The sequence below is a fragment of the Macaca nemestrina genome, chromosome 10, assembly GCF_043159975.1.
Source record: "Macaca nemestrina isolate mMacNem1 chromosome 10, mMacNem.hap1, whole genome shotgun sequence".
NCBI lineage: Eukaryota > Metazoa > Chordata > Mammalia > Primates > Cercopithecidae > Macaca > Macaca nemestrina.
In genome coordinates, this window is record NC_092134.1 from 49,477,872 (window position 1) to 49,622,050 (window position 144,179).

The 144,179-nt window shown below is 35.1% G+C and overlaps 1 long non-coding RNA gene across 1 annotated transcript; it reads right to left on the reverse strand.

The window, feature by feature from the left end:
* Positions 1–2,253: 2,253 nt before the first annotated feature.
* LOC139356540 (uncharacterized) lies at positions 2,254–91,618 on the reverse strand. Its single transcript, XR_011608537.1, has 3 exons — positions 91,591–91,618; positions 87,651–87,825; positions 2,254–2,373 (listed from the first exon to the last, which is right to left on the reverse strand). It is a non-coding gene; the product is annotated as an uncharacterized lncRNA (long non-coding RNA).
* Positions 91,619–144,179: the final 52,561 nt, after the last annotated feature.

Here is a 144,179-nt window from a genome sequence, read left to right on the forward strand (position 1 = left end):
AACTTTGACAAAAATTGATCTCAGATCCATCATTTATTAAACTATAGGATTTTGGCAAGCCTCAGTTTCTTCTAAACAATGGTAATAAGTGTGCTCATATCACAGGGCAACTGAGGAGAATGCACTGTCAGGAATACTGTATTATTAAGTATTAAATACATTTAAAAGTGTTTCTATATCTTTACCTTAGTGAAAAATGTGAAAAATGATTTGTTTAAACAAATTATGATACATGCCTCAGGTAGAATATGACATAATCCTACATATTTAAAAAACAAATAGTAATTTCATGAGAAAATGTGTATGTTGTTAAGTAAAAATAACAAAAACATAATATTATATATGTGGTATATTCTCAATTATGTAAATAAGATGAGAAATTTAATTTTTCTGTCATGTAGTATCAGAAAGGTTAAATAAATCAAATAAACATAGATTAAAATGTACCATAATTATCACTGAAATTACAGTTACAAAGATTTGAGGATTTTCTTTCTCCTTACTTTCTATGATATTTTAATTGAGTAATACATTTCATTTTATCAAATAAAAATGTATTGATTTCTTTCATTTGATAAAAGTAGTTAGAAAAAAAGAAAAATAGTAGATTTAACGAAATCATCATTATGCAACTAGAAATGAGTAACAGAATAGACAACTAACTGAAAGGAGCATAAAAATTTGCTTTTATAACAAATATAAAACTTATAACATTCTGATAATATTAAATATGAATCTAGTAAAATCACCTCATTAAAATTTTATATAATACCTCCTAAAATGTTACATTTATTATGAAAAGCTATTAATATCATAAATTTGAATTTACCAACCTTGAATATATTGCTCTATTTCATATCTAAATTATTAATACCTGATATGATTATGCAGTGTTATCTGTAAGTTAATATATTGCTGTAGAAAACTTAGAAAAATATTGTTCAAGCATAGTGGCTCATACCTGTAATCCCAGCACTTCGGGAGCCTGAGGCAGGAGGATGGCTTGAGCCCAAGTGTTTGAGACCTAACTGGGAAACATAGCAAGACCTCATCCCTAGAAATAATGAAAAACTTTGCCAGGCATAGTGGCATGCACCTGTGGTCCCAGTTATTCAGGAGGCTGAGTCAGGAAAATCCCCTGGACCCAGGTGGTTAAGGTTGCAGTAAGATGCAATGGTGCCACTGCACTCCAGCCTGGGCACAGAGGCAAAAAAAAAAAAAAAAAGAAAGTACTTAAAAAATAAAAATTATATAAATCATATTATTTTGTGGTAAATATTTTCAAACAGATCACTTTATACCACCATTAATTTAACTCTCAATATTTACTCCAAATTCGGGACAGAATGTTGTTTGTACATGACTAAATCTGTTTGTGGAGTTTTATCATTTTGGTAAAAATAAAATCACAAATCTTATATGAATAAATTAAGAAGATATTATATGTACTATGCATAAAGAGAAGTTTAAAAAATAATTAACCAGGGCCGGGCGCCGTGGCTCATGCTTGTAATGTCAGCACCTAGGGAGGCCAAGGCGGGCAGATCACTTGAGGTCAGGAGTTCAAGACCAGCCTGACCAACACAGTGAAACCCAGTCTCTTCTAAAAATTAAAAAAACAAAAATTGGCCAGGCATGGTGGTGCACGCCTGTAGTCCCAGCTACTTGAGAGGCTGAGGGAGGAGCATTGCTTGAACCCAGGAGGAGGAGGGTGCAGTGAGTTGAGATCAAGCCATGCCTCCAGCCTGGGTGACAGAGTGATACTCTGTCTCAAAAAAAAAAAAATAGATAATAAAAATTAATCATATATATAACTAGTTAAATAAGAAAAATGAAAATGATAAATGAATACTACTAAATCACCTGAAAGTCTTGGAAATATCAATCTCGACATTTTTCTTAGTTTATTTTAATAATTAACAAATTTGGGCGAAGGTACATTATAAAATATTTTCTATAAGTGTGGGAAAAGTATTATGATGATAAGCTATAAAAATTGTTTTTGATACAAATATTCTAGTGGAAGTTTTTGATATGTAATTATTTTATTAGTTCGATACTTTATTTGAAAAAAATCCATATTTTATCCAATATTTATCTTAAAACATATTGTAGTAGATAGCTGTTGAAAACACAGCATCTTAACAGTCATTTCTTCTAGCAAAACTTAAGAAAGTTTGAATACATATAATGCAGGTTGTATTAAACATTGAGGTTTCCTTATGCGTGATAATTATAAATACTTCCCAGTCATTGTGGATTGAAGAGAAAAAACTTGGCAATTTTAACTTCAATTCTACGATCCCAAGTATAAACCTTTTGTTTTTGCTGCTGTTACGGCATCCCTTAAGAATCTAATTAAAGTCCGTATTCCTAGAAAATAAGCAAGCATTCAAAATATTAAGGTATGTAGCATGTTACACAAATTTTCAAGAGGTCTTGAATTTACTTGGGATTACTTTTTATTGTTATAAAATTAACTGTATATATAAAAATAAAATATGCATTGTAATTAAATAATTTTTAAAAAAAATTTAAAAGGCTTAAGTTAGTATTTAAAATGTCAACATCTTTTAAAAGTTATGCACACAAAATGTTAGAATAAGAAAGTTAATCATTGCATTATTTATTATATGTTCTAAAATTAGTCATCTAATGGAGTAAGATGTCCAGTAAAACCCCGATAATTAAATAAGCATTTACTTCTAATCCCACTCATAGCTTCATTACAACAGCAGGGAACACATTTTTAAAAAGAACAACCTACATTAGCCAATAACTGGTAGGAGAAATAGCAGAGAAGGGATGCCAACAAATTTCAAAAGATAAAATAGAGAGATAACAGTGATAGCTGATTTAGCACAGTAAGATGAAACCAAATGCCTACAGTAGGACAAAGTCAGCAAGAATCAAGTTGACTTATAACCCAGAATCCTAGGAATGTTTAACTGATAGCTCCAGTTTCACTGATAGCAATAAGTGTCTTTGAAGGTTGGAAAGAAAATATATTTAGCACCGAAAAGATTAAGTAAAAGTTTGTTTAAAAGGTAATTAAGAAACTCAGGACTCTTTATTAGCTTCACAACAAAGTAAACTCCTTCTTGTCCACCTGCACTCTGCAGATGAAAAGAAGATTTATTTCTGGATAGGGATATCAGATGAATACAGGCCCTTTCCACACATGAAAAAATCCTACATGACTGGAATTCCAGTTCACCTAACTGATTCACTGCATTGCCAATTCCACTAAATTCATGGAAAAACAACTAATTGCTCCAGATCGTCAATTTGCTAAATAACCTTTGTGAAATGATTAATTGGCTAAATTAACTTTTTATTTACTTTAAAATATTTTATAAAAACACATACTTCACAGCATATATTACATTTATAATGTGAATTCTTTATATTAAATGATATACTTTGAGAATGTATTAATATATTGTTCATACATTTATTTATAAGAATACTATATGTACAAAGAATATAGGCCTAAGAGACTATTTATTCAGTATATTCTTGAGACATATATGTTTAGGCTTGTATTTCTAGCAACATAGGGAACCAGATATCAGAAAACACCTAAAACAACTAAAAACAATAGAGTTTTAAATATAGTTTTCTAATCTTCAGTTTTGTGCAGACAAACTAGAGACATTTTCCTGAGGTTAAAGAGGCACAAATCCATAGGACTGGAAAAATTTTGGAACCTATGATCAACATGATGTATCTGCTCATCTCTGGAGTACTAAACTGTGCCTTTAGATTAATCAAATGAACCTAGTGTAGAAGCCAAAGCCTGACACTTAAGCAGAGGGCAAGGGCAGGAAGTTCAGAACAGAGCTATTCACAAAAAGTCAGGATCTGGGAAGAGGTACAGCCTCCTTGGGTGCATCAGAAAGGAATCTACTGTAGAGAAGGGGCACACCTACTTAGGCCTTGGCTCTGGGAAATTCCCAAGGAAAGGACTGAGATACAGAAAGGGATGGTTTTCGAATAAAATGTTTGACGTGTGGATAACTAAATAAACATTGACCGTATAAAACAATAATAATAATATCTAACCTAGTCAATAAAAAAATAAGTTAGAATTGAAATAATCCTGGATGATCATACTATGCTCACATAATTCATAACTAAAATAGATAATCATATCAATAATTAAAATAAAATAGAAAAGTACATCATGCAATTTATAAACCTTTTTTAAAAGACAAAATTCTATATTCTTTTCTAAAGAATAATATTTTCGTTAATCAGAGATATGATTTTGAAATAAAATGACCAAAGTGAATTGTTGGCTTGGGTTCCCTGGAAACACTGAAATTTACATCTATTTTGAAAACAGCCATTTCTACTTATGTTGGTATGTGACATATTTTTATAAACCAATAGTAAAATAGAATCCATATATACTTTTTCATATGAGTCAAATCTCTTCTCCCTGATTGTTCAGTTATTCTTGCATTATTGCTAAATGCTTAAAGTTTCTATGGTTTTAGAAATAATTTCTGAAAATCATTTTGGGAGCAAACCCAAACTTCTAAATAAAACCCATGAACTCATGGATAGCAAAATGAATCCAAAAAAAAAGATTCAGCACAACCTCTATGAACTAAAGCCTCTAAGTTTTGCTTAAGTTAGTTCAGACAGGGTTCAGATAAAATGCGAGCTCATAGTTTCTAGCCAAACCAAATAAAATGCCAATATTGTGCATTGTTAGATTATTCTTAATAATTTCAACATCTGTTGCTTCATACTCGTCTGTCTACAAAATATGAGAGGATAATAGGCATTTTCTTACCAAACGTATATTGCTTTTGCAATTACATCAATGTTAGATATACATAAATTATTCCATAATAATTACTTTTTAAATTTTGGAAGAGGCGCTTCATAGAACCAAAATTTATATCCTCAATTCTACAATATTCTGAGATATCACCCTCAGTAATATATTCTGGATTCAAAATATTAAAGAAAAGCAGATAGATCCTAAAGGACATCTTCCTTGGGTTTAGTTGCTTTGCTGTTTCTAACTCAATCAGGAAACCAACAAAGAACAGATGACATTCTCACTTTTAATATAGTCTTAAGAGGACTTATAGATAAATGATTAATTGCACTGGTATAAATAGGATAGAGAGGAAGTAAAAGGGCACCAAAGTATGAAGCCAGTATCAGCAGTCTGTAATCACTCCTAGGATAAGGGGAGAGATGTTATTAGAAACCAGCAGGATGGAGCTTCATGTAGAGCTGGCCTCACAAAGAGGAGCAATGAACTTTCCTTTAGAGGAAAGTCAGTAGTGGTGACCTCAAGGGACATGGGAGGAAATAAGTATGCAACTTCTCTCACCTTTTTCCCAGGTGTCCTGATCATTGTCCCCATGATAAAACCTAAATGGAAGGAAGAGAGCCCTGACTACAACTATTCAATTTATAAATATCAACATCCTCGTTAGAGATTAGAATGGGAAAGATGCAGGGTGACTCTGAAAGGGAGATTGAAGAAACTGCACATTTTAATATTGTGAGCTCAGAAAAATGCATTATAGCACCTAAATAAAAATTAAATGTGGATTATATTATGGAAATTCTCTGATATGAAAAATCACAATAACAAGATATCACAAGTTTTTAACAGGCAGTATCAAATGCCAGAGAAAAACTAGAGTACAATAAATTAGTTGGTTATATCATTTCCTTCTATGTACATGTGTATGTGCATGTCTATTTCTTTTTTGAAGTAAATTTAATAAAATAATGTTTATAAAGTCTTTGAATATTTAATATCCATATGAAAAATGCACATGTCACAACCTTAATACTATAAACATTCTTCTATGTTAATAAAAATTCCATTGTAATGAATATTTAGCTAGTAAAATGAAATACAACATTTTTCCTAAATAACTAAATTCACATAACAGTTCTCATAGGTATTTTCCAGCACTATCTTAATATTTAAGTCATAAAAAGTTCAGATAATAAACAGTTAATATTAAAACCATGATATAAACTTTAAAGCTGTATACCATTTTATGTCCATGATTCCAAAGACATTTATAAGATTATGAAACCTCATTTCTCTCCTTACAAAGTAAATCAGGACAGCTTTTAAAAAGATTTTTATTTTCTTGTAATTTTACTTGAAATATATTCCACTCCTTTATTAAATGAGAAGCATGATAAAAAAAAAATAGAGGAATTTTGTTTCTTGATGACATATAGCTATGTGGCACCATTCTTTACATTTTCATTAATTTGGCATGGCTGTTAAGAATGTCTGTAACCACCGAGACATTGGTCAATATTCTGACTGGTGATTTTTGTGTTATAATGAGGTAGGATACTTAATCTCTACACATTTAGACTTTTTTTTTTTTTTTTTTTTTTTTTTGGACAGAGTCTTGCTCTGTCACCCAAGCTGGACCGCAGTGGCGCACCTCAGCTCATTGCAATCTCTGCCTCCCAGATTCCAGTGATTCTCCTGCCTCAGCCTCCCGAGTAGCTGGGATTACAGGTGCCCTCCACCATGCCCAGCTAATTTTTGTATTTTTAGTAGAGACGGGTTTCACCATGTTGACCAGGCTGATCCTGACCTCAACCTGATCCACTGGCCTTAACCTCCCAAAGTGCTGAGATTACAGGTAGAAGCCACTGTACCCAGCCTATATTCCAGCTTTCTCATCTTTAAAATTGAGGTATAAGGATATTAATTGTAGTTATAATATCTACCTACCTTATTGTTTTCAAAAACATAAAATAACACAAAAGTCTCACTAGTAGATATTCCTCTTTTACCCCTAATCCCAACACACATATCAGATTCAAACATCTACGTGTCCTAACAGGGAGATCTAAGCTGATTTCTGCTTGGAAAATAACTTCCCAAAATCTCCATTTGAGATACTCAGGAAGTCTTTTGTCCGAAATATGGTGCCAAAGGCAAGTGCTAAGAAATAATCACATATTCAGAACATATTATAGAAAAAGAAAAATTGAGTGTACAGCCAGAATGCAGAGCCCCCCATCTCTGAGATCAGCTGGTAACTTTTTTTTTTATTATATATAAAGCACTTCCAATTCCCACTTCCACCAGTATTACTCTGTTCCAAGGCAAGATCATTGTTTGATGGATTAGTTCCACAACCACCTATATCAGTTTACTCACAGCACGGCTTATGGAAGGACTCTATTAAATTGGTATGTCAATTACCTGCTGAAAACTCAAAGATAGAGCCTTTACAGCAGTCCTAAGAGACCTGGGTCTCAAATCTATAGAGATAGAAAATAGATAAGTGGGTGCCGAGGACTGAGGGCTTGGGAGGTCTAGCAGATGATAGCTAAAGTGTATAGGGTTTATTTTGGGGGTAATAAAAATGCTCTACAATTGATTGCAATGATGGTTGAATAACTGAATATACTGAAACAATTGAATTGTATGCTTTAAGTGGGTGAATTATGTGATATGTGAATTATGTCTCAATAAAGCTGTTACCAAAAGGAAAAATTAAAAGGATCTGGTCCTCATCTGCCATGACTTTACCCCCACCTCACTCTGCTCCAGCCACTCTGTCCTCCCCAGAGTCCTTCTGACAAGTCCAGCATGCTATGTCTTAGGATATTGACTCTGGCTGTGCCATCTGCCTGTGACACTCTTTCCAATTTTATTTTATTGTATTTATTTTTATGTGTATAAACTTACAGGGTACAAATATAGTTTTATTACATGGTATGTTAGTCCGTTTGCCTTGCTATAAAGGAATACCTGAATCTCAGTAGTTAATTGATAAGGAAAGGTTTATTTGGCTCATGGTTCTGCAGACTGTACAAGAAGCATGGAACCAGCACTGGCTTCTGGCAAGAGCCTCAAGAAGCTTCCAATTATAAAGAAAGGTGAAGAGGGGAGCGTGTGTGTCACATAATGAAAGAGAGAGGGGAGGAAGTGCCAGGATCTTTTTACTAATCAGATGTTGTAGTAACTAACAGAGCTAGGGCACTCACTCATTATGGCACGAAGCCACTCATAAGGGATCTGCCCTCATTACCCAAACACCTCACACCAGTCCCCATCTCAAACACTGGGCAGCACATTTCAACAGGAAATTTTGAGGGGACAATATCCAAACTATTTCACATGGATATATTGCATAGGGAAGAAGTCTGGGCTTTTAGTGTCCCTGTCACCCATATAATGTACATTGTACCCATTAAGTAATTTTTCATGCTTTATCCCCCCCGCCCCCGACTTCCCACCCTTCTGAGCCTTCAATTCTTAGGATTCTATACTCTATCTACATGTGTACACAAAATTTATCTAGATTTGCGTTGCAAATCATTTTTAATTTTTAACTACATCTTCCCAAAGTATTTTCTGATGGACACTAATCCAATTAGATCTTTCTTGAGAATGGGTTATATAGTCATACATATCTGGAAATAATGCATATCACCCCACACCTTTGAAAATTCACATAAGATATTAACATAATCTTTGAGAAGGAAGCCCTGTAGCAGAAAAACAGATTTACCTTTGCTTCTGTACTTCCAAAATGTACTTAGACTGAAAAAGGAAACTAACATCTTTATTGTCTCTCATATGTCATGAAATTTCTCCTCATCAAAATGCTCCATTGAGCAAATCCATTTTCATACCTTTAAATGACCATTTTTAAAGTACAAACTGTACTGATAAAGCCAACATTAATACAATCCTACTTACTTTGCCCATTCAGTTAATTTTTAGATAAACTTATACATTTAATTAATAAACTTTCATCTATAAGATCACAATGTTTATGTTTGTTGAAACAATTTTTATAATGGAAAGGTCAAAAGAAAATGGACAATTATATAAATGAACTAATGTAGCTCACAGAATGATATGGATGTTGCAACATGAATCATTTGCAAAACCTAATCATTTATTAAAACAAAGCAAAGAAGAAATTTTATCATATTAGAACTTATAAATAGCTATATTGAAAAGTATTCTAAACATACAAAAATTAACTGAAGAATATATATGAATTTTAGTCTAGAAATTACATATTAGCTTATATTTTGTATAATATACATTATTATATAATACATTATACAAAATTTGTGTTTTGTATAATGTATAAGTTATACATTAGGTAAGAAAGTAATTGTATTCTTATTTTTCTTATTGCAAAAAATTGAGATTATTTCCCAGATAGGCTGGAAATTGTGGTGCAAGATATAAACTCTATTATATAGTTCAAAGCAAAGATATGACAATGAAGCATATATTACATAAGAAACAAAATATTTAGACCTAAGAATGACTATGTTAGATTTTTCTGAGTTCAAATATTCTGACAAGTAGTCCTTATACATACATGTGTATATCTGATATTGTTTTGGAAAATGTATTCACTGTATAGTGCTTAAATATCTAGGGTGTTTAATAAAGATGTAAAGAGATTAGTGCATCACATAATCTTGTCAACTTTCTTTTTCCTTACATCTTATTATCTCTTCTTATTTATTATTGGTTAGATTTTCATTTTGTGAATTTGAAATTGGAAATATTTTGTCAAGTGTGCACATTCTGAATATATAACCTTCAATTAAAAGCATTATTCGATTGCCTCTGATTCTTACTAAAGTGTAAAAATTTAAGGCAGAAAAAAGAGATTTTGTGAACAGCAAGTGCTATATGCATCAGCTTTGAACACTCTTTATGTGGCAGAGTATAGATTTATAAATATTCTAAACTAAGAAACAACCCCATCTTTCTTTAAAATATTTGCCCTAGGCATTTAATAAAACTGAAAATCATAAGGACATGCTAATGTTTGCCATTAAGAAACTTGGATTAGCCAGGCATGATGGGACATGCCTGTAGTCCAAGCTACTTGGGAGGATCAATTGAACCCTGGAGGTCAAGGCAGCAGTGAGCTGTGATTGTGCGACTGCACTCCAGTCTGGGTGACAGAGTGAGACCCGATCTAAAAAAGAAAAAAAAAAAACTTGGAAAATAATGAAAACCTATGAAAGTGTAGATCTTTACCACAAAGAGAGTTCCACAAAAGCACTAGCTGTTTGCCAAAATATTTTTCTTCATAGGCACTGAATGTGTTATCTTTACTATCTAAAAATCTACCCCAAATTAATGGTTCACATAAACATTTATCATTGTTTTTTTCACAATTCTGCGGGCTGGGTTTAGCTGAGGTTTTATGGGCTTGGGTTGAACTTACTTCAGCACTTGCAGTCACCTGATAGACCTTCTGGAAGTGGATGATCTAGTGACAGGGACAGGAGGCAGAGAAATTCTAAGCAGAAAAGGGTAGGTCTTCAACAAACCCTACTCTCAAGTCTGAGACTGCGACCCAAAGTGAGAACTTATATCCCTATTTTCCTGCTTGAATGTTGCCTTTTCCAAAACCACCCATGGCCTGCCCCACCCCATATCCTGTGCCTATGAAAACTCCAGACTCAGGCAGTAGAGAGCGAGAGAAGCAGCCGGATGTTGGATACTAAGGCTGGATGTCAAAGATAAGTGGCTTGACTTCAGAGGGACAGCTTGATGGTGTAACTTCAGAGAAAAATCTAGCTGAAGGCGACCAGACTTCAGGGGAAGATTATCTTCCTGCCCTGTCCCCTTCAGCTCCCCTTGTGGCTAAGAGCCATCTCCATCACCAATAAAATCCCCTGCATTTACCATCCTTCAATTCATTTGTGTGATCTCATTTATCCTGGACACTGGACAAGAACTTGGGAACCACAGGTGTGGATGCAAAAGGATGTCACACTGACAATTTGCCTTCACTAATGGAAGGCAGTCACCTCATGCGAAAAGGCAGAGGGTCCACTGAGCTGTTAACACTTAAGCCATCCACAGACAGCAGAGCTGTAAGAGCACTGTAACGCTCCCTCTGGGACTTCAGGACCTCAGGAGTTATGGGTACCCCCTCCAAGACATTGCCACAGGGTCTGTGCACAGTTCTCTCCTGCCGGTGCTCCAAATCACTCACTCTGCCTCCTGCACCCACTCACCTGTGTGCTCCCTCCCATGAAGTGTGGAGTGCAGTAGGTCTGAGTGAGTGGAGTTTGCGCTGAAATGGCCGGCTAGTTCCAGCGTTCCAGCTCTCACCTCCTTCACTTGCACTTGCCCTGATAGAAGCAGTTGCTTCTGCGGGCTGAGTAGATGAGGCAACCCCTTCATGCATCCCGTGAAGGGGTCAGGAAAATATCCTGCTTCACTAGGATGGCCTTATTCATATATTTGGTGTTTGGTAGGCTGTTGGTTAGCTTTAGACTGATTCTCAAGCTTGGCAATATTCCAAGAGGGAGAGAGCAGAAGGTGCAAGTTTTTTTCAGTCCAAAGCTCGAAATCTGCTAAGTCACTTGTCTCATATTCTTTTAGTTAAATCAAGTCATTTGTACAAGATCAGATTCAAGGCGTAGGGGGAAAAGACTCCACCACTGGATGGGAGAGGCTGTGGAAATGTGTGGAGGTTTTTAAATCTGACATAGATACATAGTTTAACTAGATACATAATTAAACCTCTGATCACATTGGGTGTAGACATCTGAATGATGAGTAAATACTTAGATACAGTGATGTTGGCTACCTTCAGACCTAGACAATAAGAACTGCATGGATGCTTTTCTTTTTTTCTTTTTTTTGCCCTTCAAGTTCACTGGGATTGCATGTTTAAGGCCATGAAAAACAGGTAATAATGAAGAACAATTTTTTTCAGCCTGAGTCTCTGAATAGCTGTGTAAAACAGAGCATCTCCATCTACTCCCCACTTACCCCGCCTTCCTGAAACAATCCTAAACTGCATGCGAGTAAATTAAAAGGTTACTTAATACTATGGTTTTACCTACTGGAGACGACTGCTCTAGTACAGCTTAATTTATTAGAATTAAAGTGGAGAGTTTACTTGTTTTCTCTACACTTGTCATTATATTGTGAATATTTCAATACTGATTGATTTTTCCTGACAGACACTTTGAGATTAAGAAGTCCATCATTAATGTGCTGCTGGATTCGGTTTGCCAGTATTTTATTGAGGATTTTCACATTGATGTTCATCAGGGATATTGGCCTGAAATTTTCGTTTTTTGTTGTGTCTCTGCCAGGTTTTGGTATCAGGATGATGCTGGCCTCATAAAATGAGTTAGGGAGTAGATCTTTTTCTATTGTTTGAATAGTTTCAGAAGGAATGGTACCAGCTCCTCTTTGCACCTCTGGTAGAATTTGGCTGTGAATCATCTGGCACAGGACTTTTTTTGGTTGGTAGGCTATTAATTACTGCCTCAATATCAGAACTTGTTACTGATCTATTCAGGAATTCGACTTCTTCCTGGTTTAGACTTGGGAGGGTGTATGTGTCCAGGAATGTATCCATTTCTTCTAGGTTTTCTAGTTTATTTGCGTAGAGGTGTTTTTTATATTCTCTGATGGTAATTTGTATTTCTGTGGGATCAGTGGCGATATCCCCTATATCATTTTTTATTCTGTCTATTTGATTATTCTCTCTTCTCTTCTTTATTAGTCTGGCTAATGGTCTATTTTGTTGATCATTTCCAAGAACCAGGTCCTGGATTCATTGATTTTTTTAAGGCTTTTTTGTGTCCCTATCTCCTTCAGTTCTGCTCTGATCTTAGTTATTTCTTGCCTTCTGCTAGCTTTTAAATGTGTTTGCTCTTGCTTCTCTAGTTCTTTTAATTGTGATGTTAGGGTGTCAGTTTTAGATCTTTCCTGCTTCCTCTTGTGGACATCTAGTGCTATAAATTTCCCTCTACACACTGTTTTAAATGTGTCCCAGAGATTCTGGTACATTGTGTCTTCATTCTCATTGGTTTTAAAGAACTTATTTATTTCTGCCTTCATTTCGTTATTTACTCAGTAGTCATTCAGGAGCTGGTTGCTCAGTTTCCATGTAGTTGTGCAGTTTTCAGTGAGTTTCTTAATCCTGAGTTCTAATTTGATTGCACTGTTGTCTGACAGACTGTTTGTTATGATTTCTGTTCTTTTGCATTTGCTGAGGAATGTTTTACTCCCAATTATGTGATCAATTTTAGAATAAGTGCCATGTGGTGCTGAGAAGAATGTATATTCTGTTGATTTTGGGTGGAGAGTTCTGTAGATGTCTATTAGGTCCACTTGGTCTAGAACTGAGTTTAACTCCTGAATATTTTTGTTACTTTTCTGTCTCATTGATCGGTCTAATATTGACAGTGGGGTGTTAAAGTCTCCCACTATTATTGTGTGGGAATCTAAGTCTCTTTGTAGGTCTCTAGAAGGTTTTTTTTAATGAATCTTGGTGCTCCTGTATTGGATACATTTGGGATAGTTAACTCTTCTTGCTGCATTGATCCTTTTACCATTATATAATGGAATTGTCTCTTTGATCTTCGTTGGTTTAAAGTCTGTTTTATCAGAGATTAGGATTGCAACTCCTGCTTTTTTTTTTTTCTTTCCATTTGCTTAGTAAATATTCCCCCATCTTTATACTTTGAGCCTATGCTTGTCTTTGCATGTGACATGGGTCTCCTGAAGGGAGCACCCTGATGGGTCTTGACTCTTTATCCAATTTGCCAGTCTGTGTCTTTTGATTGGGACATTTAGTCCTTGTACATTTAAGGTTAATATTGTTATGTGTGAATTTGATCCCGTCATTATGATGCTAGCTGGTTCTTTTGTCCATTAGTTGATGCTGTTTCTTGATAGTGTCAATGTTCTTTACAATTTGATATGTTTTTGCAGTGTCTGGTACAAGTTATTCCTTTCCATGCTCAGTGTTTCCTTCAGGAGCTCTCGTAAGGCAGGTCTGGTGGTGACAAAATCTCTGACCATTTGCTTGTCTGTAAAGGATTTTATTTCTCCTTCGGTTATGAAGCTTAGTTTGTCTGGATATTAAATTCTGGGTTGAAAATTCTTTTATTTAAGAATATTAAATATTGGCCCCATGCTTTTCTGGCTTATAGGGTTTCTGCAGAGAGATCTGCTGTTAGTCTGATGGGCTTCTCTTTGTGGGTAACCTGACCTTTCTCTCTGGCTGTCCTTAACATTTTTTCCTTCATTTCAACCTTTATGAATCTGACAATTATGTGTGTTGCGTTGCTCTTCTCGAGGAGTATCTTTGTGATGTTGTCGGTATTTCCTGAATTTGAATGTTGGCCTATCTTGCTAGGTTGGGGAAGTTCTGGATAATATCCTGAAGAGTGTTTTCCAACTTGGTTCCATTCCCCTCATCACTTTCACATACACCAATAAGATGTAGGTTTGGTCTTTTCACATAGTCCCACATTTCTTGGAGGCTTTGTTCATTCCTTTCTATTTTTTTCCTCTAATCTTGTCTTCTTGCTTTATTTTATTAAATTGATCTTCAATCTCTGATATCCTTTCTTCCGCTTGATCGATTCAGCTATTGATACTTGTGTATGCTTCATGAAGTTCTCATGCTGTGTTTTTCAGCTCCATCAGATCATTTATGTTCTTCTCTAAACTGGTTATTCTAGTTAACAATTCTGCTAACCTTTTTTCAAGGTTCTTAGCATCCTTGCATTAGGTTAGAACATGCTCCTTTAGCTTGGAGGATTTTGTTATTACCCACCTTCTGAAGCCTACTTCTGTCAATTTGTCAAACTCATTCTCTATCCAGTTTTGTTCCCTTGCTGGCGAGGAGTTGTGAACATTTTGAGGAGAATGGACTTTCTGGTTTTTGGAATTTTCAGCCTTTTTTTGCTGGCTTCTCCCCATTTTTGTGGATTTCTCCTACAGTAACCAAAACAGTATGGTACTGGTAACAAAACAGATATATAGACACATGGAACAGAACAGTGGCCTCAGAAATAACACCACACATCCACAACCATCTGATTTTTGACAAACCTGATGCAAAAAACCAATGGGGAAAAGATTAGCTATTTAATCAATGATGTTGGGAAAACTGGGTAGCCATATGTGGAAAACTGAAGCTGGATCCCTTCTTTACACCTTATGCAAAAATTAACTCAAGATGGATTAAATACTTAAAAGTAAGATCTAAAACCATAAAAATCCTAGAAGAAAACCTGGGCAATACCATTCAGGATATAGGCATGGGCAAAGACTTCATGACTAAAACACCAAAAGCAATGGCAACAAAAGCCAAAATTGGCAAATGGGATCTAATTAAACTAAAGAACTTCCACACAGTAAAAGAAACTATAATCCAAGTGAACAGGCAACCTACATAATGGGAGAAAATGTTTACACTATACCGATTTGACAAAGGTCTAACGTCCAGAATCTAAAATGAACTTAAACAAATTTACAAGAAAAAAAAAACCCCATCAAAAAGTGGCCAAAGTATATGAACAGACATTTCTCAAAAGAAGACATGTATGCTGCCATCAGACATATGCAAAAATGCTCATCATCACTGGTCATCGGAGAAATGGAAATCAAAACTACAATGAGATACCATCTCACGCCAGTTAGAATGGCGATCATTAAAAAGTCAGGAAACCATCCTGGCTAACACGATGAAACCCCGTCTCTACTAAAAAATACAAAAAAAAACGTAGCCGGGCGAGGTGGTGGGCGCCTGTAGTCCCAGCTACTCGGGAGGCTGAGGCAGGAGAATGGCATAAACCCGGGAGGCAGAGCTTGCAGTGAGCTGAGATCCGGCCACTGCACTCCAGCCTGGGTGACAGAGCAAGACCCATCTCAAACAAAAACAAAAACAAAAACAAAAACAAGTCAGGAAACAATAGATGCTAGAGAGGATGTGGAGAAATACGAAGGCTTTTACACTGTTGGTGGGAGTGTAAATTAGTTCAACCATTGTGGAAGACAGTGTGGCGATTCCTCAAGGATCTATAGCTAGAAATACCATTTGACCCAGTAATCCCATTACTGGGTATATACCCAAAGGATTAGAAATCATTCTACTATAAAGACACATGCACATATATGTTTATTGCAGCTCTATTCACGATAGCAAAGACTTGGTACCAACCCAAATGCCCATCAGTGATAGACTGGATAAAGAAAATGTGGCAAACATACACCATGGAATATTATGCAGCCATAAAAAGGATGAATTCATGTCCTTTTCAGGGACATGGATGAAGCCAGAAACCATCATTCTCAGCATACTATCACAAGAACAGAAAATCAAACACCATATGTTCTCACTCATAAGTGGGAGTTGAACAAGAAGAACACATGGACACAGGGAGGGGAACATCATACCGGGCGCCTCTTGGGGGGTGGGGTGCTAGGTGAGGAATAGCATTGGGAGAAATACCTAATGTAGATGATGGGTTGATGGGTGTAGCAAACCACCTTGGCATGTGTATACCTATGTAACAAAACTGCACTTTCTGCACATGTACCCCAGAACTCAAATAATATTAATATTAATAATAATAATAATTAATAAGTCCATTATTAAATGGAAAATTCTACATTTTTACTGAACCATAATTTCTATGTGCAAAGATGAAATTCCTCAAAACCTATGAAGATGTGTGAAACAACTACAAAATTTTTATATAAGCTGTACGATATGTAAAACCTTGGTAGACTGATTCCTCTTTAAATCTAGAGTTAGATATGATATTCATCAGTGTCAAAAGGTGCTAAAAAAGTCCCATGAGATATGTATATATTTTTTTCAACTTGGAAATTCAGAAGTAACTACTTCAGGCAACAAGTAACAAAACTTTTATTGAAATAGAATTCTCTGAGTATGCAATGTTAATTTCTTTCTAAAACTTTTAATAGTCTTGAGAAGAAATAAGATTTCCTACAACGACCATTCCAAAAGAAGACTTCCCAAAACGTTAAAGAGTAACATTATGAGCATTGAGGTGTTTGGAAAGAATACTCCAAAATATTCCGCTCCAGTATTTTTTCTCATGTGTAATGCTGTCATAACAAAACAATGTAGAATAAGTGTATCTACAGTTTTTACTTTTTAAAATAATGCATGAACATGTAAAAATCTACATAGTACAAGAGATAAAATGAAAATTAAATTCCTTCCTCTTCCATTCCACCACCCTGTCTCCCTCCATTGCTGAAAAAATAGCTGCTATTCACAAATTATTTGATTCTTCAACAAAATTTCATTAGTTTTCTTTTTATATTATTCTATACCTGGGACTTTTCACTTATTATTAATAATGTAGCTTACAGATACAAATCTTTCTTTTATAACTTTTGTATTTTGGACAGTTCGTGTTGACTCTTCTATGAAATATAAGGAAATTAGCACACTTACACATTTCTGTCATTTTCCCTCCATCATTTTTTCAGATAATCTCACTCATTTTTATTACTTGGTCAGTATTTAAGACACTTATATTTTGATTTATGCACAAAATTCCTAGACATTTTTATGTATAGTTTTATATTTAATACTTTTCTGTACATTGTCACATTTTTAACAGTTTCTCCAATATGGCAGTACAATATTATTATTTTTATCATCATCATTATTTTGATATATCTCTAGTTGACTGTATTCCAGACACAATGTTTTATTAAGTTTAATATGAAATTGATAATAACTTAGCTGGGAATAAAATTATTCAGTCATATTTTCTGTCTAAAACTTTCGCAGACCTGGAAAATGAATCTTCTATGGTTGATTAGTGAATCATATGGAAAAAGCTTTAAAGTCCAATTGATTTGTTGTTGTTTTACTAACAAGTAATTGGCTTTTTGTATTTGGGGACCATGCTCTTTTTCTTTGTTTTTTAATTTAAAAAAATAACAGATTATGTCATTTTGTTGATTATCTTCTACCAAGATGTCTTGGAGCTTGGCGTATCTTTTCAGTCTAAAGATTCCTGTTATGGAAAATGCTGTTACACCTATATCGTGTCAAATACCTTTACCATTTTTCTACACATCGACTCCTAGTGTGCATCACACACAACAGTGAGCATTTGAGTCTCTCTGTTAGAGAGCTGTTCTCAGGCCATCAGATTCATTTTCCCTGCTCTTGGAAAACTAGAAGTTCTTAGAATTTATATCCCCACCTTGCCTGGGAGTAGCTGTTAAACAAAGACGGATGCATGCAGAGTATAAATATTATAGTTCCCTTGCCTCTGACTGGGACAACTCTCACTCATGAGCTGTATTCTCTCCAGAGCTGTTTTATGGGATTGTGACCACGTTTTCCTCTTCTGGTATTTTACTAGGTATCATACTATTGTTTGGCTTCCTTCCATTTCTGTTCCCATTTCACTCCCCCACTGTTTTTATCTCGGAAAATTTCCTAATCCTTTTCATACCTTCCTTGTCTCAAAACATGCTTCTGGTGTATTCCTTTATTTCAATAAAGTTTTATCCTTTTGTATTAGAATTTTTTTTTAGTTCATTAGTTATTTTGTGGTTTTATAAATAAAAATTATGCTTATGGGTTTCCTTTTTTCCTTTCTTATCGATCATAGTTTCTTAAATTGTGTTCTTTAATATTTTTTAGCTTATTCCATTTTGCTCTTTCTCAATCTTCCCCCCTCCCTGTGCTCCCGCCAATTTTTCCTCGTCCACATACTCTTCAATTCTTTCAAAGTGGGGAAAATGTTTTTTGAAATGTCCACCGTTTTCTAAAATAATTTTTCATCTTCTATAGACTGTTCATGTGCTTTCGGTTTATATGTTATTTTCTCCTTTGTAAACATTAGTTTTAAAAGGTGTTCACTTACCTAAAAGGTTTCAAGTTTAATAGAGAAATATCCTTATTTTGATTACAAAGTGTATTAGTCCATTTTCACTCTGCTATAAAGAAATACTCGATACTGGGTAATTCATAAGCCAAATAGGTTTAATGGACTCACAGTTCTGCATGGCTGGGAGTTCTCAGAAACTTACAATCATGGCAGAAGGTGAAGGGGAAGCAGGCACCATCACAATGTAGCAGTATGGTAAGTGCTTGATATACAGTATCCCATTTAATTTTCAAAATATCTGCAAGTCTATTGTTTCCATGAATAAATGAGGAAAGTAAATGTTAATGAGATTATATTCACACTTACAATGAAATGTGAATATAGATAAATTATTTTTCTCTGTGCATTCATTTTTACAGTTCATTCTGTGAGAAGTCAGATATCATATCTGTGATCACAGATTACTGTTTGCTAAAAACAAGAATACCATATTACAAATAAATGATCAATTATAGGAGAGGTCTGGAACATTTCCACCACTAAAAATTATTTTAAAATCACCTCATGAAACCATGTTTCAGAATAGTTTCCTTGGACCACATCCAAAAGGAAATATAAAAAGAATAGAAAGCTTACCATCATACATGTTTTATTTTCACAATACCACTTAACATATTGCAGTACACATAATAGATACTAAATACTTTTTGAATGTAACATAACAGTGCCATATCTGATAACATCGTATCAAGCCACCATGATTTAGAATCTAACTATAAGATAGATTGTTTTCAGCTGGGCTTAGTGGCTCATGCCTGTAATCCCAGCAATTTGGGAGGCCAAGGCAGGCAGATCACCTGAGGTCGGGAGTTCAAGACCAGACTGACCAACATGGAGAAACTCTGTCTCTACTAAAAAGACAAAATTAGCCGGGTGTTGTGGCACATGCCTGCAGTCCAGCTACTCAGGAGGCTGAGGCAGGAGAATCACCTGAACCTGGGAGGCGGAGGTTGCGGTGAGCCAAGATCGCACTATTGCACTCCAGCCTGGGCAACGAGCAAAACTCCATCTCAAAACAAACAAACACACAACAAACAAATAAATACATAAATAAATATAAAAAATAAAAGGTGGATTTTTTCTTTTGTTTTATAATAAAATTAAAAAAAACATGGCATATCTGAACTTGTCTAAATATTGATTTAGAAAGTCAATAAACCTTTTTTTAAGAAATAGAAAGAGACAGCAAGAGAAGGGAGGGAGAGAGGAAAGGAAGGAGAAAAAGAGAAAGAAAAAAAAGATGAAAAAGAAAGAGAGAGAAGAGGGAGAGGCATATAATTCCCCTCTTTTTCCAGAAACGTGGGAGGATTGTTCTTGCTTTCCATTTGGAAGTTGGTTGTGGCTGTATGACTTACTTTGGCTAGCAGAATATAAATTAAAATGGCATGCATCACTTCTTAGCGTCGCCTGATACGCCTTGACATGCAGTGGCAATTTGGTTAGATTTGTAATTCCTGGCACATTGCCTTTTGCAATGCAAACAATAAAAATATTGTGTGTGTGTGTGTGTGTGTGTGTGTGTGTGTGTGTTTTTGTCAGTAAATTTATCCTAATCTCATCTCGACTGCTTTATCCTTTGGAAGTGAGCTTACATTTCCAGCTGGATAGTTTTGGGAATGTTTTTTTCCAGTAAAATTCACTAATGCCACCATCATAAATATTGTCAGGAGAGGGATAAGAGTTTTGTAGAAACTTTGTACTTTGGGGTTTTGTTTGTTTTTTTATGTAAATGACCAGTTGATGGGTGCTGACGAGTTGATGGGTGCAGCACAGCAACATGGCACAAGTATACGTATGTAACAAACCTGCACGTTATGCACATGTACCCTAGAACTTAAAGTATAATAATAATAATAAATAAATAAATTAAAAAAAAATTTATGAGTTCTAAGCTCGGGGTCTACTCCAGGTGGGAAGCTTAGCCTGTTCTGTGAGAGATAGGAAAATGCCACTAGAGTTTTGATTTGATCTCTTGGCTAGGAAGAGCTACCATGTTGGGGAGATATCTGGTTATGGTCACAGGCTGTGTAGTTGATGGACTGCACTCATGTAGTTAAATGCATGATTTTCTTTGCCCACATACATCTTTTCTGTAGTTGGAAAGTAAAATTATCTGTACACCTCACCCCTTCGAGTCAGAAAACTGATTCCAGAGAATAAAAGAAAAAAATACAAGCAGAGTAACTGCTTTTCCAATGGGCTTCCTAGAATAATTAGCTCTAAGACAAGTTTTGATACCTTCATAGAGCCTACATACATCTGCTTTTCTCCAGACAATCTTGCTATCATTGGAGGAATCTTAAGAATTTATTTTGTTTTCCAATCTGCCAGGACTCACTGTACTTCTTCTAAACTGGGAAGTGTGACTCAATATGCAATTCCTCTTTTAGATTTTTCCACATGTAATATCTGGCAGTTATTCTTTGATGTGGGTGGAAACCATGAACACATGTGATATTTTATTTTCACCTTTAATTCTATTTCATTTGTTTGATATTTTTAGTTTTTTTTTAAGTTGTATGCTGTTTATTTTCTTTACTGTAAAATAAATGTTAATTTTTTCACTCAAGAAAAAATAACATCTTGGTTAAGATTCACACTCTACAGCAAAACTATAAGTTCAAACTCTGGCTCATCAATTCATGACATATTTTTGAGAATTAAATATGTTCATTCATATACTGAGTTTATAACTGGTACATAATAAGTGCTTGATAATTGTTGACTTTTGTTAGCTACCACCTCTTCTGGAATTATCTAGTCATGTTCTTACTGTACTTTATTACATCTATACCTCTTAACAATGCTATATTTGATCATAAGCTATATTTTACACATTAGAAAACCAATGCTCATAGAATGTAACTTCTTTATCCAAATCCTACAGACAGAAACGTGGCCAAACCAAGACTTAAAGCCAATTTATCAAAGTCCAAAACTATGCTTTTATTACACTGCATTGCTTTTTGTAATTTCCAAATGTATTGCTGAATATTACTTTCTGTATTTATTACATTTTTTAAAATTTTGCCCAATGACATATCTCATGCACATTTAAGCTGGGTATGAAAACAGAGGCACAAATATTCTAGTGGCCCTACACAATCACAGATGTGTTCATTTTAAGTCTCTCAAAGTGATACTATAAATTTTAGTTCAAAATCTCAAGCTCTCATGTTGAATATATATGTCCACTTTATATACTGCAACAATTATAAAGAAATGCCTTATTTTTTTCCTTAGACTTTCTGAACTAGTAATTAATTTCACAGTGTACTCATAAAACAGTTACTCATAAAACACTATTGTTATCTCCTTCTGTGTGTTCGTGTGTGTGTGTGTGAGTGTGTGTGTGTGTGTGTGTCAGAGAGAGAGAGAGAGAGAAACAGAACACTGACTAAATCTAATTTATGGATTATATATAGGTATATATCTACTCTCTTTGAATAAAGCATTTTCTATAAACTCTTTGTAAAATTAAGATACATGAAAGATTGAGGAAAGTGGTCCAAGGTGTTATACACATGAGCCAAAGATGACCTTCTATATTGGCCCAATATTTTTTTCTTCTTCACAGCAGGCAGGATCCATTAACTCATAATCCTGCCAGCACAAAGTTGAAATTTTTAAATCAATCTAATGTTTTAAATATAGCCCAAATAAGCAGATTTTTAGCCATGTAGAGCCTGTCTGCTTTGAATATACTGTAAAACTGAACCCAACATCTGCTAGCCACAGATAAAATAAACCTCAGGCTTATAAAATCCCAAAACTACTGCTGCTCTTTGGAGCACTCTGACCCAGAGACTCCCTGCCATGCTGCTGAGTGACATCACCTAGATACATAACACCCTTCTCTGATTCCTCCGCCTCCTGGAGTTCACTTACCCTCCTCCCCTTTTGAGTAGTGGCCCCCATCCCATAGCCTCTAAAGGTCTCATCCTGTGGGAAACTTCCCTTGCTCCCATGCAAACCTGTCAAAGTGTAGTTTAAAGAAAACTTGTTGCAGCCTTCTGCCACCTTATGATTATATCTCCTTTCTTGATCAGTTCAAAAATTCCTCAATCTCACTAAAAAGTGGAATATAGTTTGTCTCATCAGGGCCAAAATAAGTATACAATAAACAGTAATAATGTAATATAGTAGACACAAATATAATGTTGAAGGCAAAATTGCTCTTTGACAAAATATAATATTCAAAATTAATCCATTATACTATATTTAAAATATTGATCCCAAGGTATTGACTAAATTAATGACAGCTTCATTGAGCTTCCAGCAAATGGCAATGATGCCATTTAAATTTGTTTAGGAACTAGTCTTGATTCCAAACTTAGTGGTAAACAGTGTCTGATTTTTACTATATTAAAAATTGAATTTCCCTTTGTCACCCTAAATTGGATTTATTCTAAAATTTCTAATTTATTGTTAAATAATCTATCATCTAGAATTCATTTCAGAGATGTCTGATGCCTCCTATCTTAATTCATTGTACATTCTTTCAATAAACATGTGTAGTCAGACATTGGATTGAACACCATTTCTGTCATAATCTCTCAGACTCCGGACTAAGAAAATAACATCTTTAGGATTAGTGTCCTGACTATAAAATAAAATGATAATTTCTAGTAGACATTTTTATGAATATTAAAACAAGCTAATGCATGTTATAAAAACATACACTTTTGGCATAGAGTAAACATTCAAGAAGTGGTAACTGCCATTATTGTTGTGACTGTTTATATTTATTTTACTTTTGATTCATTATTTTATACCTTATATTGAGCTTGAGTTATTAGCTGTATAAATGACACACAGAGAGCTGTTTAAAGATTGCAGTTTCTGTGATATAAAAGGGCCCACTTTTAATAATAGGAAATCAAAATAATAGTAAACCTCAGAATATATTACTTTTTTATTTCCAGGAATAACATTACAACAACCAAATTTGGGTGGTAGAATTATGGAAAGGTGAACATGACAGAACAGGAGGGACAGGCTCAAAGTGTCAGAATACCTAACAAGATAAAAAGGCTGCTGAAAATGACTGCCAAAAATAATTAAACTACATAAAATAATGTTCATATTACATTGTCAAATAAGATTTAAAAAGTAGAACAATACATACAGTATAACATTTTGTATGAAAAGAAAAAATTATATACATAACAGTCATTTTTCATTTGATTCTAGAGGTCAAAAGGCTGGATTGAGCTTCCTTAATTAAGAGAAAGGAATTGGCTGAACACATTTAGTTTTCTCATGTGAAACAAACCTGTGGCAAGATGTGAATGAGTAAATGCATTTAGGGATTATGGACATGTGGAATCAGATAATAAGTATTATCTCTCTCACTCTCTTTTTCTCTTTCTTCTCAGGCAGTTGTTTCCATCTCCATATCAACTTCATTCTTTCTTACTGCAGATCATCTGTCAATTCCTAGTTCATATCAGTACTGCCATCAACTCTTACATGGCATATACAACAGAGAGGAGACATTCCTATTTTTCTACATCTTTTCTAAAAAGTACTGGTAAAGAATCTTGATGGCTATGATTAGATATTTACCCACAGATTATTAGTTCTGTATATGAAGGTGCAGTTGGCCAATAAAGATATGATCACGGAGATGCCATTCTTTTATTTATTTATTCATTTATTTATTTATAATTTCAGTTCTAGGGTACACGTGCACAACGTGCAGGTTTGGAGACCCCATTCTTTAGTTTCAGGATGATTTCACAAAAGCATGGATCATGACTTTGACAGCTACTACAAAAAATATTTACACACACATTATAAAAATGCATATGTATGCAAACTAAAATCGAGGAAGTGATGACAGGTAAAAAAGATGGGGACATTTATTTTAACTTAATATTCTTAATGTTAGGGTATTGAGAATATTGTTTGAAGTAGCCACATAGTTACTGATAAAATTATTTTTGGCCGAATAAAAGTTAATACATACTTAAACTTTTTTGTTGCATTAAGTAACAAATTCTGCAACACAATGGGAGAAAATTTATTTTAATACAATTAGATCACATTTGAAATGTGTCACTTTAAGTTAGTATAGTCAAACTCTGGAAAATCTATCAAATAAATATCGGCAAGGTGAAGAGAAATTCCCCTGATGGGAAAATGAGTTTCCCATCATGGATGCCAAAACAATGACCATTTACTCTTGTAGAACTACTAAATAAATATTTGCTAAACTCACAGATGAGCTGAATAACTTTAACAACAGTAGCTGTAATTTCATCTGCTTGTTCACATTAGATATAACATTCTATCAAACTTGCTTTCAAAGTTTAAAAATCACAGCATTAAATGACTCTGAGCTCTTTTCAACCCTAAGATTTACTTATTGCCTCCTTAGGGCAACTATAGCTACAACCTATATGTCTCGGTTCTAAGTAAAATTGACATGAATAATTATTTAATTTTACTGGTACTTTTTCATTTTTATATATTGTGTTTTAGTGTTTTTAAATTGTCACATTTACTTTAAAATACATTATTAGTTTTAAAAGTTATATTATAAAAAACATATTTGTGTTATGCCCAAATAAATATTTTATTATGTAACTTACTTCCTTTTATTATACTGGTCTCTTGAACTGAGGAGCAAATTGTCAAGGCCTGATAAGTAAGACATGCAACAAATGAAATAATACAATGTAAAAACACTGCATTTATCAATTTGCATTTTGGAAAAACATAAAATGCAAATAGAACATAAGATATGAAATATAGCAATTTTTCCAAAGCAAAGTGCATCTATAAATGAGAGATCATAGAGCCAATCTCAAACATTGTAGTACATTATGTATATTAATCACAAATATAAAATAATATTTTCTTTACATCTGAATATTACATAGGCTTTTACTGAATCCTACTTTGTAATTCATACTAAGATAGTATTGTTTTGTTTTAAAGAAAACTAGAAAAGAAAAATAAGAATATTATTGATTGGCAAAGACCTTCCTGTTTTCACAGTGTTTTAGAGCCTTCTAGACTGTGGATTGTTGGCCAACGTTAGAGAAGCAATCTAAAAACATAGAGGAAAAATGTAGTAGAAGAGGTGGCAATTAAAAATAAGCTTATCTTTCTAGCCTGTAGGGGTTCCTGGAACCACCATCTATGCATACTGAGAAGAGACTGTACATACAGTGGAGAGTAGAGTACTATTCAGTCTTAAACGAAGATTCTTGCTATTTGCAAGAACATGGGTAAACCTGGAGAATATTATGCTAAGAGAAATAAGCCAGATACCAAAAAAAGAAAAAAAATATTGCATACTATCACTTATATATGAAATCTTAAAAAAAAAAAGTCCAATACATAGAAATAGAAAGCAGAATGGTCAGTACCAGGCAAAGATTAAATTAAATAAACGGATCTATGCCAATCTCATGCAGAGACGAGGGATTCAGCACTTGGTAATATGAAATCCCTGGGAAATAATTCACTTTAAATAATATATAAAACAATTAAGAATGAGGAGGAAGGCAGGAAAAGAAGGAAGAAAAATAAAGATAGAGATGGAAAAGAAGAAGGGTAGCAAAAAAGAAAAGAAGAAAGGGGAAAGGGAGGTTTATCATCACCTTTCAAATATATGAGAAAATGTCAAATTAACATCGAAACCCTATCTTAGTTTTATTTTGTTGACTTTTAATTTCTTTCCCCGCTGTCACCTTTGGCACATTTGCTGCTCAATGTATTTTAATTAAGAGTATTCCTCTACTATTGTGAACTTTAAAGAACCAATACTTTGATAAAACGTCAAACTAGAATGAGAAGTTGGAAAAATCATAATCCGAAAGTGAAATTAAAACTTGGAGTTATATTTTAGAAACCTAGTCATCGAAACAGGACAAGAAACACTTGGTTCATGGAGCTACCGTCCTGATGTTTAATATGCAAAACCATATGCCCAAGAAGTTGTGACACGATACTGGCCTAAAGTTAGATGAGATATTTTTTCAACTGGGCCTTTTCTCTCATTAACTTAATAATCCTGAGGTAGACGTGTCAACTCTCTGAACTCTGGTTTCTTCATATGTAAAATAAGAGGTATACTCATTATTATTATTATTATTATTATTATTATTATTATTTGAGACAGAGTCTCGCTGTTGCCCAGGCTGGAGTGCAGTGGCGCAATCTCGGCCTACTGCAAGCTCTACCTCCCGGGTTCACGTCATTCTCCTACCTCAGCCTCCTGAGTAGCTGGGTCTACAGGCGCCCACCACCATGCCCGGCTAATTTTTTGTAATTTTAGTAGAGACGGGGTTTCACCGTGTTAGCCAGGATGGTTTCAATGTCCTGACCTCGTGATCCACCCACCTCCGCCTCCAAAGTGCTGGGATTACAGGCGTGAGTCACCGCGCCCGGTCATGCTCTTATTTTTATAATCCATATATTTTATATATGGATTTTAATGTTATAGTCCATAAATATATATACATACACACACACATATATACTTTCCCATGTATACATATAGATATATATTCTCATGCCTAGGTGCTTCAATAAATACAATTGGCCGTCCATATTCACAGGTTCCACATCCACAGATACAACAAATTGCAAACTGAAATATTCAAAAAATAAATAATACAAATAAATACAGTATAACATTATTTACATACTATTTAGACTGCATTAGGTATTGTAGGTAACTAGAGATTCTTTAAAACATACGGGAGGAGATGAATATGTTAAATGCAAATACTTGCCATTTTGTTTAAGAGACTTGAGAATGGATTTTGGTATTTAGGAAGGGGGTCCTGGAACCAATGCCTTGTGGATACTGAGGGACGATTTTATTCATAGCCTGGCATTTTATTACACAGGCACATTAAATAACCAAAGGTTATCACAAAAAGTAGAATAAAATATGATCCTTGTCTTCAAGAAGATGTCAATTATCATCTTATTTCTCAAGGTCGACAAGATCTAATATTTATTTTAGTGAGCAAATATCTGTCAGAATCAGCTTCCTGAACCTGAACTTTCACTCTTGCCTACTTTATTAGAATTTACTCCAAATTAATAATTTCAAAACTCCCATACACTGCTGTTCATTTTCAAATAACATCATTCCCCTAATTTATTTTCTCATTATGAGTTTTGAAGCCAGAAATATCTGGATTTGGATTCAAGGTTTGCCAGTGGCGTGCTAGGGAATGTAGGCAAGATGCTTAATTATTCTGAACATCCATTGCTTTATAAATTGAAGGTGTTGTATGTAAGATTTCAGCACAGTGTGTGGTACATAGTAGACATAATGGTTACTCCATCACTTATAGATATGGTGTAAGAAATTTGCCTAGTGTTCCACACATTGTAAGATGAACTCTTTGACTTCACAACTCACTCAGTTATTTGTAATCTACTCTTACCAGGTGTTGAGGGAAATCTCTGCCAGATTATCATTGTTCCAAACTAAAAGATATGAGAAGAATATGTAGTGTGATTTTGTCTAATCACATGTTTTTCTAACATTTTCTGTATTAAATCTTGACCTCAACTTTTAAAACTAAAAGTCACAAATTGCCATGAATATACTCACCAGTTTTGTCATTTAAGAAATTCCTATTGTGAATACATGTTTGAAGAAGGACAGAGCTTTAAAAGCAAGTTTTGAAGGCTGGAACAATATCAAAGATAGCTTAACAATACCATCTTCCTTCTCCAAAAGGTCATTGCTCTCTTGTCGAACCTTCCTTTAATCCAGACTTCTGCCAGTCTCCTCCCACATTAACATAAGTCCTATTTTTGACTAGTCTTTACATAGATATATTCAGTGCCTTCTTACCCTCCCTAAAGAAAAGTAAATTACACAGTTTGTGAGAGACATATACTAGCATTTGGTAATTTATTGAAGTAACAATTTTATTTGTGAAATTGTTCATTTATATAAGAAACCATGTTGTTCAGCAAATAAAAGTTAAAAAACTGTTTTCAGTATCAAACGAATTTGACCATGTAAGATAAAAGTGAAAGCAGCAGAGGGTTTATTAATTAATGGTGCTTAGGATGAAACATGTCTCCCTTAGCCTGAAGTGAGATCAGAATATTTTCTCTGAGGCATGATCAAGTAACATTTTGAATAAGGATAAAAGTCTTATTTTTCAATCAGTTCCATTTTATAATTCTAGTAAAAGACTATCAAGTTTTACTCATGATATATTTAAACCTATTTAATATTCCCAATGCTCTTCTATGGTAAAGCTGTAGTTTTACTAGAAATTGAAGTTGGACTCAGAGGAGTCTAATTTCCAGGGGCATATTTCATGATACTTCATAAGTTATTTTATTCTTTTAGTCTCACTTTATTGGCCTTTTTAATATATTCACTGTATTATACTACAAGACTCACAGTAGACCCTAAGTCTTCTCACAAAGACCTTGTGTTTATATTTACTATGCTGTAACTCAAGGCGCCTAAAACATTTTAAGGATCCTGGTAGTTCAAACGACACTGTGAAAATTCCAAAGTTATTTGAGAAGGCAGTTAATGTTATTATACTGACGAACAGCATTTGGAAATAGACATTATTGTACATTTATTTTAAAATGATTTTAGACCAGGCCCACAATGACTCCTCCACATTTCCAAATCTACAAAGCTCTAAAAATGGAAGGAATTCTTTTTTTTTCTTTTAAAAGTTTTAAGTTTGATGCCAAAACTCATTTAGCAGTTAAATCTGACCACAAAAAAAAAAAAAAAAAAAAATTGGAATTTAGGCTATTTAGTCTTTACTTATCCCACTTCATGTGAATATTCATAAGTTTTGTTATTTATTAATGGGGTTAGGGAATGTTGTCCTAGACTTTTTTAAGAATTACATAGTAAATGGTATATGTGTCATAATAAGTAAAAAGAAGTTTAAACTTACTACGTAAAATGCAGTTTAATATACATAAAGAATATTATGCACATGTATTAGCTTGCTAGGACTGCCATAACAAAATACCACTGATTGAGTATATTAAAAATAGTAATTTATTTACTCACAGTTCTACAGAGTAGAAGTCCAGGATCAAGACACTGGCAAGATTGGTTCCTTCTGAAGACTCTCTCCTTGCCTTGTCAGTGGTCGTTTTCTCCTTGTTTCCTAGCATGGTTTTTCCTCTGCTCATGTTGTTTCCTGGTGTCTGTGGTGCCTGTCTAATCTAATCTCCTTTTTATGGTAAAGATAACAGTCATATTAGATTAAAGCCTACCTTAATGGCTTCACTTGAACTTAACTACCTCTTTAAAGTTTTTATTTACAAATACAGTCACAATTGGGGGTATTGGGATACCCATACTAAACATAAGTATACGTACACATACTGAGGTACTTCAGCTTATAATTTTAAGGCTGGATGCAGTGACTCCTGTCTGCAATCCCCACACCTTGGGAGGCCAAGATGGGAGAATTGTATGAGCCCAGCAGCTTGAGACCAGTCTGAGCAACATAGTGAGACATTGTCTCTACAAAAAAATTGAAAAATAAAATTAGCTGGACATGGTGGCACAGCTATTCAACAGGCTGAGGTGGGAGGCTCCCTTGAGCCCAGGAGGTCAAGGCTGCAGCGTGCCATGTTCCCACCACTGCACTCCAGCCTGTGTGATAGCAAGACTCTGTCTCTCTCTCTGTGTTGGAGATATATATGTATATATCCGATATATGTGTTTATATATGTGTGTGCATATATGTGTGTGGGTGTGTGTGTATACATATATAGAATATGTTTAAAATTTCAACACATAAATATTGAGGGAACAAATTAAGCTCCTAACAACATGCATAATTTGGTTAAATGTACACATATACACACAATTACCAGCACCTCAGAAGCCCCTCGTGTTCCCTTTCAGTCACTGCCATTGCATCATTACATTACTAAGGGTAATCTATGCTGATTTCCATTAGCATAGATTGGATATTTTTCTGATTCCAATTTGTGCTACTGGAATAATATATTACGTGCTCTTTGTGTTTGGCTTCTCTCAGTGAGTTTCACCCATAATGACTTGTATAGTTGTAGGTAATTCATTCAAATTGTTATAAAATATCCATTGTGTCTGTAAGTCCATTTGTTTATCTATTTCACTGCTAATTGTAATTTAGATAGTTTCCAGTTTTGAGCTATTACAACTCTGCTGTGAACTTTCTTTTACATGTCTTTTAATGGTCATTGGCAAGAAATGGGACTGTTGGTCATAGGATGTGCATGTGTTCAGCTTTAGTTAATCTACTGCACTGTCTTTGAAAGTGGCTAGACCATTTGAAACTAGAATCTGAACAGTATTAGAGTTCTGATTGTTCTCCTTTGGAAAGGATCAGAGTTCTGTTTGTTCTTAATTTCACTAAAAGGTGGTATTTTCATCTTTTTTTATTTTAGTCATTCCTGTAAGTAGTATCACATAGTGGTTTTAATTTGTTTCTCCCCAATGGCTACTATTAAACACCTTTTGTATATTTATTGGCAATTCAGATATCATGTTTTTGAAGTATTTATTCAATATTAGTTCATTTATCTATTGGATTATCTGTCTTGATTGCTGGTTCTTCATATATTCATACATTCTAGATATGTGAAGTTTGTTGTCAGACATATTGCAAATATGTTTTATCATTCTGTGGAGTCCCCTTGCACCCTGTTAGCTTTTGTTTTATGAAGAATTCCTTATTTTTAATGTCTATTTTTAAATGTTTGCTACAATTTGCATCACATCTTAAAATATACTACTGAAAGATATCTCATGTTCACAGATCAGATGACTCAATATGGTTAAGATGAAAATATTTCCCAAATTGATCTAAAGATTCATTACAATTCCCATGGAAACCTCAGATTTTTTAAATAAATTGACAAACTGATTCTAAAATTCATTTGCAAATGCAAGGACAGCAGACGCCCAAACAATTTGGAGAAAGAACATAGCTAGAGGTTGCCACATCAAGAAAGTGTGATACTTGCATAAAGACAGACATTCAGGACCTGGCGCGGTGGCTCACAACTGTAACCCCAGCACTTTGGAAGGCCGAGGTGGGCGGATCACTTGAGGTCAGGAGTTCAAGACCAGCCTAGATAACATGGTGAAACCCCATCTCTACTAAAAACAGAAAAAAATTAGCCAGGCGTGGTTGCTCAAGCCTGTAATCCCAGATACTCAGAAGACTGAGGCAGGAGAATCGCTTAAATCTCGGAGGCGGAGGTTGCAGGGAGCTGAGCTGAGATCACACCACTGCACTCCAGCCTGGGTGACAGAGCAAGACTCCATTCCCCTAACTACCACCTCCCCCTGAAAAAAAAAAATGATAATAAGATAGACATTTAGATCTGTGAAATAGAATTGAGAGTCAAGAGAAAACCCTAACTCTTCAGGTCAAGTGATTTTTGACAAAGTAACTAAGGTAATGGGAGAAGAGTGATATTTTAAATAAATGGTGCTGGGACAATTGGATATTCACATGTAAAAGAATGAATTGGGTCCCATACCTAATATCATACACAAAAAATAACTAAAAGTAAGTCGTGAGCCTAAATCTAAGAGCCAAAGCAATAACATACTTATCAAAAACATAAAAGTAAATATTTTTAAGCTAGAGTTAGGAAACTATTTCTTAGGTATGACACCAAAAGCATAAGCAATACAAAGAAGATGGTAAGATGGCTTATCAAAAATAAATGTTTTTTGTCTCAAAGAAGACCATAAAGAAAGTGAAATAATACCCATGAAAAGGGAGAAAATATTTGCAAAGTATATATCTATAAATGAAATAATATCCAGAAAATATAAATAACTTATATAACTCAATAATAAAAGAAAAATAATCCATAACAAAGTTAAAGGATTTTCATATATATTTCTACAAAGAAGAGATATGAATGACTAATAATCACATGAAGATATGCAAAATTACATCTTTAGGAAAATGCAAATCAAAACCACATTGTGATACCACACTCACTTGGATGGCTATATTCACAGAGGTAGACAATAACTCTATTTACAAGAATGTGGAATAATTGAACATGCATACATTTTTTATGGGAACATAAAATGGTGCAGCCACTTTGTAAAAACAGTTTGGCAGTCCTTCAACACTGCTGATGAAGTAATGAATAAAGTACTGAGATATGCTACCACAATGAATAATCTTTAAAAATGTGCTAGGTAAAAGAAGCAAGTCAAAAAAGACCACATATTGTATGATCTCATTTAAGCTAATCTATTGAGATAAAAATTAGATATAGTAGACATAAGGTAGATATAACAAATCCTTAGTAGACAGAGAGTAGGAAATTACTGCTACCTAGAGTTAAAGTAGGGGTGAAGTATCAGGAATGGGAAGGGAAATGACTGCTAATGAATACAAGTTTTCTCTTTAGGATAATTGAAATGTTCTAAAATTAGAATAAAAGTGTCCACAGCTCTGTAAATACACTAAAAACCACAGAATCATACTTTTTTTTTTTTTTTAACTCTGTTTCCCAGGCTGGCGTGCAGTGGCACGATCTTCACTCACTGCAACTTCCTCCTCCTGGGTTCAAGCGTGAATCATACATTTTAAGTGGTTTAACTTTATATGAATTAGGTATCATAAATTAGGTGTCAGAAACTTGTTAAAATTGCTGTCTAATATTATGGTTTGTTATATTAAAATTTTTCTCAGTCCTAAAGCACATATACGGTTCATTTTAAAGAAGAAATTGTGGACCTATATTTAAGATAATGGAAACATTTTATATCTATTATATTGATTTCTGAGGTAACATAATGTGGTAAACATAATAAAAATCAGCAAAGAGAAAACAGATTGTATCTCTTCTCATATTTTATTGTCTTATAAATATGTCTTATCTTAATTCTTCGTAACCTTAACTATACTTTGGATTACCTGATCATAAGTTTTTTATCCAGTAATAACTTTTCTTGCCCCTAATTACATAAATTGTTTCCCTAAAATGCCATAATTAATCCACCACATAGTCGGAACTCAATACTGGATTGGAAGTGCCTTTACAATCTTAAGAAGAAGGCTGAATTAGTTCATCCCCAGTCTCACTGTTATCACATTGAAGAGGTTGAGGATCACAGTCTGAAGTAATTCAAATTATAAGTATACCACTAATTATAATGATTCAGGCAAGTTGTTGATCAAACATAAAATATCATGCACTACAACAATATGCATGTGTATACATATATATGTGTGTGTATGTATGTATAATAAATTAACCCTTATAACATATGTAAGTTGCTATAATATATAATTATATACATATAAGTTAATTTTTGTAATAATTAAAATTTAGCTATTATGGACACTAATTTTCCTCTGTCTGAAGAAACACAGTTATATGAAATATGTAAAATTACCTACCCAAGATTGCATATTAAGTGAGTCATAGAGCCAATTTCCAAACCTAGAGTCACCTGGCTCCAAAGTCTATTATATTTCCACTTGCTACATTGCCTCCTGTCTTTAGTTCTGGTATTGTACTGATATATTTCCTTGATACACTCATAATTTTATTTCACAATTTGGTAACAAGAAGCTTCCAAAATATATACTCTACCCCATGGAGTTCCTTGATGGAGTGACTGAGATAAGCAAATGGGAAGAATCAAATGCTTTTTGGTTTCTAAGTGGTGTCTCTTTCTCAAATATGAAATAAGTTCTTGAAATACTTACTATGAATTAAATTCACTATTATAAAACTGCTAACTTTAACCAGAATGAGTTCATTTCTTCATGAACAGGATGTCTATTTCATAAAGAAAGATACTCTGATGATTTAGAATCAACATAGGAGATCAAAGCTGGTATAGGGCAGGTATTAGAGAGGAAACAGAAGCCTCCAGAATATCTATCAATGATTTTGAAGATGTAACACATACATCGAATAAGAATGCAAAGTACCACTGTACTAACTCTGAGAAGTCAAGGATAAAAATGGCCATGGCTATGTTTTATGCCCACTTTGTCAGCCAACAAAGCCAGTGGAAATTGTTTTCAAATCACCAGATTAAAAACAGAAACAAGAACTTCAGGATTCAAGTAGACATAATTAGATCATGCAACTGAATATCAAGGAAATCATTGAGTCAAGGTAATCTGTCTTCTAGGAACAATAATGTTTTTGTTTGTTTGGTGTTTAAAAAGGCTGTGATGACCTCTGAAGAACTCAAATACTCTATAACCTTTGAAGAGTGGTTGTGAAATTGTGTATCTTGTCCCTCCTCCATTTGGTCTTAATACATTCCCTGAACTTCACCCAATCTAATCTGCATTGATAAGCACTAAATCCTTCAAATTACTCTTCCATGGATCCCTTGCAAATTATTCTAATTGACTTCAGCCAATAAAAACACAATCAACTGTCTGGAGGGCATGAAGTGGGGAAATAACCAGGACTCACTCTGTTTCTCCTCCAAATGTTCCAGTTCTCATTAGGCAGTCCCACAATATTTCCAATTACCACTGACTGGTGCTCATGCTGATCCATTTCCCTCTTTAGTTCCTCCAAAGATAACCATGGTCTCCTGATGTTACTAATCTTTGGTTGCCTCATCATTTCTTCTTTGACTTTCCAGGTCTTCCATCTTTTTTTTGTAACTACGCCAGTCTATTAAATTATCTAAAATGGGGTCTGCTTACTAATTAGATCTTTATTAATATAGTCTTAACGAGTGACTCCACAAAAGAGACTTTCAAGAGAGGATTCTAGAGGATTGTATTTCTCCTCATGGAGCTTGATCAAATCACAGCTTTTTTGCTAAAGGAAAATGTGATGCCAGTAACCTGTGGCATGCAGATGTAGCAGGATTGCCTATGGTGGTCATCTTTTCTTGTTTGGGAAGAAAGGTCAATTCAGCGGTGAGCTTTGAGATGTCAAGTTTTGCTGGCTGCTTCTCACACATGTAAAGAACTTAAAAAATCATAATGATAGTCTCAGACTTTTAAATTTCCATCTCAAGAAATTAGAGAATAAATGATTTCTTACGATGTTCCTAAATAAGTTTCTTATTTTTCAGTAGCTATAAGGCAGACATGTCTAAACGTTTGACCCAAAATCCAATTAGACCGATTATAGAATTAAAATGCAACTCAAATGCACAACACTTAAATATTTTTATGTTATTATTGTGGCATTGCCTTGGGAAAATTAGAATCTGATTATTGAAATGAGAAAAATTGAGAAGACAGATTAATCTAAAAAAAAAAAAAAAAAAAAAAAACTCGAGCAAATTCTGCTGCTGAAAACTGCCCACCAGCGACACACCCTTCCTTCACCGTCTGAGGAGACAAGCGTCCCTTTCTAAAGATGCTGTAATAGGTTTACCTGAGATAGTTGTTTGGAGGGAAATATTGATTATACCCAACTTTGTCAGTCTTTCTTGCCTTAAAATTGGTAATTAGAGGAATGTTGAAATGGAAAACCCACTAACCATCCTAAAATTATGTCCTTGGGAAGGCTCCAAGCACAACTTTTCACTAATCAATGAAAAATTTATTGGAGAAGATAACAACAGAATCCTTAGAATCCTTGTATTAGCTGATTGTAGTGAACTGAAAGGATAGCTCATGATGCCAAAATTGGTATCGTGTTCTGATTTCAATGGGAATTGATAGCCCAGAGTAGCAAAGTTTGAATAGTAGCACTTAGTCAGCAGATGCAATTGTAATGATATGTATCAGCAGTGAATTGGAAGTCAGTGAATTGACCCTTAAAGATCTATGGCAGTGACAAAATTTTCATGTTGTCCTAAAAAGTCAAAAGGCTTAATACTTGGGTGATGAAATAATCTGTACAACAAACCCCAGTGACATAAGTTCACCTATGTAACAAATCTGCACATGTACCTCTGAACTTAAAATAAAAATTTTAAAAAGCCACCTGCTGAAATATTAATTAAGTACTAGGTTTACTGAGCATGACCTTCCTTTCCTCATCACGACAGAGTCAGTCATAGCTTCTTTCCCCATTCACATACTTAGGCCTATTTAGAGACATTTAAATGAATGGGAGGCCAGCTTCTTTTCAGAAAAATATCCACTGTCACAATTTATACTAAAATTTCCCACAAGCCTTCCCCAAAGGGATCTGCAATATTTTCTAGGGTACTAGATAAGGAACATATGCAGAGTTTTAGAAAATTATTTGTCACTGGCTCTGCATTAGCACTAATCAATATAAAGGCAAAATTTCACTGTTATGAAATTCAGAGTAGATGCTTATTAATCGCAAAATTACTAAGTGTAACTTTGACCCAACTCTATATTGTAATGGGTGAATGAATCTTCAGATTCTACTTAGAGTTATGCTCTTCATTCCTGAATGTGTAGTTTAATGGACATATTCAGCAACTGAAAAATATTCCCATATTGACTCCCTGATCTATGAACTGCATGTTATTTTTTTTTTTTTTTTTTTTTTTTTTGAGACAGAGTCTCGCTCTGTCGCCCAGGCTGGAGTACAGTGGCCGGATCTCAGCTCACTGCAAGCTCCGCCTCCTGGGTTCACGCCATTCTCCTGCCTCAGCCTCCCGAGTAGCTGGGACTACAGGCGCCCACCACCTCGCCCGGCTAGATTTTGTATTTTTTAGTAGAGACGGGGTTTCACCGTGTTAGCCAGGATGGTCTCGATCTCCTGACCTCGTGATCCACCCATCTCGGCCTCCCAAAGTGCTGGGATTACAGGCTTGAGCCACCGCGCCCGGCCGACTGCATGTTATTTTAACAAGAAGGGCCAAAGAAAGGTCCCCAAAGACTATTCCTCCAATATTATATAGCAAAAGCAATATTGCATCTCTCAGGGAACCGTTAAGATTAGTATCATCATTAAAGTGTTAAAAAGTTGGCTTCAGAAAAAGCCAAATAAATATTGAACAGATTGCATTTTTTAAGCTTAATTAGGAGGTGACTTTATCTGTAGCTGCTCTTCCAGATATGATCTCTTTCCTAAGGAAATGAAATTAGACACTAAGCATCTGGTATGCATCTATTGATCTGTCAGAAGTTTCTTGTATTGCTTTGTTCGTTTTTTTTCTCCATCAGTTAGCATGGAAAATTAGAAGTCTCCTTTTAGTTGCCAGGGGCAGCAGAACACCTGTACTCTTTTATTTCATGACTATGTCAAATGGCCTTACAACAACATCTTATCTTTCCCAGGTATTTTAATTATCTTAACATGCCACAAAGTACACCACTGATATTGTACTGATTCAAAAATAGTGAGTAGAAAGTAACAATTACTCTGTATGCTTTAAAAAGACGTATGCACATCTGACGGTGATAAACTCCATGAAAATGTAGGATGAAAATTCTGGAAATCCAGCTGTCTGTGGTATCCCAGTATAAAGGATATCCCAGGAATATGCTCCACTGTGCTCTGACCACTGTGACAAAGGAAGCACAATGCTTGGTGAAATTCTCTGGATTTGGCATAATTTACTTGGGTATGCTACTTTGACCCATTTTTAAGGGACATATTTGATAGTTTTCAAAGTGCACAGGGAAAGAGAAAGCTCAGAGATGAGTTCAGCCTGCATTGTTAGCTGGCAGATGAATCCGAATTTGATTCAGCAGAACCTAGGGTAGCAAATACAGATACTGAAATGGAGCCTCTCTGAGCCACACTATAGCACTACATGCAATTTCATTAGTTTGTGGCACAAATCCTGTTTTAGCGATGACTATTTTGTTTTTTTCAACTATATCTTAAATGGAAACATCACTATAGACAACTAAAAATGTAATCATATTTTCCTGAATGCTAGGTGATATGACCAGCTATAAGACTGCACATGAACAGCAGCAATTTACCTTCAAATAAGAATTCTTTTTTTCAATTGGATTCGAGCTGGTCCAGAAGACAGAGGTAAGTTACATAAGCATGCGGTGTAGACTTATGTGGTACCTATTCCTACCTTATTACTGTACTTCCCTACCTTATTGCTGTACCTCCCTCAGCAGATGCATCTGGACTTAGTGAGTGTTACTATGAACAGTTTTTAGAAGAAGATATTTGGTCCTGGTTTATAGATAAATAGTTGAAGTATGTTTACATTAGCCAGCAATGTAATACAGTTCATTATGACCCAAGAAAGGGGCAGACATTAAAGAAAGGTACAAAGAAGTCCGTCCATCTGGTTGTCTACATTCTTGAAAGAAGAGATGACTTACAGTAGAGGTAAACACTGATTTATGAGCAGTAGCTAATTACTGGGTCAGGCAATCAGAGACTTAGAAGAAAAAAAATGATGTTTAGTTACAGATCAGGAAAAGAAATATGTGAATGGCCTTCTTTAAATGTTCACACATATGAGTATATTTGTTTCCCATTCAAATGCTTACCAAAAGGCAACCTTTGCCAAGAAGGCTCTCTCAGTAAACTGGAAAACATTATGATCTTTCTTTATGCACCAGTCAGCCACTTTCCTCAGTTATACCTGTTCTTGCTTAATGGAATAATATGAAACATGGACTTGACAGCAAGTATGAAGATTATGCATTGGGTTGACAATACAATCTTCACTCTCCAAGGCTGAATTAGCTATAGCCACTGCTATGTACCACCTTATGAACAATGGAGGGAAGCTTTGAGTCCCAGATTAAGCACTGTTTGCAAGGAGAACCACTAGTCACCTAGAGTTCAAGTTGATTACATAGGAACTCTTACATCACAGAATGTGAAGCAACTTGTTTTCCAATAAATAAGCTTATTTTCTGCATATGGTTTTGCCTATCTTACATACATTATATCTTCCAGCTCCATCATTGTAGAATTATGGAAAGTCTTATTCATATTCACTATTATAGCAACCTGTGGAATACTCCTCCTGACCAATGAATTCACTTCATTTCTGACTGAGGATGTCATTATCCAGAAGCAACTGAGTTAATATATACTATGGAATAATCTATCGAAACTCAAGTATGACATTGGTTGAGATAACATCCAACAAGATTTAAATGCAATTCTACAGAAAGTAGTATACGCTTTGAATCAGTAACTAACATGTCAGGGGTCAGCAAAACCCTGATGGATCAAATGGATCAAATTTGGCCCACAGCTTGTTCTTGTAAATAAAGTTTTATTGGGCCATAACCATGATCATTTGTTAACATGTTTGTCTGTGTCCATTTTAGCTCTATTATGGTAGAGGTGAAACAAAGAACATATGGCTCACAGAGTGAAAAGACCCTTACAGAAAAAAATGTCACAACCCCTGCAATATATTATGCTGAATAGACCACAGCCTGAATACAGAAGACAGGAACCAAGGGATGAAACCAGACGGGGTCATTATCACTATTAGACCTAATGACACAATCCTAAAATTTATAATTTCTATCCCTGCAACACTAGGTTCTTCTAGGTTAGAGGTTCAGGTTTCAAAGACAGAATTGCTTCCATCAAAAAGTAAAACATTGTTTCTATTGAATTATAAATTGAAATCGCCTTTCATGTGGTTTTGGCTCTCTCCCTACTGAGTGAACAGGCTAAGAGGGGGTTACTGCCTGCCTGGGGCAACTGATCCCAGTTACAAAAAGGAAATTAGATTGTTGTTATACAAAGGGAACATAGAGAGACTTGTCTACAACTCAGGGTATTTCACTGGCCACCTTTTAATTACTGTATGTTCAATAGTAGGTGTTAACAGAAGGCCTCATCAACCTAATAAAAACGGGAGCATTATAGACTGAGATCTTTCAGGAATTTTTTTTTTCACTTAACTTTGTAAATGATTTGGATCATTCAATCAGGTAAAATACTAGACATTGAATGTGATTAGGGTGAACATGGGGAACAAGGGTAACATAGAATATGTGGTACAAGATAGCAAGTATTGAACATCAACCTTGATCCCATGATTTGCCGATCTCATTACAAAAGCTAGGCCTGTGACAGCTAGATAAGTAAGCTAACAAACAGACTTTTCTTTTTGTTTTCCTATTTTTCTTTTGTCCTTTCTTTCACTGTTTATTATGACTAGTAATCAGGAATATCAGGAAGAGACGAATGTGGACCTAAAAGGGAGGACTGTGTTGAACTTGGAGATCCTGAACTTGAGATTAATCCAATGATCCAGGCGACTTTGTTTCTGTTTTAGGGAACAGGGTTATAGCATCTTTATCTGTATGAAGAACAAGTTGCATCATATTAGAACAAAGTATTAAATCACTGTTACATGACAGATAAATATGGAGAGAAGAGCGAGAAAGGATACTGAGCAGCAAAGTGGGCAGACTGTTACTCATTTGCTTTCCTTGAGGATTCATTCTCTACCTTTCTCTCGTTCTGTTCTGTATCACAGGGGACTATTTCCGAGAGACCTAATTTCCCAGTTTCCCTTGCCAACTGGCTGGGGATGGGAGGTATTAGAGAGAGGGAGAAGAAGATTTCCAGAGTAATCCTCCCAATGTTACTGTGCTAGAAGCTGATCCTCCCCCATTGTTCCAGTTGGACCTAGTTCCAGTGTCCAGTGGGTGATCCCAGACCCTGGGCTGTTCCTACCATTCCTCTTCTGGTTTCTATAGCACTGAGTGGGCTAAAAGCCTCCGTTCTTTCATAAAAACCTACTTTGTCTCACCATCAAATTCTTCCAATATTAGTTGCAACTAATTCTTCATTATAAACTCCCTCTGTTGGCCAGACGTGGTGGTTCACACCTGTAATCCCAGCACTTTGGGAGGCCAAGGCAGATGGATCACCTGAGGTCAGGAGTTTGAAAAAAGCCTGGCCGACTAAAAATACAAAATACTTAGCTGGGTATGGTGACTCATACCTGTAATCCCAGCTACTTGGGAGGCTGAGGCAGGAGAATAGCTTGAATCTGGGAGGTGGAGGTTTCAGTGAGCTGAGATGGCACCACGGCACTTCAGCTTGGGCAACAAGAACCAAAGTCCATCTCAAAATAAATACATACATATATACATACCTACATAAATTTCCTTTGTTTAATGCTTTGCGTGGATGATGTTTTTCTGCCTCCATCTGACTAATGCAATATGTGAAAATAATATACTGTGACTGAAAAACATAGTTAAACAAATTTGCTGATACATGCATCCACTAATACATTTTCGTGGCTTTCCAAATTATTAATGCAGGGTTAGCTCTAATTTTTCCATATTATCACAATTATTTTCCAGTATTTCAGACTAATTCTTTACCTGTGTCCATTTATAACTATGTTTGGCAAAAAAGCAGCTATACAGTAAACGTTTTCTACATTAAGAAATAAGTCATTTCTTCAGTGCTCATTGGGTAAAGAGACAAAATGATTTCATTGGATTATATTCCTATTTATTGAAAAAATATCAATTTTAAATCTCTGCATAAATGTCGTTCAATTCTACCCCTAACACTGCATGATATTCAGTATCTTAAATGAGTCACCCTGAATCGTACTGTTCTCATCTTCATTCTCCTTAAGACCAAATATAGTCTCTCATAAAATTATTTTTTATCTAACACTTCAATCCTTTGTTTCTCCTACCCACACCACCACACTACATATTAAATAGAAATGTGGACTTGTTCATTCATTTAGGTGTTTTGGATATTTTATAGCTCCATGTTGTACATTTTAAGAAAATATTTTCATGTCTGATTTTTGTAAGGAACTTGGGAGTACCTTAGAAGCATGGGTCTATTCACCATTGTTCTTATTCCCAGCACAGTGCTCAACACATAGCAGTTATCCAATAAGTATATGTTGAATTGATGAATTAAGGACTTTTGTAACTTCTTGGATTAGATATGAAAATGTATTTTTTGCTTCAGATCTGTGGCATAAATAAAAGCAAGTCATAATGATGCATTTATCACGTTTGCAAGGGGTACATGCAGAGAAATCAAAAGTACCAGTTGTAATTTTATTGTTCAATACAAAAAGCTATTAGTCTAAAAATGTGGCTTTTTGAGTTAAGCTTTTTTTTAAAAAAAATGCATTTTACTGGGTATTTTATGAAAATTGGACCATATATTTTTAGAAGTTGCATTTTTCTTACTGAAAGTTGAAATAATTATGGCATAATCACATTTGTCATATTAAATTTAATTATAATTTATATCAGGGAAATTGGGAAATAGGAGTGTGAAATATTTTACAATGGTACATATGATTAATGATCTTTAAAGTATCATTTTCCATAATGTTTCACTTCTGATGTTCTGGAGGATTCTACATTTATACATCCAGATTATGATGAAGGTGGACATTGTCCATCTATCCATTGTGTTTCAACACAATCCACTGACTCTTTTAACATTTTATAAGCATAGAGAGTGTATTGGTGTTTATATCTTCCACTTTATTTATCATACTCTCTCCTATAGTTTAAATCAAGCTCGTCCAATCAAGCAGGCTCCATGCAGCCAAGAACAGTTTTGAATACGGCCAAACACAAATTTGTAAACTTTCTTAAAATATTATGAAATTTTTAGGGGAGTTTATTTCAGCTCATCAACTATTGTTAGTTTTAGTATATTTTATGTGTGGCCCAAGACAATTCTTCTTCAAATGTGGCCCAGGGAAGCCAAAAGATTGGACATCCCTGGTTTAAATGTTTTTGTCTACTCCAAAATTTATGTTGAAACTTAATCTCCATTATAAGAGTATTAGGAGATGGGGCATTTAGCAGGTAATTGGGAGATGAGGGCGCTTCACATATGAATGAGATTAATAATATATGAAAGTGCTGGAGAAAACTAGCTAGGCCGCAGTTCTGCCCTTCTATCTTTTACCATATGAAGATCGAGCAAGAAGCCTTCACCTGATACCATATGCCAATAATTTGGTCTTGGACTTCCCATTCTCCGTAATTGTGACCAATAAATTTATGCTGTTTGTAAATTATCCAGTCTAAGGTATGTTATGATAGCAGCAGAAATGGACATTTTCTTACACAGATTTGGCTTTTGTGGTGATTATTACTTTTGTTTTCTGATATTTTCAGTTTTTCTACATCATGGCCTAGAATAAAAGTATCTCTTGAAGTTAGGCATAATTATTGACTTGCTTGGGCAATAAAATGTCAACAGCAGTGCTTTTTGTTACTACTGGGAAGAAGTCCTTAAGCAGTAGTGAATGGTTTGTCATCTTTGTTTTTTTCTGTCAGAGTGAGCAAAGATGCAAAAGATGGTCTCAAATTGTAGACAAAATGGAACATGGCCCTCTATTAAATTATATACTACAAATTTTAAGTACCTAAGATTTTGGAGTTGGCTGTTACCTAGGCTTATTGACTACTCTTGTTGATCTGCTTTCTGATGATTTTTTGTGTATGTGTGTCTTTTATCCAGTGCAGTAACTTTCAATCCTATTTTAACCATGTCATCCTTTCTGAAAGTATCATCATGTGTCAGATAACACATGAAATTGGAGGTAATCAGGTGAAGGGGTGGAAAGGCTTGGTTGCCTGGTGTCCACTGATCCTCTCACTCTGTAAGTGGAGCTGGCCAGGACACCTCTGTGGCTCCACCAAGACTCGGTTGAGCAGAGTAGTTTAAAAGCTTCGTTAGAAGTCAAGAGGCTTTGGTTTAATCACCATTAGTAACTAATGATACATACAATCCTCTATTCTTAATCTTTCACAAATATCTCAGAAACTTTGATTACAACACAATATGTATGCTGCAGGAATTATTTCTGAATCCTGCTTCATATTGGTTGTAGAAAAAGTTTTGGAATGAGGGCGGAAGATAATTGATTTGGGTTTTTGTATGTGTGTGGATATATATGTGTTTTTAAGAAATATATCACAAGATGGTACTTTTATGGTTTTGATTAAATATATTTTCTGCATCATAAAGCACTGTGAGGACGTTATTAATTAAATAATCAGTGTTATTGTTTTGATTAGTATTATGTTTAGAGAGAATAAATACAAGCACTATTTTTAAGATGATGGGGTCTGAGCTCTCAGTTCCAAACCAGGAAAGGAAACTGAACAATGCTGGCTTTTTCTCCCCTTAATGTGCACAGAAGGTGAAAAAATCTCAGTAGCATTAAGAAGGGTAAAAATCTAACACTAACTATAAACTTATGCTACTGTGAAATTATGATGAGGCCTCATCTGCCATATTCTGTAGTGTGTTTTCTAGTGAAATGAAAGATATAATGTAGATGGAAAAAGCTTGAGAATGTGTAATTTAAATGGCCAAGATGAAAGACATCTTTGGCCAAGATGAAAGCCTCTCTGAAAAAACAGAAGATTAGGATTCTTCCGTCTGAGAAAATGAAAGTGGAGAGAGTAACAATTCAAATACACAAACTGGTCTCCAAGGCCTCTTCTAGAGTAATGAAATCTTAAAGAAAATGACCAAATAACAAAGGTAACTAACATTTATTGAACAATAAAAATTTGCCGGATTATGTTTTGAGGGATTTACATATGCTTACATATTTAATCCTCAAAACAATTATATAAAGTAGGTACTATTATTTTTCCCACTATAGATGAGAAGACTGAGGGTGATCTAGTTAATTTACATAAAAATATGTTTAAAAGCTTGGCTCGCATCTGAATTCTTATAGTATAGGTAACTCAATGGTTTTCAAATTACAATATATGTAAGATTCTCCTGGATATTTAAAATGTAGATTACTCGCCACATCAAAATACTCTAATTAAGATGTCTGGGGTGACTGGAAATACATGGCATTCTGAAAATACCACAAGTACTAATGCAAGTGTATCCATGCCCCACACTTCGAGAAATACAAGATTGATGTACAAATACTTTCTGGAAGTCTAGTTGGTAGATGTATGTCCTTTTCCAAATTATTTAAACTCTTTAATTCCTCAATTTTATAACCTATAAAAGATATATAATAATAGAAGTACTAATATTAACCTCAGAAGGATTAAATAAATTATCCATTAATAGTCAACTTTTAAAAATTGTATGCATAGAATACATTTCAAAAATAGCAGGAAATACATTTCTATTGAAATAAAGGAGGTAAACAAAATATAGTAAGTAAATGTATGAATACATGGCATTTGCTAAAAAAGGACATATACAAAAGCATACATATTAATCGGTATAAATTGGAGAATCCACACAAGTACAATCCATCCAAGACATGAGTAGTCAGAGGGCCTAAGTTCCAACTCTGCTACTTATCTCTATTTGATCTGAAAACAAAGTCATCTAGCCTAAATTTCAGTTCTTTATCTATAAAATTCATGATATTAAGTGGTTCCAGATTGTTTTTAAACTAAAATGAGACAATGCATATCTTATTCATACATCTTTTATATTATGAAGATATGTAACTGTATGTAAAAGTAAAAATAATTTAATAATCATGCCTCCTAGGATTATTAATATAGTCTTACATAAAAGAATATATTAATTTATGTAAGAATATATTCATATGTTCTTTATGAATTCTTTAAGAATGTAGAATATGAATTCTTTATGTAAGAATTCTTTATGTAAGAATATATTTATATTATTATATATTCTTATATATATTATATATATAGATATATTCTTACATAAACTACCCTTTAGTGATTTAAAAACTAAGCTCTCAAAGCCAAACATTGAAATTAAATGTCAACCATACCAATTTATACAAGTGTAATTCTAGACATGCTTCTTAATATTTTAAAGCCTCAGTTTCCTTAAGTAGAAAAATTAAATGCTATCAATTATACCTGACCAGTATATAATAATGCCATGACAGTTAAATAAGTAAATGTATTTAAAATTATTAATACAGTGGTTTTAACTTAGAATCCATAAAGCCAATAATTCAATATCTTTTTTTTATGAAAGTATAGAAATAAACATTATTTGACACATGTTCAGATACCATGCTAAGATAACAAGAAAAAAAATACTAAGAGTTTTTTTTTTAATAAAAGACAAATTTTGTTATTTATGTGGATGTCAATGACTGTAGATTTTCAATTTCTAATCCAAATGATATGATTGTTATATAGTTGTTGCTCCAGAATAACTATATTTGTTTTTTCTGTTTCATTTAAATATTAGCAGACACCTAAAAGATATTAGAAATCAGTAACCTATCTCAAAAGATAATTGAATAATTTTTTGGACCATGAAAATTATGGAAAACAGAAAATAAATATTGCTATATAATTTAATTTATTTTTAGTAATTTGAGCAAAAGTGTAATTATAGCTTTGGAGTCAATGTTTTTGTCACTCCTAAATGCCAGGCCATGCAAAATCTGCCTTTGGTTTCTCTTTCACATCTTGAATGTATTTAATGTATTTTTAAAATATTTTCTTATGATCTATTTTCTCACCAACCTCCTCATGCCTGATGGGAGATATAAAAGCTTTTCCATATGCTTTTTGTAAAATATGTTGAATGAAGAAAATTGGGCATGAAACAATCTACTGAGAAAAAAAAAATATGAGCAGAACAATTGCATGATTTTTCCATCCATAAAAGGAAAATTATATTTATTTGGTTCTTTTGGCTTGAAATTTCCAAATTCAAAATTCAGATTATTTAAAATTTAGTAAACAATTTCACACTGGCACAATTGGTGTTTTACTATTGGTTTATAAAGATAAGCATGCATTACTAGAGGTGTACTTTCTAAAGTAAGTTATAATAGAGCTATGACAGGTTGTTAAGAATTATGCAAAAGACAGATACCAGATATTTGTAATTAATTAATTTATAATGTATGCCTTATCACTTCCTTTCTAGTATTTCAATAACCTTAAAATAAATGGAACACACTCAATAAGTTTTAAAAAGCGTATATTAAAAAGAAAACCATATATCAAATTATCTTTTCTTAATGGAATTAAGATAATTTAGGATTAAATTTAGGTTCTAATCTGTCTGCACAGTGTAATTTAAACAAAATAAAAACTTAAAATAATATTTTCCATAATATGCAATTTTAGCATTGCTCACCATGTTCTGGGAGCTAGACCTCATAAGTGCTTCATGAATTGCATTTTAGTTGATACTTCTAACAACCGAAGAGAAGGTATTATTATTACCCTTTTACAGATGATGACACCAAGGTAGAAAGCAATTAAAGAAACTATGCAAGGTTATACAAAAGTAAGCAACCAAAGTTGGAGTTTAAATTCGGATCTAACTCAGATACAAAGCTCTCTCCCACTATTTAACGATGTTCACACATCAGCAAGTCCTACAAGAAATGCCATACACACATTTAAAAATAATTTGAGTCTTATTAGAATATCTATTATGTTTTCAGTATAACCAAAAGATCTTCATCTTGGTAAACTTACTGCAATTTACCAAGTGGCAGAAGGATAAATGATTTAAATGTTACTTATGGTTGCATACTACTTCTGATTGGATACTATCTCCAGAGGAATGAATCAATTAGTACTCCCCATATTTCTGACTAAAATCATATTAATGATATAACATTACATAATAAAAATTGTATCCTGGACACTTTTCTCTTCACATTTTGCTGAAATTAACATACATGTTTTAAATAGTCAGATATTTATTATAATAGCCATGTTAAATCACCATTGATAATGGCTGAAATTATGCCACTTGGACTAATATGATCACAATGGAAAAGAACATGGATTATTGTGATATGGAAGACATATTTAATGAGACATGAGAAAGGACTGGATATAGAGACTGAGGGAAAGGAAGTTGTAGATGCTGACTCTTCGATTTCTAACTTGCAAAACTGAAGGAAGAGTGGAGATATTAGGACAAGGTGTGAGGAGCCTTTACAAAAATGGGTGATAATGCCAAATAAGGGATGATTATATTATATCCATCTGCGCTGAGAGGAAAGATTAAGACTAGCAATATAAATATAAACTTCCTAAGCTAGAGAAGTTCATGTGTAATGCATGCGTACAGCTAGGGAGGTAATTCAAATTAAGTAGAAAGAAGACTGAAGGCTATTCCTTGAGAAATATAAACATTTAATAACTAGAGAGCAGAAGATACACCTATAAAGTAGATGACCTAGAAGACGCCAGAAATGTAGAAGGAAAAGTGACACAATTTCACTGATGTAGGTGAAAAGTAATACCAAATGAGAACAACCAATGAGACAAAAGCTGCTAAAAGTAAAAGACTGAAGTCCAAAATATTCTTTTTATTTATTATATAGAAGGAATCATGTTTATATTTCCAACTTAACTTATTAAATGTATGTCCTTGTCATCATTTTAATTCAAAACTATTCTGTTGGACAGGCAATAAGTTCATGAATTCCATCAACTCTATAGCTTCTACACATTAGTAAATTGACTTCCATGAGAAAAACTGTAATGGAGAAATTAAGAATACAGATCTTTAAGGCCTAATAATTTCAAAACAATTGTTTCATGTAGACCCAGATTCATCTTTGAAAATATTTTCAAATTGCTTTAAACTGCTTCAAAATAATGTTAACTTTTGAAAATTAAGAATACTTATAAATTAATTAGGTAAGTAAAATAATATAAGTAGCTTCAATTAATTAAAGAAAATAATTTACAAACGATGAACATTGTATCTTTTTGAAGTTCTTAAGCATATTTTTATTTAAGTTACATTCATCTTTTCACCTAAGTATAGTTTACATAGACTCATTACTATAAAAATATTACAAAAATGTCCTGAGAAAGTTACTTCTAGTTATACATAGCCTAAATCTATGAAAATCAGATTTTAATTAGAATAAAAACATACTTTATTGTCCAACTGAGAGTGATTCAATGTGGGAAAAAATTATTTACAGAAAGCTTTTATGAGGATTCTTAAATGTGTGGATACATGTGCATGCACGCACATACACATATACATTTTAGTGTTTACACATTTGGATTAGGTTAATATATGAAATATGTATCATACTATTTTAAAAGAAAATTAAAACAATTTTTTGTGTGTATTGGGAGTTTGAATTTGAATAACATCTTCCTTCCCCTCTTGAAATAGGAATTAATTGAAATGGAAAGCACAAAACACAGAGACACTGAGATGAAAATATCAGATTTATTATTGAAAGGCTATTTAGAGAGCTTGCTTTAAATTTACAGCATAAAGGGCTTGCAAACACTTCAAACTAGAATTAAACATACTTGCACAGATGTAAAAAAGTCAAGGCCTCTCCCCAGCAAGCTTCATACTGACAGCACAAAATTTGTGATTTTTGAGGCGGCCATCAAAATAGAGAGGAAAAGGGAGATTAATGTACAATAATTCCTTCTATCAAATTTTGCAAGTAATTTAATCCTCTGCCTATGGAGATATGCATGTAAGTGAGTAGTGAGAAAGGGACCAAGTATTGCTTTAAGCCAGAGAGTTCCTTCACTCGGAAATCTGAGCAGAGGACAAACGTGTTTCCCTGAACATATACCCCTGAACCTAAAATAAAAGTGAAGAAAGGTAGTTTCCTCACACAAGACTGTGCTATTAATAAAATACATTTAAATTGATTTGAATAAATACTCAATATATGTATGCAGACCTGTCAGGTATACCAAATTTCCATTTCATATTTCCCTTATATTTTTAACGTGGTAAAATTATTTCACTCCAGGAAAAAATAATTTAGACTAGTTAAAAAGAATAATAAGTAAATAATTTTGCCAAATGTAGAATGAGTATATAAGACTATAAAGATAACTTATTTGTAAATATTTTACCTTTTTAATACACCAATCTCACTTCACCAAAAAGAAAAAAAGTATGTGTGTGAGACCCCAGTCAATTTGATGATATTTGCTTAACTTCAATCTTAATGTTAAACTAATATGGCCCATAAATTGAATGCCCATCAAAAGTATCAAATAGTTGGTAAATACCTTAATATAAAGGGATTTTTATTGGCTGAACCAGTATTTTTTATCTTAACTGTTATTAATCATTCACTACAACTTCTGTTAATTAAGAAAAGCCATTGAAAGTTCTTGTCCCTCTAAACCTTTAGCCTTTCCTTTTACTTGCCAATGTGATTTCAGGTATCTCAAAACAAAAATCGGGGAAAAATAGAGAATCTATGAGCCAGTTTCAGTCCAATTTGAAATTATAAATTTATTGTCTGGTAAATAATAAAAATTTGGATTTCTAGCTCATTATTATGAATGGACACCAAATATGGGGAACTGTGGGGGTTAAAAATGAGGCTAGAAGGAAGTGAGAGACAGATATGCTAGTAGAAAACCGAAGGCAGTTTTAGAAAGCAATTAACAAAGTCTGGAGAGGATGCTGGCTTCTTTGCCAACTTGTCCTTCCCTCCTAACACCTCACACAGTAACTATGCCGGCCGCAGTCCCACTCACTACCCATCGGGGTTTTTTTCTTTTATGGCAGCGGGAGCTCTGTGCAGGAATTCAGCCTCTCAGTTCCCTCCTTTGCATGTATTCCTCTCAATATAAGAAATACGAGGATGGACCTGAAAGCTAGGGAAATCACCAAATAGCCTGCCTGCCTTGAGTTTTTCCACTCATGAATGTGGCTCTAGGTTGTTGAGGTTCACAGAAAAGGGTACACATTCCATGAGAAACGGAAACTTTCTAGTTTACTACTATATTGCCTATGTCTGGGCACATGGTAGAGCCAAAATAATATGTGCGGCAAGACAGGCGGACACAAGAGACTGTTTTAAAATTGGGATGAAAAATAAAAGATGTTCGAGTTAGAAGAGAGAGCTTGATGATGGTAAATAGAAAGATCCTGTGAATTTATTTTTTCAGTTGCTTGAATGTCCAAATCAACCTTATGTGTCTGCCTAGAGGATAGTCAGAGGTTTTTCTCACGGCGAAAGGATTCCACTGAAATTCAGTAATTTTGGGCCACTGTTTTCTGTGAAGTCCTTGCCTGGAAAACGAACTGATTACAGGTCAGTAGAGATGTTCATCAGTCTTTTCCAAAGTGAACGAATCTGCAGTCAATTTTACAGGAAGCATTACACCGTGCTCCATCCCTTCCTTTCCATTCAGCTGCTTGACCACATAGAAAGCTAAAGGTACTTTACTGAAGTACAGAATCTCAGACCTTTAGAACTGGAGCCTCTCCATCGATCTGCTTCTCTCCAGGCATTGGCTGATCATATCTATACATCCGATCAACAGTTTATTGGGAAATTTCCAAACCTTCTTGAAATGCCCTCCGGGAGATGTATTTATTGAAGCTCATACCCAGAGTAAAGAAATAGAATATGATGTTATAACAGTGGCCATTGGCTCAGTTCATGTAAAGTTCGTTTGCTAATTTTCTGCTTGGCAGGAACCTCATAATTTGGTTATGCTTCAGCAAGATGCCTGCGGTTGCTAAGCACAATGAATTTATACCACATAGGAGCCTGCTCACCTTTCTTCCATCAGGCGATTACTCATTCGTTCAAAAGTATTTGTTCAATCCCAAGCACAAGTAACTCTAGGCACTAGGGAGGCAGTGCTGAGCTTGACTGGCATTACCCTTCTCCATAGAACTCCTCTGGTGGATGATGTAAATTTAAAAATTTTAAATAATAAACATAATAATTCAAACTTCTGGTAAGTGCTATAAAAGAAATAAAAAAGAAGATAAAATAGAAGCTAATTGAAACCACTAGGAACCCCCTTTAGTGAGAGTGGTCCCAATTATTTCCTTGTAAGTAATGTTTAATCTGAGAAATGTAAGAAAAATGAATTTATTGCCTAAGAGCAGAGTTAGGGAATAATATTCTAGCATGTGCCATGATGTGGTCATGGGAAGTACTATGCCCCACAAAGAGCACAAGACCCAACCATGAAGAAATTTTGATGAATTTCTGACTAAAAGTGCCAGGCAAGCCTTTTCATGCTGCAGAACTTTTACAGTGAGAGTTTTTACATGTCCCAGACATTTTCCATCTGATTGTTAGACCAGAGTCTAGTCTCACAAAGCCTTGTTTCCAGTCAGCTGTCAATCCAGCCACATCGTTTTCAAACAATTCTTACTAAGGAATTAGGTAACAATGACCTAATACTCTGAGATATTTAATTTTTAAGAGTAGACACAAAGCAAACATAAATTCATTAAACTGCAGAGAAGTGAAGCTGTAGTGGATCATCCAGCAGAAGCATGGATTTGGCAGGTCATAGCCACCCGCAATCACAGAAGATGGTTTTATATTTTCCCATCAGAGTACTTATAAATTGGGACTTATTCACTGCAAAGGAAGTAGGGTATTGCTGATTCTGTTTTGTGTGTTTTGATTCTAACTTGACTAAATAACTACACACACAAATGCGCGCATGCACGGACACACACACAGAGATCATTATTCTATTGTGGCCAGATAACATTCTTAAAACTGTCTCATTACCCATTTAGTCAATTCGAGCTACATTTACAATGATTAGAGTCATTACATTTGAAAACCAGGTTTTTGTTTTCTAAAATCATTGCCTATGGTTTTTCTCTCATGGAAAAATGAACCTTATGAGTGTCCTGTTCTATGGCTATTAGCTTGAGTAGAGGACACTTTGCTTAGCTCTGTCAATCCTTGACCACTGCAAAATTATTAATTTACAATAATACTCTAGATAGTTTGATGCATTGTCCCAGAATCCTTTCATTTTCACCAACATAATATGGGTTGTGAGACAAAAAATAAATACAAGTTCCTAAGAAATGTGTATACTCAGTAGCATTTTGCTTCAACAAAACGTTTAAAACCATTTGTTCAAACACCCAGGGTTTGGCAAAACATAAAATGCTTTGGCCAAACACTTTCCTCCCAATTTTTAAACCCACTACATTTCAAGGGAAATTTAATTCATATGTTTCCAGTATATTTACACTTAGCTTATTTAAATGGTGTTTTGTAAGAGCTCTGTAAGGCTCAATAAGTCAATAACCAGCTCATAAAACATTTAAATTTCCTTTACATAGAACTAAGTGAGCACATTTTGTTCAAAATAATAAAATTAAATAAAAATTTAAAATTTACTTTAAAATGTGATATTCTATAACACTCATTATAATTGAACTACATAAAAGATACATATGATTGCCAAATAGGTGTCTATACTCTGGCATTAGCTGCCATCCAAGCATTCCTTTTTAGGGCTGTGCTGAAAAATACCCAAAGGACCCCAACAAGATCAATCCAGGGTGAGAAACATGCAATCTGAAGCATGATGACCAAGCTAGCTTCAGAAAGGAAACTTCTTAAACTCTTCTGGAAGAAGCTGGCACTACTAACCATATGTTAGCCTTCCTGTTTATTGTGACTTTAGATGAACCATTGAATTTCTCACACTATAATTTTCTTTTACCTAAACAAATGGCAGTAATATATAACTAATTTTATAGGGTTAGAGTGGGGACTAAATAAAATAATAATTGTAATGTTATAAGGCACTCAGAAGTGGGTTTACATACAACAAATGCTTAATGATAAAAGTGATAGTTACGTATGTTTGAGTTAAGTTTACCTCCAATCACAGCTTCAGCTAAACTGCCTTTAGTAAGATGTCCATTACTTAAAGACCATTTCTTTTCTTTTTCTTTTTCTTTTTTTAATTATACTTAAAGTTCTAGGATACAGGTGCGCAACATGCAGGTTTGTTACATATGTATACATGTGCCATGTAGGTGTGCTGCACCCATTAACTTGTCATTTACATTAGGTGTATCTCCTAATGCTATCCCTCCCCCCTCCCCCCACCCCATGACAGGCCCCAGTGTGTGATGTTCCACCCTGTGTTCAAGTGTTATCATTGTTCAGTTCCCACCTATGAATGAGAACATGTGGTGTTTTGTTTTCTGTCCTTGTGATAGTTTGCTGAGAATGATGGTTTCCAGCTTCATCCATGTCCCTACAAAGGACATGAACTCATTCTTTTTTATGGCTGCATAGTATTCCATGGTGTATATGTGCCACATTTTCTTAATCCAGTCTATCATTAATGGACATTTAATTTTTTTAAAGTGATACTTACTTGCATGGAAAAAAAAACAGAGAAAAATCTAAGATAAAGTTAGGGGAAAAAATGAGAGCTTTCCAGTTTTTATTTATGGTGTTGGATAGTGACAAGAACACTGAACTAGGAAAAGGCAAGCATTACCATTCTCTGCACTATTAGCTGTATGATTGTAGAGAAGTTATTTAACTTTGCTGGGATCCAGCTTCAACAGCAAAAAAAAATGATGTGGCTAGAATAAGTGACCTCAGGTTTCTCCCAGCATTTGAATATAGTGGTTCTATTGTTTACTTCAGCAGTGAAATGGGCTCAAAATCTGTTATGAAAATTAACTAATGGCTATCATTGTTTCCTAAATATATTTAGGCAGGGACACCATGAATTGCTTAAGCTTTAGGAAGATGCCTGCTGTTAGAAGGTACAATTAACATACACCACATATGAGCCTAACACATCTTTCTTCCATCAAGCATTTACTCATTCACTTACTAATTCAAAATCATTTTTCAACATCAAGTACAATGCTAGGTACTGAAGAGGCAACTAAGTTTGTCTAAAATTGCTCCTTTTCATTTTCTAGAATATACTAGGATAATAAGTCAAAAATAAGTAACTTAACTAATCCATATACATAATATTCTTTATATTCATGTTTCCAAAAATTAGAAATACAGAAACATAAGCATATAATTGTACGTCTAAGTTTCTTACAAGGTACAGGTGGGAAGAATTTGTGTCACATTAACTCATTTTGCTTTTGCCTTTTCTGACTTTTAATTGATAAAACCTTCAAAAATAAGAAGTCAGTATATTTTTGTTATCCATAGAGCATGAGTTGGACAGAATCAATGCAATAATACTTCCTCTATTCTATTGGTAGTCCATTATTTTGTACTAATTTTTCAATTTATGTATACATTTTCATTTAGAATCATTTTTTCCTCAAAAAATATCAGCTGGTATATGAATGTGGACATGATTTGGCTCTGTGTCCCCACCCAAATCTCATTTTGAATTGTACTCTTATAATTCCCGTATGTTATGTTGTGGGAGGGACCCAGTGGGAGATAATTTGAAGCATGGGGGTGGTTTCTCCCATACTGTTTTCATGGTAGTGAATAAGTCTCATGAGATCTGCTGGTTTTATGAGGGGTTTCCACTTTCACGTCTTCCACATTTTCTCTTGCTGCTGCCATGCAAAAAGTGCCTTTCACTTCCCGCCATGATTCTGAGGCCTCCCTCGTCGTGTGGAACTGCTTTCAAGTCCAATTAAACCTCTTTTGCTTCCCAGTCTCAGGTATGTCTTTATCAGCAGCATGAAAACAGACTAATACAAATGTACATGCTGAAAATGAAAATATTTTTAACTAAATCCATTTATTGGGCTATTTTATCTCTCTGAACCTTGCTTGATTTTCTATAAAATAAAGGGATGATTTTAGAAGATTTCTGAAAACTCTTTTTATACCCTATGATTCTATAGAATCTTTTTGTTATTTAAATGAAATGTACATATATTTGCATATATATAAACAATCATACATAATGGAGTTATTTGAATATGTTGATTCCTATATTTGATCTTAGCAAAAAGGCTGAGAAATGGTTGCTATTTATTTCTTATAATTTTTTTGCAAAGCACATGTTGAAAGAAAAACAAAATTTGCTACCAGAAAAATAGAAATAATATTTTAGAAAGAAAAAAACATAGTTTAAGTTTTACAGGACATTTTAACCCTGTCTTTACAAGTATTCAATGTTAGAATTCTGACAATAAAGCTAAACTTTTAAAGTTAATCAGGGCCAGGGACGATGACTCACATCTGTAATCCCAGCATTTTGGGAGGCCAAGAGGGGCACATCACTTGAAGTCAGGAGTTCAAGACCAGCCTGGCCAACAAGGTGAAACCACATCTCAACTAAAAATACAAAAATTAGCTGGGCATGGTGGCAGGTGTGCATAATGCCAGCTACTCAGAAGACTGAGGCAGGAGAATCACTTAAAAACCCAGGAGGCGGGAGGTTGCCATGAGCTGAGATTGTACCACTACATTCCAACCTGGGTGACAGAGCAGGATTCCATCTCAAAAATAAATAAATAAATAAATAAATAAATAAATAAATAAATAAATTAAAGTTAATAAGGTTTTTCAAGAAACTTGCCTTAGAATGCAATGAAGTGCAGCAATATAATTTAATTTTTTATTGTAAAATTCTCTATTCATGCTATAAAATATTTGCCTTTGATACACATATTTATTTTTGGTACATTAGTGAAATATTAGCTTAACCGGCATCGTAAAACTGTTGCTAATATATACTAAGAAAAAGCCTCACAGCAACACATACATTTCTTCACTGGGCAGTCAAAGTGTAAAGTGCTACTTTAAGCACTGTATTGCTTTTAAGTCTCATGTTATTGCAGAACCTGTCACATGCTGTATTTAAAAACAGAAGCAGAACAAAAAAGAATTTAACCTCATGATAAGTTATTACTTTCCTTTTATACTTAGGAATTTTAAATATACCCACATTATGGTTCTCACTTGGTTTTCTTTAAATGTTATCAGTGGCTATTTTTCTTTCTACCTCTATTACATCTCCCACATGAAAAAGATTAACACAATGTATCATACCATTCTTTTCTGTATTAGCCTTTCTACTTTTGATTCCTTTATTCAATACTATCCAAAAAAAGCTTAAAATACATGGTTTTGGAGAGCTTTCAATGAGAAAGTCTAGCCTGTCAGTGGACAACTTCTGCCCCTAAATAGAAATCATTGTGACTCATTACAGAAAGCAATTTCCATTGCCTCACTTGTATCTGGTTATGAAAGAAAATGTGGATACTGTGGTTTTAACCCATTTTCAGTGTTCAAAAAGATATTTTTATAAACTGTGGAAGTTTTGTCAATTTTTAAATCAAAGTTTCTTTTAAAAATTCAATTCAATTCAATTGAGTACTACTATATGCCAGAGAACGTACTATGCATGCAGAGCAAAAAGAAATATACACTTTGATCTCAAAGCACTCACAGTTAACCATGGGAAACAGAAATGGAAGTAGTAATTTCTTCTTTCTCACCCTTTCAATGGCATAATTTCCTTGCCTTGACTATAAAATGCAACACTATATCCACTCTTTTGCTAACATTCTATATCCTGATCTTCATGCCTTTGAATCCCACAGGATCCTGTGCTTTTTAAAATTAGATTATTCTATCTCATTTGCTCCTAAATTTGGTTTCTGAATGGTGTTACAGAAAGGCATACAATCCTAGAGGATGGTGACACCCCGCTCCCTAATTCTCTGATATTTGCTAAACCCAGGGACCTCTCAAGCACTTGCTTTCAGGTACCATTAACCAGTTGGCACACACTTTTTATAAAAATTATTTTTAAAACAAAATGTACATTTTTACTTCTCTAGATAAAACTCTAGATAGTTAATAACAATTATTGTATACTCAAAAATTGCTGAGAGTAGATTGTAAATGTTTTCACCACACACACAAAAATAAGTGTGGAAGGTAATTATTATGTTAATTTGCTTGATTTAGCCATTTCACAATGTATACATATGTTAAAACTCTGTATTAGAGGAATGGGCTTCAAGATGGCTGACTAAAGGCATCTGGTACTTGCCTCCCTAACAAAGAAGAACCAAAATAATGAGTAGGTAAATAAACTTTAAATATATCACCTACGAGAGAATTCTGGAATTCAACAGAGAAGTGAAAGGAAACATCCAAGGCAAGGAAGGAGAAGGAAGTGAGGAAGCCTGCTCTGCTGGGATTGGCTGGGAGCCCAGAGAGGCACCTTAATGTCAGGGAGGGTGAGTGACCCCTTAGCAGTTCACATTCCCACAATAGACTTTTGCAATCTTAGCCATGAGAGAGCCTCTCAACTCATGTGGGCCCTGAGACTAACAGGAAGCTGCCTAGAGACCATGTAATGACTGTATTCCAAATAAGTTCACACACATCCTCCATGTTCTAAGTAGCTAATGTACAGTGTCATTTGGAGAGCCCAGCCCTTATCAGACTACATCCTGCCCTGAACATCTCCTGCATCTCCACATCCCTGGAACCCCATTGACATCCCTGACCACTGTTGGGTACCACTGCTGGGTGCTGCTGCCAAATCCAAAGTGCAAGGCATTGGCAGCAATCCCACCACCCCCAGTGGCAGGATTGTACCACATTCGTAAGTGCCCTGAGGATAGGCTGCCCTGTTTGCAGCCACCATATGGGACCAAAGCTCATGATCCCCAGCCTACTGTTTATGACTTTTGTCACTGACAACAACCCTACTCTCCTCAGGAACAAGGCTGCAGTGTAGCCACTGCCACCTATGCCTAAGGATTTCTACAAGTGCCAGTAGATTACCCTGTCTCTGCCTACCACAGGCAGTGTTTACTCAGGCACCACCAGGGGCCTGAGAACAGACCCACCCAGCCCAGTTGTACCCTCCTCAGAGCCTGAGCACATGTTCTGGAAGACTGAGAATCTCTCTGCCCTATCCACTACCAGTGTTCAGGTACCATGCCTAGAGGTATGAGAACAGGCCCACCAAACCCTCTGCTACCACCACATCTGTACCCATCCATATAGACCACCTATAGGCTTGGACATTGGCACCCCCAGATCATCACAGCCACCACCAACAACAGTGCAGACCACTTGGGAACCAAAGGATTGTCCCACCACTGCTACCGCCATTAGTCATACCATTCCCATGCTTGGGAGATGGATGACCCACCCATGCACCTGGCAAACCATGGCCACAGCAAGCTCCTTGGAGGCCAAATAATCAATCTGCCTGAAGCTATTAACACCAGCACCAATGTATGCTGCTCTGGTGCCAAAGACAAGCATGCTTGCCCCACCACTGCCAACAATGGAGCATGAGGATTGGCCCACCTAACTTCCCTGTTCCTAGAAAAAGTTTGCCACAACTTCCACTAACAACCATGGTGTAAGCCACTAAGGAAATCACAGACATTTCTGATATGGTTTGAAGCTGAAGAAATCATATGGGGACTACACTACTTCATGTATGCAGAAGCAAAGTGTCCTACCCAACCAACACCATATATATACACACACACATACATATACAATATATATATATATATATATATATATTTCAGGAAAAAATTCTCTGTTATAAAAGCAAATTTAAAGCCTGGAAGAAGTCACTGTTACAGCAGATATCAATGTAAGGACAAAAGAAACATAAAAAAGCAAATAAACATGCCATCTCCAAAGGAACGTAATAATTCTCCAGCAATAAATTCCAATAAATAATAAATGTATACAATTCTGGAGAAAAAAATTAAAGTAATATTAAAGAAAGTGAGATATAACAGTTCTCAGATATTCAATGCAAAGAAATGAGAAAAAAAATTCAGTATATGAATGATAAATTTACCAAAGATACCTTTTAATATAACAAAACAAATTGTGGAACTGAAAAATTTATTGAAGGATATACAAAATACATTGGAAACCTTTAACAATATGCTAGATCAATCAGAAAAAAGAATTTCTGGACTTGAAGACAGGTCTTTTAAAATAACTGATTGATAAGGTTTGGATATTTGTCCTTGTCCAAATGTCCTGTTGAATTGTAAATCCTCAGTGTTGAAGGTAGGGCCTGGTGGGAGTTGTTTGGATCGTGGAAATGAATCTCTCATGAATGGCTTAGGCTATCTCCCTTTGGTGTTAAGTGAGCTCTCACTCTGAGTACACATGATGTATTAGTCTGTTCTCATGCTGCTAGTAAAGACATACCTGAGGCTGGATAATTTATAAAGGAAAGATGTTTAATTGACTCAGAGATCCACATTGATAAGGAGGTCTCATAATCATGGCAGTGGGTGAAGAAGGAGCAAAGTCACATCTTATGTGGTGCCTGGCAAGAGAGCATGTGCAAGACAACTCCCCTTTATAAAAACCATCTGATCTCATGAGACTTACTCACTATCACAACAACAGCACAGAAGAGACCTGCATCCATGATTCAATTACTTCCCACCAGTTCCTCCCAGGACACATGGGAATTTGGGGAGCTACAATTCAAGATAAGATTTGGATGGGGACACAGCCAAACTATATCATTCCACACCTAGCCCCTCCCAAATCCTATGTCCTCATATTTCAAAACCAATCATGCCTTCCCAACAGTTCCCCAAAGTCTTAACTCTTTTCAGCATTAACTTGAAAGTCCACAATTCAAAGTTTCATCTGAGACAAGGCAAGTCCCTTTCATCTATGAGCCTGTAAAATCAAAAGCAAGTTAGTTACTTCCCAGATACAATGGTGATACAGGGATTGGGTAAATATACCTGTTCCAAATGGGAAAAACTGGCAAAAATAAAGGGACTACAGGCCCTATGGAAGTCCAAAATTCAATAGGCCAGTTATTAAACCTTAGATTTCCAAAATGGTCTCCAATGACTCTGTGTCTCACATCTAGGTCATGCTGATGAAAGACGTGGGTTCCCAGAGCCTTAAGCAACTCTGCCCCTGTGGCTTTATAGAGTACAGCCCCCTTTCTAGCTGCTTTCATGGGATGGCATTAAGGGGCTGTGACTTTTCCACATGCAAAGTGCAGGCAGCTCAGGAATCTACCTTTCTGAAATCTGGATGATGGTGGCCCTCTTCTCACAGATCCACCAGGCAGTGCCCCAGTGGGGACTCTGTGTGGGGATTCCAACCCCACATTTCCCTTCCATGTTGCTTTAGCTGAGGTTCTCCATGAAAGAACCACCCCTGCAGCAAACTTCTGCCTGCATATCCAGGTGTTTCCATACATTCTGTGAAATCTAGATGGAGGTTCCTAAACCTCAATTCTTGACTTCTGTGCACCCACAGTCTCAATATCATGTGTAAGCCACCAAGGCTTGGAACTTCCTCTCTCTGAAGCAATGGCCTGAGCTGTATGTTGACCCCTTTTGGCCATGGCTGGAGCCGAAGCAGCTGGGATGGAGGGTATGATGACCCAGGGCTGCATAGAACAGGGGGGCCCTGGGCCCAGACCAGGAAACCATTTTTCCCTCTTAGACCTCCAGGCCTGTGATAGGTGGGGCTGCCATGAAGGTCTCTGACATGCCCTGGAGATATTTCCCCATTGTCTTGTTGATTAACACTTGGTTTCTCATTACTTATGCAAATTTCTGCAGCCAGCTTGAATATCCCCCCAGAAAATAGAGTTTTGTTTTCTATCGCATAGTTAGCCTGTAAATTTTCCAAAATTTTATGCTCTGCTTCCTCTTGAATGCTTTGCCACTTAGAAATTTCTTCCACCAGATACCCTAAATCATCTCTCTCAAGTTCAAAGTTCCACAGATCTCTAGGGCAGGGGCAAAATGCCCTCAGTCTCTTTGCATAACAAGAGTGACCTTTACTCCAGTTCCCAGTAAGTTCCTTATCTCTATCTGAGACCACCTCAGCCTGGACCTTATTGTCAGTATTAATATTTTGGTCAAAGCCATTCAATAAGTCTCTAGAAAGTTCCAAACCTTCCTACATCTTCCTGTCTTGTGAGCCCTCCAAGTCTCTAGGAAGTTCCAAACGTTCCCACATTTTCCTGTTTTCTTCTGACAGGAAGTTCCAACCAGTTCCAAACTCTGCCTATTACCCAGTTCCAAAATAGCTTCCACATTTTTGGGTATCTTTACACAGTGCCCCACTACCTGGTACCAATTTGCTTTATTAGTCCTTTCTCATGCTGTTAATAAAGACATACCCAAGACTGGGTAATTTATAAAGGAAAGAGGTTTAACTGACTCACAGTTCCGCAATGCTCGGAGTCCTGACAATCATGGTGGAAGGCAAATGAGAAGCAAAGTCACATCTTACATGGCATCAGGCAAGAGAGCATGTGCAGGGGAACTCCCCTTTATAAAACCATCAGATCTCATGAGACTTATTTACTATTTATGGGAACAGCATGGGAAAGGCTCACCCTCATGATTCACTTACCTCCCACCAGATACCTCCCACCAGATCCCTCCCACAACATGGGAATTATGGGAGCTACAATTCAAAATGAGAATGGGCAGGGACACAGCTAAACCGTATCAAATGATATCTGGCCATTTAAAATTGTGTGACTCCCCCTGGACCCCCCACTATCTTTCTCTCCTATTTACTCTTGCTTTCTCCATGTGATGTGCCTACTCCCCCTTTGTCTTCTGCCATGATTGGAACCTTCCTGAAGCCTCACAAGAAACCAAACATATGCCCAGTGCCATGCTTTCTGTACAGCCTGCAGAATCATAAGCCCCTTAAACCTGTTTTCATTGTAAATTACCTTGTCTTGGGTAGTTTTTACAGCAAAGAAAGAAAGGCCTAATAAACCAGTCAGACAAAAATATAGAAAAATGAATCAAAAAGAATGGAAAAAGCCTCTATGACATTTGGGTCACCATAAAGCAAACAAATATTTGCATTTGTGCTGTCCCAGAAAGTGAAGAGAAATATCAAAGTAATAGAAAACTAATTTAACAAAATAATCACTGCAAAAAAAAAAAAAAAAATCTAGCAAGAGATTTAGACATACAGATACAGAAAGCTCAAAGATCTCCAAATAGATACAATTTAAGGTCTTCTCCATAGCATATTATGGTCAAACTGTGAAAGGTCAAAGACAAATAAAGAATTCTAAAAACAGCAAGAGAAAACCTTGTAGTTACTTGCAGCAGAACTTCCATAAAATGAACAATGAATTCTTCAGCAGACACTTTAAAGTCAACAGATAATAAGATGATATATTTAATGTGCTAAAAAAAAGAAAACAAAAACATATAAACAAACAAATAAACAAAAACCCCTGCTAGCCAAGATACTACAGCCAGAAAAGCCAACTTTAATAAATGAAGAAATAAAGTATTTCCCAGAAAAACAAAAGCTAAAGGAATTCATCATTACTAGGATAGCCCTAGAGGAAATGCTTAAGAGAATCCTACACAAAATAAGTGAAGAATGATACTTACCGTCATGAAAACACAAAAAACTGTAAAACCCACTGGTACAAAGAACACATAAATGAGAAAATGACTCAAATGATACCAGTACAGAAAATCACCAAACTATAGTGAGGAACGGTGAGACAAAAAGAAATGAAGGACATATAAAACACCAGAAATCAATTAATAAAATGAGAGGAATAAACTCTCACATGTCAATAATAACTGTTAATGTCAATGAATTAAATGTTCCACTTAAAAGGTACATACTGGCTGAATGGATTAACAACAAAATACCCTGGCTGGGCACAGTGTCTCACGCCTGTAATCCCAGCACTTTGGGAGGCAGAGGTGGGTGGATAATGAGGTCAGGAGTTCGAGACCATCCTGGTCAATATGGTGAAACGCCATCTCTACTAAAAATACAAAAATTAGTGAGGCGTGGGGGTGGGTGCCTGTAGTCCCAGCAACTTGGGAGGCTGAGGCAGAAGAATCGCTTGAACTCGGGAGGCAGAGGTTGCAGTGAGCCGAGACGGAGCCACTGCACTCCAGCCTGGATGACAGAGGGAGACTCCAAAACAAAACAAAACAAAACAAAACAAAACAAAACAAAAAAACCTCACTAGATCCTGCCTACAAGAAAATCATCTTACTTGTAAAGAAATATATAGACTGAAAATGTTGGGATGGGAAAGATATTTCATATAAACAGAAACCAAAATCCAATAGGAATGGCTATATTTACTTCAGATAAAACAGTTTTTAAGTCAAAAAAGTAAAAGAAGATAAAAAGATCATTATATAATGACAAAAGTATCAATTCAGTGATAGGATATAAAATTTCTAGACATATGTGCACCCAACAGTGGAGCACTCAGATATATAAAGCAATTATTATCACATATAAGGGATAGCTAGACTCGAGTACAATAATAGTTGGGAACTTCAACACCCTGCTCTCAGCATTAGACAGATTATGTAGAGAGAAAATTAACAAAGAAACATTAGATTTAAACTGCACACTAGACCAAATGTACCTAACAGACATTTACAGGACATTTCACCCAATAGTCACAGAATACACATTCTTTTCATCAGCACATGGAACACTCTCCAGGATAGATCATATGTTAGGGCACAAAACAAGTGTCAATACATTAAAAAAAAAAAACAAAATTGTATCAATTATAATCTCGGGCCACAAGGGAATAAAAATAGAAATTAGTAACAAGAGGAACTTGGGAAACTGTACAACTACATGGAAATTAAACAACATGCTCCTGAAAGCCCATTGGATCAAAGAAGAAATTAAGAAATAAAAAAAATCATTGAAATAAATGCATATCGGCCGGGCGCGGTGGCTCAAGCCTGTAATCCCAGCACTTTGGGAGGCCGAGGCGGGCGGATCACAAGGTCAGGAGATCGAGACCACAGTGAAACCCCGTCTCTACTAAAAATACAAAAAAAAATTAGCCGGGCGCGGTGGCGGGCGCCTGTAGTCCTAGCTACTCAGGAGGCTGAGGCAGGAGAATGGCGTGAACCCAGGAGGCGGAGCTTGCAGTGAGCCGAGATCGCGCCACTGCACTCCAGCCTGGGCAACCGCGTGAGACTCCGTCTCAAAAAAAAAAAAAAAAAAAAAAAAAAAAGAAATAAATGCATATCAAAACATAACATTACAAAACTGATGAGATAACAGCAAAAACAGTGCTGGAGGAAAGTTCATAGCAATAAAAACATACATTTAAAAATCAGAAAGATTGCATATAAACAATGTAACAATGCATGTCAAGTAACTAGAAAAGCAAAACGAAACCAAACACAAAATTCATGGAAGGAAAAAGAATAATAAAGATTAGAGCAGAACTAAACAACACAGAGACTGAAGAAAAACAAGACAAACCATTGACAGAATGAAAAGTTGGCTTTCTCAGAAGATAAACAAGATCAATAAACCACTAACAAGACTAACCAAGAAAAAAAAAGACCAAAATAAACAATTTAGAGAAGAAAAAGGAAATATTACAAGTGACACGACAGATATGCAAAAGATCATCAGAGTCTAGTATTAGCAGCTATACATTCACAAACTGGAAAACTTAGAGGAAATGAATAGATGTCTGAACACATACAACCTACCAAGATTGCATTAGAAAGAAATAGAAAACCCGAACAAATGAAAAATTATTAACGAGATTGAACTGGTAATAAAATGTCTCCAAACAAAGACAAGTATAGAACTGATGGCTTTACTACCAAATTCTACCAAACTTTCACGTAGAAACCAACACCAATTCTTCTCAAATGATTTCAAAAAGTTAAAGAGGAGAGAATTCTCCCTAACTCATTCTATAAGGTCAGCATTACCCTGAAACTGAAACGAGGAAAGGACAGAACAATAACAACAGCAACAAAAAAAAGTAGGCCAATATCTCTGATGATGGTGGATCCAAAAACCTCCACAGAATACACCAAACAGCATGGCCTTAGTATCAAAACAGACACATAGACCAACATAGCAGAATAGAGAACCCAGAAATAAATGTATTTACAACCAACTTATTTTAGACAAAGCCAACAATAATATACTTTGTAGAAATGACACACTCTTCAATAAATGGTGCTGGAAAATTTGGATATCTGTATGCAGAAAAATGAAATGGAACCCTTATTTCTTCCCATATATAAAAATTTACTCAAGATGTATTAAAGACTTAAATGTAAGACCAAAAATATAAAACTACTAGAAGAAAATGTAGGGGAAACACTACTTCATTGATCTAGGCAAAGATTTTATGGCTGAAACCTCAAATACACAGGAAACATAAACAAAAATAGTCAAATGGGACTATATTTAACCAAAGATCTACCTCTGTGCAGCAAAGGAAAAAATCAATAGAGTGAAGAAGCAACCTGTTAAACCGGTGAGCACATTTGCAAACTATTCATCTGACAAGAGATTAAATTTACTTCTTGTATAAATATCTACAAATACTTATATAAAAAATAAACAAAACTAGGATTATGTGTTAATATAGAAAAATGTAAAAATAATTAGCATATAAAAGCAATTTGTAGAATGCAATGAATACAAGAATATGTTTTTATAACAATGAAAACTTTCACATCTACACATTCTTATTTTTGTATATGCTCATACATAGTAAATGTATACACATGCATGAACAACAGAAACAGTGATTTCAAGATGATGATTAACATTGGGAAGGAAGAGATGACCAAGAAATGAATGATGTCTTAAACATAAGTCTTCAACTATCTCTGGAATTGATACATTTTTAAAAATATCTGTTGCGGATGCTGAAAAAAAATAGTTTTCCTAAAACTAGCTTGCTGGTACATTGTTTTTTATGTTATGTTACACAATTTTATTTCTGTTTTAAATATTCCATAATTTTAGAAAATAAAATAATAACCTAAGTGTCATTGAGGTAGATTTTCTTTTTCTACTAACTTTCACTCTCCCTTTGTTCCACCTCATAGGAAGCATATTTTTACCTACCCAATGATATGTGGCTCAGCCATAAGGTTTTCTTTGGCTAACAGAATATGGGCACAAGTGACATGTTGCCAGTTTTGAGTAATGGTTGTAAAAGGCATGGCAAGTTTCTGATTCCCATTTGTTTCTGTACACTACCACAAAAACATCACATCCCAGATGTGTGCCTCACGACACTGGTCTTAGAATGAGAGAAGACACTGAAGTTACTCTAAATTTGCCATTGAACTTGGAGCAGAGTCAGTAGCTAACCCACAGACATTGACATGAAATATAACTGAGAAGTAAATCTATAGTTATGTAAGGTACTGAAAGTCAAAGGTTATTTGTTGCAGAACGTTTTGCAGCAGAAGCTGTCAAATAAGTCCAATATTATTATATTAGAGAATATTAATAAAAAATATCATAAAACTTTATATTAGTATATAACACTGCCTCAAATATTCAAAGCCAGAGCCATATCCATAAAATGTACCAAATGTCCTTAATTTGAAGTTGGTTCATGTTCACTACTCCCAACTCAATACACAATATGAAGACATACACCTTGCAAACTTCTACAATTAATGGTCAGCAAAAATAAATGGTATATCTAACATGTATAATTCATTTTAAGAAAGAAGGAATGAGGTTTAAATATTGCTGAAGTATAACACCAGCAAAAGAAGAAGAATGTGATTTTGAATTTACTCAGTACTGTAAGATCTTTCTCATTTGGGAAATAGACTTTTGGGGTTAATTTTCATCAGCCAAGTACCAACTATAATCTTTCACATAATTTATGTGTAGAGAAAATAGCCTCCGAAGTGTAGGACTTCATAAATGATTATGATTTTTTTTTTTTTTTTGAGACAGAGTCTCACACTGTCACCCAGACTGGAGTGCAGTGGCGCGATCTTGGCTCACTGTAACCTCCTGGGTTCAAGTGATTCCCCTGTCTCAGCCTCCTGAGTAGCTGGGACTACAGGCATGTGCTACCACGCCTGGCTTATTTTTGTATTTTTAGTAGAGACATGGTTTCACCATGTTGGTCAGGCTGGTCTCCAACAAGAGAAGAGACTGCCTCAAAATTCCTGTGTTCTTTGTAGTGAAGCTAAGGGCAGTGATGAAGAAGGAGTAAGAGTTTGGATCCTACCCATTCACTGAATCACAGAATTAGAATTGAAGCCCTACCAATCCCCACTGTACTCCCATGTACTGACAATGGGAAAAGTTGTCAACAAGTGTTTGGTAATCATCAGGCTTCCTATTCAGTATAATCCCACACTCCCTCTGAAAACAATTAAGATACTAATTAAAATACTTTAAGAAATTGTTTTAAAACTTCAAAGAACTGATAAGATAAAATGAATCAATAAGCCAAAATATAAGTATGAAATTCTCCAGAAAAGCAGACAGAGCACAGCAGTCATGTTTTCCCTGAAGACATTTGCCAATCATGGTAATATTGTACTGATGCTTATTGGTCTTGTAAGGCATAAGGACAGAACTCAAAGACCTAGAGCTGTCCATGTTGCAGAGTGTAGATAGAAAACCACTCATACACTTCTACCAGGAAAGCTAGGACTCTAAAGGCTACATCCTCTATGTAAAAGTGAATCTGGAGTAAATCCAGCCACACTTCTCCATTCCCAAGGGATTTCAAGGAAAGTAATTTGACAATAAGCAGAGTTGGTAGTGTGTACAGTATTTGTGAGTGGTTGTGTAATAAACCTAAGTCCCAGTTGTGACCACAACACTTTATCACTACAAACACAAAAGTGCTGCCTGCAGTCAGAAAAAGGCCTCACATCTAATCGGTATCACCACATGATGGTTGTTTGATTTGCATATATATAAAACTCAAGAAAGATGGCTGCAGTACCACAACTAGATATTTGGAGATCACATCAAGGTTTAATATTTTAGAGTTCTCTGATTTACCTACAGGTAAATATCACAACCAGTTGGGTGGTATTAACAACAAGTATGTGCACTTATCATATGGAGAACCATTTTATTATGGTTTGCAAATTACTAATATATAAACCCCAAACCTTCGTACCTCAATGACATTTGTTTCCACTGGAAATATTTCTCCAGTTTTTTAACAGTAGATGGTGAAATCTCTAATCAAAGACTCACCTCATTCTGATCAAAGACTTTGTAAGAGGCCCACACCACTGTAATAATTAAGTGGGAGGGAGAGAGAAGGAAACACAGAGAGAAGGAGGAGGAGGAGAAGACAGAAGTGGGGAGGGAGAGAGAGAGAGAATCTGAATCCATATCTCCAGGGTGACTAATGGACCACCACAAATATCCACTCAGATAAGGCATTTTGCCTCCAACCTAGTGAAATATGTGTGTGACATGTGTATTAATAGGAAGGCTTAATTTAAATAAATTATATAATTTATATTAGATAATCTTATGGTACATTGAATAATTCCATAATGAATACAAGTAATTTGAAAAAGCTCTTTCTAGTCACTCTCTAGTCAACATTATTTTGTTAAAGGTAGTGGATGAAATATGTTGCAGTTTCTTATAGATCTTGAACCCTCCTCTTTTCACTCATATTATAGCATTAACAAGATGTGGCAAAAACCATTCCTTAGAAGTGGAAACCACATTCAACCCCTCTCAGCCCAAACCCACATCACCTAAGTATTATAGTTTTAAAAATAAAGCCAAACAAATTGAAATGTCAATTATCTCTATTAACAGAAGCAAAGAAAAATCTCTAAAAGTGTTGACTTCAACTTAGTCACAAAGAATTCCCATAATTTTCCAAGCAGAGAAAAAAAAAATCCCAGTCAAAATAAACTAAGCATGAAAGGAAACAATATAGTGTGCTCAAAAGCCAGCTTATGTAACAGAATGCAGAAACTAAACCACAACCTGTTGAGTTGGAGCTTTCCAGTCCAGGTTATAAATTAATGACAGTGTTAAAATGTTTAAAGAAATAACAGGCAAGATTGGCAATATCCACAGAGAATGATAAACTACAAACAATTGTACAAATATGAAGAGAATCAAAAGCTCAGAAATTAAAGCATCATAAATTTAAAACTCAATCAATTAGATAGGACCAGGTGAAGAAAAAAAGTGGTGAACTATTAGACAATAAGTTGGGAAAAAAAAAACAACCAATATAGAGAGAGACAAAAAAATAATAGAATCAAATATAACATGTCTATCCAAAGCTCCAGAAGGTGAGAGAAATAGAATGGCATAGATGCATACTTCAAGATACAGAGTCTAAGAACATTTGAAAACTGATAAAAGACATAAAGTCAAAATAATCCAATAAAGAATAAATAAAAAGGACTCCCACACCTAGGCATATCATCGTAAAATTGAAGAAAACCAGTGGCACACTGGGAAAATTAAAAGCTAAAAAACATATTTAAAGGAGTAATAATTTGACAGACAGCTCACTTCTCAATAGCAATAATAGAAGCCAGAATTCAGTGATGATAACTTCAACAGGCTCCAAAGAAATAAATGTCAACCTTCAAAAAATACAGGAAAAGAAAATTAATTTCAAGAATGGAGGTTAAAAAAAAAAAAGACATTTTCAGAAAAAAAAGGAATTCATCACAGGAGAAATTGTACTGAAGTCTAAATGATGTACTCTACGCCAGGGGTCCCTGACCCCCAGGCCAAGGACTGGTACCCTGGTCTGCGGCCTGTTAGGAACCTGGCTGCACAGAGGAGGTGAGCAGTGAGCAAGCAAGCAAACTTCATCTGTATTTATAGCCACTCCTCATTGCTTGTGTTACCACCTGAGCTCCGCCTCCTGTCAGATCAGAGGAGGTATTAGATTCTCACAGGGACACAAACCCTATTGTAAAGTGCACATGCAAGTGATCTAAGTTGCATGCTCCTTGTGAGAATCTAGTGCCTGATGATCTGTCACTGTCTCCCATCACCCCCAGATGGGACCATCTGGTTGCAGAAAAACAAGCTCAGGGCTCCCACTGGTTCTACATTATGGTGAGTTGTATAATTATTTCATCATATATTACAATGTAATAATAATAGAAATAAAGCACACAACAAATGTAATGCCCTTGAATCATCCCAAAACCATACCCCTAACTCCAGTTTGTGGAAAAATTGTCTTCCAGGAATCCAGTCCTTGATGCCAAAAGTTTGGGGACCAGTACTCTAGACAAAAAGAAAGAGGCACCAGAAGAAGGGATAACATCAATGGAAGAAAGCAAGCACAGAAAGTGATAAACATATGAGTTTATCTAAATGACTAGTTACTGAGTAAAACATATAATGTAATGTTTAACAGAGTTATATATGTAGAAGTAAAATATTGAACAGAAGTAAGTTACTATGAGCAGAGCAAATTAAATCATTCTGTTGGTTTTATATGACCTTGGAAGAAAGCAACGATGCTGATTAGAGTTCAGTATTGAAAATGTGTATTTTGTAATTGCCATGGTAATCCCTATCTCAGTTAAAAAAAGAGTGTATACCTTACAACTACTGTGGTAGCAAGAAAAATGTATCATGAGACAAAATTAATTCCAAAGAAGGCAAGAAATAAGAAAAAGAATACTTAGAATCAATAGGAAAACAATATATAAAAGTGAATCCAATTATATTACAAATCAGTGTAAATACAAACAGACTAAATTCTCTAGCTAAAGAAAAAAGATTTAAAAACTGAACTTAAAAATCAATGTATACGCTTTTTATGCGTTTAAAAATAAATATAGAAAGTAAAAGAATGGAAAGAGATGAACCAGGAAAATTGGGATTGTTATATAATTTACTGAGAAAGTATTATAAAATGAAAGGCATTACCAAAGATAAAGATAAAGATAAACACAAAATTCAGATTGGTTATTATTCGGATTGGTGGGAGAGAAGGGAAGAAGAAACACTAGAGGGACACCTCAGGGAATTCTAAGTAGATGGCAATATCTTCACTGTTAGGCTGAGTGGTGGTAACAAGGATGCTTGCTTTAATATTATTCCTTAAAATGTGTGTATATATTTATACATTTATATTTATATATTATATATTTCACAATTTAAAAAATGCAAAACCAAGATCCAAAATATATAAATGACATACTTAAGGTAAAACAGCTAGTAATAACAGCTAAAATCTCTGGCTCCCAGTATGTTATTCTTTCCATTACAATGTGACTTATTTAACTTCCTTGATAACATCTCATTCTTTTTATTCCTAAGTGGTCCAGTTGTATAAAAATATATGATATGTTTATACATAATCATAGATTTCATGGGAAATATATAGAAGTCCTGTTTTTACTTTGTTCTAGAAACTCATTTAGTAACTCAAGCATGCATTTCTGAATAACCACAGAGTTCCCTAGTGTAATATCCCAATTTGTAATTGTCTAGGACAACTGTCATTTTGTCCAGATGAAATCGCTTTCTTCTTCCATTAACAGAATTCTCCTTTACTATGGGCATATTACTTTATGAGTTTCCAGCTAAATTCACTCTTTTGGCTCCTGCCACAGAGATAGATAACCTGAAACGTAGGTCTAGCTAATAAGAATACCAAGCCCCTGTACAGCAGTGATGGGTTGGGTTGGTCATGTGACCTGAGATAGGTCAATAAAAGATGTCTCAAAAGTGTTATGTTGGATTAGTTGGGAAATATACTTTCTTTTTTTCCTAGAATTATTGGTATTAAAGATTATGTAAGACTGGGGATACCCAGTGGTCTCTAACATCTCATGGCTATAGCCAGCCTTAGAATGTTACCAACACAGAGGACAATAGAGTTAAGAAATAGAGAACAAAAATTGTAGATTTCTGATGACATTATTTAATATCCCTCGATTCAAATAATTTGAGCCAATCACTTACCACTTTTCTTTTCTTTTTTTTTTTTTTTTTCTTTGAGATGGAGTCTGGCTCTGTCGCCCAGGCTGGAGTGCAGTGGCCGGATCTCAGCTCACTGCAAGCTCCGCCTCCCGGGTTTACGCCATTCTCCTGCCTCAGCCTCCTGAGTAGCTGGGACTACAGGCACCCGCCACCTCGCCCGGCTAGTTTTTTGTATTTTTCAGTAGAGACGGGGTTTCACCGTGTTCGCCAGGATGGTCTCGATCTCCCGATCTCGTGATCCGCCCATCTCCGCCTCCCAAAGTGCTGGGATTACAGGCTTGAGCCACCGCGCCCGGCCCACTTTTATTTTCTTAAGGAAATCTAAGTTAGTTTTACCACTTGTAACCCAAAGGTATTAACTATCTCAAATGTTCTAAAATCTTAAATTAGGGCTTGAAACTGAGAGACCTATAGGGGCCAACCTCCGAAATAGGTTAAGAAAGCCAGGTAATGCTGGCCAAACCCTTACTCCCTTATTTCCCACAGCCCTCAAAACTCCTACGTTGTCCCATGCAAAAGAATTTTAAAACATTACTGATTTTAAAGAAGCATTTTTTTTTTTTCTTGTCTTAGACAACTGCAACAAGCAATAGAACATTTGGGTTGACAGATCTGGAGGGTTCATCCCCCATCAGAAGGAGCAGCTGCTATTAGTCTACAGCAGACTTCTTTCACTCAAGCACGTGGGACCAGTGTGGATATATTTCCTGATTTTTTTTCAGAGAAGATGGATTTTTTTGAGAGAAATTTCCCATTTTTTAAATGTGGTGATTAATTCTAGTTTGTTTTAAACACTGTCTGTGCCAAACAAAACACATCTGTAGATCTGCAGACAAAATTCCTCTTGGGGGTCAGCAGTTTGGAACATTTCCCTAATAGTGATTGCCTCACTCAGTATGACTTTTTAAATAGTTCTCCATAGGGCTCTCTCTCTCTCTCTCTCTATCTCTAAACACACACACACACTCACTTTCACACGTACACACTCATTTACATCAAAACATTGCTTCTGACCTTCTTGTATTCTGTTGATCATGTCTATTTGTAAGTAGAAATACTCAGTTGGGAAGTTTAAGTAGGAAAAATTTAAGTTAAGCTTTTTCAGGCTGTAAGGTAAAGAGACTTTCATGATGTTTATTAGTTAATGGCTGTAAATTGTTAAGAAAAAGAAAAATAAGAAGTAAATGAACACTGCTAGTCAAGACATTTGTTTAAACACTAAGTTTAAACAATAAAAATATATAGAAAAATAAAACTGGTAAGTGATTGGCTCAAATTATTTGAATCTAGGAATATAAAATAATGTCATCAGAAATCTACAATTTTAAAGATGCATTGTTAAATATAGAGAAAATACCTTATTAGACGTTATCTTGGTAAAAAGTTATGTGATCAGACATATTTTGAAATAGACATGCAGACACACACACACACACGCACACACACACACACGCACACACACACTTACATACATCATAGCTTTAGGAGTTAAAAAATCTTGACTTATAATTAATCAAGCTTGATTTAGTCCACAAAATGAATGGCTTTTTTGAGGAAGACAGATGAAGTTTCCAACAAGGTATGGACATTTTTATATTTTATAAGGTACTTTGCTTTCTTACTGACACAAAACAAAGAGAAACTTGGGTAGACTTTGGAAATAATTTGCTCAGCTAAGAATGCTTGAGTCCATTAGGTTGAAGAAAATTAGTGGTGGATAAAAGAGGCAGCATAAATCTGTTATGCAATGTATATTTTGGCCACAGCACATACCTCTCTTTTACTCAATGGCATAGATGTAAAGACTGTCATTAAAATAAATGTATGTAAATACATTTAATATGGTCCCATTTAGGGTGAAGGCAAATAGCATTATCATGATTCCATTTATATATTGGCTTGTGTTACTAGCCATGATGTCAGCAGAAAAGATCTAAGTCCATTATAAGGACTATGATGAAGAATGACAAAATAAACCAAAAACTTCTTATCCACCTTAGTGACGGCACTAAGATGGTGCCTCCATAATCATGGTGCATAAAGAACTTCAATAGCTACATACTGCTGCATTAAAAACCACCCCCAAAACTTGGTGGCTTCAAATAATATCTGCGTCTTACTGCTGATAAGTTTATAGCATGGCTTCCGATTCTGGTTTTGTCTTGGCTTCCTCATGCTTCTGCAGTCATCTGTGGGATGGGTAAACAACTGTGTTAATTTTGTCTGGAGCATTCCCGTATCTGTGGTCAGTCTGCCATCAACTATGAAAACTCAACTCCCCTCCATGTGCTTTTTCATCCTCCAATAGGCCAGCCCAGGCTTGATCTCATAACAAAGACAGAGGGACAAGAAGGAGAACAAAGGTATGCAAGGACACTTGAACTTTAAGCTTTGAACTTGCAAGTTGTCACTTCTGACACGTTCGACTGCCCAAAACAGTCATATCCCAGATTCAAGGAGTGGGGAAAGAAACTCCGGCTTATAATAGAAAGAACTGCAAAGTCACACTGTAAAATGTGTGAAAACAGGTAGGGCTGGAAAATTTTACCATTGTTGTAATCATTCTGCCAAATGACATCCAGCTGTGATAATGGACATAAAAGTTCTTTGAATTTTCTCGAAAAGAGGAAATATAATTTATAGGAACTTACACAGTCCATCACGCACACATATGCGCACGCTTACTCCTCCTAAAATTGTGGCATTTACTACAGTTCCAAAAATCAAACGAAAAAGCTTTAGCTAAAAGCCATTTTTAATGCAACATCAAAGAGAAATAAAGAGCAGCGGTGGATCAGTTATGAATCAGTGATTCCTATGTGCTGAGGCTACAAAGATAGAACATTTTCTATGGCAGCTAGCATCTCATAGCAAAGAAAGTGTCATGAGATGTCCTTGGGGAGAAACTGAATGCCTATTCAGAAATCTCATACCTCTTCAAATACAGATCTTAACCATAACCAGACTGGCTTCAAACACCAGGAAGTGATGTGTCATTTTTAGGGCTTGTTTTATAGCATGTTTTTTTATTGTGGTGGTGGTGGTGGTGCTGGGATTTTTTATTTGTTTTTAAATCAGACGGTAGAGCCTGGGGGATGTGCAGGGAAATACTAAATCTCAGAAATACAGATTCCAGATCAAGTTTTGCTTGATTCAGCAAGTTCATTAAATCTTGAGAGATTTTTTAAATAATTAGTTTGTATTTCATTGATGATACTGTCCATGAATAATTGAGACAAATATCTTTCTAAAATTTTGGCATATAGTTTATTTGTTAAGAATTTTTGCAAAAGTTACTGGAATTTTTATGTTGGTTTTTGAAGTGTCCTGAAATTTTCTTAATACATATCTAAGAGAAAGTCGCCATCATGTATGCATTATTCATACTCTCAGACCTAGGCACCACTTTTATTTCCCCCAACCTACCCTCTTGATTTCTATCCATGTCTGTCCTAAAATCAAACACTATGTCCTATGTCCTTTAGTGTTAATGAATTGAATATTTCTTTTATTTTCCTCTAATTCATCATCTTTACTTCATTTCCAATATCAAAACCTCAAGAAGATCCACATGCTTTCTTTATCCAAAGAGCCTAAAATTTGATTTATATTTAATCTCTTCTAATTAAGCTGCATTATTTTATCAGCATGAATTTTCTTTTATTTTCTTTTTTTACTGTCTTTCTGTGTCAGAACATGAATTTCCTTGATCACAAATAATGCAAATGAACAAGTCATTTCACTATTTTGAATCTTTACAATATTTTCTGAAAGCATTGGGGAAAGTAACAACACATTATCAAGATATCAAAGGTTTCCACAAGGTATTCCTAACCTACCGTTTTTATATACCCAAATTATTGGAGATCTATAAAATTGTATCCAGCATTCCATATGCTGAAAATAGACTGTGCTTTTTCTGATTAACTCTAATTTATTCTCTCCATTTAACCTTTAGAGCCATCTCTTCAAATAACTTTTTCTGACTCACTCTACATTAGGATTCTTCTGCTTTATGTCTCCTACAGCACTTACTACCCTATATGACTGCTCCACTCAGCAATCGACTATACAGTGTTCGAGGAAAGGTTTCTTTTTGTGTTTAAAGTGTTTGTGTGTGCATGTGTATGTGTCTTTAACAAATATTTGTATATTTATCATTTTACCAACAGAAGCCAGAGCCATAATCCAAGAATTTCCCTATCTCATAGTTTACCACTGAAAATAAATCAACAAAATATCTCAAATAAATATACATAATATCTCAACTAAATTTATTCTAAAATTACCTCATTTCAAAAATATGGAAACAAAAATTAGATGATTCTAAGCAAGACAACATAATTCTGAGTTTAAAAAAGTAATAGAGAAAGAGTTGTAGGAAAGTCAAAGGCATCCAGTATAATCCTATACACTCAATGTCATTAATAATGTCTCCATGTCTATTTTGAATATTTCTGGTTTTTTTCTATGAAGAACCATTTAGACAGTTGCTCAATATGTCTGTCTTTATCAGAATGTTATCTTTATAATGTTTTAAGAAATGAGTATTATTTTAGAGTCTCCATTGAAGTTGATATTTCTTAATATTAAGTTCACTATAAACAAAACTAAAACTAAGCTTATGCTATTGAACAGGTTGCAAAATGTCCTTAAAATGGACTTTATCAATAGAAAAGAGATGATTAGCTACTTGGAAGCAATGAAAATAAAATAAAGCCATTAAAGAAGTCAAATAGCCTTTTTTATTATACATTCAACATTTAAAAACTAATCTCTGTTTACTACTTAAGTTAGTAAGAATATTATTAATTGAATCACAGCCTTACTCCATATAACATTAAAATGATTTACAGAATGATTCGATCATAGACTAAGGGCAAATGATAGTCACTCAATTTTTAATCACTTTAGAAAGCTATCAACACAGGTGGTGTTGAAATATAAAATACTAGTGCCTATAAAATAATAACAGTTCTTTCTATAATTAAAGTAATCACAATTCAGTCTTAGGAGATATTTCAACAGAAATTTATCTATTGCAATTTTAAACAGGAAACACTAACTCCGAGCTTGAAATTTCTTTATTGCTTCCCAGTGTGTATTTAGGAATTCCTGGTGTCTTAGTTGGAACTGCCACAACAGAGTATTATACATTGGATGACTTATAAACAATATAAATCTATTTCTTGCATTTCTTGAAACTGGAAATCCAAGATCAGGGTGCCAATATGGTAAGGTTTTGGTGACAGCCTATTTCCAGGTTGCAGACTTCAGACTTTCCACACAGTGGAAAAAATGCAGGAGAATTCTCTGGGGCCTTTTCATAAGGACACTAATCCCATACTTGAAGCTCTACTATCATGAACTAATTATCTCCAAAAGATCTCACCTTTTAATACCATCATCTTGGCGGTGAATATTTCAACATGTAAAATTTAGGGGAACACAAATATTCAGTTTATGGCACTTGACAGTTTATTTTTGGAAAATGCTATTTACCTATGTAGGGACATATATAAACAAATATGTATTGCTTTTCCTTCCTACCATCTCTTTCCAATATCTCTACCCCACCCCGTATAACATTTTGTATTTGACTTCTAATTTTCCCTGTTTCACTCAATTTTCTTAAAAGATGATGGACAAATGCCACATGGGAGAATTGGTACATTCTCCAAATAAAAGTCATTGTCAAAAGACAGAAGGATCAACATTCACCAAATTACTGCAGGCAATAAGGGAATGTTTTTGTCAGAGATTTTGCAGAAGAGACTGTGTAATAGGTATAAGATATGAAAAGCAATGTTATATTCTTCAGTAATAAAAGGGGTTGAATGTAGACGTGTGGACAAAGGGGTTGCAAAGGTAAAACACACACACTTCTATATGATTTTTGAGCACAGTTAGTAAGTGTTGGAATTATTTTCTATAGTGTGCAGCTGTGAAAACAATCTCACTCCATCTCAACACAAGCCTTGGCTTTTGGCTACAGTTTTGGGTGGGTAAATTTGTTGGTAACAGAAAATTCTAACTAAAATAAGGTTAAATAATGAAAAATATATAAACTCAAATATGAAAGACATCTCAGCTGATGGAGATCTAAGCAGGATCTGTTTTCTGGTATGCTGTTCCCACTTATCTATGTTCCTTTTGGTTCTGCACTTCTCTTTATGTTGCCATTTTACCAGGTTTGTAGTGAGATGGTCATGGAACTTCCCAGCTTAACAGATTTTTTTTTATCAATGACCATATGAGAAATATATATATTTCAACTCCCTTTTACAGAAACACGTAAAACTGTCTCAGAATCCCATACAGATTTCTCTTTAGTTCTCATTGATAACAATTATATCATGTGCCCAACCTGGTTGGGCCATGTACCAATCACTGGCAATGAAATAGTCTTGTGAGGATAGGCTTGTAATAATCACTGGAGGTGAAGTGGATATTAGAAAATTAAGCACAGAACACACAACAATAGTGTACATTTAGTAATGCTGTGAGCCAATTTTGAAAAATAAATTTTAAAGGAAGAGGAGTCTGCTTTTATTGTGTATCATCAAATTTATATCGTGGAGACCTATGCCTTTTTCTATTTTTACTAAATGAATGAGAGGATGGATATTGCGAAAGAATTTCATTTTTCTTCATCCGCAGGCACCCAACCTAATACCACATGGTGGAAAATAAAACACACATAGCTTTCACTTCAGTACCTTTTATTTATCCTTTTAAGTACTTTCCAGAATCAATGATAGTTTAGGGCGAATACACAGCATTCTTTGTAACGATCTGGGGTAAGGAAATGAGGAAGGAGTGCATGTAAAATTATGGGCATATTCATTTTACATTCTAGTTAATTTTGTTAAGTAGGGTTAACCCAAAGTCATGAAAGTGACAGAGTGGATAACAAGATGACCAAGGGTAGGCTATACTCTCTTATTCAGTGATGTTAGTACACTGTCCAAAATTTCTTCAAATGCCAGACAATTTTGGGTTTTCTTGTTTTTAAAATTACCAGTGTCTTTTGGGGAGCTCAAACTTTATTCACACCTCAAGTCCATATTTGGCTCTTGATTTTTTTCCACTTGCTCTGTGAGTAGTTGTGCCCATCATTAAACACACTGTCTAGTTTTCTGAGACTTGCTGTCCTAGAAACTAGAATATCTAGTTTCCTTGCATCCTGGAAACCAGAATCTTTTTTGGTCACTGAAAGCTTTTATGACATAATGCTGGCAGGTTACAATGCAACCACCTCCTGGCCTCCCATGCCTGTTCTGCATATACTCAGTGCTTCCAGCAGACTGACTCTGTAACACACTATAATCATCTCATGAACAAGATCTGAGTTATAGCTTCCTTCATATTTATCAACATTCTTGTGAAATTCCCCATCTCATAGAAGATGCTCAATAAATAACTATAAAATATATATGGGAAGAGATAATTGCTATAAAACGTTTCCCAATATTATACCTATTAGTATAATAACCTGACTTTGGAGTCAAGAAAAGCAGGAATTATGTATTAAATTCTCACTTGTGATTGATGTGACTGAAAACAATTTTATCACCTCTTCAAACATCTGTTTCAGATCTACAAAACTGGTACAATGGTGCCTAACAATGGGTACACAAGACAATTTTCTGAAGATCAAATTGGTTAATGAAATAAATTTGAGTGTGCTTGACATTTATAAGACACATTCAATATGACATAGCTTACATTATTATGTATATTCTAGGTAGTAAATGTTTGATTAAGCTGTTTTTGAAAACAACTCAACTATTAAAATATGATTCTTTCCTCTTTTAAAAAAACTGTGTTTTTTAGCCATAAAATTGTAAACATTTCAAGCAGTCCTCATAATTGATGATATATGAGGTATTTTACCCTTAAAATTTATTCACCATTCTTCCCAATACTGCTCTCTCTGTTCTAGGAAGCAGATTTATAGAAATCATATTAGCAATTTGCAATGTCTTTGGGCTTCAGTTTTGATTTGACTAATAGGAAGCCCCAGCAAGGAAACAAAGGAAGACAGAAGGAAGTGGACAGGATTTTTTTATCCTGGGCCTTTCCCAGCAACAAGGAACCTTGAGCTGGCTATTTCTTTTGACTGAAAGTCCATGCTAATTCTATACAAATATTTCCTTCTGGTCTTCTGTAACCACCACGACCACCCCTTTTTCCACTGGGACTAGGAATGGTAAAAGGGACACTTTTACAAAGCCCAGTATATCCCTCATGATTTCATTAGATGAAAACGTTTGTAAATAGTCCTTTGGAAATTTATCTTCTTAAAATATCCGTTTTGGGTGTGTGAACTTTCTCCTATGGTGGTTCTCATTAACAAACACTTGAAATAGTATTTTAGGATTGGGTTGGTTGAAGAGTAAATAGGTATGAATAAATTCCTTACTTATAGAGAATTGGATAGAGAAAAGAACCATGGGAAATCCATGTCAAAGAATGACATAAAACTCATTCAAATTATCACATGTTGTGGCATGGGTTGAAGTGCAAGTAAGAGAAAGAGGGTTGAAAGATCAACTTCCTAATGATACCAATGGTAGTGATTATAAAGATTGTGGAGTCTGCTGGCTGCTGCTTATATCTCTAGAGAGTTTACATAGGAGATATGAGATGTAAAATCTACAGTAATTAAAGCAAAAGCATACTTGAGAAAAACAGCAGGCAAATATGACTGCAGATGAAGGTTAGGTTGGATTGCAGAAGTGACAGATTTATAGGACCAACTATGTGTGTAACCATGCCAGGTAGGAGCACTAGTGGGAAAGCAGTAGACCCTGAGATATGAGATAGGATGTTTGGATACTCATGGAAGAATCTGAGAATTTTGAACTTCCACATTTTCTTAGTGGACAAGGCAGTACTTCCCCTTCCCTAGGGAACCAGAACTTTGCAACAACAACAACAAAAACAACAAATTTTTCATAGATAACTCTGAGAAGGTTACTTCATAAACTGATGCAAATTATCCTTAGGATAATGTCTTTCCATCAAGTATTGACTCTAGGTCTCTATAAAGACTTAGAGTTCTACTTCACTCAAACAGATATTGAGCTGTCTGGCAAGAGATACAGTTACACCAAAATGTTCCAAGACTGAAGCTTTTATGTCAGGAAAACCTTGAGGAGTATTTGTGAAGTGCCTTCTAAAGGTGTCGGTCTATATGGGAGAAGAGATACATGACTTGATGAGGTTGCATTCACGAATAGTGTTGTACCCACTAAGGATCTGGGTTTTAATGTCTTGGCTTCAGCACCTGTGAATGGTGTTACTATTTATTAAGAGTCAGATGACTAATTAAAGCCTGGAACCAAAAATTGCTTATAATCAATGAAATTGAAATGTAGCAACTTCGAAAGCATGGGATTAAGAAATGAGTTAATAGACTACTAAAGTGGTCACGTTGGAATGTATCTATTAGAAGCAACCTACTCTCCCAACCCTGAGAATCCATAAAATACTTCTTTCCTAAAAGCATTAAGAAATGCCCTGGGAGAGGAGGTTTTTGCTTCTTTAAAATTTCTGAGTCATCATTTTGGCAAAATAAGTAATGGTGATGTGGAATTCTCTTTCGTAATATCAAATGTTTTAAACCTTGAACATTTAACAGCTTTCCCAAAATCTAACTTCACTTTCAAAATTGTCTTTCCTGACACTTCTTGGCTTTTCAAATACTTCACAGGGCCCCTGAAGTGTCCAGAAGAGAGGTAAACAGTATTATCTGACATGTTTAGGTACATGGAATTGCCAAAATGATTCTCAATCTTCTTCAGGTTATATCTTGGTAAACAATGCTAATATATGTTCCAAAATTGCATTGAATTTCTAAAATTCTATTGTCTGAGAATATGCTATCAATCATAATTAAGGTTTTTATGTTAAGTTATTGTAAACCACAGAGATAACCAAACTTCTTTGTCAATCATGTTTCTAACTGTAACTACCCTGGGCATTTTGCTATTCACAGACAATCCTTTCTTTGATGCTTTTCAAAGACGGTTTATGGGAAGCTATCAGACTCTGACAGGTGCTCTCAAATATGGGCTTCTGATCACTTTTGAGATTGTAATATTGGAATAAAGGAAAATGTACAGGACCCATGAAGAACTGAAATGCTCATTAATATCAAGCAAAGCAAGAATTAACTAAATAGATTGAACTCCGAAAGCTGAAGCAAATCATTTTCACTTTTGCTTGGAATATTACTGAGCCTTGTTTTGTTTTTCAGAGTCAAAGAAACTTATTTTAAACCATTTACGGCCTTTAATAATTGAGTAAGTTATACTCCTATGAACACAGTTTGGAGCATGTTTCTCTCTGCCTGGTTCCTCTAGAGTTTGGAAACTAAGTATTCTTAACTTATGGCAATATAGTTGTTTGCACAAATCCAATAAGAATTCATTTTTCTTTTGCAACAGGACACAGTTGGAGAAAGTGGTTATTTTACCATGGCTTTGACTGGAAGGGTATGCTTCCCTTTAAGGAGTCAATCTCAACTTGCAGAACCAATAAAAGCCCCATGGGGAAACTGGTCTCAAACCCTCTTCTATGCAGTCTCTGTACAGGGTTCCTGACCTGTTTTTTTTTTTTTTTTTTTTTTTTTTTTTAGACAGAGTCTGGCCCTATCTCCCAGGTTGGAGTACAGTGGCGTGATCTCAGCTCACTGCAAGCTCCGCCTCTGGGGTTCACGCCATTTTCCTGCCTCAGCCTCCTGTGTAGCTGGGACTACAGGCGCCCGCTACCATGCCTGGCTAATTTTTTTGTATTTTTAGCAGAGACGGGGTTTCACCGTGTTAGGCAGGATGATCTCGATCTCCTGACCTCGTGATCTGCCCGCCTCGGCCTCCCATAGTACTGGGATTACAGGCATGAGCCACACCGCCTGGTCAAAAATGTCACTTTCTAACAAGTCCAGGAGCTCCATGTTTATCTTGGGACCTTAAGAGAAAAGGATCACCCAACTTACAGGTGTTTGATGATAAAAACCTATGGCTCGGCTCAGCTTTAAAAGATCTTATCTGAGACATGTTATGGAACAGAGTTCCATCAAATCCAATCCAAAAGGCCTATGTAGAAATAATTTTTCTTGCTGTACTTTATGCAAATAATCAGGCCAAGTATACGAATAAAGTCTATTTTACAAACCACTCAATCCTATGATGATTTGTTTCTTAACAAAAATGAGAATTGGAGAGAGAGAAATTATGTTTCAAAATTTACACATTTGTCATTAAATTCTAAGCCCATCAGTTGTTCTTTTAAAGTTTGCTCCTACATTTTTAGACTAATCCAACTTGTTCCTGTGAACCAACCAGCAATCTCTGGCTGCAGCTCAGAAAGAACAAGAGGGATGGATAATGTAAAAATCTGAATCAGTATTCTAGTTCTGAGCAACTATCCTGCAAATCCTGCCGGATAATGGAATAAATAGGATGCCCATCACTTGGAGATTTCCTTTTTGGAAAGTAACACCAAGGGAGATAACCAAAGCCAAGCACCCGAAACTCAACTCCTAGGAAGCACAACTATAGCCACCAGCTATTTGGGTGTGTCACAAGACAACCGTTTTTCTCCCTTGTTGAAGGAGGACTCAATTCCACAGTTTCACCTTAGCATTTGGCTTATGATAAAGAGTCCATGCAACCCACCCTGAGACACATCTTTGTCCCAAACTCAATTCCAAGCTTCAGGTCAAAGCCCTAAGAAGGACAACTGGATCTGAGGGATTCAGAGGCAAACGGCAACAGACATTAAAAGGTATAATGCTATTATTTAAACTGTTTCCAGAAGGTAATTTTTGTTTGTTTGTTTGGTTTTATAGCCTGGTCAGACTTGCTAATTGGATGCCAGAAAATAACTTTGTTTAAAAAACAAATATTTTGGTTTTTGGAAATACAGTAATTATAATTACCGATTATCAGTATTCTACTTGGCATTACGTATAAGCGGATTTGCTTATGATTTAATCAGAAATCATAATGTAAATAGATCAAACTCCCGAGCCTTTAATAATATGATGCCTTATGGTGTTGATCTGTTCTTCCACAACAAAATAATATTTATCTTTTCTTAGTATGGTTGGTAGAAGGTGATTTAATATTAAAACACACACCCATTTTCAGTAGCACTGAGATTAGATGAAATATATTATGCTAAGTACAGATTACTAAATGGCCTTTAATCTGATTTATTCCTTTAGCCTGTATTTCATCATGTAGTTAATAGTTATTAATTATATTGTATTACATGTAAAGATATTTTACAGAGCAATGCCATCTAATAAAAATATTAATATGTATTATCTATACAATTTTAAATGTTCTAGTAACCACATTGCAAAAGTAAAGAGAAAAAGGTGAACTTAATTTTATGTAACCCAATATATAAAAATATTATTTCAACAAAAAAATAAATAAAATAAAAGGCACAATGCAGGTAAGCATGGCAGATTTCTGCCAATTAAGCCAACCCCAAGCTTCCTGTTTTACAGATAAAAGCCACATTAATATCCATGGCATAAATGAGGTCAAGGGAACTCCAAGGCTACTGACAGTTTAGGGATAGAGGAATAGATGAGAGTGGACAAATCCTATTTTCTAGGTCCTCCCTGTTTCATGGGTGCAAGTTGCTTTGACACTCACGATCATGCCTGCCAAGGTTGCCAGGAGTCAGGTATGCAAGGATGGAAGAGGGAAAAAGAACACTCTTTGCTCTCCCCCTCACATGCCCCACTATCTGCTAGGAAGAGAAGGGAACCAGGGGTACCTGCTCCTCTCTTTATAGATAGGTAGCCATTCATCTTCAGGCTGTACCCCTTTCAAATGCATCCTGAACTCCTAGGTTCTTCTTTTCCTTCTCTCCTCCCTGCTCTTCTCTTCACAGTTAGGTAATTGTGTCTTCGAACTACTAGACACTCCCCTCAGATGCATTCTCCAAACTGGAGAGGGTTAATTTCTGAAACCTTAAACTGATTGACTTAGGACTGAGCTCAGGGGAAGAAAACTCAGAATGCCAATGTGCCAGCAAAAGGGTGAAGTTTTTGTTTTGTTTTGTTTTTGTTTTTGTTTTACCAGTTGAGCTTTTGGCATCCCTCTCCTTGTGCAAACTGGTAAGAGGCCTTAGCGTTTTTGAGCTGTCCTTACCTCTCCTTTTGTTTCATTTTGATATATGTTTTCTAATAATCCAGTTTGTCTGTTCTTGACTTCAGGACATCAAACTCAAAACTGTCATGCAACCAGAGCCTCTGACCCTGGCCCCTTCTGCTGGAAGCCCTTAAATAGGCCTCTGAGGGAGCTATGACTGCCATTTCCCCCAAAACAGTGCCCCCTGTCAGCAAAAAAGCAGTTAAGATGGGTCCTTGTCCTTATCCTTAATCTAAGTCAGATGTATTTCCTTAGAGAGCGGAATGAGACAATCAGGTAGGAGGGCGTCCCTGGAAAAACTCCAACCAGCTTGCACACTGGGGTGGAGCCTTAGGAAGTTCGTGCCATTTGCAACAGGGAGGAGCCTGGCCCCTCCTCTTCCTGTGTGGAAACTGGGATTCAAGCTGTAGGTGGGAAGGGCTCTAGCAGGGATTCTGGCCTAGAGTCCCTGTTTTCCCCTTCTCCTTTTTCACCCAATAAAACTCTGTTTTACTCACCATTTGAATTGTCTGCGCGCCTGAATTTTTGTGGTCATGGGACAAAGACCCCATCTTTAGCTGAACTAAGGAAAAGTCCTGCAACTCTCCCTCACAGGGGACCTTGCAGTAACCTGCCAGTTAACACAGCCAGTGATCACAGGTTGACAGAAGCTCCCAACGGAGATATGTGACCTAATCTTGAGTGGGGATGAACCCCATTGGCCAAAAGTGAGGGGTGAGCAGGAAGCACACTAGGGCTATTGGTACAGGAGCTAGACACCCCTGCTCCATAGGCAGACTAGGAATGGCATGTGGCCTGGAAGCTGTGGTTTCTGTCTCCATTGAGAAGGCTTATGGCCTGGGGCAGTTTTGAGTTCTGAGCTTAGGCTGCCTGGAACACAGCCAGCTGCTGCTAGCAGAACATTGTGTGTTCTGTGTGAGACCTGCCTTGCCAAGGAATCTGAGTGGGCTTACTGCTGCCTGCTACTCCCAACTCCCACTCCGTGCAGATTCTTTTGTGTAACAGAGGCAGCTGCGCTCCTCCCTGGAATATTACGGCACAGCCAGGAACTGCCCTCTGATCCACAATGGGGCCAATGCTGGTGTCCACATGTAACACAAAAGACAGGGACGTTTGGGAGCTCCATGGCCCAGCCATTTCCTGAAACATCAGAGTACTTCCCTGGTAACATAAGGCAAACATAAATGCCAGCACTACCACCATCGGTGATGCTTCTCTGCAAATGCCACCTCCAGGCTACAGGCCAACCTGCATAGCCCATTACAGCATCTGTGGACACAATAACACAGTACTCAGGAAGTAGAAAACTTTTGCATGATCTCAGCTATCGCCATTGCCTGCATCACCCTGGCTAATAACTAGGAAGTCTTGAGTCTGTCCACACACCCAGTATGTTACTATTACAGCTGGCATCTGAGAAGGCCAACATATTAAGGCTATATACAACCAAGGAAACCTCGGCATCTATGCCACTCCTCTCTCACCTCCATGGCAGCTGGTGCTGGTTCCCACTGCTAGGAAACTAGAGGGCAGGTCACATCACTGAATACCTTGCAGACATTCCCCAGCACCAGCCCAAAGTGTGGTAGCTCCACTGGGTGGCTAGACTCAGAGGAGCAGCAGGATTCAAAGCAGTCTGGTCCTCAGCAACTGCTACTCCTAGGGGGAGGGAGAGTGCACCATATTAGGGAGGAAACCCATGGGACAAAAGAAACCAGACTGCAGGCCTTGAGTCCTAGATCTTTCCATTTGTGGGAATTTTGTTTCAGCAGAGGCATAGGTACACTGGGCTCAGTCAGGGAAGTCTCTATCCCAACAGTCAGGCAGTCCTAGTACACATGAAAAATGATGGACAGTGACTATTTCTCCTCATCTCTCACTACTGCAAACACAACTGGGGCTCCTCTTACAGGAGTGCATCATGACTGTACCTGTAGCCAGTCTATGCAACACTTCAGGGTAACTGCATTCCCACAGGAGAAGTGCTCTCCAGGTTAGGATTTGCATGAGAGGTAAAATAACAATCTCTCTCTACTTGGAACATCAGTATTCCTGCAGATAAAAAGAGGTGCTTTTCTGATCTAAATAGCCAGAACAGCAGGTCAGGAGTGTGACTAGGAGGCAGATTCCTTTCCTGCTAGCCTGGAAGGAGAGCTGTGGGGACTCCCTCCCTTTCCCCTAAAAAGACCATAGTGCATTTCACTGAGAGCTTCCCCAGCTGCCTCTGTCAAGGCTGGGACCTCTGCCCACCTTTAGAGTATTGCATTTATCCACCGGCTTTACACAGATGGTTTTTACCTATAGGCATCTCCTACTAGTCTGAAACCTGAAATATTCAACCCAGTGAATAAAATATTGAGGAAAAATAATGTAAAAAAACAGTGCCCAACACTGAGATCTCTGCATTCCAGCCCTTCAGATTTCAAAATCAATGTACACAAATCAGTAGCACCAATAACGATCAGGCTGAGGACGAAATGAAGAACTTAATTCCTTTTCTAATAGCTACAAAAAAATTAAAGTACCTAGAAATATAATTAACTAAGGAAGTGGACAATCTCTACAAGAATAACTATAAAACACTGCTAAAAGAAGACATAGATGACACAAACAAATGGAAATGTATCCCATGCTCATAGATTGGAAGAATTAATATCATGAAAATGACCGTACTGCCCAAAACAATCTATAGATTCAATGCAATTCCTATCAAAATACCAGCATTATTCTTCAAAGAAATAGAAAAGGCAGTCCTAATATTCATATAGAATCAAAAAGGAGCTCCAATACCCAAAGCAATTCTAAGCAAAAAGAACAAATCTGGAGGTATAACATTACCCAAATTCAAATTATAGTACAAGGCTATAGTAACCAAAACAGCATGGTACCTGTTATAAAGGTAGATACATAGATCAATGGAACATAATTGAGAATGCAGATATAAAGCTAAACACAACCAACTGATCTTTGACAATGCATACAAAATCATACACTATTCAATAAATAATGTTGGAAAAATTGGAGAGCCACAGTAGAAGAATGAAACTCAATTCCTATCTCTCACCATGTACAAAAATTAACTCAAGATGGCTTAAAGTTCTAAATCTAAGTCCTGAACCCGTAAAAATTATAGAAGAAAACCTAGGAGAAACTCTTCTGGACATTGACCTACACAAAGAATTTATGACTAAGACCCCAAAAGCAAATGCAATGAAAACAAAAATAAATAAATGAGACCTAAACTAAAAAGCTTCAGCACAGCAAAATAAATAATTATCAGAGCATACAGACAACCTACATACTTGGAGAAAATATTTAAACTTATGCTTCTGACAATAGACTAATATCCAGAATCTGCAATGAGCCCAGATTAATCAGCAGGGGAAACAAATCCCATTAAAAAGCAGGCAAAGGAAATGAATAGACATTTCTCAAAAGGGGATATACAAATGGTCAACAAACATGAAAAAATGCTCAACATCACTAATGATCAGGGAAATGCAAATTAAAACCACAATGAGATATCATCTTACCCCCACCAGAATAACCATTACTAATAAGTCAAAAAAACAATAGATCTTGGTGTGGACAAAGTGAAAAGAAACACTTATACACTGCTGGTGGGAATGTAAATTAGCACAACCTCTATTGAAAACACTATGGAAATGTCTCAAAGAACTAAAAATATATCTACCATTCACTCCAGCAATCCCACTACTGAATATCTACCCAAAGTAATAGCTGCAGGAGGCAGAGAAATCCATAGACAGATAGGGCTTGGTCCCTGGTGAAACCTCCTTTCAAGTCAAAGACAGTTTAAAGCCTGAAGGTCAAGCTACAAGTCAAATCCACAGACCTGATTGAGAACCTCTCTTCCTGACTAGTGTGCTTTCCTCTGATTGATCCTCACCTTTCACCTGGTTTACACATACCTACCCTTCCCTAATTGTGTTTTTACACTATCTTGCCTACCTTTGAGTAATGCCTTTGTTTTAGCCTTTTCTGCATGCTCATAAACCAATCAGCACACACTTCCAATTCTGAGCCCATAAAAGCTCTAGATTCTGCCACACAGAAATACAAACCACCTGACTTCAGGTGGATGACCACCTTCACATCCCCTCTCTGCTGAGTGCCATTTTGTTGCTCAATAAAATTATTCTCTGCCCTCCTCATGCTTCAATTCAGCATACGTTCATTCTTCTTGGATGTGGGACAAGAACTTGTGACCCACCAAACTCAGGTACAAAGAAGGTTGTAACACTGTGGCCCCTTGCCAGCAGAGGACAGCCACCCCACACAATGGGAAACAACAATGGGAAGCAGAGGTAGGGCCAAGCCAGCCATGGAGCTGCAGGCCAGAGCAGAGTGACAGAACCGGCTGAGCTGTTCATACACTGCCATCTATCGGACTGTAGACGTGTGGACTAAAAGAGCTGAGTAGCATGCTGTAACACTCCTATCTGGGGTGTCAAAGTCATAGGAAACCCTGCCTGGGCGCCACCATGTTCCCCTCATCTGGATGTCAGAGTCCACCATGGAAGATACTTGTGACACACCTGGTCCAACCACAAACCCCACACAGAGCCTGTTCTTGTGCTAGCACTTAGAACAACTGGCTGGACCTGCACTCACTTGCTCACACACCCACTTCTGCCAGAGGCTGAGTATGAAGTCGTGGCGGTTACCGGATCTGTGCTGGAGTGCAAGCCAGGTGTGGCCCGGTGGGCCAAGTAGACAGGGCATCTCCTGCCATGAGCCTGGGCCCAAACAAGGCTGGCAAAGTGGTCAGGAAAAATCCTGTGTCAAAAGGAAAAGAAACCACTATATCAAAAAAGACATCTGCATGTGCATCTCAGCACAATTCACAACTGCAAATATCTGAAATCAACCTAAGCGCCTATCAAAAGATGAGTAGATAAAAAATTGTGGTGTGTATATATACACACACACACACACAGACAACATGGAATACTACTGAGCCCTAAGAAACAATAAAATAATGTCTTTTGCAGCAACTAGGATGGAGCTGGAGGCTGTTATTGTAAGTGAAGTAACTCGCAAATTGAAAACCAAAGACTGCATATTCTCACATATAAGTGGGACCTACGCTACACATATTCAAAAGCATACAATGTGGTGTAATAGACATTGGAGACTCAGAAGAGAGGAGGATGGGAGAGAGATGAAGGATGAAAAACTACTTGTTGGGAACAATATACACTACTCAGGTGATGGGTGCACTAAAATCCAAGACTCCACACTATACGATTCATCCATGTAACCAAAAACCCACTTATACCCTTAAAGCTATTATAATTTCAAAAACCTTTTAACATAAACTGGAGTGGTCATAGGAGACAAAAAAAAAAAAGTCCAGGAAATTTCCAGAATGGTGTGATATATAAATGTGTAATCACTTACAGATAGTATGAATGTGCCTGCTTTTTCCTCTGCTAACCTCACTTACTCTGTTAACCTCACTTACTCTGTATTCTGTCTTCCATGTATCCTAGAGATGGCTATAGGGTCACAAGTTAAGTGTTCCAGATTCTCAAGGCAAATTTCGAACAACAACAAAAAAAGTGAATGGAGAAGGAAGGGTTTCTCCTGACTAATATCCTTCTTTTCAAATGTATTCATTAACTCTCTTTTTAAGAACAACTCCCTCCTACTGATTTATATAGCTACTCTCCTCTCTCCCTCCTTTAGTCATTATTTTAGTCTGAGTGACGACATATAAGGAAATTCATTATTCTCCTTAATCTGTGGACCAACTCGTCTTCCATGTTACACAAAACTGCCTTCTTAAAAATCCCCCAAGAAGTTTTTTTCACGTGCAACAGGCTTTCCAATTCTCATTATTTTATTCCTATCCATAATTTGATACTGTTGCCCAAATCCAGCTGCTTTTGCTTTTCTCTTTTCTCTTCCTGGTTATATTTCATCCTCTCGCTCTCCTATGTGTGGACATTCCCTCGGATGTAGTCCAAAAGTTTTGCTATTTACTCCTTTTATTTGTAAGAAAGCTTATTCTTGCTCAAGGCTCTGATGTTACAGATGACTCTTGCAAAGTTAAATGCACTATTATCTATTCAGAATTGCAACACAGAATCATTTCTTATACTCCAAATAGCCGCCACAGTTTTGAGTTGAGTGTTACCATAGCTTTGAATTTTCTATTCCTAATCTAGGTAATGTTTGTGTTTTTGTGTTTTTGTTTTTTTCTCTGATCAGAATGACTCAGGTAGGTGACAGCTATTCAAAACATTTCTCTTAATACCGCTTTTTTTTTTATTTTTAAAGGTTCATGCTAATCTTTTCTATATTGTTCCAATTTTAGTATATGCACTACTGAAGCAAATCTTGTTCTTTCTTTCCATTCTCTATGTCACTATTCCTTTCATCTTTTGCAGGGGTTACTACAATAACCTCTTTACTAGTCTTGTCTTCTCTATTTCCTCACTCTATTCCCACAGCAAAAGACCAGTTGATCAATCTTTTAAAAATGTTGATTTTATTAAAGTATGCTCCTGTATATAAGCATACCTTCAGGATAAAATTTGTATTCAGTAAACGTGACTTTGAAAGTCCTTCCTTACCTAAGCTCTCCCTCCTCCTACCAACTTTATCTAATTACTGTTGCATAAAAACATCCTATAATCATTTTATCCTCATTTTGGTTTTAATATATTTGTTCAGTTCTAGGGACTGTTTATTTAATAACAGTTCCATATACTATATCACTGCCTGCCATTCAATACTTTTATATTATAATTTCTCATGATTAAGAAATAAATTATGAGGAAGCCATAAAACTGACTTCTCTGCAGATAAATGCATTCTCTAGTTACATAGAAAAATGCTCATAACATTGGTAATTCTTTAAATTGTAAAATATAAATTGTATATACTCATAGATACATATGTTTAGTATGTGATACATAGTTACATACCTAAATATTTATAGAACTTTCCTTTAATACTGGGTTATGAGTGACTAATTTTATTCTTTATGCTCTTCTGTAATTTCAGAATATTCTGTAAAATATACTAGTTTTTTATATAATGATAACATAAATAGATTAGGAATAGAAAAAATATTATACATGTACTTTTTAGATATATTTACATACTTTTGTCATGTAAAATTTTTAAAATGTTTTTACATTTCATCTTTGTCATTTGTTGCATTTATTTTATTTTATCTCTCCACAAGTATTATTATTATAACAGGTTAAATCTTTAGTTTCCATCTAGAGGGTTGGTGCTGGTGTTACAATCAGTCCCTGGCTTTTAGGTAGGTATTATGTGGAATATTACAAGAGTTTTTCTGACCTTTGCTATAAACACTCCAGGTTATTGTGTCAACATTCTTGAGGAAGCACTGCTTAACATTTTTCTGCAAGGCTGGGCACGGTGACTCATGCCTGTAATCTTAGCACTTTGGGAGGCCAAGGCAGGTGGATCATGAGGTCAGTAGTTCAAGACCAGCCTGGCCAACATGGTGAAACCCTGTCTTAAAATACAAAAATTAGCTGGGCATGGTGGTGGGTGCCTGTAATCCCAGCTACTCAGAAGGCTGAGGCAGGAGAATTGTTTGAACCCGGGAGGCGGAGGTTATGGTGAGCCGAGATCGTTCCTTTGTACTCCAGCCTGGGCGACAGGGCGAGAATCCATTTCAAAACACAAAACAAAACAAAACAAAACATAAAAAGGTTTCTGGGTCTCTTATTACTAACCTTTGAATTGATCATTAAATGTCTACTTACAGAAAGAATAAATCAAAATCTGATTTCTTCCTTCAGTGATTACTTTGATACTTAGAATAGAAAATCCTGTTGTTATACTTTCATTAGATCTTTAAATATCTACATTCTGTTTAATATGAAGAGCAACTGGAAAGGAAGTAGGCCTGGAGTACTGTACAATTTACTCATACAAAGAAATTTTTATTATCCACACTGACTCACTGTATATGATTTAGATCAAAAGGAGGCAGACATTATGTAGCCATTTTCCTGTGTTACTAAATAATGCATTTATCTGCATAAAAGACAATTTAATGACCCCATCATGATTTATTTCTTAAGTTTGAGATACTGTAATTTCAACACCTGCTTACTTTACTTGTTAATTATAATGAAGATAGTTTTTTAATACTCTTTGCTTAGGAACTTTGAACCTAGAATTCAAACTTGTATCACGCACTAGAACTAGGATTTGTTTTGTCAGGGGAAACAAAATTTCCATTTCAAAGTATTCCAGTGAACTAAAAGACAATTGTTAAATACATATTACATATCCAACTTAGGATACATTCCCCGACTTATTCTAATAGGAGCATTTCTCATGCTATTTAGTTTCTTTGACAGTATCATTGAACCTATTTATAATCCTACAATAACATAGAACCCTGCCAGTCTCATTTTGAGTAATGTTATTATCCAAAGTCCATTTTTGATGACTGTAAAATCTGTATTTCTATTCCCTCATTCTCTTTCATGCTGAAAGCCATATTTCAAAGTATCTGTATGCCCTAAAGCCACCTCAGACTTAATATAAACTAAACTGAACTCTTTACCTTCCCTAGAAAGTTTATGACTTTTCCTGTTTCCTAACTCCATGAATAATGTCAGAACCGTCTAAATCCCCAAATTTGAAGCTTCAAAGTCATCCTCAATTGTGATCTCTCTCTTTTTTCCCAAAGGCAGTTAATCAAGTTCTATTAATTTTATATCATCAATGTCTTTCAAATTTGCTTTTTTTTTTCTTTTCTCTAACCAATGTTACTGTTTTATTCCATCTTTTATAAACTCTCAACTGGCATATGAATAGCATCCTAAGTGGTTCCTTTAACTCCCATGCAACTTTTATCCAGTCACTAAAATTCCATTCAGTAAAAAATAACAAGGAAACAAAGTTAAAAATCAATCTCTTGCTTAATGTCTTTTATCATCCTTCAATAATTAAAAGTCAAATTCTTGAACATGACATTCAAGCTCTCCACAATCTAATGCTTAAAAACACATTTCTCATCTTTTTATCTTACTCTTACTATGCAAGCCAGAGCTCTCTCAACAACCCTACCTAAACCCCCAATCAAAAGGCAGCACCAGCAGCAAGACACATAAATGAGTCATCTTGACTGGCCCAGCCCCAGCCAAGCCTCTAAATCAAAGTAGTCCAACCAGTGCTATATAGATCAGACAAAACTACTCTAGCTAAGCACAGCCAACCCAGAGAATTCTGACAAATAATAAATGGAAATTGTTATTGTAAATGACTGAGATTTTGGTGATTTGTACATACCAATAAGTAACTAAAATAGTTAAGTATCCAAAAAGAATTCATTAACTTTGCATTTATGTATAATATTTGTCAAATCCAGGCAGGCTTCTAATTTATGAGCATCTCTTAAATAACCCCAAAATTCCACCACTGAAGACCTGCTTATTTTACTTGTTCATTATAGGGATTATTTTCTACACTCTGTGCCTAGGAGCTTTGAAACCTAGAATTTAAATTTTTTATCATTCAATAGAACTAGGATTCGTTTTGTTAGGGGAAACAACGGTATGTTGATCACTAATGGCCAACGATTTCATCAATCATGGCTATATAATGAAGCCTTCATAGTAGCCCAAATGATAGAGTTTGGATGAGCTTGCAGATAGCCAAACACTTGGGGGCTTCCAGGAATGTGAAAAACATATTCATGTGCAGGAAGAGTGGTACACCTCAACTTCTTGGGACAGAAGCTTCTGTGCTAAGGATTGTACCAGACCTCATCCTATATCTTTTTATATGGCTGTTTATTTGTATTATTTAAAGTACATTTTGTAAGAAACCAGTAAATGTGTTTTCCTGAGTTCTCTGAACCACTCTAGCAAGTTGATCAAACCCAAGGAGGGAGCTGTAGGAGCCCCAAATTACAGCCATTGGTTCAGAAGCTCAGGCAAAATAACCTGGGGCTTGTGATTGGCATCAGAAATGGGGCTCAGTCTTGTAGGGCTGAGTCCTCAATCTGTGTTCTGTCACTATCCCAAGTAGGTAGGTAGATAGTGTCAGAAATTAAATTGACTTAGAGGACACCCAGTTGGTATCCACTGCAGAACTGATTGCTTGCTTGCTGCTGGGGGAAAGAAATCTCTACACACTGGGTGTTAGAAACATGTTGTAAGAGAGTGGGAAAAACTGATTTTTTCTACTCAAAGCAATATAAGCAAACAAATAAGAACAGATATTCATCATAAGTCCAAGGAATACACATTCTAGATAGGCATTAGAATTAGTGAGCAAAAAATGATGACACAGTGTTTATCCTGTGGTAGAGCTATATATGGGTTGCTAGAGGAATAAAGTAGGCAACTACTTAAGTCCTAAAGGGAGGGGTAGTAATGAGAACTGTTTCCTGTGGGGGAGAAACTTTCATTCTGAAGGACAGGGAAGAAGTAGCCAGGAGTGAAAAAGAGAACAGGTATGTCTCCTGGCAGACTGATTAACATATAAAACATAAGGTTTCAACCTATAAAATATTTTAGTATAACTTGAATATATGCATATTTGGCAATTACAGGGGTCAGAAATGTCGACAGCAGCAGAGTCAAAAGGTGTGTATGTCCTCTCAAGTGGTTTCAGTTGCATCCTGCAGATGATGAAAGACAAAACATTTGTTAATTATTGGTATTATCAGGTTTCGATTTTACAAAGATCTCTCTGGAAACAAACTGGGAAATTGGTAGGAGAGCAGTAGAGATGGGGTGGCAAAACAGCTTGGTAAATAATAGAGTAAAGCAAACTAAAATATCTATATATCTATAAATATTTATATGTGTGTGTGTCTACAATAAAACAGTATCATTGAGCATGGAGATAAAGAAACATAAGTGTGTCAGTTTTCTGAAGGTAGAAATTAAAGGGTTTGGTGACTGGAAGCGTGAATTTGAGAAGTTAATAATGACTCCTAAGTTCCCGTCAGGCATGATAGAGAGAACGGGGATGACATTTTGCAAGAAACTGAATTTCAGAGAAGGAGTAAACATGGGATAGGTGAAAACTGATGAGTTTGAAGTGTTTGTGAGATATCTAGTTATATATTTTAAATAGAACGGATACTATTCAGGAGCTAAAGAACGAGGATCACTTGAGCCCAGGAATTCAAGGCTGCAGTGAGGTATAATTTCACCACTGCACTCCAGTCTGGGCAACAGAATGAAGCCTTGTCTCTAGAAAAAAATAAGTAAATAAACTAAATGAATCAATAATATTTCTACTATGCCATCTTGATTTTTCTCTTTTTTCCATTTCATTATCATCAACCAAAAAAAATGTTATTTACTATGTGCTAGATGAAGTTTTTGTTCTGTTTAGGTTAAAACATTAGTTACACATTTACTTACACCATCCAGGAAACATGTTCCTAACCTCTTGTTCACCTTAACCATTTAAGATTTTTGGAAAAAATGTCATTAGCCATAGATAGATTTTACTATGATTTGTTTTTCAGAGTGTTTTATTAATAAAACAATTATTTCAAAGTTGCATCATGCAATTTTTATCATGCAATAGAACTAGGATGTGTTTTGTTAGGGGAAACAAGGGTGAGCTGATCACCAACGGCCAATGATTTAATCAATCATGCGTATTTAATGAAGTCGTCATAGTAGCCCAAAATGATTGAGTTTGGATGAGCTTGCTGCTAACCAAACAATTGGGGGCTTGCATGCCTTCATTGACTGAATGCTATTTGAAGCATGTATTCAGGTTAGTATTCTACATCTTAGCTGGAAAGGAAAAGGAACATTTCTGTTCCTCAAATAAAAAATATCAATTCAAAATTCTGCCCCTTTGTTACAGATTAAATTGTGTCCCCATTTCCCATATAATTCTACACACAGTACTTTAGAATATGACTGTATTTGAAGACAGAACCTGTAAAGAAGCAACTAAGGTTAACTGAGGTTATTCTGGTGGGCACTAATCCAATCTGACTGATGTCCTTATAAGAAAAGAAAGAGAGACTGTGGATGCATGGATGCACAGGCACAGAGAAAAGGTCACGTGAGGACACAGTGCGAAGGCTGCTTTCTGCAAGCTAAGGAGAGAGGCATCAGGAGAAACCAATGGAAAGAACTTCTGATTTTCTATATATTCTTTTTTCTTTTTTCTTTATTTTTTTAGATGGAGTCTTGCTCTGTCACCCAGGCTGGAGTGCAGTGGTGCAATCTCCGCTCACTGCAACCTCTGCCTCCCAGGTTCAAGAGATTCTCCTGCCTCAGCCTCATGAATAGCTAGGACTATAGGCATGCACCACCATGCCCGGCTAATTTTTTTGTATTTTTAGGACAGACCGGGTTGCACCATGTTAGTCAAGCCGGTCTAGAACTCCTGACCTCAAATGATCCACCTGCCTCAGCCTCCCAAAGAGCTGGGATTACAGGCATGAGCCTCCGTGCCCAGCCAATATATTATTTTATTTACTGTCTCACATCATCTCTATCCCCAGACAATAAAATAATGAATTTGTCCTGAATTTCAGTGCATTCATCATTCCATGTTTTACTAGCAGGCCACATCACTCTAGTGAAAGCCAGCACTCTCTCTGTGGGTTCTCTATTTATTGACTTCCTATAACAAGCACACCTGTGAGATCCCTAATGAAGGTCTGATCATACATGTTCATGCTGCTGCCCAGAAAAATGAACTCGACTCCATCTCTCAGCTGCATTCATTTCCTTTCAAAAGAGCTAGAATTCGGAAACCGGTTTAGGCCTTTTGTGTGAACTCTATTTCTACACCCAGCAAGTATCAGGGAAACTACGCTTACAATATAGGGTGCTGGGAACTTGCTTGGTGATTTATAAAAGTATTTTCTTATTTGTGTTACTATCGATTATCAACTCAAAGAAATTTGGAAAAAGAAGAAGTAGTAGGACCTTAATTTCAATACCTAAACTTGACACTCTAAAAATAAATATTATATTTGCTTTTAAAACTACCCATTAAGCATATCTTATTCTAACAACTCAGCATCTATTTTCCATGTGCTCGCGAGTAAAGAAAACTACATAGCTGAATGGAATCTGGGGTATCTGTAGAACATATAACCTGAAATTGCATAAAATTAAGCTTTCTTAAAGTGTCAAAATATTTTTCTTTAATGTGCCACTTACCTGATTGCTTTTTCTACTCAGCACAAAAAGTTATTGTATATTAAAGACTAGAGTTTTTAAAACTAAAAGAGTTGTAAATTGTTACATAATATGGTCTCCAAAGTAGGCTCTATCAGAAATAATTAAATTGGGGTTCCATAGATCAAGAAATTGTTAAACACTAGAGTTTTTAAAACTAAAAGAGTTGTAAATTGTTATATAATATGATCTCCAAAGTAGGTTCTATCAGAAATAATTAAATTGGGATTCCATATATCAAGAAGTTGTTATTTTATGTGTGTTATTTTAAATTATTTATTCAATATACTATATTTGTCTAATAAGAAAAGTAGACCTGAAGGAATTCCTTTTATTTAAGAATAAAATCTAAGGATGTTAAAACGAGCAACAAGAAACATAACATTATCAAATGACATGATCAAACTCTATAGTTATTAGGTTTAAAATGTACAGCTACATTTTAATTTTAATGAACTATGGGGAACACCCCACATAGACTAAAACAAGTTTAAAATAATATAGAGTACCTAAAATATACTGAGTTAAACTACTTCTACCTAATATATTAGACTTCACCAGAATAACAATAAAAATGAATTTAATTTAATCACCATTTATAGAAATGTATCCCATCTGAGACTGACACTTGAATTTTTTTACATATGTTCATGTTTATTGCATCTTTTCTTTTCAATTAAAATGATTTACATAGATTTTGCTAAATATAGTGGATGGTAAACATACATTTAACTTAATCCCTTTCCAAAACTCTAATAAATAAAAATAAATACTTTTTAAAACTTTACTCATGAGGAGTAATGAAATATAAGATATAATAAAATGACAGAAAAAAAGGCAAGAAACTGGATGAACAGGGTAAAGAAAACCCAGAAAAATATCAATTATACTGCAAAAAACACACACTAGATTGACAAAAAAAAAAAAAAAAAAAAGAAAGAAAGAAAGAAAGAAAGAAAGAAAGAAAGAAAGAAAAAACTTAACAATACCAAGTTTTGACCAGGATGTGGAGAAACTAGAATTTATATACTGCTGCTGAAAGTGTATATTTAAACAAGCACTTTGGTAATCTCTTTGACACCTCCACTAACTCCAAACTCGTGCATATTCTATGTCCCTGGAATCTCACTCCTACTTGTTTAGTCAACACAAATGAGCACATATGTGCACATAAGATATGCACAGAATGCTAACAACATTATTGTTCATAATTACTTTCAACTCGAAACAACCAGACTTTCAATCTATAGTAAAACAGATAAATGAATTGCAGTATATTATATATAATGGAATATTACACCTAATAAAAATGAGCATTCTACAAAATAATCTCAAATACAGTATTGGAAAAAGTCACTCAAAAACCTGTCTAATAACATTTATATAAAATTCGAAAACACACAAAACAAATCTATGATTTTACTAGCTGGATTAGTGGTGACTTTTAAGGAAGGACTAGGTAGGGCAAAATGAACTAGGGCATGAGAGAAATTTAAACTTGCTGATTATATTCTATTTCTTCACTTGGGTGAAGATTTCAAGGACAAATATGGAAGAAACATTTTAAGATACCGAGGGAATAAAGATTTTCAAAAAGAAGAGTATTCAATATTCTCACATTCTAACACAGTAAACAGGACAAGAATATAAAATCTTCTCACTTCTTTTTGAGTCCTTACTAACAAAGTAGCTAACATCTATATTCCTTTAAAAAGTCAATTCAAGGGAATCTATACTTTGGTTATCTTTGCTCTCAAAATTCTTCCAGCCTCTGTCCATTGCCAAATCTCAAAGTAGTCCACATTTTTAGGTTGTTTGTTCCAGAAATGCAGATTTGTATTAGTGTTGTTGTTGTTGTTGTTATTTTTACTGCAGTAACAATTCTTCACAAACATAGTGGCTTAAAACAATGCAAAATTTATTTTCTAACAATTCTGGGGATCAGAAGTCTGAAATGAGTTTCACTGGACTAAAATCAAAGTACTGATAGGACTGCTTTTCTTTCTGAAGGTTCTAGAGGATATTTCCTATTCTAGCCTTTTCCTAGATTCTAGAGACTGCCTGCATCTTGACTTTGCCTCCCCTTCCATCTTTAAAACCAGCAATGGCCAGTCAAGCTTTCTCATGATGCCATTTCTCTGGTTCTAGTGTTTTTGCCCCTCTCTTCCCCTTTTAAGACCCTTGTTTTTACATTGAGCTCACACAGATAATCCAGGTTAATCTCCTTATTTTTAGGTCAGCTGTTTAGGAAACTTAATTAATCCTTGCCATGTAACATAATGTTTTCACACACTCTGGGAATTACAAAATGGATGCTATAGGAGCTGTTATTCTACCTAACACAACATCATTCATGGCATAATTGAATACATGTCTAAGAATGTGATATTGACATAAAACATATTATATTGTGTTTAGAAATGCATAGATGATTTGGAAGGGAAGACAGCCTGGCTAGCAAGTAATATGGTGAACAGGAAATTATTTTACATATATATATGATATATAATGTCACATATAATATCATGTATATATAATGTCATATATATGTGTGTGTATATCTATATATAATGTCAACACAAAACATAAATGATACTTTTATCAATCTTTTTTGTAATTTCCCAGTCTGGAAGTAATCAAAATGTACATTGAAATAGATAAATTGTTTAATTACTGTTATATACAACATGAAGGAATATTACATATATAATATTGAGCAAAAGTATTCAGATTCTATCATTGCATTTACATAGAGTTCTAAATAAAAGAAACAATGATTTTCAAAGTCCAAATAGTGGTAAACTTTGGGAAGGGGAGTAATAGTGACTAGAGAGAAACACATGTAGGGGCTTAAGTTTTATTTTTTAAATATGCATGTTAATTACACTAATGTTTTCACTTTCTCAAAAATTGTCAAGGCATATACTTGATATTTGTGCACTGTTTTCTTTGCACAAAATTAATTATATGCCAATATGAACAAATATTAAGTACATGAATAAAACAGAGAAGTGACATGAAATAGTGTCATAAATAATCTCAGACTAACGAGGGAGGAAATAAAGGATGGCTGTGTCTCCTTGCTATGAAAACTCACAGGGTATTTGGAAATGTGGATGAGTGCAGATAGCCATTTCAAAAAGGCAATGGCAAACCCACAAAAAGGCGTAAATGCCAACCTCAAGACTAGAAAGAACTAACAATATTCCAAAAAAAGGTTCAAAATAAATCTGTAGCTGATTGCCTGTATATACTTTATTGAAATGGGAGAATACAAATGAGAAAACCAATGTGCTGGTAAAATAAGGGTTATTTTAGTCTACAAACTCACAAAATTTCAAAATGGTCTTTAGAATTCCAAAGAAGTTTTTGTGCAACTAAATATAAGTTTTCATGTGCACAGATGTTACTGCAGTTTACCCTATATTAACTATAATTTTAGCTTGTGATATTTCTCCTTTTCAAGCAAAGGCTATATTCCCGAATGAAATGCCAGATGGCAAAAAGGTTGTATTGTATACCCTGGAAACCAAATCCAAAAACTTTGAAGATTTTGTTCAATGGGCCACTGTTACATTTGGCTCAGATTATTTAAATATTAAGCAGGATATAAAGCCCAGACAATAATTATTTTTAAAATAATCTTATTGTATATGTAATTTCTAAATGTACAGCAATTTATCTAATTCCCCAGGTTGTTTTCCTTTTAATTTACTGTGATTGCTACATAACCACTCATTTCATATATTTCCCCAGACTTAAATGCTGAAATACTCATTGAGTTACGCACTGGATCATTCCACAGGGTCTACCTTTTGACTTCAACTAGCTCTAGGAAGTATTTGGTTTTAAGTATATTTTGCTAAGGAATTTGGCAGCTGAAGAATATTGAAATTTTACTGGAATCTCTATATACAGCCAGTTTTTAGCTCTGCCAAATAAAAAATGATGAATTAATTTAGAAATTTAAATGTCTCCAATTTAAAATAATAAATCCCTTCTACGTCCTAGCAGGAGGGAACTGACCATTTATAAAGACTCTTGATAACTCAGTACCTATCCAAATGGAATATGTTCCATACAGGACTGGAATGCTTATTTTTATTGAGGTGTATTGCAGAAAACCATTCCAAACATTTTCCCCTCAGAAATCAAAATAAAGAAACTCAGTCACAAATATTTTGCCTCTAAAATAACTTCTTTTGTAAAAGTAAATGTGAAAGTAATAAAACTGGCACTGATCAAAGACCAGTTCAATATTTAGAAACCTATGATTTTTATAGAAGGAAGCATTGTTGTACTTTAGGAAAAAATAGAAAATTTTGGTCTGGATCCTTAACTCATTATTAATTAAGTATATGATCTTGAACAAGAAAACTAAAATTTTTGGTCTTCTATTGCCTCCTCTGATAGGCTTCTGCATTTAAGGTAAATAATCCACATAATCTTGTTTATCTCTGAAAGTCAATAGATTAATATGAAAATTCAAGAAAAGTATGCTTTCATGTATTATTTTTAAAATTACCCCTTATGTGATTTATACATTGCAAGTGACCAGATCATTGGTTTACAAGTGTTTTAGCAGCAAATACAACTTTTCAAATGAATCTTATGAAAGAGCAAAAAGCAAATAAAAAATAGATAAAAGATGTGTTGCTCCCATTAAAAGGATTGGGGAGCTGCACATTCATTACAATCTTGACCTTTCTCTTTTGCCTTCTGAATCAGACTTTCCAGAATCTTTAAGGCTCCTTGGAATACAGTTTAAAAATTGCTACCCTAGGAAGCCCTAGACAACTTCTAACAATAAATGTTTTGGACTTAGGATTGTGGTATTACCCATTTTACATTCTACAATTTTTAGAGAATGATAATATATATGTTTCTTATCTTTTACTTATCACCAACCATAATAAGTAGCTCTCATATATCAAGTAGAGTATGCCTCTCAAATAACTTCACTAATGAGATGCCTAAATTAGAACTCAGTTTAATTAACTATAATAAATCTTATTTTAAAATATGACATTATTTTCACTCCTTCAACTATGAAATAGCACAAACTACTAGAACTATGATGTATATATTATCAATGTAGATACAATAAAATTCAACTTATAATTATTAATACAAGTACATATGAAGAAACAAATATTTTGATAGTAATTTGACATTCACTGCACTATTTCTGCTTTCATAAGGTGATCTTCTACACCAAACTTCCCTGATTAACCATCACTGAGTAACACCTGATAATGTGGTACATATGGAAAAATGATAATGTGGTAAAAACAGGCAAAAGGAAGACGACAGTTTTTAGAATATATGATCTTGCTTTCCTATATGAGCCATGTTTAATTCTGAAGGTAAAAATCAGCTATATAGAGAGACAGAAATATGAAAAGGTAGAATAAAATAGACTAAACACAAATGCTAAAGAAGTGGGGTAGGAAATTTAAAATTGCATGCATTATTTAAGCCCAATAAATTGGACTTAACTCCAATAAATTAGTCCTTCCTTAATATTTCAAGTAAAAATTTTAAAAACACAATTAAGCGGACAGGCATGGTGGCTCACGACTGTAATCCCAGCACTTTGGGAGGCCAAGGCAGGCAGATCACAAGGTCAGGAGATCGAGACCATCTTGGCTAACATGGTGAAACCCCATCTCTACTGAAAATACACAAAATTAGCCGGGCGAGGTAGCGGGTGCCTGTAGTCCCAGCTAATCGGGAGGCTGAGGCAGGAGAATGGCATGAACCTGGGAAGTGGAGCTTGCAGTGAGCTGAGATCGGGCCACTACTGCACTCCAACCTGGGCGACAGAGAAAGACTCTGTCACAAAAATAAATAAATAAATAAATAAATAAATAAATAAATAAATATAAAAAATAAAAACACAATTAAACTATAGTCAATATATTTGGTAGGTTGCCATAATACAGTGCCACAACTAGTTGGCTTACAAAACAGGAATTTATTGTCTCACAGCTCTGAAGGTTGCAGGTTCAACATGAAGATATCAACAAGTTTGGTTCCTTCTGAGGGCTGTGAGGAAAATATGTTCCATGTCTCTCTTAGAGTTTCTGGTGATTTTCTCTCAATATTTGGTGTTCCTTGGCCTCTGCTGCATTGCCTTAATCTTTAACTTCATGTTTACATAGTGTTCCCCTTGTGTGTGTGTCTGAGTCCACATTTCCCCTTGTTAAAAAGATACCAATCATATTGAATTAGGGTCTCACTGTTCTTCAATATGACCTCGTCTTAAACAATTAGATCTGCAAAGACTCCTTTTCCAAAAAAGGTCATATTCTGAGGTCCTCACAGTTAGGATTTAACATACAAATTTTGGAGGGACTCATCAACCCATCACACAGGCAGAATTTCAGCCAGATATAGCAATAATAAAATTATGAGAGAAGGAAGTAGAAGATATTAATGAATATTAGAAGAAAACAAAACACTGTTTTCTAAGGCATTTATCTTCTAATATTAGTTTTCCTGCTTGCAATTGCAAATCACAAGATAACATATTTGGAGAAAATATAGTGCAGTAAGCAAGTGATGTAAAGAAAAGACTAAAAGCAAGACTCAGACAGGAGTGTCTAGTCCATACTAGAAAAATGTTCAACTTAACGAGAGGGCAAGTATTACCATCATCTATCATGGCCAGAGAAAGTAAGCTGGACAATACTTCATTGCAATCATATCATTTAATAAACCCATATCAGAAGAATTTGAGCAGTGAAGTCGCTACATCTTGGCATGGGACCACAGTGGAACTATACACAAAATGTAGCAGTAATCTGAGACTTACCATTATGAAAGCAAATTGTCTAGGATGAGTTTAAACATCAGCACAGATTTCTAATCAACCCATAAAGTGGAACCATAAGGAACTTAACACATGATGGGGTATTCAATAAACAAATATTTACAATGACTAAGATAAGGCAATTCAAATGAAATGGAGAATCTTTCATGACCAGGGTAAGAAAACATTGTTTAATATCTGGACTGTGTCCAAATCTAAATAAAATGTGAGTATACCATAAAAACCTCAAAAAGTGAGAGGACAAATAATTTGTAATCAGAACCAAGACCTAATAGCTAGAAAAAATTATGAACTGATCTGTGTCATTTAATATGAGATACAGGGAGATATATAAAATATAATAGCTGAAATTGCATGTTTAATTCATCTTGCATTATTTATATATAACTTAGTTATATTCACATATCTTTTATATATGAGTCATTTGCTACTCATTAATATATAGTTTTTCAATACTGAGTAGATTATGTGTCAGTTATAATAAGTGCTGAAATAAAAAGATGAGTAAGACATAGTTCTTATCCTCAAAATGCTAACAGTCCAGTAGAAGAGAGAGCGATTGAAAAATTAGGGGCTAAATGATGAGACTGAATAAAAAACAAAAGATTTCAGAAAACCAAGGAAATAGTAGCTTAAAGAGCAGCTATCATTTAGTTTACCACCCAAGGAATATGTGAAGTTTCCAAGCCAAAGAAAGTAGAAGAGACTTTTTCAGTTGTTAAAAATTAAAAATGGTTTAATCTGCCAATGCTTTTTGATGAGATCAATAGCAAGCTAAGATATCCGGGCAGGTATATCCTGTTGCTAAATCTGACAATTTCTGGATTGCTTAAATAATTTAACCTAACCAATGTCCATAGAAACATCTATCCTCAATTAGCAATAGCAATTTACAAAGCATTTAAAACTTACGTGGGGTTGTATCTTTTCCAGATGATGTGTGACCAATTTCATTTTTGTCACTTAGCAAATAGCAATTTATTTGGGCAAAACCATAGACCAAATATTTGTATTAATCTAGAAGTTCTTTAGATAGGTAAAAAGATGTACTCCTGCTGACTAAAGGAGAACATGTAACACTCTTAGATAAACTAAATATGCTATAACAATTTTCTTAAAACTCCATGCTTTTTTTAAATAATAAAATTTTCAGTAGCTTTGTCCTTCTTGTTATTAGTAGTTGAAAGTGTCTGGGAAGACCATTAAGAAAAGGCAGTTGTGAGAACTTCTAGAGTCTAAATATTCAGATAGTTTATCAGACCAATGTTGGCCAAAAACTTATTATTTCTATTTTTATCTATAAAATGAGAATAATAATAGTAATAACATAATGCAATGTGAAGTGTTATGAAAATTAAATGAAATAACACATATAAAGTTCTTAGAATAGTATTTATTATTATTCTTTAATTAGTTAAATAAATGATACCCCATAATAAAGGGCAAAAATTGAAGCCTAATTTCTCATGATCATTAACTTTAAAAAATCATACTAAAAGTGATAACCAATACATGGACATTGAAATTTTACTTTTGATTCAGCTACCTAATTTATACTTCCAAATCAGTTTTATTTTGGTCACCTGATAACAGTCTGGGTATATAAAAATAGATATTTAAATGTTGTTTAAATATCAATAGCAAGTATATTACAATATCAGAGAGAGACCCATTTTCCAAACTAAAAGAATTAAAATATTTTTTGTACATATGGTAAACCAATACTGTAGATTCCATTAGAAAGGAAATACATGGCCATAAATCTCAATCTAATAGTAGGGTGTTGACTCCCTTAAGGCACCTATTTCTTTGAGCCATCAGTATATGAGTTCCCTTACCTGTGAAGCAGAAATACTATATGCTCTATAGAAGCACCACATGCTTAAAGTGAACACAAATTGACTTATATATCAAATATGCATTCAGAACCAAAGAGGTGAGTTGATCTAGCCCATTATTAACAGTGTGGGTTCTATTGTCAAAGAGGTTTAATTTAAAATGTCTCTGCCCTTGTTAGTCTTTTCATATTGGCAAGTTATACTTCTCTGAAATCAAGTATTGTGTAGCAATAATCACTTTCCCCATGGAACTTATAAAAGCATTATAATAAACTGTGACTTTGTTCCCTCTTGAATGCAATAGGTAAACCTACATAATTTAGGCATAGTACATAAACACTTTAATAGGCTTCAGAGATCTGAAATCACAAGCATTAGAGTTATGAAATATACAATAAAACCATACATGTACATACACATTTTAGAATGTGGTATTTTTCTGTTTGTCCTTTAAACATAAAATTTGCAAATATTTTTGCCTCCTAAATTTGAAAGACAGGAAAAAAGAAAAACAAAATATAGTTGCCTCCACGACAAGTTTCCCTGTACACTAAAGTTAATGTCCTTTTATTATGAAAACTGAGTTATGATATTACTGCAAGTCTTCAGGATCTTTGTCTTACATTTCTTCTTAAAGACACATGACAAAAGTAATTTCTTCTTTTCCCAGATACAAATGGTAATAAAATTATTTTTATGATACTCTGAATCCAAATAAAATTTCAACCAAGAGATAAAAATGCATGTAATTTTATATACAAGATACACAAGTTTAACTGTTTATCACAACTGCAATGACTTTTTATCAGATAATTTAGAAAGAATAACATTTTATTGCACAAATATTATTTCACTTTACAACCTATTTTTTGAAATTTCAGACATCTCCTGTGGATTCTGAAATATTCTTAAAATTTATAGTGCATCAAAAACATGAATCAATTCAAGACTGTTGGGTGCTGGTTTTGTTTTGCTTTTGCTTTTGTGTGAACATAGCAGAGCAGTTGCTTCTGCTTATATGACTACTTTACCTTAATAAACACCATCTGGAAGAGTAGGAACCTAAACATTTGCATACATCTGGGCACAAATAACATGTTGCTACAAAAATGATTAATAATAGTATTGAACAGGCTACCATTAGCTATATTTACATCTTGGTGCCAATGGGAAAGGAGAAAATGAATATGATTCCTACCTTGCCTTCATTTGAAAAGGCTGTTAAGCAATGTTGTAACCTGTGTGAGCAGTATTTCTGAAAAGTTTAATGTAGAAAATGGATGCTTTCTGTCTTTCATTCTCTGTGGTAGAGGGTACATAACCACACTAGGTGATTAATAGAAATAACTGCTTTGAATCCAGTTTAATGTATATATGTTTTATTAAAAAATACTTTTTTGTGGTGACAGGAAGCAGCATGTTTCCCATTAAGATCTATACAGTCTTGAGACTACATTCAATCTCAAGTAGGCTTTCACAAATAAAATTGTATATTGTTTTGTGTAATTCTATGTAAGCCTAAGCAAAGTGGGGATTCTCTACATCATTCATTTACACCAGTGTGTTCAGAAGAAAACTTCTGGTTCCACACATTCAACAAAGTAGAGAAATAATAAGATGATTATTTTTAGAGTACTACAGGTAGCATTTTAAAGGGCGATTTAAAACATTCTTATTCACCAACTTTTTCTAAAGAGAACAATTAAAATCAAAACAACTATTTTTTTCCCTTATCAACTAAGAGGTCTCATAAATATATTTTCCCTTTTCCTCTCCTTCTCTCCCTTCTTCCCTCTCTCTAACTAGAGGCATCCACAAATAAAACCTCAAGTTGCACAACTTTAATATAAATAATGATATATAAATAAGGAAACAATTTTGAATATTTTTATCACTGAGTTTAAGAAAAAATACATATATACACAATAGCTCTGATCAAATTAATTTCTATAAAATACTACATATTTTTCTCTATATTTCTGTTAGGATAATTAGAAAGAATAGCCTTTGGGGAGGGCGTGTTTTACATAAATACTGTTGTGTTTTACATGTACTACCAGTATGTCTCACATTTTAATATACACACAAACCACCAGGTGATCTTGCAAAAATGCAGATTCTGATTCAGTAGACCTCAAGGGAGCTCCTTGCTAATAAGCTTCCAGTGTTTCATATCCCATGATGGAAGGACTCCATTTTGAGTAGTGAAGAATTTCAAGTACAGATAAGTTAAGCAATTTCTTGGGGAAAAAAATAAAATATAAAAATAGTAAGCCATGTAATGCATATGTACATTCACAGAGTTAATCTCCAGGCTCCACATATTTCATTCCAACCCTATATTGTCTGTCGGTTAACTGAGGCTAAGTACTGGAATGTATCCATGCATAGGTAAGGCAAAAAAAAAGAGAAGGGGAGCCTGGGATAGAGGAACAAAGGGGAGAAGGGAATGGGGAAATAGGGAGGAGGAGGAAATGAGGGGAACAGGGAAGGCAAAGCAAAGGACCAAGTTCCTGTAAAAACATGTGCTGATTGTTTCCATTCCACTTTATAAAGCCAAAGTCTATAGAACAATCACCTGATATTACATGCAGAGATATTTGTTTGATAATGTCTCAAAGACAGTGATTAGCAAACTGAATTTGTCACTCACTCTGTCCATCTTCTGATCTCCGAAAGAGATTATTTGACTATCAGTCATGAACACTTTGGATTTTACTGGAGCTCATGAAACACCTGGAATACAAACAACACATTGAGGAGAAAGTTCAAAGTCTATAGTAAAGTTGGCTCCCCACCTTCTTTGTTAAATTATTTTGGACATAACACTTGTCTTCTTACTGTTTTGTATTATAATCACTCACGTCACATACCGAATTTGCTTTTTAAAGTTGATATTATATGCTTAGACATTAAATGTCTGTGAAAGGTGAAACAAAAGACTGTAGTATTGTAGAGTTACTAGAATTAAAATTTTCATGTATTCAACCATCACTGAGTGCTTTCTATGTTCCACGTACTATTGTAACTATATGCTGCTAGATACACAGCAGTGAAAGACAAAAACAAAGACGTTGTCTCATGGTGCTTACATAATAGTAGGAGAACAAACAACTAGCAAATATAAAAAGAACTCAGATAATGCATGCTAGGAAGAAAAGAAAAATAAAGCTAAAAGGCTAATGAATATCAAGGGAGAGGATACCATTTTAAATGGAGTGGTCGGAGAGGGCTCTTCTGAAAAGGGACATTGAGCAGGGCCTCAGTGCAGTGAAAGAGAAAGCCATGAAAATATCTGGAGAGAAAGCATACTGGGCCTAAAGATGCAAGTGGAAGGCACCATCACAGAAAAGAGCTTACTGTTTCTGAAGAACATCAAGTTGGTCAGTATGGCTAGGGAGGAGTGAAACAAGGCCAAGAAAAGTAGAAAATATGGTAATAGAAGGGGCTACAATAAAGAGAGGAGTGACATGAAATGTTTTAGGTTCTACTTTGGGAGAAATCCAGTAAGAGAGCATACTTGAAGGACTTTTATTCTAACCATTTACAGCATCATGGGAGTGAAAGCAGAATAAGCAGGAATGTAAATTTAATCAGACAGTTTTTGTTTAATTTATAAGAAATATTTTTATATACAACTAGTATGTACATACATATAAATAAATATATGTACATTTTATGTATATAAGCAGCTTGTATAACTTTTCTCTTGAGAAATGCCAAAGCAAGTACTATAATTTTTTACTCGAATGCAAATTTTAATTTAGAAAATTATACATGTATTTATTCATTTAAATAGAAGTCACTGAGCATTTTTCCACATGCTAGGAATAGATTTGGGTGGTAGGAATACAGGAATAAACAACAAAAAAAAAAACAAAAATATCTTCCTTTAAATACATTTACATTTTAACTAACTAACATATGATGTAGCTAAATTATACACACAGTGTTTAAATTTTACCTCCTCTGTCCCATGACTATAGTAGACACAAAAATGAGTAAAAGTGGTAAAGATGGAAGAGAAAGGAGAATGCTTAAAGAAATCCACAAATAATGTGGATAAATGGGATTTTTCTTTTAAATCCTATATTTATCTTTATAATGTCTAAGTCTCCTACACATTCAATTTCGGTATTTCTAATTTTGAACAATTTATTTATCATTAAAAGTCCACTAGAAGCCTATACGGCGAAACCTCCCTTTTTAAAATTATGTTGAATTCTCAATGTTTGACTGTGTGCAGAAACAAAAATAAAACATAATATCCAATATGTTCCTCAGAATGATGACTGTATTTTTTATGACAAACAATTATTTAAAGTCATTATCCAGTCTTTCCTTGTAGTTGGTAAAATTTATGAAAACATGGAAGAATGAATTAGTGATCCCATCATTGTTGAAAGAGTTGAGGACAACTAGATTATTAAAACTGCAAATCTGTGAAAATAGCCAGTGATAATAGTAAAAGAATTTACTGTGGTCAGTGTTAAAGTCTAAAGGAAGGTCACCCTTTCAGAAGTTGTCCTTATCAACCACGTTATATATTATAATTTTACCACTATACAAAAAAAGGTTATTCAATGGACACAGTGGCATCTAAATTTAGAATTCTAAAATACTCCATGTAATTCACTGGAAATATAATCATAAATTTTTTTCTAAAGTTTTTTAATATTGTGAAAAATATGAGCTTAGAACAAAAACCTTATTAAATAATGCTTTGCATATGTTGTTTTTCTGTTTTTCTTTTTAAGTGAACATGGATCTTTGGCATTATGTTCATCAAAGAATATTTACAAATCTTTAAAATATTTGAAAATTATGATGGCAATTTAGTTCTTTGTTCTTGTTATAGATAATGTTTTGGCAATCAAATATCACATATGTAACATATATTTATTATTGTTTTTGATGTATTGCCAAAAATATAGTTTCAGAAGAATTCCACAGTCTATAAATATTTATGACCAGTGAAGAAATTCTTGTTGGGTTAAAGCAAGCCATGCTAAGCAGCCACTGTATTTTAATAATGCAGTGAATACATATAACAATTTTAAGAAGCAGATGCCTTCTATCTATATGAAAATTGCTTATGGCAATATGCCCAATTTTTTAGGATCATATAGGAAAATGAATTTTAAAGTGTCAAAGAGATACCACAATTTTCCTACTGTGGCTTTATTCATTCTTTCAAGTGCTTACTTTCTTCTAAAATCAAACCTAACAAATGCTAGTTTAACACAATCTCAATAGAAGAAATAACTGCAAGTAGATCTATATAGGAAGACAGGCCACTCTACGTAAGTAGGGATATATATCTCTACAAGTTTTCAAGCACAAGTTTACCTGTCAATTATGCCACAGAAGAGATCCCTGAGAAGTGGAAGAAGGGAGGAAATGACATGGGGATAGACTGACAATTTCTCATTTTAACTGGGAAAAGCAAAAGAGAATGAACAGGAACAAAATTAATAATTACGATGCGCAATGACTGTAAACATGGACAATCTCAGGGGAAAAATATATGGTCACCCAAACTCTGAAATCTCTTTCAATCCTGTGACTTAGAGATCAAGACACGCTGATACATAGCAATATTATTTTCAGAATATCCTAAATCACTTTTATGGAGACTAGCATGAGTCCTTTCTCCAACGAAAAGACAAGTCATGGCTCTGGCAGCAAACACTTACGTCCTAAGACCAACTCTGCACCTCTGTCTTTGATAGTATTACATGGGACTGAAAACCTGATGCTGGAAAATAAAAATAATTAAATTATAAGCATAACAGTGTTGATAAAATTAAAATGAACCTAACTCCAAATGTCATATCACAAAATTCCAAAGCATATCAATAATTACATTATCAAATTAGCATAGTTGTAGATGACCCTCCTAAAGTTGTAGGAAAAATCAAATCTGTGTAACTAAGAAACAAATATAATTTCAATGTGGTAAACAATAGAGCAGTTAAGGAAATAGGAAAAAAATACTAAGAATCAGAAGGTCCTAATTACTCAAGATAAATTGTTTTGTTTTGTAAGCTAGAAAGAGAGCTGCAGGCTGTCCAATTTCTTGATTCATTAGCCTCAGTAATTAATTCTGCAATTGTTTCCATCACTTGGTAAGGGGTAAACTTGTGAAGCAGAGATTCCCTTAGTCAATCCCAGAGCTGTGTGGCATTTAAGGAAACACTCAACAGGAATGCACACTTTTATTGAAGCGTCTCTAAAATACCTGAGGGCAGAGCAGAGGCAAAGATGAAAGGAGATCAAAAAGTGACTTGGGAAAAAAGGAATTTCTTTTATACAGCTTTCTCTTTTATTTTAATTATAAAAGGACAGGATGAGAAATCAAGGTCTTTGTTTTCTAGTTTTTTTAGATCTGAGTAGTAGGCAAGAGAAAGGCTTAACCTTTTTATTCTTAGATGCTGTACATTTAAACCATTTCAAGATCTTCCGCTGCTTTGAGACATGTTTGTTTTCTTTCTGTAAAACAATGTGGCAATAAATGTGATGATAGCACCAAAAAGAAAAAAAAAAAACAGTCAAACAATAATTTCTTTTCAAATAATCATTGAATCTCAAATACCTAAAAATTATCTCATGCATTTTCAGCAACACACAGTGGTTATAGAAATTACTGGGAATCTTTCTATGTAAGTTTCATAGTCATAATCATTGTAATAAACTCAGCTTCAATGGTTTAATTACTTTAAAAAGACTTGTATAAACCAACTAACCCAGTTGTTTTACTCCTATTTTTAATGAGCAGAGGAGAAGTATATATCCCAAATTTCCTATTCAATAAATTCTAGTTTTTCATAAACTCTCAATTTTAATTTTACAACTTGGATGTTTCTCTTGGTCACTTGATTTCCTGGAATCTTTACCTGTAGCTGAGGACATTATGCTTCTGCTCACAAGGCCAACTGCAAACGTCCACAGTGTTTTTCCAGGGCAATGGTTATAGAATTCACTAATGATACTCCTTTACCTCCAGAATAATCAACACCACCCCCATGATATTACCCATATTTCTCATTAGTTAGTGCTTTCACTAACCTAATGCCAATAATTTAGTTTTTTTTCTCTTGGAGGTGAGGCTTCTTACTAATCAACATTTTTGTGTGGGCTGAGAGTAAGATTAAATAAATGTCATTGTCAGATGCATATCTCAATATCTTCAACAAAGCAATGTGTTCAGTATCCTCCTGAAGATTACAATCCAGTAGGGTAAAAGACATTAAATGATTACATAAGGAATTACTTAAATATTATAATATGTGCTTGAATAAAAAGTAAACAATGTTTGTATAAAGCAAAACATGAGTTTCCTGAGGAAGTGATATTTAAAGAGGAAATTAGAGGATAAGTATATACTAGCAAAAAGAAGAGAAAAATACAGAGAAGTTGAGCAAAGTTTCCCAGTTAGGAGGAGGTAGACTGAGTTCAATAAATACACCAAAGTTCAGGGTGGCAATTTGCACATTTATGGTTACTCATATACCATTACTATCTCATTACATTTTATAAGTGCTGATATATCTATTTAAAGAAAAATTTTCATATTTTAGTGCATTAACTGCACATTTTGGTTTTGCTTTTTGAACAAGTGTGCCACATATTTTGCTCTGTACTTTGTAAATTATGTAGCCTTTTCTAACTCCCAAAATTATATAGAAAAAGAATTGGGTCAATTCTAAGTCTAGAGACAGGCAGAATATCAAAAAACAAAACAAAACAAAACAAAACAAAAAAACCTCAACAATATACAAAGGAACCCTTCATCTTTCCAGTAGAAGGTCAGAACCTTCAATTTCCCCTGCCTTTGAATCTTGCTTCCCAGAGCTTATGCATATTAACAACACCTTTTAGTACCTGGTTAGGGCATTTCAAGTTCTAGTTCTATGTACCCAAATTTTCCAGTTGGCGTGGTCATTTATGTGCCTAATAATTCTCAAAAGTTATATTTCACAATAGTTCTCAAAAAATTAATATAATAATTCTTAAAATGGATTTTATAAAATAAGTTGTGGATTACTCAAATTGAATATAACCGAATTATATTTTAAAATTAAGAAGATAAAGCATATTTTAAGAGATTAGGAAGGGAGTTTATGATCTGGAAATAGATGCCACATGTAGACTCCACTTGTGAATTTTATTTACATATTAAGAGGCCAGAGAGATAAGGCTGAAAACTAAAAGCTGATATAGCTTAGTGTGATGGATTTATATTTTTAGAAATGTAATGTTTCAAGAAGAACACTTTAAAAACCAGATCTATTTGAAAAAAATGTATTTCTGTAGATCACATCTTTTAATTAGATGAGCAAAGAAAAATAAGTTTCTAGCTTCCAGGAGGCTGATATTTTGGCATCTCTTACAAATTGATATTTGGCATACTTTATAAATTGTCTGAGAATCTATAGTCTAAAATTAAACAAAGTTATAATTAAGCATGCATTTGCTTCACTTCAAATCTTCCCTAAGTCCATAAATTTTGGGCACTATATAATAGAATTCATTACTGTTCCAACAATCTTTTTCTAAAGAAAACTGTTTCCTAGATTATGGACCACAAAGCAAAGCACAGCATATGTAGAATATGTTAGACACTGATGTTGATGGGAGTTGTCAGTTTTCTATTGCAATTCCGAAAGCCAATGTATAGTCTCCTGCTTTTTATTCTTTTCAGAATAATGGAATAACACGTCATGATAATCTTGTAATTGAGATTCAAGGAAAGAAAGATTACATTACAAATAAGATAGTTTGTAGAAACAAGAGAAGAAATCAGGAATAAAAAACATATACTAGGATAAATAGTAATCAAATAAGAAAAAAGATGATATCACACCATTTCTAAATTTCTTTTTTGGTTACTCAAAAATTACTCTGTGCCTACATTGCTATACTTTGTGTCAGGCACTTATGAAACAATCACAAATAACATATTGATTCTGCCCTCCAGGCTGCCTGGCCAGTCAGAAGATTGGGCAAGAGGTCTTATAGCACATTTTGAACAACAGAGCAGATCTCTCAGAAGGCTACAAATCCATTTCACAAAGATTTTTCCATATAAGAGGCAAAAGCTCAGTATTATTTTGAAGAAAATTACAATTTAGAAGTAAAAATAATTAAATAAATGAATTTACTTAAAATCTAATATAATAATTAAAGTCATGACCTTTAGTTAAGAGGCTTTTAATATAAACATCAGAATTTTAAATCATGGAAATATCAATAGAGATGGACTTTTATTCCACTTTCCTGACTCACTAGAATGACTAATACCCTCAATTCCTCTGTAAGATATACTAACTGTGCCTTCATGCCTTGAACAGACTGGTAGAGGCTGTTGCCCAGTGTGACCATGCAGTTCTGCTGCCTGCAGTTCAGTTGAATTCTATCAACAGACTGTTGTGTGTGATGACCAAACCGTGCCCTTTAAACTTGTTGTTTTAATGACATGATGTGTTTTATTTGTTTATTTATTTATTTTTGAGATGGAGTCATGCTCTGTCACCCAGGCTGGAGCACAAGAGCAGGATCATAGCTCACTGCAGCTTTGAACACTTGAGCTCCAGTCATCCTCCCATCTCAGCCTCCCAAGTAGCTGGGACTATAGGCATGCACCACCACACTAAGCAAATTGTAAAAAAAAAAAAAAAAAAAAAAAAAAATTGTAGAAACAGAGGTCTTGCTATATTGCCCGGGTGGATCTTGAACTCCTGGGATCATGCAATCCTTCTGCCTCACCCTCCGAAAGTGCTGGGATTACAGGATTGAGCCAAGGCACCAGGCCACAATATATTTAATAGTATTTAGGCTGAAAAAAATTAAAAAGTGTGTTATTTCCATGGTAACTAAATTGAATGTTTTTTAAAGGCTTAAAAAGATGAGCTAGTTTTTAAAAATCGCTATCTAATTAGGTGTAGGTAAGATAACAGTATAAATATGGGGAAAAACAAAACATTGAAATAATTTTGCATGCAAGTTGTTTCACACTATCTTAAATTACATCCCAAAGATGACAGAATTTCTCAACAATACAACCAAAGTTTTTTTTAAAAAATTGTCTTGACCCTGATGAAATAATTGATAAATGTATATTTGTATATTTTAAGTTAAAATAAAATATTTTAACAATCATGAATCTTTGTTATGCCCCATTTAAATCTTTGTTTTTATAATAGATCATTTACTCATTCTAATAGAATCAGAATATTTTATTAGAAATAATAATTTAATTATAGACTTATACACAGAGAAATAAAATATTGAAGGGAAAATAAGAGGGTGTTTTTTTTTGTTTTGTTTTGTTTTGTTTTTTGTCTAAAACAGATATTTCTTCAAAATCTTTAAGGCGGTTTTAATTGTGCCTTAAAATCAAATGCCTGGTTTTGTTTGCACACATTGAAGATGTGGAACTTAAAACATGGAAGGAAACTTACTCAAGGCAATATAAGAACTGACTCACATGTCCAATATCTCTTAATGATAAAACAATCTAGCACTTTTGGAAATTTTTGCACCATTAGAGGTAATGTACTATATACAAAAACGATTATTAGCATCAAAATTCATACTTGTATATAAAAAAGTGTAACCCAAGTATAAGCTAGGGTCACCCTCTTTTTAAAAATGTATATAACAGTTGTTTATAAGGATTTTAAACTACCTACCACCTAATAGGATATGCTGTGTCTTTCCCAAGAGCCAGAAAATTCTTACTTTGCTTGGGTGTATGCTAATCACTTTAATACTAAATTCCTACTCTGAAAATGTCTTAATCTCTGTAACATTTAATCTCTTCCAACTCTTCCTTTCTCTAGGCTCCAGTTAAACCTAAATATGGAATAAAACAGCAATTCTCACATTTTAGTTTGCATCGGAATTACCTGGAGGGCTTCATAAAACACAGATTGCTAAATTCTACTACCTGAGTTTCTGATTCAGTAGGTCTGGGTTAAGTACTGATAATTTTCATTACTACCAAGTTCCCAGGTGGTGCTGATGTTGCTGTTCCAGGTGTGTATGTTAAGGATCAATGAAATACAACCCCTTTTCCTTGGTTTATCCAAAATCATTATTTTTGGGATATACTCTATTAAAATTGGGACAAAAAGAACAGACATTGCATCAGTATGAAGAAATTAATACTGAAAATTAAATTTATTGATTCTAACAGATCCTTTGGCCACATTATAATGATCTTTTCAGCCAATTCTTCATGATCTCCAGCTTCTGTAGCTTGGTGGCCTTCTTTTCTTTGACCTTCTGCCCTTCTCATTCTCACTGATTGACCCTGCACCAAAATTCTTATTAACTCTTTATAAAGAGCACTTGAACATTGCTTAGCAATCTCTTTACAAACCGTCATTGCAGGGATTTAAACTCACATCAGAAATTTGACTTTCAACACATTCATAAGGGAGAGAACCTCATAAAAATGTAGCAATAAGCTCTTTTAATAACCTCTTTTAATTTTTATACATAGATGAAAACAGATTTGTTCATCTTTAGTTAGAATACCACCTGTAATTAAAACCTGACAGTAGAAAACACATACCTACTTCTTCTCTCCTTACAAATTTAGGAATAACAGGGAGTAATCAACTTCCAGGTGAATGAAAGGGAGAAATGTATGTTATTACAGTGGTGCACAAGCAGGTAGCTGACTTCAACAAACTGGGTCTCTATAGAGTTCATTAATGATTAACATAACCACAAAAAGGAGACAAATGAAATGCCAAGTCAGTTCTGCATATCAATGAGACAAGGAAAGAGAAACCCACAGAATAAGATAAAAAACTTGAGCACTCATACATTACCCATACCAATACACTGGGACATTGGAGGAGACAGGCTCCCTAAGATTAACTACCCTACACTTACAGGATATAAGAAAAGATCACACTTGGAAATTTGATGGAAATAAGTGATAATCCTATTTCTCAAACAAAAAACAGCATTTTTATTCTGATTTAATTTCTGAATGAGTAGGTGTATTTTGGTGTTGACTCCATTTAGGTTTATAGCCATCATTTTACCTGTCTACTAAAAAATATTTAAAATAATATTATAGAGAATTTTAAAATATTTTAAATTATAAATCTGTAGCCCAGTGTCTCTGTTTCGACCAAGGTTCCTTAGGGGCAGAAGAGAGTGGACTGTGGTAGTAGAAGAAACTGGGGGCAATATCAAACACAGCAGGAAGAATAATACTCACTTGAAGTAGCATATCATATCCTATATTTTCATGATAATATGGTATTCTGCTGCCCAATATATTTATCTTTGACTTAATTTGAATTTAACTGGTTTGCTTTCACCTTGATATCAATCTCATAACTTAGTTTCAATTAAGCGAAGTACTTTTCTACCAGCCACTATCACAGACAACTCAATGGCAAAAAAAAAAAAAAAAAAAAAAAAAAAAGGCAAAAAATAGACTTTCTTTCAAAGAAGATAGGCAAATGGACAACAGGCACATGAAATGGTGTTCAATATCACTAATCATCAGAAACATGTAAATCAAAACCACAATGACTTATCATCTCACAACTGTCAGGATGGGTCCTATTTGAAAAATAAAAACACCAAGAGTATTCATTTGCAAAGATGTGGGGAAAAAAGAACCTTTGTACACTGTTGGTAAGATCATAAATTGGCACAGCCATTATGGAAAATTTTGTGGAGGTTCCTCAAAAGGCTATCATATGATCCAGCAATCCCACATCTAGATATACATATATCTATATTTTTATATACATGTATATATGTGTATATATACATATACATATATATCCAAAAAATGAAAAAAATCATAAAAAATTTGTACTCCTATATCATTGCAGAATTGTTCACAGTAGCCAAGATATTAACATGACCTAAGTATGCATCAGTTGAACTGATAAGGAAAATGTGGTATATATACACGATGGAACACTATTCAGCTTTATGAAATAAGGAAATCTTGCCATTTGCGAAAACATTGATGAATCTGGAGAACATTATGTAAAGTGAAATAAACTAGGCACAGAAAAAAAATACTGAATGATCTCATGTATATGTGGACTCTAAAGATAACTCATAGAAAGAGAGTAAAGTGGTTGCCAGCCAGTCTGGCGAACATGGTGAAACAACATAGTGAAACCCCATTTCTACTAAAAACACAAAAATTAGGCTGGTATTATGGTAGGCACCTGTAATCCCAGCTACTTGGGAGGCTGAGGCAGGAGAATCACTTGCACTTGGGAGGCAGAGGCTGTAGTGAGCCGATATTGCGCCACTGCACTCCAGCCTGGGCTACAAAGCAAGACTCTGTCTCAAAATAAATTAATAAAAATAAATGAAGTGGTTGCCAGGATTTATGGGATGGGGCAATGGGAGAATTTTGGTCAAAGTTTATAAACTTTTAGTTATAAGATGAATAAGTTATAGAGATGTAATACACGCATGGTGACTATAGTTAATGTATCATATACTTGAAATTTGCTAGGAGAGCCCTTAAGGGTTCTCATCTCTCACACAAAAATGTTAAGTCCGTGAAGTGATGAATGTATAAAGTAGCTAGATTGGGGTAATCATTTCACTATATATATAGTTTGTATATATACAATATATCTATACCATATATAGTATATCTATGGTACATCTATACTTATATAGTATATCTATAGTATCTATAGTATATCTATACTTATATAGTATATCTATAATATCTATAATATATCTATGCTATATAGTATATCTATAGTATATCTATAATATATAGTGTATCTATACTATATATAGTATATCTATAGTGTATCTATAAAACATAGTATATACTATATATAGTATATCTATAGTACATCTATACTTATATAGTATATCTATACTTATATAGTATATCTATAGCATATCTATACTTACATAGTGTATCTATAATATCTATAGCATATTTATACTATATATAGTATATTTATACTATATATAATTTATCTATAGTATATGTATACCATATATAGTTTATATATACAAACATCAAGTTGTACATATATACAATTTTTATCCATTATACCTCAATAAAGTTGAGAGGGGAAACAGAAACAACTTAAAATTTACTGGCCTCTCTTAGAGAATGACTAATATGTATCCAAGCCATATTACATAAATTAGCTTTCTGAATGGAGTTCTTTCTTTCTCAGCCCTCTGTAGTTGTCCCCAGAATCCTATTCTTGCACCCCATATAGAAATCTTCTTAAGTTAATTAACTCCCCAAGACCATTCAGCTGGTTTGCAGCTTGTCTGTGAAGGATTCCACACTGTTCTATTCTAAGAAGCTGCTTCTTTGCAAGACTAATTACAGGGATAATGCTTTTTTTGGATTGGACTTGTATGTTATTTATTTTTAAAAATTTTCTGTGTGCGTGCAATGCTTTGAATTTCAATTCAAAAGTCCTTAATATTAATCCAGGCTGTTCTTCTTCCTAGGTATGTAATTTTGGGTAAATCCCTTATGTAATATTGGGTAAATCCTTTTTATTTGCTCTCATATGGAGAGAAAGCTAATGAAATAGGACTCTTAAATGAGTTAATAAATGTGAAAATGTATGTAAGATAAAATAACAAGCAAATTCACGTTAGTAATTTCTGAAAATTATATAGCGATGCAAGGGCAACCACGTAAATATGAGAGTATTGATGTGAGTTACTAATGTATTTTATAAAGTATAGTGGTGGAGCTTAATGGCATTTTAAGAACACTGCTTAGTTATACAACAGAAAAGAGGATATTTTGACAAAATACATAAATAAGAAAAATAATGATATTTAAATGATGTTGCCTATTCCAATCTAAAAAATAATAAAGCATCTCACAATCTTTAGCGTCATAATTTTAAGAATCTCTATTATCCTAAACTTGTTTAAAATAGTCACTGCATGAGCACACATTTTTAGGCCTGAACAAAGTTGTTCAAAATCCAGCAGTACTCTGTCATCTTTGGCCTACTTAAAAGCTTCCCCTCCTCCTGTGACTGTGAAATAGCCTGTTTGTTACTCATCCCATGGAACCAAATCCCAGCATACCCTACAACAGCTTACCACAATAAAACATCAGCATCAGAGTCAAGTAAATAAGTTCCTCCTTCACAGGTGTTTTCTTTAAACTGGCCACGCCACAACCCCCACAAGAGAACCTACAGAATAAGGCCCATGGACCCTACTTAAAGGCAAAGTCCCACAGCCCCGCCCTCTCTCACTGACTCCTTACTGCCTCCAGACTTCCCATCCACCTCCACTGGGCACCACTAACCTCTCGGTCTGTAAGTAGTACGTTTCTTTTGTATCATGCGTTTTAGTTACACTTTCTCATTGTTTGTCACCTGACCAACACAACTGAATCTTGCTTTGCTCCATCATAGCCCTCCTAGAAAATTGACTCCAAGATCAAATAAGAAAGAAACAATCACAATAGAAATAACGACAACAATGCTTACATAATCAAATAAGATAAATGGAATGTCAAAAGTGAAAATGTGTTAGGATTATATTTTTAAAGAACACTCTGAGAGCACTGTTTCTAAATCAATATAATTCCCCCAAATTTCTTGTATTAACAACTCTGCTGATTTAACTTTACCTGTCAGCTTTTTTATGTAGAGCCATTGTTCTCAAACATTCATGGAATAGAGGTACTTGGAGGGACTGTTGAACTGCAGATATCTGGACTCTACACCCAGCATTTCTGATTAAGTAGGGCTGTACTAAACTTTTAACAAGTTTCCAGGTGATGCTGCTGCTGCTTTGGGGAATTCATTTTGAAAACCACCGACATAAACAATAACGCATTTACAGCGATGGCATGAAACACAAAGGAATGTCTCTTTAATGCTATAAAATATCACATGCTAGTGCTCAGCTTACATGCACTGTGCTCTTAGAAGTGTATAGTGTATATTGCTAACTGTTTTTTTACTTTTAGGTTCTGAGTTACATGTGAAGGTTTGTTATATAGGTAAATTTGTGTCGAGGGAGTTGTGGTACAGATTATTTCATCACCCACATATTAAGTCTAGTACCCCATAGTTACCTTTTCTGCTCCTCTCCCTCCTCCTAAACCCTCAAGTAGACCCCAGTGTCTATTGTTTCCGTCTTTATGTTCATGAGTTCTCATCATTTAGTTCACACTTGTAAGTAGAAAGATGCAATATTTGGTTTTCTGCACCTGTTAGTTTGCTAAGGACAATGGCTTCCAGCTGCATCCATGTTCCCACGAAAGACATAATCTCAGTCTTTTTTATGGCTACATCATATTACATGGTGTATGTGTATCACATTTTCTTTATCCAATATGTCATTGATGGGCATATAGGTTGACTTCACGTCTTTGCTATTGTGAATAGTGCTGCAATGATACACATGTGTGTGCCTTTATGGTAGAATGATTTCTGTTCCTCTGAGTTTATACCCAGAAATAAGATTACGGAATCAAATGGTAGTTCTGCTTTTAGCTCTTTGAGGAATTGCCATACTGCTTTCCACAATGGTTGAACTAATTTACACTCCCACCAACAGTGTATAAGTGTTTCCTTTCCCCTCAACTTTGCCAACATCTGTTCTTTTTTGACTTTTTAAAAATAGCCATTCTGACCAATGTGAGATGGTATCCCGTTGTGGCTTTGACTTGCATTTCTCCAATGATCAAGGATATTGAGCTTTATTCATATGCTTGTTGGTCTCATGTATGTCCTCTTTTGAAAAGTGTTCATGTCCTCTGCCTACTTTTTAATGGAGATGTTTGTTCTTCTCTTGTAAATATGTTTAAGTTCCTTATAGATGTTGCTTATTAAACCTTTGCCACATGCATAGTTTGCAAATATTTTCTCCCATTCTGTAAGTTGTTTACTCTGTTGATAGTTTCTTTGGCTGTGCAGAAGCTCTGGAGTTTAATTAAATCCTATCTGTCAATTTTTACTTTTGTTGGCGATTGGGAAAACTGGTTAGCCATATACGGAAGATTGAAGTTGGACCCCTTTCTTACACCATACACAAAAATCAATTCAAGTTGGATTAAATAGTTAAATGTAAAACTCAAAACCATAAAAACCCTAGAATTCAACCTAGGCAATACCATCCTAGGCATAGAAATGGGCAAGGATTTCATAAAATACTTTCAATAGTATGAAGTACTTTCAATAGTATAACAGGTATGTTATAGTTGAGCATCCTTAATCTGAACAGGTTCAGCATGTGTAATCAGAAAATCCAAAATCTGAAATGCTCTAAAACCCAGAACTTTTTGAATGCTCACAAGATGCCATGAGTGGAAAATTCCACACCTAACCTTATGTAACAAGTCAATGTCAACATTTTGTTTCATGCACAAGATTATTAAAATACTGTAGAAAGTTACCTTTAGGCTATGTGTATAAAGTGCATATGAAACACAAATGAATGTCGTGTTTAGGCTTGGGTCCAATTCCTAGATATTTCATTATGTACATACAAATACTCTGAAACCCAAAGCACTTCTTGTCCCAAGCACTTTGGATAAGGAATGTTCAACCTGCATTCTCAAGAATTACATTTTTCTCTGATTTTCTTTCTTATGAAATGGAAACCAAGAGTACAAACTGCTGAGAAGATTTCTGCAAAGAAATTTTTCAATGCTCTCTTTTTTTGCACTCCTCTTAAAATACCTTGTGTTGACAGTTTTATACATTTAGGACTCAAAACATTATTATTCTAATCTTATACTTTGTTATAAATTGGGATATAGAATTAACTACTATTAAAAAGAGGCCTAAAAATACAGCAGTGTAAATAAACTAGAAGTTTGACCCTTTCTTAATTCAGCATTCTAAATGTAGGCAGGCAGATGGGTAGGCTCCGACTGGTAGACTCTGCTTCTAGGCCAGCCACCTCTGCACAAAAAGTGATTTTCATCTCTATCTAAGCTTTCTTCTGTAGTTGTGATTCTCATGCCAGAAGAAGAGGATACAGTGGAAAGTTACAACACACCATTTGTCTTTAAGTTGAAAATGACCAAGTAATTGTATAATCACTTTTGTTGTGTCCCTTTGGCAGCAGCTTAGCTGCATAGACACACCTGAATACAAGAGAGACTAAGAAATACATCCAGCTAAAACCCAGAGAGGATGGGGTGAGCGTGATCAGGGAGGGGGAACATAGTGCTTACTACTGAAAGGAAAATGGTGAGAGTGAATCCTGGGGGACAGTTTAACTGTATCTCCTACAGGTGGGAGTACACCAGGTGAACTAAAGCAGTTACAATGTTAGTGAAAATAACAAGCCTGAGTAGACTTAATGGATCCTTTAAAGCACTTTTGAGGGAGGCTACTCACCTAAAGAGGACTGCAATATTTTAAATTTAACATTCCAGAAATAAATTAATGGTTCAACTTATTTTTAAAGAAAACAGTTTAAGAAAAGACAGAATAAACTTTCTTTTCCTGGGTGGGAAGGTTGTACATCTCTGTATATGCATATGTTTAGGAAGCAAAAGAAGGAAACAATGATGCCATCGTGTAACATCTTTCATTTATATGTCTAATAATGAAAAGCGCTTATTTTTGTTGCATTTTATAATTGATAATTGAAAGTTGACTTTGTGGCAGATTTTAAAGACCCTCTTTTTTCCCATTTACTATGTCCTCCAATGTGTGCTGGGAGATTTAGGTAAAAGCGAGCATTGTTGCAGGTCTAGTTCCTTCATGTAAAACATCTGATCACCATATTTTTCCTTAAATAAATCTTCTACCCCAAAGTCATTTTTATCTGTTCTCTCTACCTCTATTTCTTTCTTCAATATTCTTACTCTTAGTTTACCATCTTGTTCCTCTGAAAGGACTGAAATTTTAAAAGTACATTAAATAAACTATTTCCAATGTATTTTACTAAACCAAGGCAAGGTGGTAATTACAGACACACTGAACTTTTTTCATTGAGAATACAACAGAAATGTTACTGTAATTAGTACCTAAAATACATAGAGCCTGTTCTAAAAGGTGTTTAGTTATAAAGGTGAGTCATGGATATTTGATTGTGACTTCTTTTGAGGAAGTCATGGGACATTTATATACCAAAATAACACTGGTGCCAATTCAACTTGTATGACCTTTGTACAACGCACAGATCAGCTCCTTTAAGGTGTAGAAACTTCCTACTGTGAAATCTGACACTGTATCTAGCACTTTATTTATTTTATTTTTTAAATTTATTTATTATTATTATACTTTAAGTTGTAGGGTACATGTGCATAACGTGCAGGTTTGTTACATATGTATACTTGTGCCATGTTGGGGTGCTGCACCCATCAACTCGTCATTTACATCAGGTATAACTCCCAATGCAATCCCTCCCCACTCCCCATGATAGGCCCCGGTGTGTGATGTTCCCCTTCCTGAGTCCAAATGATCTCATTGTTCAGTTCCCACCTATGAGTGAGAACATGCGGTGTTTGGTTTTCTGTTCTTGTGATAGTTTGCTAAGAATGATGGTTTCCAGCTGCATCCATGTCCCTACAAAGGACACAAACTCATCCTTTTTGATGGCTGCATAGTATTCCATGGTGTATATGTGCCACATTTTCTTAATCCAATCTGTCACTGATGGACATTTGGGTTGATTCCAAGTCTTTGCTATTGTGAATAGTGCTGCAATAAACATACGTGTGCATGTGTCTTTATAGCAGCATAATTTATAATCCCTTGGGTAAATACCCAGTAATGGGATGGCTGGGTCATATGGTACATCTAGTTCTAGATCCTTGAGGAATCGCCATACTGTTTTCCATAATGGTTGAACTAGTTTACAATCCCACCAACAGTGTAAAAGTGTTCCTATTTCTCCACATCCTCTCTAACACCTGTTGTTTCCTGATTTTTTAATGATCGCCATTCTAACTGGTGTGAGATGGTATCTCATTGTGGTTTTGATTTGCATTTCTCTGATGGCCAGTGATGATGAGCATTTTTTCATGTGTCTGTTGGCTGTATGGATGTCTTCTTTTGAGAAATGTCTGTTCATATCCTTTGCCCACTCTTTGATGGGGTTGTTTGTTTTTTCTTGTAAATTTCTTTGAGTTCTTTGTAGGTTCTGGATATTAGCCCTTTGTCAGACGAGTAGATTGCAAAAATTTTCTCCCATTCTGTAGGTTGCCTGTTCACTCTGATGGTAGTTTCTTTTGCTGTGCAGAAGCTCTTTAGTTTAATGAGATCCAATTTGTCAATTTTGGCTTTTGCTGCCGTTGCTTTTGGTGTTTTAGACATGAAGTCTTTGCCCATGCCTATGTCCTGAATGGTACTACCTAGGTTTTCCTCTAGGATTTTTATGGTATTAGGTCTAACATTTAAGTCTCTAATCCATCTTGAATTAATTTTCGTATAAGGAGTAAGGAAAGGATCCAGTTTCAGCTTTCTACTTATGGCTAGCCAATTTTCCCAGCACCATTTATTAAATAGGGAATCCTTTCCCCATTTCTTGTTTTTGTCAGGTTTGTCAAAGATCAGATGGCTGTAGATGTGTGGTATTATTTCTGAGGACTCTGTTCTGTTCCATTGGTCTATATCTCTGTTTTGGTACCAGTACCATGCTGTTTTGGTTACTGTAGCCTTGTAGTATAGTTTGAAGTCAGGTAGCGTGATGCCTCCAGCTTTGTTCTTTTGACTTAGGATTGTCTTGGAGATGCGGGCTCTTTTTTGGTTCCATATGAACTTTAAAGCAGTTTTTTCCAATTCTGTGAAGAAACTCATTGGTAGCTTGATGGGGATGGCATTGAATCTATAAATTACCTTGGGCAGTATGGCCATTTTCACGATATTGATTCTTCCTATCCATGAGCATGGTATGTTCTTCCATTTGTTTGTGTCCTCTTATTTCACTGAGCAGTGGTTTGTAGTTCTCCTTGAAGAGGTCCTTTACATCCCTTGTAAGTTGGATTCCTAGGTATTTGATTCTCTTTGAAGCAATTGTGAATGGAAGTTCATTCCTGATTTGGCTCTCTGTTTGTCTGTTACTGGTGTATAAGAATGCTTGTGATTTTTGCACATTAATTTTGTATCCTGAGACTTTGCTGAAGTTGCTTATCAGCTTAAGGAGATTTTGGGCTGAGACAATAGGGTTTTCTAAATATACAATCATGTCATCTGCAAACAGGGACAATTTGACTTCTTCTTTTCCTAACTGAATACCCTTGATTTCTTTCTCTTGCCTAATTGCCCTAGCCAGAACTTCCAACATTATGTTGAATAGGAGTGGTGAGAGAGGGCATCCCTGTCTTGTGCCAGTTTTCAAAGGGAATTTTTCCAGTTTTTGCCCATTCAGTATGATATTGGCTGTGGGTTTGTCATAAATAGCTCTTATTATTTTGAGGTACGTTCCATCAATACCGAATTTATTGAGCGTTTTTAGCATGAAGGGCTGTTGAATTTTGTCAAAAGCCTTTTCTGCATCTATTGAGATAATCATGTGGTTCTTGTCTTTGGTTCTGTTTATATGCTGGATTATGTTTCTTGATTTGTGAATGTTGAACCAGCCTTGCATCCCAGGGATGAAGCCCACTTGATCATGGTGGATAAGCTTTTTGATGTGTTGCTGAATCCGGTTTGCCAGTATTTTATTGAGGATTTTTGCATCGATGTTCATCAGGGATATTGGTCTAAAATTCTCTTTTTTTTGTTGTGTCTCTGCCAGGCTTTGGTATCAGGATGATGTTGGCCTCATAAAATGAGTTAGGGAGGATTCCCTCTTTTTCTATTGATTGGAATAGTTTCAGAAGGAATGGTACCAACTCCTCCTTGTACCTCTGGTAGAATTCAGTTGTGAATCCATCTGGTCCTGGACTTTTTTTGGTTGGTAGGCTATTAATTATTGCCTCAATTTCAGAGCCTGCTATTGGTCTATTCAGGGATTCAACTTCTTCCTGGTTTAGTCTTGGAAGAGTGTAAGTGTCCAGAAAGTTATCCATTTCTTCTAGATTTTCCAGTTTATTTGTGTAGAGGTGTTTATAGTATTCTCTGATGGTAGTTTGTATTTCTGTGGGGTCGGTGGTGATATCCCCTTTATCATTTTTAATTGCGTCGATTTGATTCTTCTCTCTTTTCTTCTTTATTAGTCTTGCTAGTGGTCTGTCAATTTTGTTGATCTTTTCAAGAAACCAACTCCTGGATTCATTGATTTTTTGGAGGGTTTTTTGTGTCTCTATCTCCTTCAGTTGTGCTCTGATCTTAGTTATTTCTTGCCTTCTGCTAGCTTTCGAATGTGTTTGCTCTTGCTTCTCTAGTTCTTTTAATTGCGATGTTAGAGTGTCAATTTTAGATCTTTCCTGCTTTCTCTTGTGGGCATTTAGTGCTATAAATTTCCCTCTACACACTGCTTTAAATGTGTCCCAGAGATTCTGGTATGTTGTATGTTTGTTCTCATTGGTTTCAAAGAACATCTTTATTTCTGCCTTCATTTCGTTATGTACCCAGTAGTCATTCAGGAGCAGGTTGTTCAGTTTCCATGTAGTTGAGCGGTTTTGATTGAGTTTCTTAGTCCTGAGTTCTAGTTTGATTGCACTGTGGTCTGAGAGACAGTTTGTTATAATTTCTGTTCTTGTACATTTGCTGAGGAGTGCTTTACTTCCAATTACGTGGTCAATTTTGGAGTAAGTACGATGTGGTGCTGAGAAGAATGTATATTCTGTTGATTTGGGGTGGAGAGTTCTATAGATGTCTATTAGGTCTGCTTGCTGCAGAGATGAGTTCAATTCCTGGATATCCTTGTTAACTTTCTGTCTCGTTTATCTGTCTAATGTTGACAGTGGAGTGTTGAAGTCTCCCATTATTATTGTATGGGAGTCTAACTCTCTTTGTAAGTCTCTAAGGACTTGCTTTATGAATCTGGGTGCTCCTGTATTGGGTGCATATATATTTAGGATAGTTAGCTCTTCCTGTTGAATTGATCCCTTTACCATTATGTAATGGCCTTCTTTGTCTCTTTTGATCTTTGATGGTTTAAAGTCTGTTTTATCAGAGACTAGTATTGCAACCCCCGCTTTTTTTTGTTCTCCATTTGCTTGGTAAATCTTCCTCCATCCCTTTATTTTGAGCCTATGTATGTCTCTGCGTGTGAGATGGGTCTCCTGAATATAGCAGACTGATGGGTCTTGACTCTTTATCCAGTTTGCCAGTCTGTGTCTTTTAATTGGAGCATTTAGTCCATTTACATTTAAGGTTAAGATTGTTATGTGTGAACTTGATCCTGCCATTATGATATTAACTGGTTATTTTGCTCGTTAGTTGATGCAGTTTCTTCCTAGCCTCGATGGTCTTTACATTTTGGCATGCTTTTGCAATGGCTGGTACCGGTTGTTCCTTTCCATGTTGAGTGCTTCCTTCAGGGTCTCTTGTAAGGCAGGCCTAGTGGTGACAAAATCTCTAAGCTTTTGCTTATCTGTAAAGGATTTTATTTCTCCTTCACTTATGAAACTTAGTTTGGCTGCATATGAAATTCTGGGTTTAAAATTCTTTTCTTTAAGAATGTTGACTATTGGCCCCCACTCTCTTCTGGCTTGTAGAGTTTCTGCCGAGAGATCTGCTGTTAGTCTGATGGGCTTCCCTTTGTGGGTAACCCGACCTTTCTCTCTGGCTGCCCTTAAAATTTTTTCCTTCATTTCAACTTTGGTGAATCTGGCAATTATGTGTCTTGGAATTGCTCTTCTCGAGGAGTATCTTTGTGGCATTCTCTGTATTTCCTGGATTTGAATGTTGACCTGCCCTACTAGGTTGGGGAAGTTCTCCTGGATGATATCCTGAAGAGTGTTTTCCAACTTGGTTCCATTTTCCCCCTCACTTTCAGGCACCCCAATCAGACGTAGATTTGGTCTTTTTACATAATCCAATACTTCTTGCAGGCTTTGTTCATTTCTTTTTCTTTACTTTTGGTTTCTCTTCTCGCTTCATTTCATTCATTTGATCCTCAATCGCAGATACTCTTTCTTCCACTTGATCGAGTCGGTTACTGAAGCTTGTGCATTTGTCACGTATTTCTCGTGTCATGGTTTTTATCTCTTTCATTTCGTTTAGGACCTTCTCTGCATTAATTACTCTAGCCATCAATTCTTCCACTTTTTTTTTCAAGATTTTTAGTTTCTTTGCGCTGGGTACATAATTCCTCCTTCAGCTCTGAGAAATTTGATGGACTGAAGCCTTCTTCTCTCATCTCGTCAAAGTCATTCTCCGTCCAGCTTTGATCCGTTGCTGGCGATGAGCTGCGCTCCTTTGCCGGGGGAGATGCGCTCTTATTTTTTGAATTTCCAGCTTTTCTGCCCTGCTTTTTCCCCATCTTTGTGGTTTTATCTGCCTCTGGTCTTTGATGATGGTGATGTACTGATGGGGTTTTGGTGTAGGGTCCTTCCTGTTTGATAGTTTTCCTTCTAACAGTCAGGACCCTCAGCTGTAGGTCTGTTGGAGATTGCTTGAGGTCCACTCCAGACCCTGTTTGCCTGGGTATCAGCAGCAGAGGCTGCAGAAGATAGAATATTTCTGAACAGCGAGTGTACCTGTCTGATTCTTGCTTTGGAAGCTTCCTCTCAGGGGTGTACTCCACCCTGTGAGGTGTGGGGTGTCAGACTGCCCCTAGTGGGGGATGTCTCCCAGTTAGGCTACTCAGGGGTCAGGGACCCACTTGAGCAGGGAGTCTGTCCCTTCTCAGATCTCAACCTCCGTGTTGGGAGATCCACTGCTCTCTTCAAAGCTGTCAGACAGAGTCGTTTGCGTTTGCAGAGGTTTCGGCTGAGTTTGTTATTGTTTACTGTGCCCTGTCCCCAGAGGTGGAGTCTACAGGGACAGGCAGGTTTCCTTGAGCTGCTGTGAGCTCCACCCAGTTCGAGCTTCCCAGCAGCTTTGTTTACCTACTTAAGCCTCAGCAATGGCGGACGCCCCTCCCCCAGCCTCGCTACTGCCTTGCCGGTAGGGTAGATCACAGACTGCTGTGCTAGCAATGAAGGAGGCTCCATGGGTGTGGGACCCTCCCGGCCAGGTGTGGGATATGATCTCCTGGTGTGCCTGTTTGCTTAAAGCGCAGTATTGGGGTGGGAGTTACCCAATTTTCCAGGTGTTGTGTGTCTCAGTTCCCCTGGCTTGGAAAAGGGATTCCCTTCCCCCTTGCGCTTCCCAGGTGAGGCAATGCCTCGCCCTGCTTCAGCTCTCGCTGGTCGGGCTGCAGCAGCTGACCAGCACCGATCGTCCGGCACTCCCCAGTGAGATGAACCCAGTACCTCAGTTGAAAATGCAGAAATCACCGGTCTTCTGTGTCGCTCGCGCTGGGAGTTGGAGACTGGAGCTGTTCCTATACGGCCATCTTGCTCTGCCCCTCTGTATCTAGCACTTTAAAACACTTCTAAACTCCAAAGGCGGTGATAGTTTTCTGTATATGTGTACAATATTCCGTTGGTAAGAACTTGTTCCAAATATGTGAAAAGCTGAGATGAAAGTTGGAACACAAAGGCAAGTAGATTCACATACTACTCTGAGTTGTGTGACATATTAAGAGCATTATTGTGATATATAGTTTATCACATAAAAAGCTGGAAAGTTGACTACAACTACAACAGCATTGTCCTGCTTTTTGTTACTAAAAAATTCTGGTCGAGCTCTTTCTGTAGAAACTACAAAAAGTATCATCAACCATTCCCTTTTAAATCATGGTAAAAGTTTAATTCCATTGCCACACAGCACACATTATCTTTGCAATAGATTCTGCATTCACTTAGGGAACAAAGTCAAACAAATGTCCAACACAAATGTGTCGTCACTGGAAAACTTAGGCTGTCAATATATTTTTTAAATGTAGTTACAGAAACAGGGTGGGGAATGGAACAGCCAGCCACCAAAGCAAGAGGGAATATATATATAAAAATATATACATGATGTATAAAATGTTTCTGGTGATATGATAAAATGAGTTGTACAGCATTCATTATAGCTCATAACATTTTTGTAACAATGATCACTTCTAATTAAGTAGCAAGCCATGAAAGACTACATTCATCTAATTAACCTCAGCTGTATGGTAGACAAAAAGTAAAGCCAAGTTCTTCAAATAAGTGAATTATCATTAATTATTGTGACTGTATAATCATATGTCTGATTCTAAATATAAACTAACTCTTCTCAAATCAAAATTTTGGTTTTAAATTATCAAGTTTTATAATATGCAAAAAGTTTAACTATTAAAAAGGTACTTTACAAGGTTAAGGTCATTGTTCCACCTATAAATAATATATGATTTTGAGCATTTAAACAACTGTTGTTTTTAATTTAAATTGTTCTAAGTAACTGTTGTCTACACTATAAAGTTCTGAACAGGAAAAGCAGAAAAAAGCAATGCTGAGACAACCAAGGGAATTATCCAATGATATTTGTATTACAAAGTCATGGTATCAATATGTCTGTGTAATGCATGATAGATAGATCGATCCTAATTTATTCCTAAACTGGAAGACACAGGAAAATATTCTCTATTGCTATTTTAACATATGAAGGCAAAGCATAAAAGAAAAGGAGAAGAAATCATCAAACTAAAGAGAAGGAAGATACAGATTAGAGACACATTAGAAGCTCTAGAAGTCACAGAAATAGGAAGAAATAAAAGACATGGAGAAGCAAGAAGCCAATAAAGACCTAGACCTGTCTGATCCAGGAAGTGACACCTATTTAACTACATGGGTCAGGAACTTTAGAATTAATTTGAATTATTGTCTTAGGAAAAGCCAGCCTTCAAATAGGAAGAGCTATGGTATCATATCTAGGCATCTATTACATAGAGTAATTTGCTTCCTGACCCAAGAAATACAATGTTAACAATTAGTAAGCATTTTCTGTGTTCCAGTCTCTGTGATAAAGTACTTTAAGAGTATCATCTCGTTTAATTCTCATCAAACCATAAAAAGTAAGAGATTGAGTACAAATAATGCACAGTGAATGAAGTTTCAATAAAAGCAAAGCCTGACTGGACTTCCCCAAGTGATGATTGAATTGAAAGCTGGGAAGAGGTTATGAGATAAAAATGATTGAGAGAGAATTAATACAGTACATACAAAGGTCCTGTGGTCATGGGCTGCTTCAAGGATCTAAAAGCAATGAAGCACAAGGAGTGGACACAAAATGTGAGTCCCCATGGGAAATGAGGCCAGAGAGAACTTGTAAACGTTAAGGTTTTGGTCTTTATCACATCATTATACTTGGAAGTTGCTGAAATATTTAACGTAAGAGTGTGATCAAATCAGATCTGCATTTTAGTAAAAATTATTTTGGTTATAGATTATAGAGAAGCTGGAGGCAGGCAAGTATATGAAATAGACTATTCAGGAGGTTAGTCTGGTAGTATAGTTGAGGGAGAGTGGTAGAATAAGTGGTGGTGGGGGTAGAGAGGAATAAATACGGAAAAATTGGTGAACTAGTTTAGAGGTGAAACTGAAAGCATTTGGTAATATATTAGATATAGAAAATGAGGAAACAGATGGTTTCAAGACTTAAGTCCTAGGTTTCTAGCTTGTGCATCTGTTTTTATGATGATGATTTATATTGATCAAGAGAACACAAATTGGATACCATTTAAAAAGATCATAAATTCAATTTTAGGCTGATTTTAATGAATTTTCTAAACATCTAAGAGGTGTCAGGGAGGCAGTGTATCATTCAGTTTAAAGAGCAAAGGAAACATCTGGACTAGAGAGAAATTGTGCTTCATTTGCATAAAAGTGGTAATTGATTCCTTGAGCAATCAGTGATATTACCTAGGAAAAGAATAGAAGCTATAGAAGTCCCAAAGCCTCTGTTCTAAAAGCTTTGTCATGTTATAGTAGCACAACATAAGAAACATTGGGTTTTCTTCTAGTTCATTGCGACTTTTTACATGCCATTAGAACACCAAACTTTACTAAAATAAATTATTTTTAAGGAGACTCTTACATAAGTATATAGACTTGCTTCATGTCCCAATGGCTTTTTGTCAACTTCTACCTTATTAAAACATAGTCATTTGTCTTTTGGCTGACTTCTGTGAGGATTTTCTCCCATATTTGGATCTTTGTCCTCTAACATTTGAATGTGTTTTTTACTTATCCACATTGCAAAATTGATCTTTACTTTTTGTTTTTTTTAATAAACCCTCTAGTCCATGAAATCATTAACATTAATATATCTGGCATTTACACTTCATATCCATGAAATAGCACTTGTCTAGACAACAAGGGTATTCCAAGTAAAAATACACTTGAGAATAATTAATTATTCATCTAGGGTGAACTTTGAAGTAATATATTAGAGAATACTAATTTCAAATGGGAATAAGGGAAGAGAAGAATAGCTGCAGCAAAACTGTAGAAGAATGAGGGAAATAGCCTTAAAGCAAATAAGAACCTCAATCTGTGATACAGCAAAGTTTGAAATTCATGTCAAAGAACTGGATAAAGTCAGTTTAGCAACTCTGTACACTATCAATGTAATCCATAGGTATATCTTAATTCAACTAGTTCATTCAATTTTTCAGGCCCTTAATAATATCTAATATGAACTCAAAGTGAGTTACAAAATGATATGTGGAGAATACTAAAGAGTGAATAATACAGAGGAAATTATAAAAGTACTATAATTGGTAGTATTTAAGAATAGGGATAACTGTTACAAATTGGACAAATGTTGGAGCAAAAGCTGTATGTAAAGATATATAATCTGGCATTAAGTTCTTCTAAAACTAATTTACTGATACATGCATAATAATTGCACATGTGTATTATAGGGCATATGTGATATTTTGATACATCCATATAACATAATGATCAAATAAGCATATTTAGAATATTCATCACCTCACACATTTATCATTTCTTTGTGTTTGGGAACATTTCAAATCTTCTAGCTATTTTGAACACATGATAAATTATTAACTATTGTCACCTTACTATGCTATTGAACACTAAAATGTTTTCTATCTAATGTATTTTTTATCCATTAACCTCTGTCTTACCAGCTGCCTACCTTTTCTAGCCTCTGATAGCTATCATTGTACTTTCTAACTTTATGAGATCAACTTGTGTAGTTCCCATATGAGAGTGAGAATGCGATATTTGTCTTTCTGTACCTGGTTTATTTCACTGAACATGATGTCCTTCAGTTCCACCCATGTTGCTGCAAATGACAGGATTTCATTTTTTATAGCTTAATATTCCATTGTGTAGATATGCCACAATTTCTTTATTCATCCTTTGGTGAGCACTCAAGTTGCTTCCATCTCTTGGCAACTATGAATAGTGTTGAAATAAATATGGGAGTGCAGATACCTATTTGATATACTAACTTAAATTCCCACCAACAGTGTTCTTGCATTCCCTTGTTTCCAGATTCTCACCATTCTAGCATTTATTTTTTCTTTTTGATAATAATCATTTTAACCAGAGTAAAATGACATCTCACTAGGGTTTTGATTCACACTTCCCTGATTAGTGATGTTGAGTATTTTTCATATACCTGTTGACCATTTGTATGTCTTTTCTGAATGTCTATTCAGATCATTTGCCCATTTTTAATTAGATTATTACTTTTTTTGGACTCAGATTGATTTCCTTATATATTCTGAATATTATTCTCTTGTCATATTTATAAATATTTTCTCCAATTCTGTAGATTGTCTTTTTACTTTGTTGGTTCTTTCATTTGCTTTCCAGGAGCTTTTAGGCTTGTAATTCCATTTTTCAATTTTTGCTCTCGTTTACCATGCTTCTGTCTGAAGTCCTACCTAAATATATATATATATATTTATATATATTTGCCCTGACCAATATTCTTAAGTATTTCTCCAGCATTTTAAAAGGACTTATATTGAAGTCTTTAATCGATTTTGAGTTGACTTTTCTGTATTGTGAGAGATAGGGGTCTAGTTTTATTCTTTTGCCTGTGGATATTCTGCTCTGTGGTTTCATTTGCATGGAAAATATTTTTCTATCCCTTCTCTTTCAATCTGTGTGTGTCTTCATAGGTGAAGTGAGTTTCTTGGAAACAACAAATAGTTCGGTCTTGTTTTGTTTTTATTCATTCAGTTACACTATGTGTTAGATCATTTAATCCACTTACATTCAGGCTTATTGATAGGTAAGGGTATACTGCTGCCATTTTGTTACTTATTTCAGATGGGTTTATAGATTTTTTTTCTTCTCTCTCATTTTCTTCCCTTGGGGTTAAGCAATTTCACTAGTAGTACATTTTGTTGTTGACTATAATTGTTTTGTCTTTTAGTCTTCATACTTAAGTCATTCATTTAGTCCAATTATACTATTAGAATATTCTGAATTTGTCCTTTATTCTTTTTCTTTTTTTACACCAGTGAGTTTAATACCTTTTAGACATTTTTAGATACAAGTCAATGTCTATTTCCGACTAAAGACCTTCCTTTAGCATTTCTTATGTGACATATCTGGTGTTGATGAATTTCTTCACCTCTTATTTGAGAAAATCGGTCTACTTTGTGTTTGAAGGATACATATGCTGGACATAGTATTCCTGGTTGTCAGTTGTTTTCTTCAGTGCTTCAAATATAGCACCACTCTCTCCTTGCCTGCAAGGTTTCTGCTGAAAATCCTCTGAAAGTGGAATTGGGACTTTATTTAATGTGATGTGTCTCTTTTCTTTTTGCTGCTTTGATTATTCTTTCTTTGTCTTAGATTTTGCCAGCTTGATTTTGATGTGCATTGGGGATTTCCTCTTTGGGTGAGTTTGGTTAGTAATATTGGAGTTTCCTGTACCTAGGTGGTGCCATCTGTCTCCTGATTTGGGAAATTTTCAGGCTTTATTTTCTTCTGCCTGCTTTCTAGACCTTTTCTCTCATTTGCTTTAGGAATGCCTGTTATGAGCTTAGTTTGCTTGATGGTATCCCATAAATGTTGTCTTTACTCTTTTATTATTTTATTCATTTTGCCCCTCTATTGGATAACTATATGTTCTGTCCTCAGGTTTTCTCACTCTTTCCTCTGTTTAAGTTTGCTGTTAAAGCTTTTTAATGAATTTTTCAGTTCTATTACTGTATACTTCTAGGATTTTTAGAATTTTAATTTTTTTTTGTCTAAATTTCCATGTTTTTTATGAATTGTTTTCCAATTTTCATTTAGTTTTCTATTCATATTTTCTTGTGATTTCCTAAATGTCTTTAAAAGATTCTTCTGAATTCTCTTTCCAACTTTTCATAGCTCTTCATTTAGTCTGGGCCCATTGCTATGTTAGTTTATTTTGGTGGTGTACTATTTCTCTGAGTTTTCGGTCCTTGAAACTTTACATTTGCACCTGCTCATCTGAGGAAATATCCACTTCTTACAGTTTTTGCAATTGCTTTTTGGTGTTATAACTTTAATTCTTAGTATCAGAACTTAAACACTGGCCAGTTGTTTCTTCCCATTCTGGGGAAAACTTACAGTGAGCATTGAAACTAAAACATTACACTGAAACTAATTTGTTGTCTTGCCATTATTTAGGAAAGACTTACAGTGAATATCAAAACCTAAACACTGCTTCAAAACTATATTGCTGCCTGCCATTGTTTCCCAGTCTGAGGAAGACTTAAGCATGACACCAAAACTTAATTTCTAACTTTGAATTGTTTCTGGGCCAGAAAAAGCCTCCACATGAACACTTGAGTGGAAAATATGGCCAGGGATTTGGGCCTTCCCATGGATTTGCCCCAAACAGCACAATGGTACCAGCCAATCTTGTCAAAATGGTGTCCGTCCTGATCAAAGTGCAGAGTAGCCATCAATTTCCATGTTCTAGTCACTGTTATTTGTTCTCAATTCACCCCAGCTGGCTTATTCTTCCTGGCACTCCCTATGATACTTGTAGGGTGGAACTAGAGTGGGCTTCCTTCAAAGATTTCCAAACCAGCAGGGGGACTAAATGTTGATTCTAATTTCCTTCTCTCACCTCAGAAACCACAGGTCTAGGGAAGCTGTTAGTTGTGGCATGTCAGCTCCAGGAAGAGGCAGTGCAGTCTAAAATGACTGTTTCTTTTATTGGTCACAGCTTCTCTTAATTCTGTGGGCTCAGGCTTATCCACTTCTCCCCTAAGTACTGGCAGACTTAAGAGTATTTTTAATCTTTGAATAGTTTCTAATTCTGTGGAGATAGAGATGCTGGGGCATCTGCTATTCTGATTCAGCAAATGTTAGAGCTGTGTATCGCTGATCTCCAGAGTGATGTTAATGCTGCGTGTCAATGGACCACATTTTGAGTATAGAACCAATAACGCAAACTCCAGTTTCCATTATGGCCCCAAAATAGCATAGTGACATCCATGGTTATATTGTAAATTCTGAATGAAATGAGGTAGACATGAATAGACTTTTGACATATCACCCTGTCTTTAGGGTCAGAGTGTAGCAAAGAGTATTGAGGAACAATAGGAGCAAGAAGACTAATATTGCTGCCAATTATTCTACTTGCTTCATAGCAAAAAAAAAAAAAAAAAGATAGAGACATTTTGAAGTCAACAAGATATGATCTTTTTCTATACTCCATTTAGATTAACATTTGTATCAAACCTAGAAACCAAATTAGGAATTTGTCTTACTATGGTGTAACAACTTAGAGTTATTTATTGATTGCTTAATATGTGCCAGATATTAAGTTTAGCATGTGCCATGTGGGTCATCTCACTTAACCCTGACATCTCCATGGAGTAACCAATTATGCTTCCCTGTAATGCAAAGACAACTGAGGCAGAAAGAGAGGTTAGGTCACTTGTTTAATGCTGCACCAGGAGTGGCATGTAGGATATCTGAAACTATCTAGCCTGATAACACATAAATACAACAATTTCCTCCTATGATGTGCTCATAATAAGTAAAACTGAAACCCTTGTGCCCATTGTATGTGAATTCATGTCACTTTGGGGAGTTAAGGCACTGTTCTCAAAATTCCATGTCAAATTAATTCTTAAGATAATATTCCGTAGAAAAGAACAAAATCTTAAAGGATCAGGAGCCAGGGCAGAGAGGCTAAAAATGTGTATTGAAGCTTATAGAAGTTATTTTGTGTATTGAAATATACAAATTTATGTTTTCTTTTTTCCTGACTTTTACTTTGCTTACCATTTTATGTGTTCTCTCTAGTTTTATTATATACATTTTTTTATCACTCTTGCAAAAGACAGGATATATATAAAGACAAAAGCAATTAATTAAATGCACATTTTTGCCCATACACAATGAGCAATTTATTCGGAAATTGGAGGATGACAACCAAGTAACTCTCTGAATTAAAAATATTGACAGTGTCTCTTGTACATGTTCTAGTCCTGCTGGTGTGAATCAAGACATTTATCATATCACAAAGGGACTGATATAAAATGAAAGCTCTGATGTTACTGAGGTTCTTTCCACATTTTCAGTACTTGGAAATATCTCATCCTGTAGAACCAGATTAAATTACACATCTATTTCTTGCCTATCCTGTTAGTGATAGAGGAAAAAAGAAATAATCCAATTTTATTCATTTTCCAAATCCAATCTATGTACTGTCACTAGCCTGAACCAAATTTTTTCCCCTTTTTATGTTTCCTGGAACATAGTGAATGTATCACTTATCTAGGCACCTAATGCTATAATACAGTAGCTTGTATTACCTTTCCCTTGGCCTCCTCATCTCTTCTCCACAGGCTGATTATAAACTAAATGAGAAACAAGTGTGTCATAGCCCTACCTCTTGCTTTACTCAGTGTTATGTTGGTAAGACCTTTTTCTAGATTACGATATGAATCAATATTCTCTGGTTTCTTGCTCAAATGTTTTAGAATAATCCTTCAAAAACACTTTAGGAGTGTTTTGTGGAACAAACTTGATTATTGTCTTTCCCACTCAAATTTCAAAACTCAAACAGTAGGTCTAGGAAAAATGTTTTCATACCAAAGTTTGTTTTTTTTCAGTGAGAAAGGGACAGGCTTATTTGACTGTTTATTGCGATTTATGAAATTTGGATACAGTTCATTTCAGTCTTCTCAAATGTGAACCAAAATGGATCTCACTGTTTTTTAGAAAATAATAAATGTCTTAGTGAAGCTTTTAAAAAGTAAACGTGCTTGACATAATATTGAATAAGTAGCAATTTATATTTTAACTGTGAAGGAAAATCTGATCACATCAAGTAATTTTATATTTAACTTATTAAATTTAAATTTCTTTCTAAAATTATTCCATTAACAAAATTAATTGTAAAAACAAAAATCCTTTTCTAAAATACTTAGCACCTAAAGGCAGGTATGTTTACAAATGTTACGTTTCCCCTTTAAATCCTCAAAACTCTAAAATGAAGGAAAGATTGAATATTGGTCAACTTGTTAAAGAACTCAGTTCTGCATTACTACTTTGAAAAGTTTTGAAGGGATATTGGCTCATTTTAAAGCAAGTATTCAATTTCCTGTATGATTGCAGTTTCTAAATGAGTACTGCAAACAGCTAACATTATCACTGTGTTTAGGAAAAGAAAAAAAAAGATGCTTGTCAACTTCATTGTCCAACTCTTAGTAGTTTGTACGCTACTCTAAAGTACTTTAATATATGCTGAACAGCGGAGTGTAATAGTTCCCGGTTTACATCTCAAGCAGGTTAATAGGTCTTCAGACTTCATTTAGCACCACATTTTCAGACCATCATAAGTTTTAAACTCACTTCCATGCTGACAGCTTAATGTTCAAATAAGCAAGGAGTTAACTTACTTTTAACTTCTAAACCTTAGGACCTCTCACTTAGAGCTATAAAATTGACATTTCAGCATGGATATTTTTCATGATGTATCTTTCAAACTTGCACATACTATAATTTCTAAAACAGCTGTCCATGTTTACATTAAAGGCCTTTCAAAACATTTTTTTTTTCTTTTGGATGCTATTTGTGCAGAAAGGAAAATAAGCAAATCAATTGCTTTTTTCCTTCCTTCCTTCCTTTTCCTCTTATTCTCCTCTTTTTACGATTTTTTCTTTCCTTTTCATTTTCCTTTCTTCTTTTTTCATTCTTTCAAAACTACTTCACAATAACTTTAGCAATTACTCAAGTGAAGTGGGGAATGCCAGAAGTTTAAATCTGCACTCTGCCTTTAATTCTTGTCAGAGTTTCACATGCATATATCAGAAGTGAAATGTTCTATACATCATGTTAACCACCTAGAGGTCAAAGAACTAAATCATTGCATTCATGAAAGTGAAATGGTGTGCTTTCCAACTGCCATTACTATTGGAGACTCTCGCCTCCAATTACCAAAGTGACCTTCAAATCTGAATTGACCACTTTATAGTAAAATTTATTACAACTGACACAATATAAAATTTTTAAAAATAACATGGGTACGATAGCTGAAAATACAGTAATAACATTTTTAGACTCAATTTTATATTCACTTTTTTTGGTTGGTTGACTTTTTCCTGATTCTTTATATTACATTTGACAATATACTGCTAATATACTGTTTATAGGATTGTACCTCGGTTTAAATGTATAAACTTTAAAAATTTCTTAATATAGATTCATGGATGTGCAAGGACTCAACTTTTGTAGAGAAACATTCTAAGACACATTAATATCCCACATGTTATTAACATGGGGTGAGGGGATCACTGTTTAGACAATGAAATATTATCAGTGCTCTATAATACTAATTTGGAACTCCTTTAATACCATTCCAAGATGTCAATAAGAAGTAAAAACTAATAATTACCAGTAATATCTTATCTGCTAGAAATATGAACATTCAATAGTATATCTGCTATAAGACAACACTAAGCTCTTCCCAAGTGCTTTACTATTAACTTCTCAAAATAACCCAGGTTTTATTAAGGAAAAATATATTCCAGAAAAATAAGGTAACTTTCAAAATCACATAGCTAGGAACGGACAGAAACTGAAAGCAGGACTGGGCTGTCTGCCTTCAAAATATTTCCACTGTAAGGCATTTATGGATAGTAGGGGGCCTAAAACAATCTGACTCTAGTCTTACTGGTTTTATTTGCAGATGAAGAAAATGAGGTACACAGATGTAACAAGGCTTGACAAAGGTAAAAAAAATCATCTCCTTGCCCTATCTCTTAATTTCTTCCCATATCACATTT